The sequence below is a fragment of the Zophobas morio genome, unplaced genomic scaffold (assembly GCF_036711695.1).
Source record: "Zophobas morio isolate AGI-343-1 ecotype UQ-CSIRO unplaced genomic scaffold, CSIRO_AGI_Zmor_V1 ptg000004l, whole genome shotgun sequence".
Classification (NCBI taxonomy): Eukaryota; Metazoa; Arthropoda; class Insecta; order Coleoptera; family Tenebrionidae; genus Zophobas; species Zophobas morio.
This window is the reverse complement of record NW_026972109.1, coordinates 17,013,832-17,125,341: the sequence shown is the minus strand read 5'-3', so window position 1 is coordinate 17,125,341 and position 111,510 is coordinate 17,013,832. Positions and strand designations below refer to the sequence as shown.

At 34.6% G+C, this 111,510-nt stretch overlaps 8 protein-coding genes across 10 annotated transcripts; 2 read left to right on the top strand and 6 right to left on the bottom strand.

The window, feature by feature from the left end:
- Nucleotides 1-11,571: 11,571 nt before the first annotated feature.
- LOC135135373 (sialin-like) lies at nucleotides 11,572-13,375 on the bottom strand. Its single transcript, XM_064064400.1, has 3 exons — nucleotides 13,098-13,375; nucleotides 12,192-13,052; nucleotides 11,572-12,144 (listed from the first exon to the last, which is right to left on the bottom strand). Exons 1-3 carry the CDS (start codon nucleotides 13,105-13,107, stop codon nucleotides 11,633-11,635), a joined length of 1,383 nt encoding a protein of 460 aa, XP_063920470.1. The 5' UTR covers nucleotides 13,108-13,375; the 3' UTR covers nucleotides 11,572-11,632.
- A 6,634-nt stretch (nucleotides 13,376-20,009) lies between these two features.
- LOC135143603 (uncharacterized) lies at nucleotides 20,010-20,924 on the top strand. The gene is made up of 2 exons (XM_064075498.1): nucleotides 20,010-20,751; nucleotides 20,835-20,924. The coding sequence occupies exons 1-2, from the start codon at nucleotides 20,035-20,037 to the stop codon at nucleotides 20,913-20,915; spliced, it is 798 nt and encodes a 265-aa protein (XP_063931568.1). The 5' UTR covers nucleotides 20,010-20,034; the 3' UTR covers nucleotides 20,916-20,924.
- LOC135143593 (sphingomyelin phosphodiesterase 4) lies at nucleotides 20,900-27,276 on the bottom strand. Its single transcript, XM_064075485.1, has 11 exons — nucleotides 27,120-27,276; nucleotides 26,781-27,074; nucleotides 26,630-26,732; nucleotides 26,327-26,579; nucleotides 26,066-26,279; nucleotides 25,734-26,017; nucleotides 25,497-25,683; nucleotides 25,081-25,446; nucleotides 21,616-21,846; nucleotides 21,349-21,567; nucleotides 20,900-21,298 (listed from the first exon to the last, which is right to left on the bottom strand). The coding sequence occupies exons 1-11, from the start codon at nucleotides 27,153-27,155 to the stop codon at nucleotides 20,933-20,935; spliced, it is 2,553 nt and encodes an 850-aa protein (XP_063931555.1). The 5' UTR covers nucleotides 27,156-27,276; the 3' UTR covers nucleotides 20,900-20,932.
- A 7,379-nt stretch (nucleotides 27,277-34,655) lies between these two features.
- Nucleotides 34,656-42,828, bottom strand: LOC135143571 (uncharacterized). 2 transcript variants are annotated; one of them, XM_064075457.1, is made up of 4 exons: nucleotides 42,738-42,828; nucleotides 35,175-35,343; nucleotides 34,865-35,125; nucleotides 34,656-34,812 (listed from the first exon to the last, which is right to left on the bottom strand). In XM_064075457.1, the coding sequence occupies exons 1-4, from the start codon at nucleotides 42,740-42,742 to the stop codon at nucleotides 34,729-34,731; spliced, it is 519 nt and encodes a 172-aa protein (XP_063931527.1). In that variant the 5' UTR covers nucleotides 42,743-42,828; the 3' UTR covers nucleotides 34,656-34,728. The 2 variants fall into 2 exon arrangements, with proteins under 2 accessions (XP_063931527.1, XP_063931536.1); XM_064075466.1 differs by lacking the exon at nucleotides 42,738-42,828 and adding an exon at nucleotides 36,398-36,684.
- LOC135143392 (RRP12-like protein) lies at nucleotides 37,062-56,563 on the top strand. The gene is made up of 14 exons (XM_064075250.1): nucleotides 37,062-37,182; nucleotides 37,396-37,864; nucleotides 37,914-38,231; nucleotides 38,294-38,536; nucleotides 38,589-38,818; nucleotides 38,867-39,143; nucleotides 39,195-39,359; nucleotides 39,409-39,663; nucleotides 47,132-48,014; nucleotides 48,068-48,225; nucleotides 48,320-48,576; nucleotides 48,624-48,781; nucleotides 48,843-49,302; nucleotides 56,421-56,563. The coding sequence occupies exons 2-14, from the start codon at nucleotides 37,412-37,414 to the stop codon at nucleotides 56,515-56,517; spliced, it is 3,954 nt and encodes a 1,317-aa protein (XP_063931320.1). The 5' UTR covers nucleotides 37,062-37,182; nucleotides 37,396-37,411; the 3' UTR covers nucleotides 56,518-56,563.
- Nucleotides 56,564-56,622: 59 nt separating this feature from the next.
- Nucleotides 56,623-58,193, bottom strand: LOC135143562 (ADP-ribosylation factor-like protein 8). The gene is made up of 4 exons (XM_064075443.1): nucleotides 57,942-58,193; nucleotides 57,731-57,885; nucleotides 57,520-57,681; nucleotides 56,623-57,470 (listed from the first exon to the last, which is right to left on the bottom strand). The coding sequence occupies exons 1-4, from the start codon at nucleotides 58,062-58,064 to the stop codon at nucleotides 57,350-57,352; spliced, it is 561 nt and encodes a 186-aa protein (XP_063931513.1). The 5' UTR covers nucleotides 58,065-58,193; the 3' UTR covers nucleotides 56,623-57,349.
- Nucleotides 58,194-58,736: 543 nt separating this feature from the next.
- Nucleotides 58,737-97,826, bottom strand: LOC135143379 (dual specificity protein phosphatase Mpk3). Of its 2 annotated transcripts, none has more exons than XM_064075233.1 (5): nucleotides 97,317-97,826; nucleotides 72,750-72,998; nucleotides 71,845-71,960; nucleotides 71,626-71,761; nucleotides 58,737-60,634 (listed from the first exon to the last, which is right to left on the bottom strand). In XM_064075233.1, exons 1-5 carry the CDS (start codon nucleotides 97,690-97,692, stop codon nucleotides 60,186-60,188), a joined length of 1,326 nt encoding a protein of 441 aa, XP_063931303.1. In that variant the 5' UTR covers nucleotides 97,693-97,826; the 3' UTR covers nucleotides 58,737-60,185. The 2 variants fall into 2 exon arrangements, with proteins under 2 accessions (XP_063931303.1, XP_063931308.1); XM_064075238.1 differs by having other exon boundaries at nucleotides 71,845-71,951.
- Nucleotides 97,827-103,591: 5,765 nt separating this feature from the next.
- LOC135135362 (uncharacterized) lies at nucleotides 103,592-104,243 on the bottom strand. Its single transcript, XM_064064391.1, has 3 exons — nucleotides 104,152-104,243; nucleotides 103,914-104,101; nucleotides 103,592-103,829 (listed from the first exon to the last, which is right to left on the bottom strand). The coding sequence occupies exons 1-3, from the start codon at nucleotides 104,153-104,155 to the stop codon at nucleotides 103,719-103,721; spliced, it is 303 nt and encodes a 100-aa protein (XP_063920461.1). The 5' UTR covers nucleotides 104,156-104,243; the 3' UTR covers nucleotides 103,592-103,718.
- Between the last annotated feature and the right edge of the window lie 7,267 nt (nucleotides 104,244-111,510).

The window sequence follows — 111,510 nt, the reverse complement described above, 5'->3', positions numbered from 1 at the left end:
TGAAAAAATAGAAAAATTGAAAAACCAAAAAACCTGAAAAATCAATTAATTAAAAAAATCGACAAATAAAGAGTTTATAAAAGTCAAAAACTGAAAAATCTAAATATTAAAAAATCGTAAAATTGAAGAGAAAAACTGAAAACCGAGAAATTGAAAAATTGAGAAATTGTAAAATCCAAAAATTGAAAAATAAATAGGAGTAAACTGAAAAGTCCCCAAACTAAAATTTCGAAAAACTGAGAATTCGAAAGTTGAAACAGCAGAAATTATAGTCGAAACCGGTTAGGATGTGTATCAGATCACGGATCATGGCTTATAAATTAAGTCGTTTCCGAACGCTTTGAGTCGACATTGGCCTGAGTGCGCTCTGGTCTGTAGATCAAACAAGTTCTCAGACGACGAACTGTAATTTGTGTGACCTGAATTAAAGTGAAGGAAACAGTAAGCAACTTGTAATATTCTGGTAAATCTAGTGTCAGTTTGCCGAAAGTAAAACGCGTCGTTAAAAATATTACGACATTTTTTCTAGTTAATTTTATTCCTAGTTAAAGAAAACAAACACTGTTGCCAACATAAGTCGAGGAGTCCTGAACCGTCATTTAATTTAAAGTATGACGCTTCTCTATGTTCTCTGGGATTACTCTAACAAGCAAGAAAAAGTAAACCATTATTATTTACTGCTTTCTTGTTTTTGTTTTCGAATAAGTCTTTGATAGCGTATCGCAACTAATGTTCGCATTTATCCAAGTTTTTTAACAATATTTTTTCCATATTCCCCTTCGCAATTCAATTTTAAAAATGTGCAAAACTTACCTCATGATTTGCTATAAATACAAATTGAATAATTCAGCAAATAATTCACTAATTTCTTACTCACGAACCTTTGTTATTTGACGCATGCGTTTGTTTTGGAATTCTTATTCAACAGCGATAATTAAAAGTTTACATAATTCAAATTCTGTATTAGATAACATTATCGTCGTAATTTAAATTTCAATGACGTACTGAACACATAAACTTTAGTTTAGTAGTAGATGGACACGCAAAAGTCAAAACAAAAGAAACAGTAATAGAAAATCATCAAAAATCAGCTTACCGACTGTTTTGTAATTTGTAAGAAAATATGGTAGGTTCTAAGAAAAATTAACTGCAAGATTAAACATGAATAATTTCAATACAAATTTGAAACAGTTGGCAATAAAGATTAAATCGTAAACGTAAAAGAAGATAATTATTATGGTAAGTACCATACGATAGAAAAAAAGTCCTCTAGTTGGCCATGAAATTTATTTTTAAAATAATAATGTTGGCAACACCAACAGATTCCTTGTTCAGCCTAACAGTTACAAATAAAGTGTCAACATCATTTTAAAAAAATATATTTCAGGACCTGCTAGAGGAATTTTTTTCGATTGTTTTCTGATACATGAAGTAAAAACGAATTGAACATACATACGCAAAAGTCGTATAAAACAGACGCAATGGACGAAAAAATATCTAAAACAACTCAAAGTACAAAAATAAATTGAGAAATTAAGCAATTCCGTATGAGACTAACATCAATTCGAACTACAGAAATGTGACAGAAAAAGGTAAAAAAAATAGGTTATAAAGAAACGTTTTAATTTAAAACAAAATTGAATTTTTGAGGATATTGTGGTGACCGAATTTAAATCAAAATTTTCGCGCTGAAATTAATTATCAGCGGCGCGAAATCACATTTTAATTTGAACTTGAAAGAGAAAAAAAATTCAAACACAAAAAAGAAATCATTAAACATAGGCAACCAGGTGCACGGTAACGCTTGCTGGATAGTTGGACAATTAGTAGCGCTAGGGATTTTAGTTAGAGGGTTGGTGGTTAGACAGAAGGCGGCATGGCGGAGCGTCAGTCTGAATGTGTTTTTGTGAATGTAAACACGTGGTAAGAGCTAGTTTAAATTAGTTGGTTTGGTAGTTAATAAAAGCGACGAAGCCTTTGTTTAACGATAATCAATCGTAACTTCTATGAAGACACAGTTTTTCCCAAACCGCGCGGCTAATTCTTGCGGCCTTTTAATCGGAGAAAAGTACAGACTTTCGTTCAACGCAGAACACGTGCTGTAAATGTGTCTTATTGTTTGTAAATTCACCAATCAAGTTAGTTTTTCTTAATCGTCAACTAGTGCTAACACAATTTAACAATCAGGATCATTTAAATAAACCACTTGCTAGAAGATTACATGAAATTCACTTAGTCAGAAAAACACTTTTGTTGTTTAATTACGAATAGGTTTCTGGATGCATATAGGGTAAATGTGTACAAGAGTACGCACTTAGTGTAAAACTGTCAATAACTTTTTAATTTTTTTGGATAGACAAATTTTATGATATGGGTTCGTCATATACATGTTTAGAGATCAGATATATTTAATTGTACGTCCCAAGACCACTATATTTTAAGAGTAATTTCAATTTTTGTCAAGATGTGTAAATTCGCACTCTTAGACAGTCCACTGCACAAGAGTGCGCATTTGAACGCTTATGAGTGCGCATTACATTTTATGAAAAAAATCTTTATTTCTAAGGTGAAAATAAATAGGGACAAGTAAATACAGACTACACATACAACGGGATACATATTTCTTCGTACTCTAGGGGTCTTGAAATTCGAGAAAACGTAAAAGTAGAGAGTCGGTCGACGGACTCGATTACAATACTTCATTCGCTTACGCTCAGGAAGTAAAAATTAAAAAACAAACATCACCATAACCACCACCACCACACAACTTGAGAAGCAGTACAAAGTAGTAGACTTAAATAATTCATTATAGTATCATATGTATCTATAAGACTACGTATCGCAAGTATTGCGCACTCTTGTACATTTGTACACAACCTAATGTTTTCAAAGTTAAAAGCTTTTGATGTATAGAAAGTATAAAACTGCTAGTGTATAACGACACCTTAGAAGTTGCAGCTAATGAACATTATTACTGTAAAATAAAAGAACTGGTACGTACCTTACAAAAAACTAAAACTGTGAGCGGTAAAAATTACATCTACACAACGCGTAAACATAAAATCGTCAGTACGATCAAACTATAAACTATATACAGGTCACTGTTACACCTTTATCTCAAGTTTAGCATTCGATTGTGAATGGTATAACTTCATCTTACCCAGATGGCACTAATAAGCAGAAATCATCAGTGCGTACTCTTATACATATGCGCACTCTTGTACACATTTACCCTACGTAAGTGTTACATTATGACACTTCTTAATTCTTCACACAAGATTGCTAATAGTTCATTTCCGGCAGTTAACTTAACAAAATTTATTATACTGCGAACTAGTGGGGGGTTAAAATGATTTCTTCCCTTAGGCGGTTATAATGGTTATTATCATCGTTATTATGACTACATCACCGGGGGCATGCCCTCACAACGCTAAAGATTGATTACTTCATCGAGGCATGTCCTCGCAACGATATAGGTTGATTACTTCATCGGGACATGTCCTCACAACGCTAAAGATTGATTACTTCATCGAGGCATGTCCTCGCAACGATATAGGTTGATTACTTCATCGGGACATGTCCTCACAACGCTAAAGATTGATTACTTCATCGAGGCATGTCCTCGCAACGTTAGAGATTGATAACATCAACGAGACTTATCCCCCGCAACGCTAAAATACACATCATCGAGGTATTCCCTCGCAACGATAAAATTACATCACCGAGACGCTTTTTCCTCGCAACGATTATTGGGTATTTTTGTGTTTATTTATTACTAGCTGACCCCGTGAACTTCGTTTCACCTACAACTTAATTTTGAATCTGCAAACCGAATGCTTTGAAATCTTGCAGATGTTTTAAACATCTGATAAGCATAATACATTTTTATTCAAAATAATACTTACTTCCTCCAAAAAATTGATGACGTCAGCCCAAAATTTAGCCAAATGAATCCTTTTTAAAATATCCAAAATAGGATGAGACTATACTTGTGATTTATCATTCCATTCATATTTTTTAGTTTTGCTTATAGGGGGTGTCTCAAAAAAAATTAATCACCGAGTCAGTTTATTTTATTGATTGAATCAAGAATTGCAAAACTAAATTTTTAGATTTATTGCAGACGTTTTGAAGTTACTATTTGACATGGTACGTTTTTAATTAAAATATATCTGTTTATCAAGTCCAAAAACTTGATGACGTCATCTCAAGATTTTGCCGAATAAATCCTATCTAAAATGTGCAAAATATTATCAGTATATTTTCGTAAATTTATCATTGCATTCATATTTTTTAGATTTGCTTTTACAGTGACAAAAAAATGTATGGATCAGTGAATTTATTTTAGAAAATAACTCAAGAGTTGCAGAAATGACATAATTAATATAATTCATAATGTTTAAATATGATAACTATTAATATGTGATAATTAAACCGAAAACCATTTTCCTAAGAACACGAGGTTAGCTAGCAAAAACAAATTAGTTTGTTTAAACATTGTTAAATTAACCCCGAACATGTACAATTTCTGAGCGAAAATATGAAAAATAATTTTTGCAATCTCATCGTGACGTACGATGACGCCACTGTCACGTGAGCCACCTGATAAAAGGTCACATTTTTCGGTCCTCTGCGTTTAGTTTTGATTTCGGTTTGGTGGCAGCAACATCAGAGTCCGTTTTGGCTTAAAAGTAGGGCTCTTTTCACGAATTTCTAATTTATATATTTAAATATTGGTGAAAATGTGTTGTATTAGTACTGTGAACACGAACGAAAATGGATATTTTTTCGAAAAGGACCGAAAACAGGGTAAGTTCGAGTTCAGTTTTAATTTATCGGATTCCGTGACTCGTTCACTCGACAATATTTAAATTTTGGGAAAATTTTCGAAACGATTGAAATCGATTGATCAAAGCTATACATTTTCACGACATAAATAAATAAATTTTAAACATAATTAATATCATTTATAACGTTTAAATATGATAAGCATCAATGTATGATAATTAAACCAAAACCCGTTGTCCTACAAGCCCGAAATTATTAAAAACAAATCAATTTGTTTAAACAATGTTAAATTATCCCCGAAAATGTGCATTTTCCCGGCCAAAATTATGAAAAATAAATTTTGCAATCTCATCGTGACGTACGATGACGTCAATGTCACCTGAGCTACTTGTATAAAGGTCACGTGTTTCGGTCCTTTGTGTTCAGTTTTAATTTCTGTTTGATGGCGGCAAGATCGTCGCTTCATTTCGGCGTAAAAGTGGAGCGTTTTCGCGAATTTCTAGTTTATTATTAATACATATTACGGAAAATATGTTGTGTTAGTGCTGTGAACACGAACGAAAATGGATATTTTTCCGAAAAGAACCGAAAACAGGGTAAGTACGACTTCAGTTTTAATTTATCGGATTCCGTGATTCGTTTGGTCGACAATGTTTACATTTTGGATAAATTTTCGAAACGATTGAAGTTGGTGGGTCAAAGCTATACATTTTCGCGATATAATTAAATAAAATTTAAACATAATTAATACAATTCATAATGTTCAAATATGATAACTATCAATATATGATAATTAAACCGAAATCCGTTTTCCTAAGAACACGAGGTTAGTAAAAACAAATTAGTTTGTTTAAACGTTGTTAAATTAACCCCGAAAATGTACAATTTCTGATCTAAAATATGAAAAATAATTTTTGCAATCTCATCGTGACGTACGATGACGTCTCTGTCACGTGAGCTACCAGATAAAAGGTCACATTTTCGATCCTTTTTGTTCAGTTTTGATTCCGGTCTGGTAGCAGCAACATTGGAGCTTCGTTTTGGGTTAAAAGTAGCACGTGTTCGCGAATTTCTAATTTATTGTTAATAAATATTAGCAAAAATGTTTTGTGTTAAGTGCTGTGAACACGAAGGAAAGTGGATATTTTTCCAAAAATGCCCGTTTTTTTTTTAATATGTTGTTAATAACATGCATTCAGGACTGATAAAGTACGCCTTTAGAATATACAAAGTACTGCGTTCATAATTCACAAAATACCGTATTCATCATTTTTAAAGTACGGCGTCCAAATTTACAAAATACGGTGTCCTTCACCCATGCTATCAAACCTTAGTCCTCTCTTTTAATGGCAAGACGTACTCCAGACCTCCTCGTATTGTTTGGTTCTTGCTGGGCAACAGCAACGAGCGAGCAAAGTCATCGCTCTTTGGTGGCAAACGTGGAGAAATTTGTATATTGTAACTTTTGTAATTGAAGCATTTTGTACTGTATATTGTATGTGTTACTAACTTAACTTGGGTCTTGCCAATTTAGCTCCAGTGGTGCAAATGCTTTGTTTTCATGGTGCATTTGCTTGGGTTTTAATTTTGCAACAGTGCATTCTTTGGTTCCGGGACTGAATTCTCGATGTCGTCAGACGCTCTGGCCTGAGGGGGTTCTGTTGGCCCTTAGACACTGGGTCATCATCCTAAACGGATGAGGTTCATCATCCTAAAAGGATGAGGTCAGTCGGCCCTGTATCTATGCGGCTGCATTCTCCCTTGGGCGTGTGAGCGCTGCGACCTATAGATTTCGTTCCGAGTTCCATCGGTGTGCTTGCTTGGGTTTTCATTTTGCAACAGTGCATTCTTTGGTTCGGAGTCTGAATTCTCCATGTCGTCAGACGCTTTGGCCTGGGGGGGTATTGTTGGCCCTTAGACGCTGGGTCGCATCTCCTATAAGGATGAGGTCAGTCGGCCTTGGATTTATGCGGCTGCGTTCTCCCTTGGGCGTGTGAGCGCTGCGACCAATAGATTTCGTTCCGAGTTCCATGGGTGTGCTTGTTTGGGTTTTCATTTTGCAACATTCTCAATTTTTGGTGCAATTTCTTCCGGTGGTGTATTGGCTACTAACTTTGCATTTGTATTGTATCTGTAGTGTATTCTGTATTGTAGTTAGATTGTAGGTACCTGTATTGTATTTCCATTGTATTGTACTGTATAACGTTCTATCCCTCATTAACAAATCCTAGCCCTCTCCTTTCCTAGCGAGATCTGCTCCAGACCTTCCCGTGGTTCTTGCTGAGCATCAACTATCGAGGACAGAAAATTCAAATTCAAAACCAGCAAAGTTTCACAAAAATCTTGAAAATCGCTCGTTGGTGGCCAACGTGGAGCAAAAGAGACTTTTGTTACTCAACTAACTTTGTTAACTTTGTATTCTTAAGGAAACAAAAATATATTACATTTAATTTATTATTTATAAGGACAAATAGTCATTTGCCACACCGATGCTCATTTTTAGATTAAATGTTCACACAACGCGTAGATGTTCAATTTGTGTCCGGGGAGATACAATGTTTGCAAGTAGGTACTTCGTACTTCGAATATGAGTATCCACTCAGTTTTATTCATACCACCCAATGTCTCGCTTCAATGTTTGACTATTATGTTGATTATGAGCACAACGCTGATCAACTTCCATATCCGAATTACCCATGAAATAAATCATTGCGATTTGCACCTGAGGTAGTTCGTCGCACATTTGATTGACTTCGTAGACGTATGTCAGCTTGTCGTCTTCTCGGCATAAAACGACACAGAATTATTTTCACCGTCAATCAAATCTGTAAATTTTGTCTTGAGAATTTTAAATATATTGAAAATTTCAAATTAAATCCTCGAATAACGGTAAAGTTTGAGGTTTTGTCGAAACCAACAAAGTGAATATACGTAAATAGAATGGCAGATCAAAATTAATAAGAAACTTTCGCAATGCGTAACTAAATTCACTTTAACGAACACTTTTCTTAAAATAAACGACGTTTCTTGTTACGAAAAAACAAACAACGACTTGAAATGCAATAATACTTTTCACAATCGCACGGAAGAAATAGTTTTGTATGACACGTCAGTTAGGCGACAGGTCCGTCAGAAACGCCAACTATTCAAATTCATTCGAAGTGGCGATTCCCATGCAAAATTTTTATTTATTTTTTAATCTTTTAGCCGTCTTATTTTTTATAAATTTTCTTACATATAAACCTTGTCCTGACAATAATGAACACGTAAAAAAAAAGAATCGTCCAATTCGGTGCAGCCGTTCTGAAGTTATGGGCGTACATACATTTCGGCGATTCATTTTTATTAATATAGATAGATAGATAGATGTGTTTTGTTGGAGTAACCAGTTCGCGGTATTCTAAACTCTCAAAGTAAATTGTTTTTTGAAGTAACCAATCACTTAGTTCATGATATAATTTGGCATAATGTAAACTCTTTGTTTGAATCGTTAATAAAGCGTGGCAAGTATTAATCTTATGTAAATTTTCTTAACTTTCCAATTTTTCACGTCTTACAGTATTTCTTTGTCTCACAATTTTAACCTCAGTAATTTTCTTTGTTGAATAATTTTGATTGAACGTAAATTTCATGCTCTACAGTTTTAACCTCACATAATGCTTATATTTGGACAAGTCTATTTCACACCAGATCTTTTGTTTTTCATAAATCTTTGCTAATTCTTGTTTTGTGAATATTTTGTTGATGCATGTTTCCATCGTATAAATTATTTGATATTCAATTTTTATCTCACATAAGAATTATTTGTTGTTTAAAATTTCACAAGATTGTATGGCGAATTTAAATGTTATTTATTGCTCTTTGAAACTTGTTCAGTTGTTGTTAATATCAGAGTTATAAAGAATTGAACATTAAAAATGGAATTGAGGTTAAATAACACAGAAAACGTGGCAGAGGCGGAGTGCGGTTTCTAGTCGAGCTGACGAGATCTTATCGCGTGGTCTGCACAAAGGGTGTACAGGTTTGGATAGATTCAGAGGCGGTTGCGATGTTGCAGTGCTCGTGACTTGGCCCAATAGTCGAGACCTAACTGCGGATCTGCGATCGTAATGGCCTAGTTTCGGACGGCATGTTCGTCCTAGAGATGTGTAATGTGTCGTACGGGTAGGCTTGCGATAGATAGAATCACCGTCGTAGGGGGAGAACAGCCCCGACCGGTCGCCCCAAACTCCGCTTGTGCTTGAACGCCCCAGAGGTACTTTTGTTGTGCTATTGTTAACTGTCATAACTTTAAAATTTCACGCCACACGCCCGTAATGACTTGTGTATTTGCATCCAGTTACTTTAATTCAGATTTTGCTTTGTTTTTATTAAATTTGTGATATTCAAATATTTCCATTGATTCCAAACAGATGTATAGGATTTTGTGTTTGTTCGTTTTTCATATGTGTAGTTGTCTTTTCTTTCAAATTTTTAAAGTGTTTCATTTGAAATGTAATATGTCGTGAATATACGATAGGGGATTTTTGGAACTGAGGAATGAATACTCGCAGCTTCTTTCCTTCTGCGAGAGGTGCCATTTTAGCCCCTCCAAAAAAATTTTCTCTTTTCCCGTCACTTTTCAAAAAAAAAAATACAAGGTAGGTTTCCATTTTGTTAGACGATTAGAGGCCAAATTTTTTATTTTTTAATTTTTCGCGGGTCTTTCAAACTTTTTCAAAGGTCAATTTAAAGCCGGGAAGTTTGGGTTATCACAATATTATCAATAAAAAACACAAAATTTGCATAAGAAAGGGAGAGAGAGAGAGAACTTCCCTCGCACCTTCAGTACTTCAGTACAATTCACCAAATCCCGCTTCTTCGAAAAATGATAAAATTTGATTTTGGGAAATTTCAGTTCTTTTTTTTCATTATAAACCCTAGAAATTAAAAACTACAGAAAATACCAGTAACAGCGCCGTATAAAAAAAAATGGCGAAAAGATAATCGAACCCATGACCTTCGCGCAACAATGTATTGGAAGTATGTAACCAATACGTAAAAAATTGTGGTGACCGGATTTGAATTAAAATCGCATTTGAATAATTTGAATAAAAAAATGCAATCAAGAAAATTGTTAAACATAGGCAACCATGTGCATGTGTAGTTTTTTTGGGTAGTTAGTAGCTCTCCTAGGGAATTTCTGTTGAGAGGGTTGGTAGAAGTTGATTTGGCGGCTAGAGGGGTGAGATCCGTCACTGTTGTTTTGTGGTGTGTGTGTGAAACCACGTGTTGAGTTAGCTAGGTTAAGTTTAGTTGGTTTGGTAGTTAATAAAAAAGAGAGAGCCTTTGTTTAACGAAAATTTATCGTAGCGATTGCGATGCCACTGTTTTCCCCAACAAGCGTAGCTAATTCTTGCGGTTTTTCCAAGCGGAAATATGCCAATTTTCAACCGACGCTAACACGTAGTGTAAATTTGTTTTGTTGTTGTAAATTCACAGTTCATGTCAGGATTTTAATCGTTAACTGGTGCTAACACAATTTAACAGTCAGATAAAGTACTTGTTAGGAGATTCATTAGATTCACGAGACTCATCCTTTGTTTATCAGATTATGAATAAGGTTTCTCTTATACTTACGTGTTACATTCTAACACTTCTTAATTCTTCGCACAAGATTGCTAATAGTTCATGAAAATTCCTTGTTTGAATCTTTGATAAAGTGTGGCGTAATTTAACATCAGCTAAATTCTTTGTTCTGGCAGAGGCCATGTTGAAAGAGTATTTTCAAACCGAGCATGTGCTCAGTAACTCTAAAATCTCATTGAACAAATTAACAAAATTGTGAGTCATGTGGGACGTGCATTTTATTCCTTTGATTTAGACCATTATTTGCACATCGCCATAGGATTTATCACATTTCTAGGAGACATATTTTCGACGCATTTTTTTTTTGCACAACTCCACTTGCATCTGAACGCATTCCGCCACAAAAAAAAAACAAACATAACGTAGGTTACATTTTGTTAGACGATCACAGCCAAGACCAAATTTTTGAATTTTTGAATTTTTCTCGGATTTTCATTTTTTTTTTCACATGTCAATTTAAGACGGGATACGGCCGTGGGCGCGATATCTGGCCGAAATTTGAAAAATTTCAGTTTTAAAAAAGTCGTCTAAAAATTCTGAAAAAAATCAAGGACGTAGATCTCGACACGCTGATTACAAAAATATAGGGTGTCGATGGTTACGAAGCAACATTTTCGAAAGAATCGATACGAAATTCGAATTTTTGAGAATTTCTAAAAATTTCGATAGATTCCGGAAAAACGATTGCAGTTATCAAAGAATCGAGGCCGGAAGTGAGTTCTAGAGCTCTAAATCTACCAGAAAATGTGCTTAGTTAAGTTTCGAAAATGTCAAAAATTGACCGAAATTGAAGAAGAGGGGAAAAACTTCAGTTTTAAAAAAGACGTCAAAAAATTCTGAAAAAAATCAGGGACGCAGATCTCGACACGCTGATTACAAAAATATAGGGTGTCGAAGGTCACGGAGCAAAATTTTCGAAAGAATCGATACGAAATGCGAATTTTTGAGAATTTCTAAAAATTTCGATATTTTAACGGTCGATTCCAGAAAAATGGTTGAAGTTATCAACGAAACGAGGCCGGAAGTGAGTTCCACAGCTCGAAATCTACCAGAAAATGTATTTAGTTAAGTTTCAAACATGTCAAAAATTGGCCGAAATTTGAAAAAATCTTGAAATATATAAAAACAGGAATCATCGTCAGCGCACTTTATAATCATCAATCAAATAAAATCAACATTGACAAGTAGAAATAAAACTCAAAACATGTCGAAACTTTTACTTTTTTGCAGCGTCACTATTTTCCAACTTTTCCATTTCCTCTACGTCAGCACTGACGCTCCAGCTCTGCTCCTCTCCAGAAGTAAAAATGAAGGAAAAGACGGCCGCGTACGCATTCACACCTACTAGAATCCAGAAAATGGAAGCCCACTCCTCGAAACCTTGCTTCTCCTTAGTGAAGAAAGCCACAACTTCTGTGGTAGCATAACCTATCAAAGCTCCAGGCACTTGACTAATACCAAGGATCGTCCCCGAAAAAGCGGGCGATATGTCTACCGGATTCGTGTACACGCCTGCTGTAATGAAACCCATTAAACCAAAAGATCCTGTGAAAACTAACACAGACACTATTCTATTGTAACCCCAAAATGCTTGCAGCGTAAAGAGACATCCAGCACCTGCGAAGGACGAAACATTGAAAAATTTTCGAATAGTCGTGGTCGAAAATTTTCCGCTTTTTTTGAGTTTGTCGGCGATTATGCAAGACGACAGTGACACGAAGTATCTGACTAGAAATAGAAAATTAGTTGCGTTTAACACAAACCGCACTTTTTACCTAAATAAGGTAAACCGGAAAACCATCCGTTCGCTTTGATGTTGAAATGGAGCACCTGACTCATGTAGGTTGGTAATTGATTGAAAACCACGAAGAAAGTGCACCCAATACAAATGTTGCCCATTATCACCGACCATACTGGTCCTGAAGTCAACATTTTCATCCAAGGAATTGGAGGTTTCTTCAGTGACGTGTTGACAGGTTTTATGTCCCGTCGAAGTTTTTCCTTCTCGGTGGTACTTATCCTTGGATGTTCTTCAGGTGAGTCGTAGATCAAGTAAAACCAACACAGGGACCAAGTTAGAGCGATGCTCCCCATAACGTAGAAAACGCTAGCCCAGCCCCAGTAAGCTATCAGGTAGCCATAAACGGGCAACGCGACGGCGACTCCCAAAGAACTAGCTACCATATGTGACATAAAAGTAGCAGTGTCAGCTGGTGCTATCCATTTCGTGTCAATGGGAGGCGTCGAAGGCCAGTGTATGCCTAAGGACACGCCCAGACAAAATCTAGCCACGACGAGCCAAATGTAACCCATATGGGCTGCTACGGGTGTGAGCAGGGTCAAAATGCTGGCACTCAAAAGACCAGTTCCTACGACAATCTTAGCTCCTAATTTCTCCGAAAGTCTTCCTCCAGGAATTTGGGTTATAGCGTAACCCCAGGAAAAGTAGCCTAAAATATCGTTCTTTTCCTCCTCGTTCCAGTTGTAGCGTGGACCGTGGTCTTCTTGAGTAACGTTGGAATTGTTTCTGAAGACCATTTCGACTATTGCGATTGAAATGTTCACTCGGAGCATGTGGTGGATCATGAAGCCCAAAATGACAGTGATTGTGAGGATGCGTTGGCATGTTAAAATTTCTAAAATTGGAGTTTAACTGTAGGTATAGGGTTTTGGACACGTACTTGTGGGCATTTTCTTTACGTAGTGCTATCAAAGACTGATTCGCCTGTCAAGACGGGTGAATAGGATTGTGAAAATAAATATTTAAAAGGAATCCTAGCCGGCGGTAAGTGCTCTAAAAGTGTTAATAAATTAAAAATATTTGATTTATTTGATTATTTGTGGCACCAACGACTGATTTACATTAACTTATCATTAAAACGTTTTTTAAATTCCCGTTTAATTTGGGTCGTTATTTGTCTGCAGCAGACAGATATGTATTAGGACCACTCACATTTGTTGATCTTTCTCTATTGTTAAAATTTTGTTGGTGACGTATGTTTGCAAGGTTTTATATTAAAAGTGCTACACTTTTGTGCGTGCAGCAGTTGGTATCTCGAAGTACCCGTTCGGTGAAACTGAAAGCCACCAACTGAATTTAATTTGCTTAGATTTTAAAGACTTACTTAAAGACACTCAAAATTTTTTTTCCTTGATTATAACTATTCTAGTTACTAGTGTTTCATTGATACATTTTTATTGTCAATTGCCAATTTAATTTATAAAACGTAAAATTAACCAAAATTTGTCTGCATCCCCACCATCAATGGAATAACGTCATCTCCAAATTTTGCGTTGCTAAATGTTATTTACATTTTATAAAATGACATACTCCTCCACGTGCAGTTTATGAATCCGTGTTGGGTGTTAACCCTAGGAATCAAGAAATATAAAAAAATCGAAAAATTTTGCAGACCAAAAAAAACATGGAAAGCTCGATAAATCCGGAAGTCGAAAAATCGAATCACCAAAAATTAATACTATAATTAATAGTGTTTATATTCGACACATCAAATATTGTTTACATTTTTGTAAAATATTTTACGACAATAATTCAAATTGACATTTAGTTTTTCATAAAATAATATTGGTTGCATACTTCCAATGCATTGACACAGTGTGACACAGTATAGAGATCATCAACACAAGAGACGATTAGTAAGAAGAGAAGAAGGTTGGCACACAACAACCACCCAAAGGGGCGAGATGGGCAGAAGTGGGGGTGAAAGTGGACAGCCGCCATTTTTTGGTTACCCTCCAACCATGTTTTTTTTACTGGGTGCTGTTTCGTGGCGTCTTTTCAAACCAGGCGTTTGCGCCGTGCTTGGAGTCCTAAAACGCTGTGGGGCCCACTCTTTGCGATTTTTCTCTATCTCACAATGTTAGACTCAGTAATTTTCTTTGTTGTATGATTTAAATTGAACGTAAATTTTCATGCTCTGCAATTTCTAACCTCACGTAATTTTTTATCTAAATACACAAGTTTCACTTTACACCGAATCTTTTGTTTTTATAAATCTTTGCTAGTTTTTTTCATATAAATTATCTGATGTCCAATCTTAATCTGAAATAAGATTTATTTGCTGTTTAAATTTTCGCGAGAGTGTATGGCGATTTTAAATGTTGTTAATTGCTCTTTTTTGAAATTGAACATGTAAATGGAATTGAGGTACATATTTAATACAAAAACACGTGGCGGAAGCGGAGTGCGCGGTTCCTTGTTGAGTTGACGATCGCGCCATCTGCAAACAAGATGCAGATTTAGAATAACAGTCAGGTCGGGATGACGTGACGCTCGCAGCTTGGCCCAATAGCCGGGATTTCCTACCACGAGTTTGCGACCGTAACGGCTTGTCTCCGTGCGGCACGTTTCTTGGTAATAGAGGCGTGCTGGGTTGCATGTGCTTGCGATAGAATAGCATGACTTTCGTGGGTAGGAGAACAGCCACGACCAGAAGCTCCAAACTCCGCTCGTGCTACAACGCCATCTATGGGTAATTTTGCTGTGCTCGAAAATGAAATTGATATAGTTCGATCGCCTTTTATAGCGACTCGGGTGCTGCCATCCATTTTACATTATGTGTAGGGTTTCTGCGGTTGTTCAGTTTTCCATATGTATATGTCTGTCAACTCGCGTTTGTCTCTCTCTTTCATGTGTTATGTGTTTCATTTGTGATGTATTAGATGTGGGTAAATAAACCCTAGGGGTTTTTGTAGCTGAGAACCGGCCCTCATTGGGCAGCCTGATAGCACGTCACGGGTCACCCTCGCACATGTTTTCCTCCTAGAGAGGGTGTGCGATTTATAGCCCTCTCTCAAAAATGTTGTCTTTTATTTTTTGTGCTCTCGACTCGCCCGCAGTGTATACTCACTTGTATGAAAGAACCTCTTCTTGCTACTTTTCAAAAAAAAAACACAACGTAGGTTCCATTTTGTCAGACGATCACATCCAAGGCCAAATTTTTGAATTTTTCGCGAGCTTTTCAAACTTTTTCAAGTGTCAGTTTAAGGCAGGAAGTTTGGGTTATCACCAACGCGCGGAATTGTATCTCTATGCTAGATCCAGTGCTGTCGCGGCGATGGTTTGATTACAAATATATTTTTCTTTTGGACTACATCAACATAATATAACATTTCAAGATCACAGATCTGTGGTCCTGTAGTTGAAAAATTAAAAAGGGCACTAAGTATTATTATTTGAAGTGATATAGTAATATAGAAGTAGTTTTTTTACTAGCTGTAAACACTCCTAGCGACGCACTGGCGACGATCTTGTGGACCAGATCAAAGCGTCCCCGCTACTCGCGGTACAACACACCTTACTTCAAGTGGGGGATTGCAGCGGTGAGACAAAATCCCGCGTACTGGTTATCACACATTTGGTGCCGCGTGCCCAGCATACAATCTCTGCATACTGCGGTAGAGGGATGCATTTAATGTTGCATAAATACGCACGTGTTCTGTTTGGAAAGGGCTAAAGTTGACCTACGGCAAGAACCATAGCCAAAAAGAGGGACGGCAGCAGCGACGACCGTAACCTCCAGGTCATGGACGTGTGGCCATACCACACACAAGCCACGACCTCCGAGAGACGCCGAAGAAGCCCCAACGAGGAACGAGAGCGATCCTCAGAAGGACGCTCGAGAAACCCCAACCGGGAACGCGGAAGACCGCGAGAGAGACGCGAGGGGCACCGACCGGACGACGCTACAGGTCCCAAGAGCGGCACCGATGCAGGTCCCATGACCGGGACTGGAGGCAAATCGCGTTGGACCTCCAGCAGCAAATGGCGGTGCTACCGATGCTCACTGCGGCGACATCGTTTCACGAGGTCGCCGCAGTTCAGGGATTTCAACACCATTTTGCGTGAAGTTTCACTTGGTGATCGCCATTCTCAAACGCACAAACATTGTGGGAGACGATTTAGAACATAGCTTCTCCACGCTTCAGCAACGCTTTTCAGATCCCCCACCAGATTTCGGGAAGCTGCTCTCTTTTGCCCCATATTTCTATCTCAATCTTAGGTAGGGAACTCCTGGCTCTGCTCGATTCGGGAAGCGAGGTGACCTGCATGAACGAGGAGGAATTTTCTGCACTTTAGAGTGGTCGCAAAATCGCGACGCTCCCAGTTTCTTCCACCTTCATCGAGCCGCGCCGGGTCATCAAAGCCACCGGATTAAAACGCAGGCAATGCTTCCCTAATTTACCTTGAGATGCAAAAATAAAGTAAATTTATACGTGAACGTCATGCTTAAAAGGGTTTGTTTTATTGCGTCCTGTCAGAATTTTTTCAACTTGATTTTTTCAGCACAGCTGTCTAAAGAATAGAATAAATGACCCAAGTTAGTGTCCCTAGATATACTAAGTGTAACTTTTTCCTAGAGTTTTTTATAGACAAACAATAGCCCCGCCCACCCATCCCCTTTTCATTCCAGTTACTACTCTTAATATTGTTCAGTTTTATCGTTGCAAGTACTAGCCCCGCCCACCCGCCCTCTATTTTTTTCCAGAGTATATTACGTGCCAAAATCAATCTTATCTTAACAAGTACTATCCCCGCCCACCCACCCTCTTCTCGTTCTAGCGACTAATTTTATTTCTGCATAAGATCTACCTTTTATTCAGACCAGATAAAATTAATCACCAAAATGGAGGCGGGTGGGTGGGCGGGGTTCAGGTATATGTTCTTTTGTAGAGTAGGAGTGAAAACTAATCGAAATTAGGCTAAGTAATTTTTTTATTGTTGTATTATTTGTCATAAGATTTATTTCTCATTTTAGAAAAAAAAAAGGAAGAACGGGTGGGTGGGTGGGGCTAAGGTTAACTTCTTCCTAGAGTCTTTTAAAGGCAAGCAATAGCCCCGCCCAAAGTATATCTAGGGTCTCTAACCCAAGTGGTTGTGGTGACCGAATTTAAATCAAAATTTTCGCGCTGAAATTAATTAACAGCGGCGCGAAATCACATTTGAATAATTTGAATTTGAAAGAGAAAAAAAAAATTAAATCACAAAAAAAAGAAATCGTTAAATATAGGCAACCTAATATGCAGGTTGCGCTAGGGGATTTTAGTTAGAGGATTGGTAGAGACAGAAGGCAGCATGTTGAAAGGTGATTCATTATCTTTTTGATCGGTGTAGTGAGTGGATGCATGGTGAAAAAACGCTGTAAGTGGCTAGGTTTAAATTAGCTGGTTTGGTAGTTAATAAAAGGGAAGAAGCCTTTGTTTAACGACAATCAATTGCAACCGACGTCGCTCAGTTCTCCCCAACCTGCGCGGCTAATTCTTGCGGCCTTTTAATCGAAAAAGTGCGGACTTCTGTTCAATGCGAAACACGTGCTGTAAATTTATTTTATTGTTTGTAAATTCGACAATCAAGTTAGTTTTTCTTAATCGTCAGCTAGTGCAAACACAATTTAACAATCAGGATTATTTAAATAAAGCACTTGCTAGAAGATTGCATGAAATTCACTTAGTCAGGAAAACACCTTTGTTGTTTAATTACGAATAGGTTTCTGGATGCATATACGTAAGTGTTACATTATAACAGTTGTTAATTCTTCACACAAGATTGCGAATAGTTCATTTCCGGCAGTTAAACAAAATTCATTATACTGCGAACTGGCGGGGGGTTAAAATAATTCTTCCTTTAGGCGGTTATCATAGTTATTATCGTCGTTATCATGATTACATTATCGAGACTTGTCCTCGCAACGCTCAAGATTGATTACATCATTGATGCTTGCCCTCACAACGTTACAGATTGGTTACATCATCGAGGCTTATCCTCACAACGCTACAGATTGATTACATCATCGAGGCTTGTCCTCACAACGCTACAGATTTATTACATCATCGAGCCTTGTCCTCACAACGCTAGGCGAGGCTTATTCCTCGCAACGCCAAAATAATACATCATCGAGGTATTCTCTGGCAACGATAAAATTACATCACCGAGACGTTTTTTCCTGGCAACGATTGGATATTTTTGTGTTTATTTAATGTGTTCGCGGTATTTTAAATTCTCAAAGTAAATTGTTTTTAAGTAACCAGTCACTTAGACCATGATATAATTTGACATAATGTAAACTCTTTGTTTGAATCGTTGGTAAAGTGTGGCAAATATTAATCTCATGTAAATTTTGTTAACTTTGCAATTTTTCACCTCATACAATATTTCTCTAATCTCAGTTTTAACCTCAATAATTTTCCTTTGTTGTATAATTTTCATTGGACGTAAATTTCATGCTCTACAGTTTTAACCTCACATAATATTTTTATTTGTACAAGTTTATTTCACACCAGATCTTTTGTTTTATAAATCTTTACAAGTTTTGTTTTGTAAATGTTTTGTTGATGAATGTTTCCATCGTATAAATTATTTGATATCCAATTTTATCTCCCATAAAAATTATTAATTTGTTGTTTAAAAGCTCACAAGATTGTATGGTGAATTTAAATATTGTTTATTGCTCGTTTGAAACTTTAACACTTGTTCAGTTGTTGGTAATATCAGAGTCATAAGAAATTGAACATTTAAAAATGGAACTGAGGTTAAATAACACCGAAACACGTAGCAGAAGCGCAGGGCGCGGCTCCCAGTGGGGGCTCGCGGAATTTATCGCGCCATCTGCACAAGGGTTGCAGGCTTTGAATAGATTCAGTGGGAACGGTCTGGACGATGAGATGTTGTCAGCTTGGTTTCATCCCTAGTTTTCGGCCGAAACGGCCTGGTTAGGACAGCATGTTCGTCATGGAGATGTGCTGTGCGGGGGAGACCAGCCCGAATCGGTAGCTCCAAACTCCGCTTGTGCTAGAACGCCCCAGGGGTACTTTTGTTGTGCTCCTGTTAACTGCCGTAACTTTAAAATCTGCCGCCACACGCCCGTAATAACTTGTGTATTTGCATACAGTTACTTTAATTCAGATTTTGCTTTGTTTTTGCTAAATTTGTGATATTCAAATATTTGCATTGATTCCAAACAGCTGTATAGGATTTTGTATTTGTTCGTTTTTCATATGTGTATGTCCATCAATTCGCGAGTGTCTTTTCTTTCATATTTTTAAGGTGTTTAAAATGTAATATGTCCGTGAATATACGATAAGGGGTTTTTGGGGCCGAGGAGTGAATCCTCGCAGCTTCTTTCCTCCTGAGAGGGGTGCCATGTTAGCCCCTCCAAAACAATTTTGTCTATTATTTCTTGCGCTCTTGAATCACACGTAGTGTATGCTGACTTGTATGAAAGAACGTCTTCCCGCCATTTTTCAAAAAAAAAAAACACAACGTAGGTTTCCATTTTGTTAGACGATCACAGCGAAGGCCAAATTTTCAATTTTTGAATTTTTCGCGGGCATTTCAAACTTTTTCAAGGTCAATTTAAAGGCGGGAAGTTTGGGTTATCACATGATTATAAAATTTTTCTAGTTATTTTTACCGAATCCAGTGAAAACACTGAAATAAACAAACTAAAAGTGGTAAATTCTTCAGCTGGATGAATTAAAAATCAACAACACATGGATACAGTTTTAGGTATTTTTTCTATAAAAGAAAACCCTTCAAGATCAAGTACTTAGTAATTAACAACAAAAATCAAAATTTGACACTGACAGTGACAACCGGCCATGGACGAATCTACGTCCATTCTCCGTGCTGAAACATCCTCTCAGCTCTCCAGCACCGAAGACCTCCTCCAAAATGTAGTCCTCATGGCTGAAATCGGCATCGACCTAAAAGAACGTTGCAACATCGCCGAAAAATATGTAGCGCATCTAAAACTCCTCTTTTCTCAAGCCGCGCGAACCATCGAAGGACTCCAGACCACCTCGAAATGCGCACTACAACAAGCCAAAAAACTCCTAAACGGAACCACACCGCTCGCCGGAAGCTCCGGCGTCAGAACCGACTACGAAAAATTACTTGCAGTGATCGATAAACAACTGAACGACTTCGACGACTTGAAACACATAGAACTGGAAAACGACAGCATCCGTTTGTCCGATCTCACCGAGAAAATCAAGTTATTAGAAAACCGACAGAAACTGTCCGACAACAATCTGCCACCATCTGGAAGCAACAAAAGCCTTAAGTGCGACGTCGACGAGAAATATCCAGAAAACTGGTCAAGAGATTCAACTATCGATTTAAACAACGTCATGAATTTGCCGCCGGTTCCTGAAGATGTTTTCAGTAGTTTTAGTTCGGGGCAGAAGCCGAAAAGGTCGTCGAGTTTGAGCTCGTTGAAAAGCATGAGGAAGGTGAAGTTGTTCTTACAGAGGGCCGAAACGTCGGATGAGGAGGACATCAGCTCGGATAATGAGGATCACGAACTAGGACAAAAGGTATTCCCCGATCATGGCGCCACTACGGCCACATAAAATCCACGTCATTTTTGATAACTGTGTATGCAAGTGAACATTTTTAGGGCGACAGCGACGACGGGAGCTCCTCCAAGAAATACCTGGGCAACATAAAAGAAGAAACTCAAGATCAACACATCTCATAATTTATTGAGTACAAAAGTTAAAAAGAATCATCAAAGCTTATATTCCCAAACCCTTGAGTAGGATAACTGTGCCTAACCGGATTACTAGCGATAGCTCTAATACACTTATAAAACAATATAACAACAACTAAAAATAATAAATACTGCGGTAAACTGTAATCGAAAATGATCGCAACAATCCACCCTAGTATCAAATAAATCCAGAAACTGTAACTCGCAAAAACTCTCAAACTAACTCTGGGTGGTAGCTCCGAACTGACTCTTGGTGATCCAGGTTTAGTTTTATCGTACTTGTAGATCGTGATTGGCGGACATAAAATTTGGCGCGAAAATCTCCCCCAATAGCTTTGGTCGTAGTACAACTGACAGAACTTGTACTGGAACTGAAACACCCATTATTTCTAATTCTAACACTACATAACACCATACATACCCTTTCGTTTATATGTTGAGACAACTGATAAAACATTCGCACTAAAAACGTAATTTCAGTCGATCTGATTGGATGCAGGTCCGGATCCCCTTCATATTTTATCCTTTTTATTCTTTCGCGCACTCTCTCTGGTGTGAGAAATTTGAAATCGTTCGATATTTCTAAGCCACTCGAAGGAGAAGATTTTTCTTGCGAATTGTCAGAATCGGTTTCTGGAAGCTAATTTGAAGAGTGAATAACAATCCAAGTTAAAGTTTTAATTTATACTTCTGAGATTTGGAAAAGTTGTTGTAAGTGCTCCAGAGATTTATCTAGGTATTCTGGGACTTTCAGACGTTCGTTTAGACTAAACTCGTCGGAGGTTCTTGGTGGTTCCCAAAGGAGCTTAAACAGGCCAAAAAAGCTTCCGTGCAGTTCTTGTTCTTCTTGTCTTTTGATTTGCACCAGTTCTTGTGCAACTCTTATGGATTTCTTTATTTGCATAATTAATTCAAAGACCTAGATTGAAAGGTAAAGACGAAAATAAAATCTCCATGTAGTTTTCAGTAGAAATATAAATGGGACAAAAATGACAAGGAACGTTTTTCAGTGTCACAACTATTTGATGCACAAAAAAAAAAACTAAAATATCACGACCTCACACCAGTGTTGCCAAAAATGTTATTTTGAACGGGGAGTGTAAACTTCGAAACTTTTAACGATCAACCCATCAACTGTTCCCTGATCAATCACCTGTTTGTTTCTTAATATTCGTACGTAGAATTCTTTGAACAACACGATACTCAAAAACATTTTTTTATTTCTTGTAGAGAAGTAAGGATTTTGCAATTAAGCTCCGCCCCCTTGGATCATGACGAATAAAAGAATCATCACAATTGAGATAGGGCTGGTGGGCGAGGCATACATTTTGCCTTTTTTTCTTAATATGTGTATGTAGTCATCTTTTCACAACAAGAAACTTATAACATGTTTAAAATGGTAAATTTGTATAAGGAAATATCGATTTTGCAATTAGGCTCCGCCCCTCGCTCTGACAACGAATGAAAAATTCGCCACGATTGAGATCGAGACGGATGGGTGGGGCTTCTCTTTTGGTTTTCTTTTTTAACTAATACATTTAGTTTTCTTTATATAACACGATTACTTAAGAATATACACTGACCGGCAAAAAAAACCGGCCACCCCGAAAAATTTCGCAAAACCACTTTAAAAATTATTAATTTAACTAGTGATCGTTATTTTATTAAACCACCATTCACTAGTGACACATGTTGCACAAATTAGCAAAAAAAGAAGACATATAAACACAGAATTAAATTAAATTTAACAAAATAAAAACAGACCAAGTACGATATTTTCTATAAAACCATAAAGGAGGATGTTGTTGTAAACAGTGTCTTTCATCATTTGATTATAAGTTTGGCAGTTAATAAATATTTTCACGTGAAAATAAAGCCCTTAACTCTTAGAGACGTCTCAAATTGTCGCTCTGTTTCTGTTATTTTGTTCAATTTAATTTAATTCTGCGTTTATTTGTCTTCTTTTTTTTGCTAATTTATACATCATTTGTCAATAGTAAATGGTTCTTTAATAAAATAACGATCACTAGTTAAATTAATAATTTTTAAAGTTTGGTTTTGCGAAATTTTTCAGGGTGACCGGTTTTTTTTTGCCGGTCAGTATATTTCACATGGTAATTTCTCATAGAAAAATAAGAATTTTTTAATTAAGCTCCACCTCTCGGCTTACGACGAATAAAAAAAAACATCAGAATTGAGACAGGATGGGTGGGCGGGGCGTATATTTTGCCTTTTGTTTTCTTAATATACATAGCCATCTTTTTATAACAAGAAACTTAAAACATGGTTAAAATGGTTTTTGCGAGCAAATATGAATTTTGTAATTATGGAGCGAAACCTAATTGCAAAATCGATATGTCCTTATACAAATTCTCCATATTAAACATGTTTTAAGTTTCATACTGTGAAAAGAAGTCTACACATATTAAAACAAAAAGGCAAAATGTCGATTTTTCACGTTCTCAGTTTTTAATTTTTATCATTTTCAATTTTTCGTTTCCCCGATTTTTCGAGTTCTCGATTTTTATTTTTCATTTTCCCGATTTTTTTTATTTTCATTTTCTGGATTTTGTCACAAATTTTCATTTTTTCAATTCCTTTATTTTTTGTTGTTTCTTTCGATTTTTAAATTTTTCGTTTCTTCAATTTTTCGAATTTTCAGTTTTCCAATTTTTCGTTTCCACAATTTTTCATGTTGCCGATTTTTATTTTTCAGTTTCGAATTTTCAGCTTATCAGTTCCTCAATTTTTCGATTTTTTAAGCTCCAGATTTTTCAATTTTTCGATTCTTTAGGTTTGCGATTTTTCGGCTTTTCAATTTCCCAATTTTTCAATTTTTTAATTTTCCAATTTTTGGATATTTCGTTCAATTTTGTGAGTTTTCTCAGTTTTTCGATTCTTCAATTTTTCAATTTTGGGATTTTTTCAGTATTTCGACTTTCAGATTTTTCACGTTCTGGATTTTTCGATTTCTCGACTTTTTACTTTTTGGATTTTCAATTTTTCGTTTTTTGAACTTTCACATGGTAATTCCTCATAGGAAAGTAAGGATTTTACAATTAAGCTCCACCCCTCGGCTTACGACGAATAAAAAAAATCATCAGAATTCAGACAGGGTGGGTGGGCGGGGCTTATATTTTAAATTTTGCTGTTTTCTTAATGTACATAGCCATCTTTTCACAACAAGAAACTTAAAACATGTTTAACATTGTACATTTTTGCAAGGAAATATAGATTTTGCAATTATGGGGCGCAATTGATATTTCCTTATACAAATTTTCGATTTCAAATATGTTTTAAGTTTCATTTGTGAAAAGAAGTCTACACATATTAAAACAAAAAGGCATAATGTAGGCCCACCCACCCTCCCGATCTCAATTGTAATGATTTTTTTATTCGCCGTGAACCAAAGGGGCGGAGCTCAACTGCAAAATTCGTATTTCTTTACAAGAAATAAAAAACATGTTTTTGAGTATCGTGTTGTTCAAAGAATACTATGTACATTAAGAAAAAAAAACAAGCCAAAATACATAACCCCCCGCCCCTACACACCCCATCTCAATTCTGATGATTTTTTAATTCTTGTAAACTTAAAACACGTTTAAAATGGTAAATTTTTGTAGGGAAATATAGTTTTTGCAATTAGGCTCCGTCCATTGGTCTGCCAACGAATAAAAACTTTATTACTATTTAAATTGGGGCGGCATGGGTGGGGCTTATTCTTTGGCTTTAATAAAAACATGTTTTTAATTTCTCGTATAGAAATAAGGACTTTGCAGTTGAGCTCCCTCTTGGCTCACGACGAATAAAAAAAATTATCACAATTAAGACAGGGCGGGTGGGCGGGACTACATTTTGCCTTTTTTTTCTTAATATGTGTAGACTTATTTCGACAACAAGAAACTTAACTTTTGTAGTAATCAAGTTAAATCCGCCATTTTTCTTCTACCTCTTTAAATACGGCAAAAGTTGAACATCAAAATTACTATCGACGGCAACTTGGTAACGGAGTTTATAAATGACAATTTTCAGCTCTAAAAGCAGCCTGTAGCGGAATTTTCGACGACATGTAGCGGAATTTCACCATATGAACTGACCTGACCTGACCTGACCTGGCAACACTGCCTCACACTAACACTAATCTAGTACATACCTCTGGAGCTGGTGGTGTTGAAAACAAAGGCTTATAACAAAAACTGGGCCCTTCCAGTTCATAAATCCTTTGTTTAACAATCGCTGACCACTTTTTATCCCCCAATAAACTATTCATAAACGTCGAATTTGAGTCCGGAACGAAGCCAGGACTTCTCGGTGAATTAAAATTTTTGTTATTTAAAGACGTATTTGGCCACAAACTAGAAGAATTTAAACTGGTGTTTGTGCACCAATTACTGGTGGGATTTAACGGCGGCAAACTCGACAACCAATGATTACTGTACGAATGTGACGGAGAATGATTATTTTCAATAGACTGTTCTATTTCTTTAAGAAAAGAAGATAAATTTGGTTGGTTGAAAACCTAAACATAAACAATCAGTTTGGTCAATATCAAAATCGTGAAAACGTTACTTTGCTGATTCTATAAAGCATCACCGACATCTTCGGGCTCACTAAATCCACCCTAGTAAATCTAGGAAGGAGCTGTTGAAAAATAACAACATAAATTAGCAAGTTTTGGGCGATGAATGGCAAGTGTTCTCGATCCACGGTAGGGGGCGCCACTACATTTTCATCCGAGTCTAGGTTCTGTTTTTTCCTGAAAGGTATCATTAAACTAACGAACCCACCACTAATAAAAAAACATACAAATCTATTTGAGCCAAATCCGGTGGATACCGCCACGGTTGTATGTACGTGAGCCACAATTCCAGTAAAAGTCGAAAAGAGCCATCTAGTGGCCACCTATGTATCAAGTTTCGTAGAAAAATATAAAATTTACTTTCTACCATTGGAATTGCGACTTTTTTTAACTCGCTCATGTGGGTATCGTCAATGCTGGCACTGGCTGAAAAAGCATGTAATTGTTTGATAAGTACACGAACTATTCTCATGTACTCAGATGAAGGCAATTCACTGTATTGTAGAAGACGCTGAAAATACACATTTTAAAAGTAGTTACAAAAAATTGAAGAGAGTACCGGTACTGTTGAAGAATTAAACGAACTGTTTATCTGATTCGTGGACTGGTTAATTTGGTCGTTATTTAGCCACATATCTATAAAAACAGTGAGAACGGTCTCGCTACGCCAAATTTGATTTCTTGGGTGGCGCCCAAAGTTTTGGTGAAATGTATATTCTTCTACTGATTTGTTTAGAATGTTGGCACTTATTAATTTAGACCCCACTGGAGTCCTTCAAAAATTGTTAACATTTCCACCACAAATGACACAACTACTTACTTATTTACTTGTTGCAGAGGATGAATGGGATTTTTTCCACTATAATATATAATTGGTAGGACCGAGATCCCAGGATTTGTTGGTAAAAAGTGTAACATATAATCACAACACAGTACATAATAAACAGTGTTCCATGGTTGTTGTTGCGTTGTAGTCGTCGTCATCGTCGTGGTTGGCAGCACAATCCCCGTCCTTTGATGCCACGGATTAATCAAATGATACGCAAAATGAAACATGTAATAATCAAACGGATCTAAAACCACCACTCAAAAAAAAAAAAATCACAAACCACACGCAACTTACTCAACAACAACGAAATAACACGTTTTGTTTGTGGATTAACATGTACTAAATCGGCATAAAACGGGTGCGACTGAGCATTTTCTAACACCTGTTGCACCTTCAGCTACAAACTCCAATAAAAACCACCATACACCAAAATTATCACACTTACTGGTAAATACATGATTGGAAAGTCATATTTCGCCGACGGGTCTTTGAGTAAGGTGTAAATCAACTTAAACACAGGTCCACATGGCGACAAAAAATGTTCCAATTGCCGAAAGTCTTCATTTACATCTCTGGCTATACGTAGTCCCCAACTGACCGTGCCCTGAGGTCCGAATATATTATCAATGAGTAGAGGAAAAAAGTTCTGGAGATCTAGGGTGCTCCCGCGGTCAAACAATACGGTTAATTCGGCACACCGGGCTCTTATTGGAAGGGTTAGTGCCCGACGCACACGATTCTAAAAGCGAAATGTTATTGGAATTCGGTAAAAGGCGATACGCACCATAAAATTGTCCGCTTCTTTGTTTAATAAGTTCATGTTTGGTTTTTCAAATAAATACAACGGATTATTTGTAACTGATTAAAACATAACCTCAATTATTGTTTACTTCGCGTTAAATTTTGAAGATTGGGTTGGCACCATGGGGCGGGAACTTCAAAGGATTGAAATGGGCATGCGTTTTAGTACGGGGAACAGTCCACGAGAGGCGCTGGCGGCATGTTTTTAAATTTAAAACAATATCTATGAAAATAATAAATAAAAGCGCTTCGGTTACTTTGACAACTTGAAACGTCAAAAATTAATTATCGTCTCGATTCCCGTGCTTTCCCAACCGTTCTGTTCTGCTATCTTGGTCTTTGAGCCACAGTTTTTCAATTAATTTGCTCTGTTAGTTTTGTTTTCGTTACTTTTATATATATTTTTGGTGTTCGCGTTCTCTTTATTGTTGTTTTTGTGTTGCTGTTTGGTGTTTCTTGTTTTACTGTTTGTTCCCCGTTCAATTAAGGACTTTATAAGGTAAAAATATTTGTTTAATTTGAAGATATGGAATTTTATTATTAACTATTGCAGTTAGAGGATGGTGAAGTACCGCAAGTGTGCCGTTGTAGCCTGCGATAATCGCCAATCCCCGCGACATCGCTTTCCAAATCCCCGTAAATTCAAAAGCCGTTTTGAACGATGGATTGAGCTTTGCGGAGATAAAGATCTTCATGTTAAGAATGCAGACCTGGTGTATCGCTCCCACCGTATTTGTGACAGGCATTTTCTTGTGGAAGATCGGTCGTCTAATATGTTGCTGAAAAAGGATGTGTTGCCAAGTCTTTTTTTGCCTCTCCATTTTCCTGTATCAGATTCAAATTTAGATCCTGTTTCTTCTCAAGAAGACACGGTTGCAGGTAAAATTTACATGTTTACGTATTTCTCTCTTTTTCATGGTGAAATAAAAACTACATTTTGGCGAATCTACAATTATTTATTATTGCAGACCCCATAAATGATCCCGCTTCCGAGCAAATCAGTCCCGATTCCATCCCAGTTCCATCCTTGAGTGAAAGACGCATTTTAAAAAGATCATCAAGCTCTGCATTGGTTAACGAAGTTCCTTCAAAAATCTTAAAAATCGCAGGAGTTACGTACAGCAAAGAGCTTCCTGAAGAAGCAAAAAAACTTTACAATTTAACAAAAAAACTTAGGAGAAAGGTATGTCGCCTTACAAAAACCAAAAATTTTTATAAAAAAAAGCAAGTGACAAAAATTTCGAAAGAAGAACTAGTTGAAAAGGTGACAGCGCCTTTGAATCGGACGGTTGCAAATTTCGTAAAGACCCAGATTAGATTAGCCGATGTGCATCCTAATGGTAGAAGATATACGTTGGATGACAAAATTATGGGTCTCATCTTGAACAAACAAAGTAACAGAGCATATAAACTCTTTTCTAAAATATTTCCTATGCCTTCGAAAAAAACTATAATGGCCTTACTCAATAGAATACCGATTAAAGCGGGTTACAATGAGGCACTATTTGACAACTTAAAAGCAAAAGTTAAAGGCTTAAAACAGCAAGAAAAACTATGTGTCCTAATGTTTGACGAAATTTCCATAGAACCACATATATCGTTGAACACGCATTCAAAAGAGTTTGAAGGGTTTGAGGATTTTGGAGAGAAAAAGAGCGAAAAAATTGCTGATAGGTTTCATGATTAAGGGTATAAAAAGGGAATGGAAACAGCCCCTTCTGTACACCTTCTCCAGCGGTCCGGTGAAAACAATAGATTTGGCGAGAATAATTAAACAAGTTGTAAAACAATGTCAAGACGCAGGATTAAAAATTATAGCCTCAGTAAGTGACCAAGGGACGAATAATCAGGCAGTGATTAATTATTTAATGAAATCTTCTATTGGAACTAATGTTCAAATTGGAGACAAAATCAAATTTTTTAAAATTAACGAGCAGAAAATAATCCACATATATGATCCTCCGCATCTTCTTAAAGGAATTCGCAATAATCTCTTAAAATATAAACTAATTTGGAAAATACAAGACAAAGAACCATTAAGTGCGCAATGGTCAGACATCCAGAAAGCATACCAACTAGACAAGTGTTCGACCGATCTACGTGCTATGCCAAAACTTACCGAGGGTCATGTTAATCCCAAAAAAATTAGGAAAATGAAGGTCTCATGTGCTGCACAAGTTTTTAGCCATACAGTTGCATCGGTTCTGGGACTAATGACAAAAATTGGAGACAGTGGCTTAGACGAGGAAGCGATTGGCACTTCTAAGGTCCTTAGTTTTTTTAACAAATTGTTTGATAGTGTAAATGGAAGGGTGTTAAAGCCCATGAAAAGGAATTTTTTGAGATGTGCAGTAACAGAACGATCCAAACATTTAAAGTTCTGGCAATGCGCGAGAAATAATCTACGAAATATGCATTTTGAGAAAGGAGGCAAAAAGTTTATCCCACCAAGTTTAAAAAATTGGGAAATCACCTTAAATGGATTGGAAGAAATTTTCAAAATTTTGAAAAGTCATGGTTTAACGTTTTTTAAGCCTCGGGTTTTCAATCAAGACCCGTTGGAAAATTTTTTCGGCCAAATTCGTCAACAAGGAGCTCGAAATACAAATCCTACGGTTACCCAATTTAAAATTCATTTTAAAACTCTTTTGTTTAATAATTTAACCACCACTCATTCTATTTCTGCAAATTGTGAAATTGATAATTCCGAAGAAATTCTAACGTCCGTCAGACAATTTATAACGCAAGGCCTATCTGAAGATGACGAAACCGAAGAAATAGAAACAACTGACGAAAATTTATTGATTAGCCCGGGACCGGAATTTTCTTATATAGATAAAATTAGCATGGGCTACGTAAGTGGTTTTGTTGTTAAACAATTGAAAGCAATAGAAACATGCATAAAATGCGAAAAAAATTTAACAACAGTAAACAAAAATGAGTGGCATGATCTGGTTGTTGCGAAAGAATTTAAAGATTCGGTTCCCAATAAATTGAAATATTGTACTCCGAAGCTTATTATAGGTTTAAGTTCTTGTTATCACGTGCTACAAAAACTAACACCAAAATATTGCTTCAAAAAATCTGGCTATGAAATATTGAAAAATTCTGTGAAAATGAATGTGAACTTCGAATTTAACGATAACTGTGAACATATGGGGGACATCAAAGAATTTCTAATATCAAAATTCACTGAGTTAGTTTGTTATAATTGGGCCGGTGGTATTAATAAAGTTCTCAGTGGCAAAGATGAACGAAACCGCCATCGAAACGACGACGCCATATATATAGCAGCCAAGAAATATTACGAAAAAAGAAAAAAAAAGTGAGTAAACATTGAACATTGTTGAACATTATACATATAAATTCTGTAATTAAAAAAATTAAAGCTAATTTTCTGAAATATGCATGTTGTTTTATTAAAAAAATTGTGTGGAACAAAAATTAAAATAAAAACCCAGCAGGCTGTAACCCTGGTTTTGTTGGGGAACAGCCCACCAGAGGCCGCTGCTTTCTCTGTCCTTTTGTCAGTATAAGGAGTTGCCTATCTATTACAAATATTATTATTATATTATCTATGGTTGGCACCACTGCTCAAATGGGAGGGATGTGTGTTTGGCGGCAACAGTTGACATTCAAAAAAAATCATTTTGTCCAGGATTGGATTAAGGGGGAACGCTAGACGAGAGACAAGTTTGAATTGGGCGCCATTTGTTGCCTTAAACGCAACCAGCAATTCTTCTTTAAATTTACCTGTCGCGTTGGGATAGACGACTACCGGACGTGGGTCATAAAAGTATCGTAAGCCGATAATGCAGAATAATGATAATTTATGACAGGCGGCCCACAACATACCTTCAGCACAGAATAATCATTTCTCGTATTCTTTTGACATATTAATTTTAATATTCGAGATAATTATTATATTATTCAAACACAATTTAGACAGTGTAGAGCAAACAAGGCTTATCAAGCCCGTCTATTAGTTTATTCGCCTAATGTATTATTAATACCGTTTTCAAATTACACCAAAATTGAAAAACCGAAAACTTAATAACTGAAAAACTGAAACATTTTAAATGAAAAAAATCGGTAAACCGAAAAATTGAAAAATCTATAAATCGAGAAATTGAACAATCTAAAAATTAAACAATTTAAAAATCGAAGAATTGGAAAACCAAAAAATGTAAACCGAGAACTTGAAAAATCGAATAATCGACAAATCAAAACATAAAGGAAAACAAAAAAATTAGCGGAAAATCTAGAACTTAAAAATTGAAAAATTAAAATACCTATCGAAAAATTGAAAAACCGAGAAATCGAAACATCAAAAAATAGAAAAATTGAAGAACCGAAACATTGCAAAATCTCAGAACTGAAATACTGAAAAACTGAAAAATGGAAAGAAAATTGAAAAATCGAAAAAGTGAAAAAATTCAAAACTGAAATCTTGAAAAACTGAAAAATGGAAAGAAAATTGAAGAATCGGAAAAGTGAAAAAATCCAAAACTGAAACATTGAAAAATCCAGAAATCGAAAAATTGAAAAATCACAATTGAAGAAAGAATTGAAAAATCAAGAAATAGAGAAATGGGAAAATCAAAAAATCAATTAATCGAAAAATTGAAAAATCAAAAAATTTAGAAACGTCAAAAATTGAAAACTGAAAAATAAAAAAATTTAAAAATCGTAAAACTAAAATATCGTAAAGTTAATAAATTGAAAAACTGAAAATTTTTGAAAAAAAAAATCGTATCAAAAACTAAAAATTCAAAAAATTGAGAAATTGAACAATTAAAAAAATCAAAACATTGAAATCCCAGTAAGTTGATAAATACGAAAATTTAAAAAACAATAATTTTAAAAATCCAAGAATTGAACAACAAAAAAAATCTAAGCCTGAAAACTCAGAAATTGAATGATCGAGAACAAAAAATCTAAAATTTAAAAATTCGACAAATTAAAAAATCATGGAACTGAAAAATCGAAAAGTTTAGATAGTGAGAAATCTAAAACTTTAAAAACTGAAAAATTAAAATATCGAAAAATTTAAAAACCGAGAAAACACAATATCAAAAATTTGAAAAATTGAAGAAACGAAATATTGCAAAATTCCAAAGCTGAAATATTGAAAAACCTAAAAACGGAAGGAAAATTAAAGAATCGAGACAGTGAAAAAATCCCAAACTGAAGCATTGAAAAATTGAGAAATGGAAAAATGGGAAAATCAAAAAAATTGGTCTAAAGAGTTTAGACAGTACTTCCCTCGCTATCGGAAACGTGACGACTGCATGCCTATTATGTTTTTTTTCACATTAGATTTCAAAGCATTCGGTTTTGTAGTTCCTGATTAATTCAATAAAATAAATTTACGCATTCATTAAATTTTTTGAGTCACCCTGTATACCCAAATCCAAAAAATATGAATGGAATGATAAATTACAAGAAGAGACTCATCATATTTTGTAAATTTTAAATATGATTATACGGCAAACTTTTGAGGTGACGTCATCAATTTTTTGGAGGGGATAAGCAAATATACTTTGACTAAAAATTTATTATGCTCTTAAAAACCTTAAAACATTTGCAAGATTTCAAAGCATTGGGTTCTAAAGTTCCTGATTAAATCAGTAAAATAAATTTACGCATTCATTAATTTTTGGGGTCATCCTGTATATGCAAATCCAAAAAACATGAATGGAATGATAAATCACAAGAAGAGACTCATCATATTTTATACAATTTAGATAGGATTTATTCAGCAAAATTTTGAGGTGACGTCATCAATTTTTTAGAGGGGATAAGTAAATAAAAAAAAATATGTCGTAAAAAAATTTACGTATGCTGGTCCCGACTGCGATTATGGTTTAAATATTTTTTAGAAAATCCTGTCATGGATGTAGAAACATTTGTGACAGCCAAAGAGGTTTTTTTGAGAAAATTATCTTTGAATTTAGACCAAATTGAAATAGGCACTAGGCAACAGGCACATTTGGGCAAAAGAAAGAGAAATTAGGGTTACGGCTTCAAATTTTGGACGTATTTACAAACTTAGACCGACTACAGCAATAACTAAAACTGTGGAGTCTCTGTTGTACAGTACATTTAGAGGTAATAGTTATACATACTATGGACAGCAAAGTGAGGAAAAAGCTGTCAAGTGTTTTGAAATAAAAATAAAAATATAAAAACTGAACGGTGTGGCTTGTTTATTTCAAAACAATTTCCTTACTTGGCTGCTAGTCCAGACAGGGTTCTAGAGGATAGGAGTGCATTAGTCGAAATTAAATACCCTTCAAAATCGCAAGATTTGTCTCCCGAAGAAGCGGTTAGAAAAAAAATAATCAAATTGATTTTTTTAAAATAAATAAAATTTGTTTCTATTTTTTTATGTACTTTAATAATTTATTAGGACTACATTTTTCATCACCAAGACTTGCATATTTTTATTATAAATATATTTTGAAAATGATACTGGGCATAGGGCTTTTTTAAAACACCTCCTTTCTGGGATAAGTAGTAGATACACTTAGCTACTTATACGTCTTAAACAAAAGCTGTATTTTATATATTTTTTATTATTATTATAAATATGTTTATTAGTTTTATTAATTAAGAAAGCAAAATATATATTAACAATAATATTACAATGAATTTTTAGTAATCTTGTGTACTGAATTCAGGATCCTGAGTGGAGTAAAAATATTATAGTTCCCCAGTTTTAATTCGGCTTTATAATAGTACCTCATTGCGTAAAAGTTAATTTCCTTAACAATAGATTATTACGGCCGGTCCTGGCGGCTTGTTATAAAACTGAGTTCCTTGCCATAAATTAGAAAAATCAGCCGAGAACTCTAACAATCAGTTTATGGTAGAGCAGGCGATAAGGGTTTTACCTGGAAAGTCGCTTCCGTAAATTTTAGTGGCGCTCCTATCGGCAAAGTACTGAACTAACTGCTCAAATTCTGGCGAATTGATACCCATTTTTTCAGTAATTGTTAGTTTTTGTTAAAAACTCTGCTAACCAATAGATCATTAATTTTCCTCTGATATTTCTGTTAAAATTATTCGACGTATTTTGCATTAATTTGTGGTATATTTTGATTTTAATAAACACATTATTATTTAAACAAATTGTACCAGTAACAAACATTTAATGACTCTGCGCCCTGTAAAAAGTGATGTTTTATCCATGTGCGAATTTTCAAGCGAACTTGAAAAGAAAACATACAGTGGTGCTTTTTTTACGATATTTCTCAGCCATATTTTTTCAGTTGATTGAACTGGTCTCTGCGCTCTAGAATATGAAAAAAGCTGCAGTTTGATGTATGATACATCTATATTAATATCATTTTTTCATACAAAAAGCCAAAGAAATGTTATACCTCGTCTAGCGAGTCCCCTTAAATTCAAACGGTGCCCCGGTACAAACCAACAATCATTAAATAAAAAATGTTTCTTTTGGTAAATACAGGAAAATTACTAAATGTGGCGGCTGCGTTGGTAATAAAACAAAACATTCTTACACGTTAATTTTTTATAAACAAAATACAAAAATTGAGCAATTTTATTCACAATAGTAATATTCTATTCTACAGCCCCACTAGTTTCGCCCCAACAGCGGCACTAGTCTCTGAAAGCTTCCTGCCAAACTGATTTACAACTTCAAAGGGGACCTGCAACAGCGAAAATCATTTAACCGCCTAGCACTAGTTTTTGGATATTTACATCAACTATAGTGTTCAAAATATTCGACACTCCCTCCAAACCGCCTATTAAATAAGTGGCAGCCACTCTCGTTTTCCCGCCATCATTTCCGTACTTTTCGTGCTCTTGTATGGTATCCACTATTGGTTTTGGGTGATAAAACCCTGCTACGAACTCTTGTAAACGTCCATAGGCTGTATCTGCTTTGCCGACCAGAGATTCGTGTTCTAAAGCTGCATATGTTCGGCCTGAATCAGGAAAAGGCGCAACTAAAGGAAAAGCCTAAAATAATTCGCGTTAAGCAGAGTTAGTCTATTTTGAGTAAGCTTACTTTTTTTGGGTTGATCACTTGAGCGATTTTTTTACGTGAGGCATCTCCTAGTGTGTTGAAAGGGGTGATGATGAGACTTGAAGGTGAAAGCGAATTGTGGTCCACTGGCATACAATGTACGGATGCAGATAGCGTTGACATTAATAGGAACAAGAGGTGATTCATTGTGCTAAATAAATAGTTGAGATATAATTGTAGGTAATTATGCTTAAGGACGCTTTCTCTATAGTTATTTGCTATTGAAGACGTTGCAGAAGTCACTGTCAGCAATTATCGACAAGGTGACTTAAAGGCGAAAAAATTATTTTAAAACCAAATTTTGGGTTTATACTGTAGTTTCAATAAATGGACACGTTACTTATTAATTATTACAGTAGTAGCAAGATTTGAGTAATGATTTTTGTATTACGTTCATATTTGCATTTTTTCAAGGGATGAGAAAGTTTAAAGCGATTATAAATGTTTGTCACGACAACCCATCAATAGAAATTTGAATTTATCCAAATATGTTGCTCACTTTTATTACTCGCCATTAAGTAACGTGTGACTTTAGTTCGACAATATCATTATAATTCATGTTTCAACGAGGCGGCAAAAATCAATCAATCATTATTTACATGTAGTGCATTTTAAGTTAAGAACGCCTTACTAATTGTTCGCGTTTTTTTTTTTTTTCGTAAAAAAATAAGTACAACAATAATTTTATTAAAACTAAAATAAAATTCGGAAAATTAATTTTAGTTCATATAATTCATGTAAGATAGGTATTAGACAAAAAATATAAAGTCAAAATGGGGTTAATGTTGTGTTATTATAAATAATAAATTCATAACTAACCTCTGTTTCACGTAAAAATATACACATTTCATTCTTAATTTAAGGCATTTAAAATTACCTTGTAGCTTATTTGATGTAAACACGCAAACTTTCCAGTTTTGTAATAACTAACTGTAGAAAAAAATTAACGTACAACTTTTTAAACTATTTACTACCCAATATATTAATTATACACAAAAATAACTAGTTAGTTATTAAAAATGAAATTTTGAATATTAAAATTCATACTAACGTACAGAGAATAGTCTAAGTTCCTTTACCAAAAAGAAATTTTTGCGTAATTTTGTGTTTGAAAGTCAAGGTAGATATGTAACCGATTGAGTTTATGTAACGTTTAATTAGTACAAATGAGTGATGAAATGTAGAAACACGTTTTATATACTTACACTATTGTTTAATTAAAAGCAGATGTGCCAATGTTGCTATTGTGTGAAAAACACTTTGGACACCATAAAAATTATTTACATTTATTTTTTACGATCACTTTTGCCGCTTCAAATTACCACTGAAGATTAGTAGTAAAATATTTACTCTGCCTTTAACAAACACGCAACAGAGACGTCTGATATCCACTAATAAAATGTCTCAGGTGTGGGGAGTTTTACTTTCACTTCTTGTTTGTATTCAGATGATGGTGTTCTGGTCTGCAGATCAACGCATTAGGAGTCACACTTTTTGAATTTTAATAACCCAACCAGACCAAAATTATTTTTAGGAAAGTTCGAAAGAAATGCAGCATGTTATAAATAAGATGTAAACTATCTCCAGTTTGTTTATTTTTAATGAAAATCGAATTTTTTGTAGCAGGAGTGACCAAGATATCTAGTGAAGTGCAAAACGTAATACTTTTCGTTTTTATTGTATTAATAAATAGTATAATTATGAGTGTTGTGGTAGATTTCACGTTTTTTCTTGTATTTGTATTCAAAATACCAAACAAGTTGAAAATGGAGCACATATTTTTGAATTATGGTGATTTTCGTGTTGCAATTGACACAAGTCGACAAGTGAACGTATTGGCAATACTGCATCATTAACAAAACACACGTGGTGAACGAACTGTGTGGTGAACTGTCATCGATCGGTTTTAATGTGCTTTATATAATTTTTGAATACATCTTTTTAATCAAATGTACATTTTCATATTTTAGAAGTATTAGTGTTGTGACAGGTAAGCCTCTGATTAGTTAGTTATTGCCCTTGTTAGCGTACATACAACATAATATAAATTATATAAATTGAGGTTATGTTTTTTCTTCATTTTTTTCTCTATAGTTTCGTATTAAATTGTAGCTATTTTAGTTTTCCATATTTTAATAATTAATGAAACACAAATCCGATTACAACGCACAACTTTCATTATTATGTGTTTCATTTTCTCTAGTTTTTCAACGACCAAAATGGGCAAATTCCGCACCAAACTCAAAGGTAGCACTAAAGGCAAGCGCTGGCCCAAAGGCCAGAGCTCCAGCTCGAACCCCGAAACCCAGAAACACCGAGATTTGGCAAAATCACGGTTCTTTCAAGAAAACTTGGGGCCGAGCAACCTAACGTCAGAAGCTTTGCGCAAACATGACGCCATTGAAACCTTTAAACCCCGACCTGACCCAGAACCCATGGGTGTAGAGGACGACGTGGAATCATCCCTTGGAACATACTCCTCGTACAAAACAATGGAATCATTTGCGTCAAATTGGTCCACTTACAGCAACATGTCGTTTAACAGGTTTTTGAAGGTGTTTAGGGCAGATTCGGCGCTGCATAAGGAGATGTTGGCGATGTTGGCGGCTATTAGTGAAGTGATTAAGGAGAATGGGGGGTCTGAGACGCCTACGGAGTACTTCGCGGCTTTGGTATATCTCATTTACTAAAACAAGATATTTATGTAATGTAAAAATTTAGGTCACGACGCTTGAAAGGGTGTACGATTCGGAGGAAAGAAGCGAGGATGAATTAACGGCTGTGTTGTCGTTGTTAAATATGGGAATTAAGTCAGTACCAGAGGGGGTTTTAAGGCGCACTTTTAACGATCTGGCGGCGAAAATGATGCACATTTTGAATGAGTATGTGGAGTCGGACAACAACACCATTATTAAAACAGTCTTCGGGATTTTGGGCACCCTGTTGAGGAAACAAGAGTTGATGATCTGGACGCACGACTCCACTAGTAAAATATTTACGTCTATTTTGAATCCGTTTTGCATTCACACTAAACCAAAGGTACTTTAGTGATTTCCACATTATTTTAAATATTGTATAGATATTACACGATCTTATTTTAGTGGCGCAAAGGCGCACAACAAGCTGTTACCCTTATCGTTAAATCTGATTGCTTTGAGGGTGCCAATAATAACGTAGCAGCTGATAAAGTTGCCGAATTTTGCGAACAAACCCTAGAAACTTGCATGGGAGGAAATTCAGGGGTTGTTCTAGTTTCGTCTATACAAGCTGGTCAAACTACTATTTTACACACCCTTGGACTGATGAAAGAAACAATGTGTAGTTTTTCAAAGTCGCACATTAAGGTATTTTTTCGCTCCCTTAATTGATAAATGCAAATGTAACGTTTATTTTTAGAAATCCTGCGAAATTATTTTAAGATTGATGACGTTAAACTACCCCATAGTAACATCGTGTGGACTTCAAGTCCTTCACGCACTCTTCTCTGCGCAGAAAGCAGTTGTACCAACCAAATTAAACGCGCAACTGCTTTCAGCTTTGTATGATTACCAACCGGGCTCTGGTGATGTGCAGCCAACTCTAGCATGGCTAGCTGTAATGCATCAAGCTCATGTTCATTTAGCTGAGTACGTTTTGAAATTTATATGTAAATTGTGTTGATTTTGTGCTTTTAGTACTGACATTTCTGTGTCATGTGCTGCTTTACCCAAAGTTTTTTCAACTATAACGCAACTGTGGCTGTCTGAAAAAACAGAAATAATGACTGCGGCCACTCATGCTGTGGAGATTTTATTGAGGGATGCTGTAGGTCCGGCTTGCTCAACTAAAGAACAAGTGGAGCAGTATAGTTCAAAATTGGCAAAGTGTTTTAGTTGTATTGAAGCAGGGCTTGGATACCAGTATCACAGTGTTTGGCATCAGGTGTTACATTTGATTGGAGTCATGTTTGAGGTGTGTAGAATATCATAATTTGTTAGTGTGTGTTTAATATTGTTTTTACAGGTTGCTGGTCAAAACTGCAGTCATATGTTACAAGGTTCTTTAAAAAGTTTGACTGAATTAAGAGACTCGTATAAATTTAGTTATAATAGCGAATTGGAACATGCTGTAGGTGCGGCAATTCGATCCATGGGGCCTGAAGTTGTTCTAAATGTGATTAGTTTAAAAGTACATATTTACGTTTTCGTTATTGCTTTTTTTAAACTTTTACTTTTAGAAAGATAATGGTGATTTGAATTTGGATAGATCTTGGATGTTGCCCGTTTTGAAAGAAAATATTAAGTCTTGCACTATTGAGTATTTTATGAAGGGGATTATGCCTTTAGCTCTGTATTGTCAGAAACGGTCTACTGAGTTGGCTGAAGCCAATGATGGAATAGGTGCGCATAGTTGTGAACTGTTGTATATGCAGTTATGGAATTTATTGCCGTGTTTTTGTAATCACCCTACGGATATTAAAAACAGTTTCAAGGTGAGTGTCATATTTTTTTTCTGTGTTGTAAGAGTGATTTATTTATTTTATATACGTTGAAAAACAGGTATATTTAGTTCGCGGTTCACTGAAAACACTTATTTTATAATGCCTTAAAATATTTACGTCTCAGAATTATTTTCGTTTGTTTTATCGCTAAATCACTTAATGCGATTGAAAGCACTCGTTTATATGTGTACAAATACAAGATTATTATTAAATTTGGACTTTTTGTGAAAATCTGGACGCCTAGGGGACGAACGAACTCAAGGCGGGATCATAAACAAAAAGTACAGGAGTATGTTATTTTATAAAGTTTCAATAACAGTTACTGTACACAATTTTGAAGTGACATCATCAAAATGTTTGTGGGGGTTACTAGACAAAATTTGAGAACAATGGGTCCAGTTGTTTCGGAGATTTATTTGTCTAATAAAATTCGACAGATAGACGGAAACGAAAACCTATTTCTTCGTATTCTTGGGGGTCATGAAACGTAGAGAAAACATCCAGTGAATGACTACTTTCATGTCTCCCGCCATTTCATCATTCCTAGGGAATAAAAAAATAGATCTCCCGTTTCCGTCTGTTTGCATCTGTGCCCATTTCTGTTTTTCCTGCATGTGTTTTTCAAATAACACATGAAAAGGTGAGCTAAATTATTTGTTCCAAGTCACTTTTAATCAACAATTCTGCATGATAAATTAAACGAATGGAAAAATAAAACATCAAATGAAACTAATAACGTGATTGCAAAGTAAATCCTATTTCAGTCGCATAGGTACTTTTTACTTTAAAACATTTAGATTTTGGGAAAAAAAATCAAGATTGTATAAGAAAATTGAAAATTGTCGAGCGTGTAACCTAAGGAAATGTTGTAATCAAGTCTATCGGCCGACGAGGTACTTTCATATTTTCTCGACGTTTCATGATCCCTAGAGTACGAAAAAGTATGTTCCCGTTTCCGTCTGTCTGTCATCTATCCGGATTTTTCTTAGGAATATAATCGCCGAAACTACTGGATCGATTGTTGTCAAGTTTTGTATATACATTAGGAATATCATGTAGATGGTAAAACGCTAACAAAAATTTGTCTAATCATCCCCAATAATAATGGGATGACGTCATCTCGAAAATTTACAGTAACAAACGTTATTTAAATTACATAGAATAAGATACTCCTGCATCTGTGGTTTTTGAAGGCGTGTTCATTTTTACCCTAGACATCTAGATTTTTATAAAAAAAAAATCAAATTTGTATAACAACATTTTACATTTTAGCTTTGTACTATGAAACCTTGCAAACGTTGTAAAGTCACCGTGAGAATTGTAAATGGTTGATCAAAATTTAATCGTCTTATCCCCTCCCAAAAAATTAATTACAGCATCTCAGAATTTTGCCGAATAAACCCTGTCTAAAATATTGTAAAATATTATTAATCTATACTTGTTATTTATGAATGCATTCATATTTTTACTTCCCGAGCGTATAGGGTGACATTTCCTGTCGGGCTACATTGGATTGGACATGATTTTGTAGTGTTAAATACAATTTACAACTTACAGAGCGGTATTTTTTATACATTTCCAAATTGCAATTTTTCATTTTTCATTAAATAGGAATGAAACTCTGCACATTCCATGTCTTTAAAATTAATCGGTGCGCCGACGCGGAATCTCAATGTATAGTCTTTGATGTAAAATAAAAATACGAAATAATAATAATTGGCCGGGATTTAAAATTCCGGACATTTCGCAAAAATTCAAAATTCCGCTCTTAAATTCCGGAGATGTTCGGAAAAATCCGGACGGATGGTTACCCTACGAGCGTAAGCTAAGGAAGTATAGTAATCGAGTCCATCGGCCGAATTGCCACTTTCATATTTTCTCGACTTGTCCATGACCTCTAGAGTACGAAAAAGGTGGTCTCCGGCTGTCTGTATATATTTATAGCAATTTTTTTAATTTCATAAAATAAGAGACTCCTGCACTTGTGGTGTGTGAACCTGTTTCGAATTTTCACCCTAAACATCCAGAGTTTATGGAAAAAAATCAACACTGAATAACAATATTTTGCAATTTAACTTTGATTTTTAAATTAATTTTAAATTCTAGGAGAACTCGTATAACTGAGGAAAACCTAGAAAAAGTAGTAATTATTGTTATTAAATATTCTCGAAGTTGTAGGCCACGACTGCAGTAGCGCTGGCGATCGGACGGCAATGTGCATCACTTCCGCGCTGCCGAAGGGTTTGTAAGGGTTCTCATAAAAAAAATTAAATTCGCAAAATCAAATTTTATAATTTTTCGGAAAAGCTGGATTTGTTTTATTGTATTACAAGGGCGCGGGAAGTTCTGTCGAAATAACTTTCGACCAATTTTTTCGAAATGCTTCTACAGGTGATTCCAAAAAATTAATTAATGAGGCAATCTTTTTATTGATTAAATCAAGAACAACTCACTCAAGGTTCCCGAAAATTTGGCAATATTATGGCTGTTATTATTAGTATTACATTGCATCTGTCCAAATTGTCATAAGCGTCCTTGAAAAAATGTCGATGGCGTCATCAAAAAATTTCTAAAGGAAAACCCACTAGAAACATATGCGTATCACGTTTCAGTACTTTTACTTTAACATTACATACATAGCTTTATTTTAACTTCTATGGATTATCAGAAAAAAATTAAATCTTATAATTTTTCAAAAAAGCTGGATATGTTATACTATACTTCAAGGTGAGGAAATAACCTTCGACCAATTTTTTTATTACAAAGGTAAGATGGTCAAAGCTTCCCTCGCCCTTGAAATACAATAAAACATATTCAGCTTCTTCTAAAATATACCGTGAAGGTTTTTTTTTCGCTGAACATAGGATAATTATCCTATGTCTTCTTTGTACTCGTCTTTGTTGTATTTTTGATTATTAAACTAACAGTATAAAATCCAATTATAACTATTTGCAGCACTAGTAAAAATAACCTACGTTCGTAAAGCCAGTTTTTACAATAAATTTTGTACCGCGAAAAAACAATAAATAAATAGAATTTTAGTTAAAGAATATTTAACTACTTACATCATTCATCACATTGGATGCTAAAGACTCAACTGAATACATTTTTAATTTCTATAAATAAATGTCTGCTAAGAGTTTGAGGAAATCAGACTCTATTTCATTATTGAATGTTTTATCAATGTTGATAACAAATTTATGGAAAAACCAAGCGAGAGGGAAATGGTTTTATAAGATAAAAAGATAAAAAAGATACATTTCGCGCTTTAGTTTTAGCAGTTGTGCCGAAAGGGGGCAGCACCTACAAAATCGTTTTATAAAATATTTAATTTTTAGTAATAAATATGTAAACAAATTTGTTAATTCTATTTAAGATATTAACTGTAACTAGTTTTTGTGGCGCCATCTAACTGAATAAGGTTAAAGTACACCTCGATATGTCACTTACTAAGTAGAGAGCTAAAAATTGTATTTAATTTAAATATACATATTGTGATAACCCAAACATCCCGCCATAGCTTGACATGTGAACAGAATTTTAAAACCCGCGAAAAATTCAAAAATTTGGCCTTGACTTGTGGTAAAGACCCTTAAGGATTTATAAACTTGCTGTTGACGTTGAAAAATTTACCATTTTAGTTTTAAGTTTCTTGTTGTCGAAATAAGTCTACACATATTAAGACAAAAAGGAAAAATGTAAAACCCGCCCACCCACCCTGTCTTAATTGTGATGAATTTTTTTTATTCGTCGTGAGTCAAGAGGGCGGAGCTTAACTGCAAAATAATTATTTCTCGAGGAGAAATTAAAAACATGTTTTTGAGTATCGTGCTCAAAGAACATATAAAGTATATTAAGAAAAAATTAAAGCCAAAGATTAAGCCCCAGCCATACTTGCCCTGATCTAAATAGTAATGAAGTTTTCATTGGTTGCCAGACCGAGGGGTGGAGCGTACTTACAAAATCGATAGTTCCCTATACAAAGTTACAATTTTCAATTTATATTAAGTTTCTTGTTGTGAAAAGATGACAACACGTATTAAGAAAAAACAAGCAAAATATAAGCCCCGCCCACCCACCCTATCTCAATTGTGATGATTTTTTTATTCGTCGTGAGCCAAGAGGGCGGAGCTTAACTGCAAAATAATTATTTCTCAAGGAGAAATTGAAAACATGTTTTTCAGTATCGTGTTCAAAGAATACTTTGTATCTTAAGAAAAAATTAAAGCCAAAGCCCCAGCCATACCTGGTCTGATCTAAATAGTAATGAAGTTTTCATTCGTTGCCAGACCTAGGGGTGGAGCATAATTGCAAAATCCATATTCGCTAAAAAAATTATCATTTTAAACATATTTTAAGTTTCTATGAAAAAAAAATCATCACAATTGAGATGGGGTGGGTGGGTGGGGTTCATATTTTGCCTTTTTTTTCTTAATATACTTAGTAATTTCTTGTAAAGAAAAAAGTATTTTGCAATTAAGCTCCGCCCCCTTAGTACACGGCGAATAAAAAAAATCATCACAATTGAGATAGGGCGGGTGGGCGGGCTTACATTTTGTCTTTTTGTTTGAATACGTGTAGACTTTTTTTCACAACATGAAACTTAAAACATATTTAAAATGGAAAATTTGTATAAGAAAATTTCAATTTTGCAATTAGGCGTCGCCCCATAATAGCAAAATCCATATTTCCTTGCAAAAATGTACCATTTTAACCATGTTCTAAGTTTCTTGTTGTGAAAAGATGGCTATGTATATTAAGAAAAAGGCAAAATCTAAGCCCCGCCCACCCGCCCTCTCTCGATTCTGATGTTGTTTTTTTTTTTTGGTCGTAAGCCGAGGGGCGGAGCTTAATTGTAAAATCCCTATTTTTGTATAAGAAATTAGCATCCGAAATGTGTTTTTAAGTAATCGTGTTATGCACAGAAAACTAAATAAATGTATTAATTAAAAAAGAAAACCAAAGAGAAGCCCCACCAATCCGTCTCGATCTCAATCGTGATGAATTTTTCATTCGTTGTCAGATCGAGGGGCGGAGCGTAATTGCAAAATCGATATTTCCCTATACAAATTTACAATTTTAAACATATTTTAAGTTTCTTGTTGTAAAAAAATCACAACACATGTTAAGAAAAAAAGGCAAAATGTATGTTGACTTGCATATTCATCCTCCAATGGATTGATTTGGACTTTTAAAAACTGAACATAAGTTTTGTTAAATTTTTGACGAAATTATTTTAAAAAGGTCAATAACGTAAATTTTCTGTTCTTTAAACTTGTACTTATTACAATACCTTAACATGAAGACAGTGCCAAATGTGAATAATGTCAATGTCTTTGGCATTTAAATCGATCAGATTTTATGTTCAGTTTTTAAAAGTCCAAGTCAATCCATTACAAGCAGGTATGCATCCAAATTAACATTAATTATCCTATGTTCAGAGAAAAAACAACCTACGGTATGTACAAATTTTGATTTTTCGAATTTTATGTATTTTTTTTATAAGGACCCTTATAAGTTAAAATAAATACATGTATCTAATGTTAAATGTCTACAAGATTTCAAAGCATTCAGTTTTGCAGTTTCTGACTTGATCAGTAAAAAAAACTGACTCATTCATTAATTTTGCTGCTATTTATATTAAGAAAAAAAATGAAAAATATTATTCCGTAGTTGTACGACCACAGTGACTGAGTAAATTCACAACCCTCGGCTTCGCCTCGGGTAAAAGTAGGATTACGTACTTTACATAAGAAAATAAAAATTCATTTTCTCTTTAAGTCAATGTTTCCCACAATTAAACTATTTTGGATCAAAATTAGACGTCTACAATCAAGAAATTTCCTCTCGAGGCGAAGCCGAGAGTTGAAAAATACCGGACAAATAATGCGAGGCGAAGGCGAGAGTTGAGGAATATGCAATATTTTTCAACTGATTTTATTCAATACATATGAGACTAAAAGGCAAAGTCATATCAATTTTTCAATAATTTTCTTATCATTCAGTAAATACTTTGAAGTTATCTAACAAAGTTACTGCGTAAATTCATTCCTCGATTTCACCTAACTTGCTAACTATAAATATGAAAATTATTTTTCTTTGAGTGAATGTTCCCACATCGAAACAATTTTAAATCGAAATTAGAGTTCTATAGCCAAAGAATTTTCACTCGAGGCGAAGCCGAGAGCCAAAAATATGTAATATACACGTTTTTAACAGAAATCGTTTTTTATAAAAAAAATGAATTAAAATAGGTAGAAGATGAAACTAATTTTTCAATAATTCTCTAATCATACAATCAAAATTTTGAGCTGACGTCATTAGTTTTTAAGGGGGTCGTAAACGAAGAAATTTTGATTAATGATTAACCATTAAAACGTTTGCATGTTTTCAGCATATTCGGTTATGCAATTTCAAAGTTAAATTGTAAAATGTTGTGATATAGTTTTGATTTTTGTTAAAAAATCTGGATGCCTGGGGTCAAAACTTAACACCGATTCATAAACTACAAGTGGAGGAGCATGTTATTTTATAAAATTTAAATAACATTTACTGTCGTAAAAGTTGGAGATGACATCATATCGTCATAGGTGGGGATGATCAGTGAAATTTTGGTTAGCGTTTTACCATTCTGCACGATATGTAATATATATTCAACAATCGGTTAGGACGTTCCGGTAATTTAAAAGACTATCTGGCTAATAAAAGTCGACCTATGTTTTCGTATCCTGGGAGATCATGAAACGTCGATAAAACATAAAAGTGGTGAATCGTCCGATAGACTCGATTACAATACTATCTTAGCTTACGCTCGGGAAATAAAAATAAAAATAAATCTTTTTTTAAAATCACAATTTTTTTTTTTTACTTTTTTAGTGTTTCAATTATTTGGAAATAGATATACATAATCTCTATATAGTGTAATGTTAAACTTTTTTCTTAAACAACCTGTATACATAAGCAAAAGAGCTTTACTGCAATTTTAGATCTCAAAACACTTAAAATTTCAGAGTATCATACATACAATTGTTTCGGTAATTCGTTAGACAGGAAATCCGTATTTTCCTTTTTCTAAAATTCACGAAGTGCCAAAAAACATGAAATCAGATTTTTATCGCAATGACCTTTAAAAGACCCCTCAGGCGATACTCGTAAATTAAAGACGTTCCAGTTTAGCAACTGCGCACAAAGGAAGATCATATAGCCGCATAAATCGATTATCTTTCAACATTATTTAAAAAAATATATACTTTATTTAATTTTGCAAGTTAAATTTTATTGATACATCTGAGACTAAAACATTTCGATTTATGTACTTCGATTATGATTCACCCACAAATGCGTGTTGGTTTTAAATCCTGCAACCACTTTCTCGCTATTTAATTTGCTACCTAACTAATAAAGATGTAGATGCCTTCAATTGGAACCACTACAAGTCACGTTTAATTTCCATATTCAGAGCATAGCAAAAGTCCTCGGAACCGCCATCTCCGACCGCAAAGAACTCCGCTTATCCGTCATGGCGTCCCTCCGAAAACTAATCGCCAGTGCCAAAGAATCCGAGAACCAAGACGACATCGCCGAAATCGCACGTTTCGACAAAAACTACCTCCCGATATTATTCAACGTATACACGACCAAACCTCTCGGAAGCGACGAAGAAGGCCAAAGATTAGCAGCCCTAGACACAATCAAAGTTTTCTTGACTCTCGCAAGTCCACAACTAACCGAACAGCTGTTCAAACATGCCGTAGAACGACTTAACAGTTCGTCAGAGGACCCTGAAGATTCCTTCATTAAAGAGAGCATCCTAGACCTGATACGAGCTCTAGTGCCGTACCAGAACACCGAGAATGTAGGAGTTTTGTACGAGCAGTGCGTTAAACCACTACCTGATATAAAAAGCAACAAGGAACAGAAGAAAGCGTACCGGTTGTTGGAGGAGATCTGTGGAAGTCAGTCAGAAAGTTGTAAGGAGTTTGTCAAAAGTAACAGGAAAGAGGTGCAGAGGTTGCTGTGGAAGTCTTTGGAGACGGCGGCTGTGTCTAGTAAAGGGGCGAGGTTGAGGTGTTTGAATTATTTATTGAAAGCGCAACCCCAGCTTGACGCAGATAGTAAACTTATCAAGAGGGTGGTACCAGAAGCGGTTTTATCATGTAAAGATATCAACGAGAAGACCAGATATATTTCGTATGAGGTTTTGAACACGGTTGGGGGAATTCTTCAGCAACACAATGAGATGGATAAGTTTATTCATTTGGTGAGTGGGGGGCTTTTCGGGGATGTGAATCTCATGAGTTGTACGATTTTGGCGCTGGCGTCGATTCTTCACAACTTTTCAGGTAAATAAATTTATTTTAGTTAGTAGTGTATGTATGATGTGGTAATTTTGTAGGTGGGCTGGGTCAGGCCACGATTCAGTGGATTTTAGAGAAGGTAGCGGCGTTGCTGGCGTCTTCTACAAGGGAAGTGGTTGCTTCTGCTTTCAGTTTTATTAAAGTGTATTGTAAAACAATGCCGAGTCCGATGGTGGCGGCATCACTCCCTCTTATCGTAAGTATTGTAGAAACTTGTATGAAGATTGTTTTTCTGACTCATAGGGACGGTAAATTCATTGTTCACTGCATCAAAAATTTGTACATTTCAGATTAAATCCTTATGTGCAATGACCGACGATTGTAGTAGACACTTTCGACTAAAAATCCGCGACATATTAAACAAACTAGTGCGAAAATACGGCAGCGAAACCATAACACCTCACATCCCTGCCTCGAACACCGTCATGTACAAAAGACTGAGAAACATCCGCAAACTCAACGCACGCAAGAAGCGACAAAAAGAAGGCGAAAAAGACGATGAAGACAGCGATGACGAACAATTCTTAGTTAAAGCAAAACCAAAAAGGTAACAAAAGTAGCTACTTTACACACTCGATACTAACACTCTTACAGTGTCGAAGAAATCCTCGCCGACTCTGATTCCGACTTCGACGACATGGAAACCGACCAACCCAAACCTCCAAAGCGAAAACAACCGAAAACTTGGATCGAAGAGGACGCCGAGAGCATCGTGGACTTCACCGATCCGAACGTCGTCAGTAAAATCACCGGTAATGCACAATCTGCTTTTTTTTAACTAATATGATTCAACACGTCATTCAATTGTTGCAGCTACTAAGCCAGGCACGAGTGCCCCCTTCCAGCAGGCGTCGAAAAAAGCAGAGAAAGACCGAGGTTTCAAGACCGCCTCAGACGGGAGGCTTATTATCACGGACGATTCGTCTGATAGTGACTCTGAGAAAAAAAATAAAATTAGTTTCGATTCGGATGATTCGGGGTCGGAGCTGGATGATAAGAGCGTTGCGGAAACTTTGGTTTTGAGCGATCGGAAGAGGAAGAGGGCTGCTAGTGTAAAGAGTGGCGTTAGCTCGGTTAGTCAGCCCCCTACGAAGTATAAGCCTGGAGGTATTGGGATTCATAGGTCGCTTAGTGCGGCGTCGGTCCGCAGTGGCGCTAGTAGTGTTGTAGGGAGTGAGTATAGGGGCAAGAAGGCGAAGGGTGATGTGAAGAAGAAGGGCAAGCCGGATCCGTATGCGTATTTGCCGCTGAGGAGGTCGGCGATTAATAAAAGGTGAGTTGGTGTCAAGTCCAGGAAAAGTGAGACAAGAGTGGGAGGTATCTGCTGCAAAATATTATTGTTTTGAAGATTTTTACTAAATCTCCAAAATTTACATCAGTAAATAGTATTTCAATTTTATAAAATGAGATAATCCTTCACATGTGGTTTTCAAGTTTTACTCTAGACGTCCAAAAAAAAAATCAAAATTTTGCAATTTAACTTTGAAACTGCTAAACCGACGCTCGGAAATTTTGCAAACTTTTTAAAGTTATAGTATCATGGTAAATCGTGAATCAAAATTTATTCGTTTTGTCTTCTTCCAAAAAATTGATAACGTCATTTCAGAATTTTACCGAATCCCTAAAATATGAAAAATATTATGATGGTTTATTAAAGCACTTATAGAATTAATTACAAATGTTATAATTTTTAGAAAAATCTGGAATTGTGTAGCTTCCACCAATTTTTTGATATCACAATTTTTCGTTTTTTCGACTTTAATTTTTTGTTTTTTCGGTTCTTCAGTTTCTCAATTTTTAATTTTTCGACCTTTCTATTTTTCAAGTTCTTGACTTTTATTTTTCATTTTCACGTTTTTTTTTTATTTTCGTTTTTTGATTTCAAATCACTATTTTTCGCTTATTCAATTTTTGAAATTTTCAATCTTTGATTTTTCAAATTTGTAATTACATCTTTATTTCCAATTTTTAGATTTTGCGAAGTTTTCATTTTATAATTTTTCGTGATCTCATTTGCAATTTTTCCATTTTTTTGATTCGAAAAGTTGAAAAATCGGAAAACAAAAAACGAGAAATTGCAAAATGGAAAAAGTGGAAAATCGAAAAATTGTAAATCGAAGAACTGAAGAACTAAAAACTGGAACATTGAAAAACTAAAAATTGAGGGACTTAAAAAAATAATGAATCGAAAAATTATAGAATCCCCAAAATCATAAAGTTGAAAAACTATATTATCGTAATCATGGTAAATCGTTAATTAAAGATGTAAATATTGAAAAATCGGTTAAAAGAAAAAGTTTTAAAATCCAAAGATGGAAAAATTCTAAAATCGTATAATTTAAAATGCGAAAAATTTTTTAAATTAAAAATATCACATTTAAAACGAAAACTAGAAAATTTGCAGCTCAAAAATTGAAAAAACGAAAAATTAAAAAATCTAAAAGGTGAAAAACTGAAAATTTGAAAAATTCAAAAATCAAAATTTTGCAATTTAAATTTGGAACTGCTAAACCGAATGCTCGGAAATATCGCAAACGTTTTAAGATTTTCGTAATCATGGTAAATCGTTAATCAAAATTTATTCTTTGATCTCATTCCAAAAAATTGATGACGTCATTTCAAAATTTACCCGAATAAATCCTTACTTTTGAGGGTTTATCAATGCATTCATAGATTTTAGAATTAATTACAGGATGACTAAAGAAACAATATATCACATCCATATCTTTATTTTAACTTATAAGGGTTATCATAGAAAATTAAATTCGCATAATCAAATGCTATAATTTTTCGAAAATTCTGGACATTCCACCAATTTTTTCTTATCACAATTTTTCGTTTTTTCGACTTCAATTATTTCAATTTGCAATTTTTCAATTTTGGAATTTTTCGACCTTTCAATTTTTCGTTTCCTCAATTTTCAAGTTCTTGACTGTTATTTTTCATTTTCACATTTTTTTTTATTTTCGTTTTCTCGATTTCATATCATTATTTTTCGCTTATTCAATTTTTGAAATTTTCAATCTTTGATTTTTTGATTTTGTAATTATTAGATTTCTCAATTATTCGATTTTCCTATTTCCTTGATTTTCGGATTTTCGACTTTGAAGTTTCTTAATTTTTAATCACTTTTGATTTTTCAATTTTCCGTTTCTTAAATTTTTCAACTTCTTTATTTCCAATGTTTAGATTTTTCAAAGTTTTCATTTTATAATTTTTCGTAATTTCTTTTGCAATTTTTCCATTTTTTTTTTTTTATTCGAAAAGTTGAAAAATCGGGAAACTCAAAAAACGAGAAATTGCAAAATGGAAAAAGTGGAAAATCGTAAAACTGGAAATCGAAGAACTGAAGAAACAAAAAATTGAAACATTGAAAAACTAAAACTGAAAAAAAAATGAGTCGAAAAATTACACTACCCAAAAATTGTAAAATCGAAAAATTATGGAATCGTCAAAATCATAAAGTTGAAAAACTGTAACACTCAAAGATATAAAAATTAAAAAATCGATTAAAGGAAAAAGTTTTAAAATCCAAAAATGGAAAAATTCTAAAATCGTAAAATTGAAAATGTGAAGAATTTTAAAAATTAAAATTATTATCACATATTTAAAACGAAAACTAGAAAATTTGCAACTAAAAAATTGAAAAAACGAAAAATTAAAAAATCTAAAAGTTGAAAAACCGAAAATTTCAAAAATTCAAAAATCAAAATTTTGCAATTTAAATTTGAAACTGCTAAACCGAAATGCTCGGAAATCTTGCAAACGTTTTAAGGTTATCGTAATCGTGGTAAATCGTTAATCAAAATTTATTCGTTTATCTCTTTCCAAAAAATTGATGACATCATTTCAAAATTTTACCGAATAAATCTTCCCTGAAATATGCAAAATATTATAACTCTACTTATGATGTTTTATTAATGCATTCATAGATTTTAGAATTAATTACAAGGTGACAAAAAAATATATCACATCCATATCTTTATTTTAACTTACAAGGGCTATCATCAAAAATTAAATTCGGAAAATACTATAATTTTTCGTTTTTTCCATTTGCAATTTTTCAATTTTGGAATTTTTCGATATTACAATTTTTTTTTTCGGGTTCTTCAGTTTCTCAATTTTTATTTTTTTGACCTTTCAATTTTTCGTTTCCTCAATTTTTCAAGTTCTTGACTTTTATTTTTCATTTTCACGTTTTTTTTTTAATTTTCGTTTTCTCGATTTCATATTGTTACATTTCGCGGGCGAATAAAATTGGCGTGGATTAAAACTCAACAATATATTTCTTAATAACTGGTATTTACACGACTAACTATTGCAACGATTATGTACAGAAATTATTCCGGCGAATTTCACTGACGGCTCTTGACTCCACTAGCTGAATAATCCGTTCCCGACGGTCGCCTCTATTTAAACCCATACTTCTCCGATCGAGATCTTTCTCGAATATCCATCGCGACTCCGCTTCGAGACTTCCGGTAACCGGCTCCAGACTTGTCTTTATGCGCCCGCCGCTCGGCCGTCGATGAGTCATCCTTCATCGACACACATACTAGAAAAAACCCATAGGCGTCGCACTATGGGTTTATTTCGTAACAATAGCACTATTTTTCGCATATTCAATTTCTGAAATTTTCAATCTGGGATTTTTCAATTTTGTAATTATTAGATCTCTCAATTATTCGATTTTCTTATTTCTTTAATTTTCGTTTTTTCGATTTTGAAATTCCTTAATTTTTAATCACTTCCGTTTCTTAAATTTTTCAACTTCGTTTTTTCCAATTTTTAGATTTTTCAAAGTTTTCATTTTATAATTTTTCGTAATTTCATTTGAAATTTTTCTATTTTTGTGATTCGAAAAGTTGAAAAATCGAAAAATTCAAAAAACGAGAAATTACAAAATGGACAAGGTGAAAAATCGAAGAACTGAAGAAACAAAAAATTGAAACATTGAAAAACTAAAAATCGAGGAACTTAAAAAAAAATTAATCCAAAAATTGGAAAGAAGAAAAAACAAACACAATCGAAAAATTATAGATTCGTCAAAATCGTAAAGTTGAAGACCTATAACACTGAAGGATATAAAGATTGAAAAATCCAATAAAAGAAGTTTTAAAATCGAAAAATGAAAAAATTCTAAAATCGTAAAATTGAAAATGTGAAAAAATGTTTAAATTAAAATTATTATTATATATTTAAATCAAAAACTAGAAAATTTGCAAATCAAAAATTGAAGAAACTAGAAATTGATAAAACGAGAAACTCATAAATCTAAATTGAAAAAACGAAAAGTTGAAATACCGAAGATTTGAAAAATTCAAAAATTGAAAATCTTTGAAAAAAGATAAAATCAGAACTTTGAAAAAGCGAAAATTGAAAACCGAAAAATTGAATAATTAAAAATGTAAAACTCGTGAAAATGCAAATCGAGAATTGCAAACTAAAAATTGAAACATCTAAAAGTTGGAAAATGGAAAAACTGAAAATTTTTATAATGAAAACTCTAGAGTTACAGACGTTTCCAAAAAATTTCCAGCAAGATGCTCAAATCAGGTTCTCATAGATTAGTGAAAAATAATCATGTCAATGTAATTTACCCGAAATTTTTTGGAAACAATGGTACCTAAAATTGAAGAAACAAAAAAAAATGCAAATCGAAAAAAATTTAATTGATAAAAAATTCAAAATTTATAAAATTGGAGCATTGTAAAATCGAAACGAAAAATTGAAAACTCGAAAAATTGCAAAATTTAAAAATTGAAAAATTCAAGTCAAAAAAGCTGGGGGAGTGTAATTTACGTCACTGGTTTTAACTTTGTAGAGGTTATCAGAAAATAAAAGTCCCAAAAAAATTATACTTTTTCAAAGAAGCCGAATTTGTTGGGCTGTACTTCAGGGGCAACGGAAGTTCTGTCGAAATAACCTTCGACCATTTTTACTTCCCGAGCGTAAGCAAAGGAAGTATTGTAATCGAGTCCGTCGGCCGACTCTCTACTTTTACGTTTTCTCGATCTTTCATGACCCCTAGAAGACGAAGAAATAGGTCTCCCATTTCCGTCTGTCTGTCCGTCTGTCCGTCTGTTGTCCCGGATTTTTATTAGACAGATAATCTCCGAAAGTACTCGACCGATTGTTGTGAAATTTTGTACTTATATTAAGAATATCATGTAGATGGTAAAACGCTAACCAAAATTTGTCTAATCATCCCCACCACTAATGCGATGACGTCACTTCAAAATTGTACATAGTAAATGGGTTTTCAATTGTATAAAATAACATAGTCCTACACATGTAGTTTACAACTCTGAATCGACTTTTCACCCGAAACGTCCAGATTTTTGGAAAAAAAATCAAAATTATAAAACAACATTTTGAAATTTAATTTTTAATCTGCTAACCAGAATGCTTTGAAATGTTGCAGATGTTTTAAGGTTATAAAGAGCATCATAAATCTTTAGTCAAAAAATATTTGCTTATCCCCTCCAAAAACTTGATGACGTCAGCTCAAAAGTTTGTGGAATAAATCATATCTAAAATGTACAAAATATGATGAGCCTGTACTTGTGATCTATCACTCCATTCATATTTTTTGGATTTGCATATACAGGGTGACTCAAAAAAATTAATGAATGCGTAAATATATTTTATTGATTTAATCAGGAACTACAAAACCGAATGCTCTGAAATCTTGCAGATGTTTTAAGGTCATAAAGAGCATAATAAATGTTTAGTCAAAATATATTTGCTTATCCCCTCCAAAAACTTGATGACGTCAGCTCGAAAGTTTGCCGAATAAATCATATCTAAAATGTACAAAATATGATGAGCCTGTACTTGTCATTTATCACTCCATTCATATTTTTTGGATTTGCATATACAGAGTGACTCAAAAAAATTAATGAAAGCGTAAATTTATTTTACTGATTTACTCAGGAACTACAAAACCGAATGCTTCGAAATCTTGAAGATATTTTAAAATTATCATAAGCATGGTAAATTTTTGATCAAAACGTATTTGGTCGTCCCCCCTAAAAAATTTATGATGTCACCACAAAATTTTGCTGAAAAAATCCTATCTAAAATGTACAAAATATGGTGAGTCTCTTCTTGTGATTTATCATTCCATTCAAATTTTTTCGATTTGCATATACAGGTTTAATCAGGAATTAGAAAACCGAATGCTTTGAAATCTTGGGAATATTTTAAAGTTATTATAAGCATGGTAAACTTTTGTTCAAAATGTATTTGTTCATCCCTCCTAAAAAAATTGATGACGTCACCCTCAAATTTTGCTGAATAAATCCTATCTAAAATGCAAAAAATATGATGAGTTTGTACTTGTGATTTATCATTCCATTCATATTTTTTAGATTTTCTTAAGAGGTGGTTCAAAAAAATTAATGAAGTCAATTTATTTTATTGATTAAATTAAAGGCAACACTTATTATTAGTATTACACCCCAACCAACCCAATTTGGTAGACACAAAATTTGTTAAAGGAAAAACTCGGTTGAAACATAAGGGTAGCACGCTTATTTACATCGACTTTAACATTACAGACCTGCATTTGTTTTATGCTCTCACTTGGTTCCGCGAATGTGAAATAGACATGTTTATAATCAACCAATTGTGAATTTCATCGTCAAGAATTAAAATAAAACCCAATGTTTTATATAATAAGCGGAAGTCGAAGCAATAAAACCGATGGTCGTTTTGTTTACAGTTTCTCTGTTTGACTCTCACGTATGCTGTTACGCCTGTCATCTTAAATTAAGAATGTTTATACATACACGATTTTCAGTTGCCTCTGATACGTATACGTGAGTAAATTGTTTCGTTATTTTATTGATTATTACAAATCAATATTCAAAACGACCCAATTCATTTTCCCGAAAATTTGAGAATATAATAATTTTATTCTTAGTATTACACTACATCTATCCCAACTGATATACATGTCCTTGCAAAAATGTTGATGACGTCATCGCAATTTTTTTTAAATTCCCACTACAAAAATGTAATGAGAAAAAAAACACAATAGGCATGCAGTCGTCAAGTTTCCGACAGCGAGGGAAGTACTGTCTAAACTCTTTAGACCATTTTTTTTTATTTATTTAGGTGGATAAAGTATATCCTCATTTGGCAACACTGTACACAGTGACAGTCATAGACACAAAGGGTGAATAAGTAAATACTGATATGCATCAGTCTGTATGTCGTTTAGGTATATTTTGTATACTAAAGGACTGAAAATTGGTCCATCTGCATTTGTGTGGCAAATAATGTGGTGATGCCAGAGACAACCTTAAAGCAGTACCTTTTTATTCAGTGTCTTTACTTTTCCTGGATTGTTCTAGGCGCATTTTTTTATAAAGCATGTTGTTGCAGAAAAAAGTCGAAAGCTGCAGGTCAGTTTAAGAATATAATAAAAGGGGCGAAGTCTGGGGCTCTGAAGGGGGCCAAAGCTAAAAGAAATAAGAAGTAAAATGAATGTTCTAAGCTTGCTTTAGTAATAAATGTTTGGTAATTCATGTGTTTTTTATTGATTGGATTTGCCGTGTGGGTAGCACCCGGCAATAAAAGTAGCGTGTGGTTTGTACATTTTTTATTCAGACCTAAAATTTCTACATTAAAATGAGAAAAATAATAGACCCTTTATCATTGTGTATGTATTTAAATGAAAACGATTGTAAAATACTCACAGGAAATATTTTAAAAAATATTAAAACTATGTAAAAAAAAAATCTCACTTTGTACATACAAATTATAATACATAAATAAAATATGGAAACCAATTGATAATTTGTTATTTCACTGGTTCATAGCTAGAAAGCAAAAGTCATGAGAAGACTAGTAATCTGTTGTGGATGCCAACATTCTAACAATGATCGATTTAATATAGAAAAACCAGCGTGTTAACTGTATTTGTAAAGTTATGGTAACTTACATCTACATTTCATTTTATAGCAAGTGATTAACCTATCGATATAAATTTCTATTTTAAATTTCAAAAAAGGATAGTTAAATCCATCACACAATTTAGTCTTAAAACTTACTTGTAAAAGGAAAAGTACAAAATCAGCAGCGAATACAGAGGTGTAAATGGTCCACGACTTTTTGAAATACAAAATAGAAATTTCGCTGACCAAAGTAAGCACATTTTTCAAGATCTTCAAGAGAAATGAGTCTGGTGTTCATGCACAGCCAACAATAAGGACTAAATAAATTGCACAGTATAAATAAAAATTGGCCTACACAAACCATAATTTGGTGAAAACGTGGTTACTTTGACGCGCAGACAACAAAACAGCGACGACTTAGCGCATGCCTGACTTAGAATGTGCAATCAACCATTGCAGCGTGATGTCAATATTATCTTTTTCTTTACAAGAAATGGAATAACAACAGATTTCACGGTCTTGGATAGCTGATAAGTTCCTGAGAAAGATATTCATTACGAGATGGATTAAAAACAGTGGAAACTTACATTCGCTCGATAAGGCCATTTTCATCTAAAGCTTGTGGCATGTCCCTCTTATTCCCCAGCACTAAGACTGGAATTCCCGCTAATTGTGGCTTGTCCAATAAATTGTGGAGCTCATTTCTCGAAGCCTCGATTTTGTCAGGATCTGCCGCATCCACCATATACCTAGACAACAAAATGAGTCATCACAAATATTTTGACGCGCTACGCTTACACTATAGCGTTGACACCTCGACAATAACGCTCCCACATCGACCTAAACCTAGGCTGACCGCCGATGTCCCACACTTTTATTGTTACATTTCCCTTTGTTATTTTCCTCATATTGAAACCCACTGTTGGAATCATGTCTTCACTAAACTGACCTGACTGGAAGAGACACTCGTCAATTATGCTCAACTTTGTACAACGAAAGCGAAACATACTGCGATTACATTGACGAAAGTTGTTTTTCCTGAGTACTGGAGCCCCACTAGTGTTAGTTCCATTTCTTCCTTCCAAAATAAGCTCCTAAACCAGTCCAATATTCTGTTCATTAAAGCTAACATTTTGCCGGTTTTTGTTTACGATTTCGAATGAATTTCAAGACACTAGGACTATGGTTTATTAATAAATTAAATGTCATTTACTACCCAACCCGATCTGTCACAATTGTCAAAGATGCTGAAAAGCTAAAAAGTGAATCACAATAAAGGTGGCGCTGGTGTCGACGAAAATGCACGAACGAAGCCGATGTTTGAATTGATTGGCAAGTTTGATTTGAATTTTAATTTTCTACGACGCAGTATAAAAATAAAATAGGACTCAAATATTTTACTTTTTGTAAGCCATGATCAAAGTGCTTAAAAAGAATAAGTGTTCTAATGTACTGCCATTTTTTAGTATGATTTCACGCAAATGACGTTTTGAGGTTCTACTACTCTCTTGTGTGATACATGGCGTTGACAAAAATTAACAAATATTCTCAGTATACAGCAAAAAATATTCAATTTCAACGTTATTCTTGCAATGTAAACAATTTGTTTAAAGAATTTTCTGAAAACTTTTTAACTCTGCACAATAAGAAAACTTACATTTTCATTAAAATTTACAAAACTGCATCGTTGAAATAGGAAATTTGCTAGGTTCTTCTTTGTATTTCCCACCACTTAATTTATTTTCTTCGTTTTGGTTTGGACGAGGAATGGATGAAAGTCGCTTCAGTAATGATAAAAAAATAATCACATTGAAAATTTATTATCCAAAAGTTATGAAGAAACATGGATTAATAATATACAATAATAAATATTCACATATAAAATAACATCAATAAGTAAACGTGGAACATTATTACTAATAATTCCGCAAGATTTGTCACTGAAAAATGGAAGAATTTTTATTGTAAGAATAATTGTAAAGTTAAATTCAATAGGAATGTTAGAAAATTGTAAACAGAGCGATACACTGACTATGGACAACACAAAGTTTTTTCAGCACGTCCATACAATTTCTTATTTTTAAAATGAAATATTATCAACATTTATATATGTTTTCGTATTACTGTCTAACAGTAAATAAACATTTTATACTCCTATTTAAACATTTCCAATGACTAAGCCTAAATGGCAAAGTTTGTCGAGAAAATGTCTAATCCTACATCTAATGACTGGATTCCTTTGCATTTAATTAACCACTACGGAGTTAATCTATTATTATAATCTATGTCATGAAAATATATACCTCATTTAACATTTATACGTACAATAATTTCTCTATCGGATAACAATATACAGTTTAACAATGTTGTTACAAATCCAACAAGGACTTTGAATGTGTATAATTATGGCAAGATTATCCCTACATGCATGGAAAAATAAATAAATATGGCACTGAAATTTTACAAGTTCCATATACAGGGCGAGCTACAACAGGACACGTCATCACGTCTGAAATTATTAAAGTAAGTGTCAAGGGCCACCGGAACTTTAGGCCTAAACCCCTAACGTTATTGTTAGACACCCCTCTGTATATTTATGATTTAAACATTTCAACATTATAGAGTTATTTTATATTTAAAATACATACAATTTCGATATGCATACATTTTGTAGACTTTCACAGTAACAAAGTAGAAAATTATAAGAAATTGTGCCCTTTAATAGCAATTAATTAAGTAGGTATAAAATACAAAAAGTTTATAAATATAAATACAATCTATTTTGCGGCTGCCCAACAGTCTTTTCTAAGAAAATAAATTTCCGTCGTACTATTTACAGAACACAACGATATAGACGATTTCAGTATTAAAAAATAACCAACGTTATAGTCTAAGTTTATTATTACAACATTTCCCGTTATACTACCGAGTGAGCAATCAAATTTGAGTTCGCGGGGCAACATAACCTCACGCCTGCAGAGTCGAAAAACCAAAAATTTTCCAAAATCGGGTCAAACAGACGCGGCCCTCGAGCTCAACTTCAATCGATCGTCTCAATCAGAACCAAACTCGTGCTGATAATACTGACGATACATAAAACAAATGGAGTGTCAAAAAACCAATTAAAGCCAAAGATTTTGTCGAAAACCACTAAGACACGAATGAATGTTAAAAGGGAGGATGACAGTAACACTACAGGTCCCAGACCCGCTCGGATAACTTAAAAGTGCCACTGAGACCCTCCCTGATCGTCTCATTCGTTGGGCGTGCTGGAGGCCCACCTGTCGAACTCGATGCCCGAATCTGGGCTCACTCCGATCTGCGCCAAAGGACTGAGAAAGTCCATGTGCTGTCGGCATTTGCAGTTTTCGGTTAGACCGCAGTTCGGGCATGCCCCCCTGGGCCTGGTCTGCTCGGGTTTGCCGCTGCTTCGGCTCTTCTGCTCCTGCTCGATCTTCTCCATGAGGGCGACCGGGCTCTGGGAAGACACGTTTAACTTGAGTTCGCGTTCGAAGTTGTACAGCTGCTCCATGAAGTGGAAATTAGGAGCTATGTTGGATTTGCGCGCACGAACAACGTTGAAGGCATCGTTCAGGTTCAGGGAGCATTTGTACATTAGGTACGCCACTGTTATGGTGACGGAGCGGGAGATGCCGGCGAGGCAGTGCACGAGGATGCCCTTCTGGTTGGACCGGGCCTCATCTAAAAAAAAAAATACTTATTTAGTGGAAATATTTTTAAAGATAAAAAGTATATTTTTTTATTGCCAAATAAGGGTGAATTTCCTTTTTGGGATAGATGGCGCAAAAAAAAACCGGTCGGTGTCAGTTATGAAAAATGGGATAGTGTAAACACGACTTATAAGAATACAAAAATAAAACACCATTCAAATAATGATGGAACTAAAGACATAACAAAAAGATAGATCGTGGCTAAAATGCAACAGGAAAAGAGCTTAATGGAGACGTTAAAAGTCTAAAACAAGATAAATCAAATGTGCTTGACTGAGTCAACTTTTTCAAACTTTACTTTATTACTATCAACTTATACATCATTTTACAAAAACTAGAACTCCGTTTGAAACACCTAACATTCTTCGTCTTGCCCTCCTTGTGGGGGCGGTTGATTCCATCCTAAATCCCTGAAGATGATATCAACAAACAACTTTACGCTTAGTCCGAGTCCAAGAAATACCAAAAGCCAACTCCCCTGATACATTAGTCTATCTGAAAGCCCCTTTTTTAAATAAACCGGTACCCCATCATCCACACCGAACTTCTTTTGGTTTCGTTTAAGTTTCTCGAAGCTCTTGCGAACAACTTCCTGCGTCTCCGGCTTGTCTTTACAATAATTTCTCGATAGTAAGTGGAAAATTGGAAGCACTCTCCTCGATAAATTCATCGTGAACTTTTAGGAGCAAATTTAGATGGTGACTGACAGTTCGTCACGTTTATCTGACATTTTTGTTTTGTTTTCTCCACCTACTATATATATTATTGGAATTTGAAATAATAACAGTCGATTGTCTACCGTTTTCCTCAAACCCTTGGAACTTAAAATCTACACAAAGCGTCTAATGATTCGCTCCGAGCTACAGAATTGTCTTTTATGTTCAATACTCATTATTTAGAAGTAACTGAGTTTCACTCCATTGTCTCCGTTACGTGTATACCTGTAATTGTAGAGCAAGACACGAACCGTTGACTTAATAAAAGCCTTGACAGTTCTGAAAATTAAATGAGAATGAGGAAATAACAGTAGGGTATGCAACTGTTTACTCGATGTATTGAAATTAGTTATGTAAGATCGGTACGTAGAATTCCAGTTAAAACTTCGTATTTTGCAGAGACGCCATTGTTTTTACGTTAAAGGTGGCAGCTTAACTTGACTCACAATACGCGCTTCCAACCGTAATTTGATAAAATGCATCAAAATTAATAAAAATATACACTCGAAAGTTATCACGGCAATAATAATTAGGGGAAGCCTGCCTAAGATAGCATCCCCACAAATTTTTTGGACCATTTGAATTTCGTGGTTAAATCACCTGTTCAAGAAATTGTGGTTACTGGTAGATAAATGCCTACAAACCAGTGTGCGCATCGGCTGTTTCTGAAGTCAGAAAAAAATGTGAAAAACCGGTCACTATTAAAGTAAGTTTTCCACATTAATAAAATTGAAACCGTGTTTTTTTAATATGCCAAACCCACGGACACCCACTTAATTCATGTTTTCTATACATGTGCTGCTTTAATACAGGTGCTAGTTTAGGGTTATACTGTAATTGAAAAAGTACAGAGACTGGTTTCATTAAAACTTCGAATTTTCCTATGATGGCATACATAAGTTGCGTCATCATAGGCATAAGAACTTGATTTTATTACAAACTAAGAAGTCTTATTTTTACGATAGAGAAATGTCATTTACATCCTCAGTACAATGTCAACTAAGGCTAAGAGGCAAGAATAGCAGAAGAAAAACAATTGTACTATGAGGGACATGGAATCCTGGACAGTCTGTTCTTGTCATTTCAAAAAATGTCAATGTAAATGCACCTTTAGCGTCAACATGATTGATATTTTCGAAAAAACTGTCAAATTAACTTTGAAATATATCAATTTGTTCAACAAACCAGCTGTATCAATTGTTAACAAATCAGTGTTATGAGAATCATTGAAAGCACACAGTGCTGCATGTTAATATAATTGAAACAAATTTAATAAAACTTTGACTTTGTCAGTGTCAAAATGACAAATACGCTAAACATTAAAAGCGTGGTTATGAGTAGAAGATTTGGTTTAGAAATTTTGACAATTGTATGACACCTCTGTTCAGTTTTCCGTGTCCCCGATTACCATCGGGGACTTTCAAACGTAACACTTATTTTGACAAATGATATAAACTCTGAGAAAAGCACTTGCTAAGATAAGACTGATTTTGCCCCTATTAAACTTGTAAAAACTTGTTAAATTTAAATTGCAAATGTTTAAAGTAACGAGTTAAATCTGATTAGATATTTATTTTTTAACAACTCAGTCATTAATTTTTCTGAGACACCCGGTATAAGCAAATTTAAAAAATATTAATGCAGTGATAAATCACAAGTATAGATTCATTGTATTTTATTTAAGATAGGATATATTCGGCAATATTTTGAGGTGACGTCATCATTTTTTTTAGGGGGGATGAGCAAATATTTTGATCAAAAATTTACCTTGCTTATAACTTTAAAACATCTCTATTTGCAATTTTTGGAGTTTTAAAGTTTAAATTTTTCAGTTTTTAATTTTCCGATTTGAGTTTCTCGAATTTTCAATTTTTAATTGTTCAATTTGTCGTTTCGGTTTTTTGTTTGTTTATTATTTCAATTATTCGATTTTTCAATATTTCGTTTTTACAATTTTAATTTTTTTAAATTATCGTTTCTAAAGTTCTTTGATTTTCAGTTTTTTAGTTCAAAATTTCTTGAGTTTTCGATTTTTGATTTTTCAATTTTTAGGTATTTTTAATGTTTCATTTCTTTAAATTTTCGATTTGCAATTTTTCGTTTCTGTTTTCCATTTTCCATTTTTTTTGTTTGTTTTAAGTTAAAAATTTTCAGTTTTTAAATTTTACAAATTTTGAATTTTTCAACTTATAGATTTTGCGATTTTTCGATTTTAGTTTCTCCAATTTCCAATTTTTCGTTTTGTTTTTATAATTTTTTATTTTTTCAATTTTAATTTTTTCAGTTTTTCATTTCCTAATTCTTCGATTTGTGACTTTTCAATTTCTCAGTTTAAAATTTTTCGAGTTTTTAATTTTTAATTTTTCAATTTTTAGATTTTTTAATTTCTCATTTCTTCAAATTCTAGATTTGCAATTTTTCGAGTTTTTATGTTTAAATTTTTCAGTTTTTTAATTTTCCAAATTTTGAATTTTTCAATTTTTAGATTTTTTAATTTTTTACTTCTTTAAATTTTCAATTTGTAATTCTTCGTTTCTGTTTTTTATTTTCTTTATTTTTACATCTCCAAGATTTCGAAGGATTCGGTTATTCAGTTCCTGATTAAATCAATAAAATAGATTCACGCATTCATTATGCGACCAATATGAGATCTGGGGAGTAAAAGACCAGTATTTAGTTGGCAGATGGAAGATGAATTTGCTCAACATACATATTTTGAACAAATTGTATTTGCTAAGGTAAGTCTTATTTTGGCAAATGATATATCCTCTAAGAAAATAGGGGGCGGGTGGGCGGGGCTTGTACTTGCTAAGATAAGACTGATTTTGGCAAATGTCATACCCTTTAAAAAATAGCGGAGGGTGGGCGGGGTTAGTACTTACTAAAATAAAACTTATTTTAGCAAATGACATATCCTCTGAGAAAATAGGGAGTGGGCGAGGTTAGTACTTGCTAAGATTGGACTAATTTTGTATAAAGGATATGGAAACCAGGTTTTTCGGTTTACCATTAAAAAATTAAAGTTAATTTTTGAATTTGTAACTACAAATAATATAAAAAACCCTTTTAACAAAGAAAACGAAACACCTCCACTGTTTTCACAAGCAATCAATAAAGACAATAGCGCTTTATATTTTAAATCTGGCAATGACGTGTCTAGTGTTGAAGAGAAGAGTATGGAGCACCAAATCAACGCGGACGAATTTCTTGGGGACGTTAATGGCAATATTATGTTGTGTTCCAACGTCCTGAAGACGACAGTTTTCAAACTGGTAAACCGCTAATACCTGCTAAGATAATACCATCTAAGAAAATAAAGTAGTGGGCGTGGCTAGTATGTACTTGCTAAGACTAAACGTATTTTGGCAAATGATATAATCTCTTAAGAAAATAGAGGGCGGGCGGGTGGGCGGAGTTAGTTTTTGCTAAGACTAATTTTGGCAAATGATATACCGTCTAAGATAATAAAGTAGTGGGCGTGTCTAGTACCTGCTAAGATAAGACTGATTTTGGCAAATGACATGATCATTAAAAAAATAATTACTAATACTTGCTAAGGTAAGAGTTATTTTGGCAAATGACATATCTTCTAAGAAAATAAGAGGGCGGGTGGGCGGGCTTAGTATTTGCTAAGATAAGACTAATTTTGGCAAATGATATACCATCTAAGAAAATATAGTGGCCAGTACTTGTTGAGATAAGATTGATTTCTTAGCAGGTATTAGCTGCGCTCACCCGCCCCCTATTTTTTTAGAGGGTATATGATTTACCAAAATCAGTCTTATCTAATAATGTAATAGCCCCGCCCACCCACCCTCTATTTTTTTAAAGAGTATGTCATTTGCCAAAATCAGTCTTATCTTAGGACGTTCTAGCTTGGCTACGTTGGCTGACTGATGATTGGTCGTCTACGAACGGTTGGAGTTACCAAAGAATTGAGGCCGGTAGTGAGTTCTATGGCTCGAAATCTCCAAGAAAATGTATTTAGTTAAGTTTCGAAAATGGTCAAAAACCGGTCGAAATTTAAACAAGGGGGGACAACTGGAAAATGTTTACTTTTAAAAAATGTATCCAAAAATTCTCAAAAAATTCAGAGTTATAGATCTTGACGTGCTAATCCCAAAAATCCAAAATCAGTCTTATGTTACCAGGTACTAATAATTTTGTTGTGTAATTCTAAATTAAATGAAACGTTTCAGGTTATTATAAAATGTGTTTAGACAGTGTCGAAATGCATCACCGATGCTCAATACTATTTCCTACAAAAGCATCTCAAATATAATTTGGCTTATATGAAAGCTCATTTTACCAACTTAAAAACAAGTATGTATAACTATATGTATAGATTAGAGATTGGACTGACCCTAAGTCAGTCTCTGGATGTAATAGAGCAATTGTATAAACGATTGGAAGATACCCTGGAGAGTAGGTTACATGACATTTAAAAAGCTGCAAGATATTTCACACAAATACCGGATACAAGAGCTTAAACTTGTCAGCAAAAATTAAAAAAAGAAACCTACTGAAAATTCTAACTTAAAAATATTCTCCTTTAACATCGTGTGATGTTGAGCTATTCTTCTCTAGATATAAAAATGTCCCAACAGACAAAAGGAAAATTTTTTCTGCCGAAAATTTAGAAAAACATCTAATTTGTTATGCAAATTTTGACGAAGATTAGGATCGCTGATTATATAAAATAATAAAATAAATGTAGATCTCAAATAAAACCAAATGTTGCGTATAATTTATTTTTGCTAAAACTTGCATAAAGAGCCTATTTGGCGAATGTCGGTCCTAAATTCCCCGCTTTTATTGCCTATTATAGGGCCTCTTTTCACTTTTTTTTAGCCTAAAATCCGTTCTTTATTTATCCTAAACATATTATATACTTAATAAAAATAAAAATTACTTCAAAAAAACTTAAAAATTTAGGGTGCCATCATAAGAAGAGTAGTGTCTATGATGGCACACTTCATGGTTTTTGATCCCAGGTTTTTTTCAAAAAATCAGTATCAATATAACTGCTTATTTAAATTGACCAAAAAAAAAAAAAAAAAACAATTTGGAAGACTTTAAATTGAGAATAACAAAAGGAGTTACGACACAAACAGACAATAATGAAGAATGCTGAGGTATGTGATCGATGGAGTTGACTCGAAGAACTCATTTATGCTTACACCAAAAAGGCAACATTTTTAGCCTTTACTGTAATTTAATTTTAATTATTTAATAAAAGTACTTATTAATCTTGTACTAGTTTTCTTTGAAACTTCGCGCTTATAGTATTAAAAATCTTATTAAAAAATATCCATTGTTGGTTTACATTTAACATTTTTTGACACTTATCAATCACCGATCTACTAAATTCTTTGATATTTTAACACAACTGTAGTGGTTAAAGCTTCCAATTTTGACAAATTAAGTACATGCCATATTATGAATACATTTTGTCACTTAGTTTTATCTGCGATTTTTACATGTAATTTTTGTATAGTCTCTTGACATTTAAAAAACATCAAAAAGGTCACATCGCCAATTAATAATTATTGCTTTTTGTAATTTAATTTATAATAACAAAAATTTAATGAGAGAAACTTTCGAGCTGTAAATTTAAAGAATTCACGTTTTGAGGTGATCTGTTTAAAAAAAATTGCTAACAAACGATGTTTCTCAAAATAATTCTACTACAGTTTTACGAATGACATGTTCACTGTTGATATTTTTTTTTTCGGTGGAGAGTTCCATATGAAAAAACCATTCATAACCGGCTGCCACAATTCACGAGCGTCCCCTTTGCCAAAATCCCATCAATGCCCTCTTCCCATTAAAAAGTGCGAGTCTAGAGCCACTCCGTCTGCCAGCATTTGCATAGATCCCTGCCGCCGCCGTCCGTGAATGGAACCGGTGGCGGCTCCCTCGCTGACCTAGATCGGAGCGCCATTCATGTCTGTGTTGAATGAAAGGTAGAGGGTGGAAAACGGAGACAGAAACTCGCTTAGTCAGCCGGTCTATCGTCGGCACAACATAATAATATCTTTGCGTATTGTGTCTATCTCACTTCCTCTTTGCTCCGGCCCTATTGATTTTCGAGTGTATGTGCGTGGGCGGCATTGCTGCCGCCGCCGCCGGTGAATTTTCAACACGACACCGACGCCTACACGCACCCGAAATAAATACCCACGTATATGTGGAATAAACGACCGTAAGATTTGACAGCGATAGGGGCGGCGGCGGCCGTTGGTTTGACCTCGGCCGGGGACGGCACGAGCGCGTGGCGGATTAACGAGACGGGGGAGGATTTGCGAGCGGGTTCAAGGATGGAGGGCGGGGAATTGGTAATGTTTTTAGAGCGAAAAGTGGGCTTGCAAGGAGGGGAGTGCTTATTTTAGTTTCGCAAAAAGCTATTGTTTTTAGCAACTTTGGCATTCGACGTTTAATTAATTTCCAGCTTTTGAAGCTGGGGTATTTTTACTTTCACCCTTTGAGATTTTCCATTTTTCACGGTTTCGTATCTGGTTTGATGTATGGTAGTTTTGACATTTCATTTCGCGTTTTAAGTATGACGCAACTTGACTTTTACAGTTCAAAATTATATTAACATTTTGACATTTCATGATGCTTATATTTGCAGCTAAAAATATATTTCTTGAAGTCTTATTTGTTCATACTAAAACAGGGAGTGATTTTGACGTAATTTTGATATATCAGAAATGAGATGAAACACGCTGTATATGTCAATTTGCAAATATTATGTCCAAACTAGAAGCTGATTATAGTTCTTGTTCTCGAATAGTGAAACACCAAACAATTTTTCGTAATTTCTGATGGCTTTACTGGGAGATCGTAACGAACTTGTTCACAGAAACTAAATTACTTTTGGAAAATTACCCAAACTGCAAAAATTTGCAAGTTTTCATTACCCTAGATACACCCATCGAAATTTTTTTGACAATATTCACTCTTTCAAAACCGGAACAGTACAGTGAATTTTCAAAGCACGCTTGGCTGCATAGAAGAAACTGTTATTACAATTATTTCCGGAGCAATTAACTGTCATTTCATTTTATTCTAGTTCAGTTCGTAAAATTTGCGTAATTTAAATGAAGTAAATTGGAGTAGGGCGGATTTAAGCGTAAACAGTTCTCGGAATATTACTAATGATAATTTACGTTTTAACATTATCAAGGATTGTAATAAAAATTATGACCTCGAACATTTAAATGAATCACATCGCACTACTTTTTTTTGGTAGATTCCGATCACTTTTAATAACTTTTTTTACGTAAAATTCCAGGTTAGAAAAAAAAAATTCACAGCATTCGAAATATTTGCAAAATTACAAAAACTGGGTGCTACTAGACGATCAGTTTTTTTAGTTTATCGATTATATTTTTAGTTAGTGGTATATAGTTAAACATTTATGATTAGATAAACAAATTAGTTAAATGTATACATTTATAAAATTTAGCTATTTAATAATCTACGAAGCTAGTTAGTTAATTACAAATAGGACCAGCAAATGAGATTCCAGGCCATTTTGCTACCACAAATATACAGGGTGATTCAATAAGCGTTAGATATTTTGTTATTATTAGATATGGAAAAAATTGTCTAAAGTTATATAAACAGAACTTCGCTCCCCCTGAAATACAGATAAAGAAATACAAATTCTTATAAAAATTATAAAATTACATTTTGCGAATTTAATTTTTCTATGATAAATAAAGAGTAAGAGTAATTTTGTAATGACGTCATCAACATTTTAGCCTGGATACATATATCAATTCGAATAGATACAGTGCAATACTAATAACAGTACTGTATACACATTCAAATTTGGCGAAAATGGGGTGAGCCGTCTTTGATTTGATCAATAAAATAATTTTTCATTTATTAATTTTTTGAGTCACCCTGTAAAAGTAACTCCAAAAAATATGAATGCTATGGTAAACCACAAGTATAAATTCATAACATTTTGGATAATTTAGATAGGCATATTCGACAAAATTTTGAGATGACGTCATCAATTTTTTGGGAGGAGATAAACGAACACATTTTGATTAACTATTTACCATGCGTATGATAACCTTAAAACATTTGCAAATGTTCTACAATTTTGATTTTTTTCCAAAAATTGGATGTCTAGGGTAACACTCAACTCGGATTCATAAACAACAAGTACGGTTCTTCTAGCAAATAAAGTTATTTTCAAATATACAGAGTGTTCTGTTTATGAAGCATAACAGAAAACTTCCTTCTTTACCTGAAAAACCCTATACATTTTTTCGTGTCCCGACTGTGCCCTTCTTAGGCTTTGCAAAAATACTTTATTTTTGAAGTTCCAATACGACGTTGCCAAGTCATTCAAGTTTTACTAGAATTCATAAAAAAATGACGACCTCCATTTTATTAGTACTTGAACAAAGTTAACAATAACCTCATTGCTTTTTTTGTGAATTTCTGCATTATTAAAAAAAAAATCAATAACTTGGCAACGTCGCGTCGGACTTTTCAAAAATAAAATATGCTGGTAAAGTCTAAGAAAATGTCAGGGGACGAAAAATGTCCACTTCAATATTGCGCCAGTATAATATTTACTACCACAGAATAAATTGTCAAAAATAACATTTTAATTACCCTCACTTTTACTTCAATTGTTTCATTTAGTGGAGAAAATGTGATCATTGCCTAAGATTCACTTAATCTAGAAAACCATAGGCCACAACGGTTACTAAACACCCAGATTGGTCAAAAATAAAAAAATATATACATATATACATACCGAGTGATGAAAAAATGACTTATTTGTTCGATGGTACGTCATTAAGAAGGTTCTGAAAAATCCCAAAAAATTCCAAAAAATGGTTAAAAAACCTTTGAAACAAATTTTTGAAAATATTAAACCAAAATAACGTAATTCTGATGCTTTAATGTGAATTTAATTGAAAATCTAAAATTTCGATAAAAATGGTCAAAAATAACATCTGTCAACACTAAAAAATGACGTGATGAATTGTCAATTATTAAATTATTAATAACAAATTGTTTAACTGTCTATTAGACAATGCACTTTAACAAATCAGAATTTTCAAGTTAATTGTTCAACTTTGACGTTCAATATTTTCAAAAAACAGGAATATTTTAATCATTTTTTTTCGGTTCCTGTACTTCATTTAACTTCTGTAAATAACAGAGCAGTAATTTTAACACTTCTTTGTACTTTTGTGGCCAAATTTTACAAAATTTTGATTATTCGTAGACAGTTTACTTAAAGTTTTTGACTTGATAGATTTTCTTGACAGATTAGCACACTGGAGCCAATCTAGTCCAATAATGTTTTCATTTAAAGTTAGCTGCAAGCTGAAAACAACAGTATTACCTAGGACTGTCAACCATGCACAGTCAACGTCAACGGTAAAATTTTCTAAACAGCTATCGTTTTCCGGCAAAAAATTGGCTAAAAATGCAGGTGAAAATTTTTACACTTTTAGATTCCTAGATCCGGAAGTTCCTTTTCGGATCGAGGTGCTGTCACATCAATTATTACAGTCCCGTATCCGCTTATTTGACCCGCGTTCCGCCTACGCCTTGCATTAAATCATCGTGTGAACCGAACTTTACTCATTCACCAGTACGCGGAATGGGTGGGCTGAGGCAACCAGTTTCGAAATGAAGGGGAAGCAAACAACGGAGACCAACGCTGAAATGTTCATTCAAGATGAAATTGGGGTGTTATGAATGTTGCAAAGGTCGTAAAGTTATATTATGTTGGTTCCTCCGTTGTAGTTTCATGTATGCCGACAATTTACTGCGGACGAACAACATGAAAGTTGTAAAAAGATGCGACCTGTTGGTTAAGACACCGAAAACGAGAAAAATCGGTAAAGTGGCGACTTTGAGTACGGAGGTCGCTAGATGGCGGTGGTAGCTTAGGCGTAAATGTCAAGACATGGATTTACCGATTTGAGTGATCACGTGTAGATCACACTTCTATAAATTGTTAATTGTATACAGAATGAGATATTCCGGGGAGATAAAGGCCCCCCATTGAAGATTTTATCGCGACGAAACAATGACATCGCGGCTCTCTTAATCTTAAGATATGAAAGTTACAATGGAAAAGTGTTTCATTTATTATTGTAGCTATTTTTGTGCGAAGTGAATTCGCTGTTATCTTTCATTCAGCGGTTTCGTTTGTTTTTGAACGTGGCGCTTTCCTTGGAATTTCCACACAGACACTCACCTATAAATTCTATAGCCTTCGGAAAATGACTTGCTAAGTTCTGGGACCAATGATCCGTAATAGGAATTTGCATATACTTGTAGTTTCCGCAATCTTCGAAGACGTTAGGCAAATCAGGAGTGACGTTTAGTATGTACTGCAAGAACGAAAAAGATTTTTAGAAATTAATTACAACTGATCATTATGAAGATTTATGCTCATTACTGGAGAACAACTCACCTGAATACCGTGTCTTTCGAGTGACTGGCTGTCTTCGCTATTAGCCGCATTACCGAGAAACAGGTGAGGAAGAATTTCGACAGGAAACTCTCTATCTTCCTCCAAACCTGAAAGAACTTGAACGCTTTACTCACTGGACTTTGGCGTTCGTATGTACAAAAAAGGTAATCTCTCAGTCTTATAATTAGGCGCATTCAGTTTTATTTGTGATGACTGAGAGATACGAGTTTAATAACAATAATTACTAATTTGATAATCATCATGCTATATTTATCAATGACTGTGCAACTCTTTGGATGCTACACAATGGCAATGAATGAAGCAGGATTGGAAAAAACCTGTCTAGCATTTAGATAAGTTCATTGATAATTTACAAACTGTTTGCAAAACAGTTGAAACAAATCGCGGCCTAATGACTCAGCTAATGAGAGAGAGAATCTTTTGGACGTCACACACGAGCAAACGAACTTGACACATAACACACGGCTAAAAAATAAGTTACAGGTGTGTTAAAAAAATTCAATCTTTGCGTCATTTATAGATTAGTTACTTATAACATTCAAACATCTGTTTTACGCTGTTGACCCTTTTTCACGACACAAAAAAACCCACGATAAGTATATTGTTATCAGTGACTTTTAATTAAAAACGTTTTTTAATCTTATAAAATTGATACTTCAAGTTTACGTCAAAATCGTTCAATTGCCACAGAAACTTTTTGAACTTTGACAAAATCAGTTCGATCTCCGTTTTCGATAAGAATCAATAGGAAGTACTAATTTCAAAAAATATAACCTCGTGCTATATTTAATTGTAAGCTTCATATATATACACAAAAACACCAAAATTTTTGAATCTGCTAAAAACCTCTACGTAGATAAACAAGGAAAGTAAAGATCCCCTACCTAAAGAACTATCACATCGATCATCAGTATCCGAACTGTCAGTGGAACTATTGGCAGTAGACGACAAACTGTCGCAGCTTCGATGGGGTCTATGCAATGGCGGTGCTGAAATTCGAAGGGACCGCAGCCCCATCAAAGGTAGGGGGTCTGGTCCGGCAGCAGATGGTAAAGTTCCACCCGAATTATCCAACAGCTCGGAGCAACTGTCGCACCATTCCGGGTAGGAATTTCGGAATGTTGGAAACCCATCTGAAAATAAAGAAACAAAACGGTAAAAGTCTATATAGCATTTTATAAGCGAAGGTCGTGCCGCGTACGCCTACATATTTCAGCGAGCTACCGGAAGCGAGCGAAGCGAGCGACTCGTTACGCATTACGTGCATGAAACGTATTCACTGTTTTATAACGCAGCACGGAGTATTGCAAGCATACGCTACATAATAAATAATGCGGTATTAAATGCGCGGGTTTGCTTTCAATGAATGAGTTTTATTAAATGAAGATAAATTAAATTTAGAATGGCTATCACGTAACGTAAGCGTAGACAAGGTTGAAAACTCAAAATTAGATCGGCTTTACTTTCAGTTCGCGAGTTTTTAATAAAGCGGTGAAGTAAGGATTCTTTATAATCCGACGTTACGTAGAGGGATTAGTAATCTTAAAGCGACTTCCTTTCTTCGTTGCGCAGGAAAAGCTGCAGTTTTATTTATGTTTAAGTTTACACTACGACTACTGATGGTTTCTAGGAATTTGTACTACCCGGAAATCGAGACAATGAACTTTTGATTACTTACTTATTCGGTGAGTACGTTCGGAAACGACCTCGAAATTAACAATGGAATGAAATCGGCCATTGATAGTAGTTCATTGTTAAAAAGGAGTGATTAGTGTGTCTACAATAGGGTTACGGTTTGTTTTAAAAATACGTGACATAAAATCAACAAAAAATAGTTATTTATGTACCAAGGGCGTAAAGAGGCGTTTATGGCCCGAACCGAGGAACTTATAGCCCGAGCTTGACAATCACAAAAAATCACAAAAAATTCTCGCTACAAAGGGACGAAAGCAAGTTGGAGCTGTGTCTAGTGCTGAACTAATTTCTATTTTGTTTATTCGCTTATTGATTTGTTTTGCTACAAGTTGTAGTCCTTTAACTTAAATATATACCTTTCATTACCTTCATACTTAATAAAAATTAAAATGACTCCAACTCAAGATTGAGGATGTGCCATCGTAAGAAGAATATTGTCTTCATGGTTTTTGGTTTAAATTTTTTGCAAAAAGAGTACTGAACCAATCTATTAAAAATTTGTGGAATTACTATCAGTATCAATATAATCGCTTACTTAAAAAATCCTTAATTACGGGTAGTTTTGGAACAACTTTGACCTATCAGTTAAGAAAAATAATCTACCTCATTCAAATAAAAGTTAAAAATATTTGAAATTTAAGTTTGAAAAAACAATGTAGGCAACACTTCGCGTTCGTTGCTCAGTTAATTAAAAATAAATTTCATGGGCTACTGGATGTTTTTTTTTTCGATCAAACACCCTAGTATTAAATTATTTTTGATCATTGCAATTAAGTAAAAATAATGTGTTCTTTTGCTTTTTAAAAACGTTATCATTTCCATTTTAATAAACATAAATTCCGGCTGAAATGCCAAATCTTGAAATATTAATTTCACCCATCAATCATGATAATAACTAGATAACACTGTTTTATATTTTACCATTGAACATTTTTTTATTAACATTTCATATTAATAAATTTCCACGAACATTAATTACCGACCACGTTTTATAATTTTAAATCTAAAATTCGCAGAAACATTTATGAATAACAGTCGTAAAACACCCTCAAACGAAATTTTGCGTTATTCAACATTCGCCCCAAAGCGCATGGTAACTTTAGCCCCTCACAAGGCCCCTTCCAAGCCTTGCCCAATTCACAATGAAGCAAAATCGTTCATTGAGTAAAACCGCTGTATCGATTCATGTGTTGAGGGGTCACTGGGGCAAGCCGCATCCGAAACAGCCACCGCCACCGCCAAGCCCCCTGTTTACCTTCTACCTGGTTAGTTTGTGATCAAACCCGTCCATGTGGGCGGTTGTTTTGATAATCTGTAATAACATAAATCCGGGGGCGGCGTTCCCCACCCCTGGCCTCTGTCGGCAGCCGCCGCCGCCGAGGCCTGGCAGACTCGCCGCCTGCAGCCGGACCTACTTTCTCTCTAATGCACCGTTGCTAGGAAACGGAATGAACCACATTTCGAGGGAAGTACCTGTTGGAGTGTGGCGTCTCACCCTTGATACAAATCAAAGACGGGTCGGACAGGTTTTGGATGGTATGTACCAGGCAGGAAGAGATTAATAAAATCGAGGCATTTAATGGGACGGTTTTGGTTTTTTTGTGGGCCCGGCTACCGCGGGTTGTGACTTAATTATGGTAATAAAATTAAATGAAATGTGAAGACGGTCGTAATTTTGTGAGCGGTATACTCGACCTGACGACTTTTCTTGGAGGGTTTAGGGAAATCGTTGTATACATGTATTGATTTTATTTTATTTATTAATCAGAGTAAAAGAGAGCCGCTTGCATATATACAGCCCGACTGGCTAAAAATAGCTCCGTGACCTGTTAAAATCTCGAATTAGAAATTTTCTGCTTACTTAATTTAGAAATTCGAAACAATCAAACTATCCGACTTCGTGCATTCGCTTAAAAATAGGGAGTTCAGCGTCTACGTGTCCATAAATTACCGAAATCTTTATCAGGTTGCACTATTATTAGGCGCATCAATGATAATGAGAATTAATAATTACCGGAATTCTCGTGTAACAATAGGTAATTTTAGCTCCTTAAAATAAGCTGGGTACCACGCCTTTATTTGTGTGGGTACGTCACATTGCATTAGACTAATTGTACAAAATGAGGATGAGATTCCGTTGTAATATAGTAAAATACGCAAATGCAAATTATGTCACTTTTGCGTCATACCGACGACGTGGCTACCTACCTCAACTCAGATTTTACATGAAATAAACTGTTTTTGATTTAAACAGGGGTTTGATTGAAAATGCCACCTACTGGGATTTGGGTTTTACGTCAGGCAATTTTTTTCGAATTACGCTATTATCAGCAGTGTCGTAAATCTGAACGGCACGTGGAATAATATTGTGAACAATGTGAGCGGTTTAGAGTTATTTTTTTGTTTAATTAAAAATTTATAGCTGTAGGATTAACGAAAAAATCTTACTTTATTACACATTAGGGTCTTCATTTTTTCCCATTTAGTGAACTCGGTTTTACACAATTTGAAAAGTGTGGCAGATCAAGTTAATACACCTCGCACTTGTGACGTGTGTCGTGGGAAACAACAAGGTTACGTTTTAATGATACATTTATTTAAGCTTTTTACAATGACGTAGGTAATCTGAAAATTTCATTGCATTAGAAAAAAAAAAGTTTAATAAAATTGTCCCATTTATGAAAGAGCTAGGTCTACAAGATGTGTTGCAACAAGGTCTTCCAACGTTTTTTTGGTGCTTCACATCTCGTAGAATACAAAAACGCACGTTTTCCGCTTTAATTTGTTGACGATTTTATTATGGAGACAATTTGCGAACCACCAACTACTATGAAATTTTGGGTGAACTTTAAAATGATCGTGGAGGTGGTAAAACGGTAAACATCTCGTTTATTAATTGAACTTCACTTTAATAGAATTAATTAATTTAAAAATGCTTCGTTTGATCTCGCCTAAGATCGGCAAAAATCGCGAATACGCCGACAATGCGCATGCGCATGCCTAAAAATGACGACATTAGTTTTTACGTAGTAATTGTGAGGTAGTCGCTTTTTTGATAAAAAAGAAACAAAGTGTTTTATTTTCTTACAAAACGGACAGTGGGATGATGAAAATCCGGACTGTCCATATACTGGGTGTTTGAAATGTGTTACTAGTGAAAATTACGGCCATCTGAGATGAAGCACAGACCATGTAACATTGAATCTCTGTATCGACAAAATCAAGCCAAATTATCGGGAAATATGACGACGACCATACCAATAATGTTAATTTTTGATGCCCTTCCTTGAGTACGAAAGGGCAAAGAAAGAATTATTGAAATATGGAAAGCGTCCCTACGACTGTGACCTTCAACAAAAACAATGGCGACTACGGTTAAATGATCAAATGGACCCCAATACAACGAAGTTTGTTTGCACTGGTATTTTTGGAACAATCTCACCATTGTAAGTCTTCTTATTTCAATAATAATTTACAACGTGACATTGGTGAGTATCACGTTGAAGTGTAAGTACGTTTAATTGTTTAAAATTTGAATGAAATTTACGATTTATAATTAACCGACGACGTTACGTGATTGGAAGAATCATTAATGTTACGTTGGTGAAAATAAATTCTTATAAAAGTATTATGTAAATAATGCGCGTAATTAAACCTGAATCGACCATTATCGAAGGTAATTACATAATTTCTGTTTACCATGAATGACAACGACCAAAATTGTGAATGTTCAAGTCGTGATTTTTTAACTGTCAACTTTTTGATCACTAAAAATTTTAATTCATGTCTTAATGTATCTTGGAGTAATGTTTTAGTCCGGAGGATACAGATTTTTGGAAAATATGTTTTCTCTTTTAGAAATTACCACGTTATTTTGATTGCGCTGAATTAAAGCTAGTAAAAAATAAGGTAACATGTCTCTAAGTTGGCTGCGGAAGATTAATGTCAATGTCAACTTTGGGGGATTATAAATGTTTCAAACAAATTTTTGGGTTGGCAATTATGAACTATTGGCAGCAATGTTCGCACGTCAATTTTAGTATGATCAATGAGATGGAAGCTACCCAAAATTTCGATTTGACATCAGGTATGCCATCATAAAATTTTAAATATGTTGCCAACCTGACAAAAAAATTACAAACATTAATAATCACTCACTATTATCTTGTTTTTACCTTTTTCAGCCGTAACTGCACTGGTTAAAAGTGCTAATTCATTTCAACTTTATTTCATTTTTTTCTTGCAATTCGACAATTCCCAAATATCCACTTTACCAAATTCATGTTATGTCAATTATGAAACCCATCTAGGTCTATTTCAAAAATTAAAACGAAATGGTTCTATTACAGAAAATTCTATTGTAAGTTCTTGTGGTCTTTATTAAACCTATTTTTATGTTTCAGTGTATCTTAGAAATAAAATAATATCTCCTTCGATGTCATCTAATATCGGCAAAGAGCGTTTTTTTTTGCAGGAACACCTACACAAGATATCTTAAGACAAATTAATGTATAACCCGATTTTTTTTTCAGTTGTATCACAAACGCATCATCTGATTTTCTAGAAATTTTCGGAAGTCAGTAGAATTATGATCAGTATTACATTATACACATCACAATTAATATACTTGTCCCTACCAAAGTACGGATCTGTCTGTTGTCTTATCATACAGATAATCTCCTAAACTCCTGGATCCATTCTTATGACGTTATTTTATTTGCATTTTACAATATTGCTTAAGATGTGCAAAATAATATATTTCTATACCTGTGTTTTATTAATCCACCCGTATTTTTATGCGTCTAACAATTTTACTTAGTACTAATTATTGCTCCAAAATTTTGTATGATGCGCTTTTATTTAGTGAAACGCCCTTCTGCTCATCGCTTCTAAAAGTTAATTCTGATATGTAAATTCTCTTAAAATTTATTCTGGTACATGATTTTTTAATTGTGATTTAATAACATATCCATAATTTACAAAATGGACCTTTTTTAAGTTTTGGCAAGATACTATCACTGATTTATTGATTACAGAGCAATGATTAAAATTTATTAATTCATTCTTGTTACAAAATTAATGACGTCATCGCAAAATTCATTTGCTTCCTGAGTGTACGTTAAGTATTGTAATAAGTAGAGCTGTGCGATCGAAATTTAAACGCTGCGAATTGACCCCCACTCCGGCAGGCCAGAGGCTTGCATCCGACGTTATGTATCGCGAAGAAAATTACGCCAAAAATAATGTTAACGGCATGTCAGTTGATGATTTTAAAATCCATATTGACGAAATAAGAGTAATAATAATTTTAATAATGTCCAGGTGTCCGTCTCTCTGACAATCAAACTATTTGTGTGAATTATCAAAAATAATCCACAACTGAAAAGCGAGAAGCGAGAAAGGCAAGGCTGTAGCGATCGGCACTGTGGGCCGATAGTGGGGGTAAATAAATTTCAACCGCACAGCTCTAGTAATAAGGTTCATCCAGCGACTACTTTCATGTTGTCTCGACGCTTCATGACCCCTAGAGTACGAAAAAATGTGTCTCCCATTTCCGTCTGTCTGTCCGATTTTTATTAGACCGATAATCTCCGAAACTACTGGACCAATTGTTGTCACATTTTAGATGTATGTTATATTATGAACATCGTTGTTCCTCTAATTTTTTTTTAGTAAATGCCACTTAAATTTTACAAAATAATATAGTCCCACACTTGTGGTTTATGAATCCGCCGTGGCGTAGCGATCGCGTATTCGATCCCAACATTTCGCAAAAAATATATTTTTGCAAAGAATCGGGATTTGTTGTATGTACTTTACTTCAGGGGCGAAGTTCTGTCGAAGGAACATTCAACCAATTTTTTAGGACTGTTTACATTTTTCAAATTTTTGGGAGCACAGTTATCTTCCTATTTTAATACAGATTGTTGTCATAAAAAAATAAAATTTAATTATCTTTTATAATTTATTTAAGAAACAACTTGTTTTTGTTTTTCAGAAGCGAGGAAGTTCCCTCTCAACATCTATTTTTCTTGTGTATATTTATATTTGCTTTTCTGTTTCCCATCAACTGAGATGTTCTTGACGTTTAGATTCAGGCTTCTGCATATAGCTCATCTCAGGAGGAAAAATTACAGACGTTAAAGTAATAAGATACATAAACAGGGACTGTCAGAAATTTTAATTGTTTATTGGATGTAAAAAAAAATATTTTTTAACAAGGATTTTTGTCTTCCAGTCTTCCCTGAGTTTATATTCCAGAAAAAAATATATATATTTGGAAAGTTAAATTTATTTTACACTCAATTGTCCTTACTCTTGAGCACTTGACAAGTATGCCGTCACTGTAAAATTATATTCGTCGACTCGGTCAACTCTTACAAATTTTCAGCAGATGGCGCTATCGTTTTTTTTTAATTTATAAATCAATGTATTCATTGTTTTATGGTTATTTAATGCAGACTACAAACTTTTACACAACTGTTGGATGCTATTGACATTATATTGACGTTGTTGACGTTATTTAGTTGTCAAGTCGCGCGACATCTTCCAGAATATTTACGAATGGCGCACACGCTTGTCAAAAACACGCGTACAACAGATGTCATTCGTAAATACGCAGTGTGTCACCACTTGTTTTCTTATCTCCAAGACTACCTACCTAGCACTAAAATTTCGCTGCTAACTTTAACGGTCTGCATTTTGTAATTGTGATTCGCCTTACTAACTAATAATAGCCGCTATCATTATTTGCCTATTCCGATCAACGTCCACATTTCAAAGAACTAGAGTATTTTGAGATTGAAGAACATAACTTAAACAAACAAAACATAATAGAGTCATTCTCGGAAAATTACACTCCATTAACTCGGACGAGTTTCCAACAAAAACAAATAAGAAACTTATTTAAACATTGATAAGCGACTCGGCGCATACAACTTTCTACGTCTCCAGTATGAATGAACGAATTCGTATCTGCCGACTCAATGTACCATTTTGCCACCCACTCATACTATAACTCAGCCACCTATCAATATTACGATATCTCTGAAAGCTATTCATTACGAGATGAATGAGAAAATTGCATTATGGTTTACTAAACCGGAAACTGTTGGAAATAATTAGATAACCCGAACCGTGCGAAACTCGTTACCTAAAATATTGCAGATGAAATGTAGTAAACCGTTATCGTAGGCAGTATTCATTGAAAATCGATTATAATTTTTATGATAACTTGTTTAATTTGGTCGATACCATCATCACTGAGTAAACAATTTGCACAATTTTAATGGTTTACGATAAAGATATTTTCGATTTGATTCGAGCACCGGATTTCCTGTTGTTGGATAAATATACACTCTTGAAATACATTTTCGATCATGGGTGAAATTCGGGTGAATGGTTCCCTCACACAAACGGCGACGGCGAGAGTGCAATTTTGTTAGTACAGCGATAATTCAACTCGATTAATCTCTAAAACCCAGATGTCAATTATTATAACTATATCATTTAATTAAAACAATGTGTAATTGTTCGCTACCTTTCAAACAAAACAACGATTTTATTATAATATTCGAGTTACTGTTTTTGCCGAATATCGGTAATTTTCATTACATCCACGAGCTTCAACGAGGCGCTTCAATTGCAAAATTAGACCAATTAAAATGGTGACCACAGTAATTAAGTCATTAGGGTGATATGGGGAGTGAATCATCCATTGAACACCAACTGCGTTCACCGAACGCACATCCACAAGGAGTTTTTGTTCTTGTGACATTTCACCTTTTAATCCGATGAGGAATGCATCCGCAGCATACCAAAAACCTTAATAATAAATGACTCCATCAGCGAGGGGGAAAAGCCTGGATGCTACGTTCATAATGCAAGAGGGAGAGATGCCAGGAAATCAATTACTACTAGACAAAAACTGGATTTATGCCAAAAATACTCCAGGGAGGCAGCAGACAAACCAGAAAGTATTGAGGAGATAATGGGGAATATGATATATGTATTTCCGTTAGGTCGTCTCACAGGACTTGAACACGGAGGTGAAATCGATGTAAGGTCAAAATCGAAATTTCACAAATTATCACATCCACCGATGAACGGTTTTTTTTTATACATTTGCAATATTAAAGAAATCAGTGCAGCGAAAAATATCCATTGTGTTAATTTGTCGTTTTCAATAATGTGTAAAAGCGAATTTTTCTAAGGAGTATTGTAATCGAGTCCATTGGCTACATGTTTTCCCGACGTTTCATGACCCCGACAGTAGGTCCCCGTTTCCGCCTTTCCGAATTTTTATTAGACAGATAATCTCACAAATTGCTGAATCGATTGTTGTAAAATTTTATGTGTATTTAGGACGACGTTATCTCCAAAATTTATATTAATAAGAGAATCCTTCACATGTGGTTTATGAATCTATGTTCAGTTTTTACCCTACCCATTCAGATTTTTGGAAAAAAAAATCAAAATTGTATTAACATTTTGCAATTTAACTTTGAAACTGCAAAACCGAATGCTCTGAAAACATGCAAACGTTTCAAGTTTATCGTAATCATGGTTTTAAATCGTTAATCAAAATTGATTCGTTTATTCCCTTCCAAAAAATTGGTATAAAGAGTTTAGACAGTACTTCCCTCGCTGTCGGGAACGTGACGACTGCAAACCTATTATGTCTCTTTTGTATTACATTTTTGTAATTCTTGATTTAATCAATAAAATTAATTGACTCAGTCATTTTTTTCAGACACCCTGTATAAGCAAATCTAAAAAATATTAATACAGTGATAAATCACAAGTATAGACTCATCATTCTTTACACATTTGAGCATTTTTTCAGCAAAATTTTGCGGTGGCGTCATCAAATTTTTAGGGGGGGATGAGCAAATACATTTCAATCAAAATTTTACCTTGCTTATGATAAATTTAAAACATCTCCAAGATTTCAAAGCATTCGGTTTTGTAGTTCGTGATTAAATCAATAAAATAAATTCTCACTTTCATTAATTTTTTTGAGTGACCCTGTACATATATGCAAATCCAAAAATATTAATGGGATGATAAATCACAAGTACAGACGCATCATATTTTGTACATTTTAGATAGGATTTATTCGGCAAACTTTTGAGTTGACGTCATCAATTTTTTGGAGGGGATAAGTAAATATATTTTGATTAAAAATTTATCGTGCTTGTCATAACTGTAAACCATCTGCAAGATTTCAAAGCATTCGGTTTTGCAGATTTAAAATTAAATTGCAAAATATCATTTCATAGTTTTGATTTTTTTTCCAAAAATCTGGACGTTTCGGGTAAAAACTCAATTCGGGGTTATAAACTACATGTGTAGGACTATGTTATTTTATACAATTTAAAACCCATTTACTATGTACAATTTTGAACTGACGTCATCGCATTAGTGGTGGGGATGATTAGACAAATTTTGGTTAGCATTTTAAGGAGATTATCTGTCTAATAAAAATCCGGGACGGCAGACAGACGGAAATGGGAGACCTATTTTTTCGTCCTCTACGGGTCATGAAAGGCCGAGAAAACCTAAAAGTAGAGAGTCGGCCTACGGACTCGATTACAATACTTCCTTTGCTTACGCTCGGTAAGTAAAAATTGATGACATCATCTCAAAATTTTACCAAATAAATCCTCTCTGAAAAATGCAAAATATTATAGCTCCATAATTGTGTTTTTTAATGCACTCAAGGTTTTTAAATTACTTGTACAGGGTGATTATAAAATTTAATAAATGAGGCAATATACTGTATTGATTGGAATCAAGAACGATTCACTCCATTTTCCCAAAAATTTGAGAATACAGTAGTGTTTTTAATAGTATTACACTGTATTATTACATAAAATCTTTATTTTAAATTATAAGTGTTATCATAAAAAATAAAATTCGGAAAATCAAAAATACATTTTTTCGGAAAATCTGGATTTACTGATATTTACTGGAATTTTTTGATATCACAATTTTTCAGTTTCTCAATTTTTTATTTTTCGATTGCTCAATTTTTTGACTTCTTAATTTTTATTTTTCATTTTTCTGATTTTTTAATTTTCATTTTCTCGATTTTATATCACAATTTTTCGATTATTCAATTTTTCAAATTTTCGATATTCGATTGTTCAATTTCTCAGCTTTCTAATTTTTAAGATTTTCAATTTTGCAATTTCTGGATTTCTCATTTATCGGATTTCTTGAATTTTCAGTATTTCGATTTTACAATACCTATTCCGTTTTTTAGATTTCGAACTTTTTCAATTTTTAATTTTTCGATTTTCCAATTTTTCGTTCTTCAATTTTTCAGATTCTCGTTTTATCCAATTTTTCGATTTTTCATGTTGTCGAATAAAAAAACAAATGAAAACATTTCAAAATTGTAAAACTGAAATCGTACTTTTTCGTTTTTCCAATTTTGATTATGTAGTTTTACAATTTTGAAATTTTTTAATTTGTTTTATTCAAAAAGTTGAAAAACAAAAAATTGCAAAATCGAAAAACTAGAAAATCAGTAATAATTGAAAAATCAAAAAATAGACTAAACGAGAAACTGCAAAGCCGAAAAGGCGAAAGATAAAAAAAAAAGAACGCAAGAAACGAAAAATTGAAACACTGAAAATCTAAAAATCGAGAAGGTTAAAAATCGAAAAATTATAGAATCGTCAAAATTGTAAAGTTGAAAAGTTGTAACACTGCAAGATCGAACAATTGAAAAATCAAATAAACGAAAAGTTTTAAAATGCAATAATCGAAAAATGGAAAAATTTTGAAATCGTAAAATTGAATAATTTAAAAAATTATGATTACACAATATGACATATCCTCTGAGAAAATAAAGGGCGGGTAGGCGGGGCTAGTACATACTACGATAAGACTAATTTTGGCAAATGGCATACCCTCTAAGACAATAAAGGGCGGGTGGGCGGGGTTAGTTTTTGCCAAGATAAAACTGATTTTGGCAAATGACATACCTTCTAAGAAAATAAAGGGTGGGTGGGCGGGGCTAGTACATGCCAAGATACGAAGAATTTTGGCAAATGATGTACACTGTAAGAAAATAAAGGGCGGGTGGGCGGGGCTAGTGCATGCTAAGATAAGACTAATTTTGGCAAATGACGTACCCTCTAAAAAAATAAAGTGAAAACTAGGAAAATTGCAAATCAAATATTGAAGAAACGAAAAATTGAAAAATCAAGAAACGGAAATATCTAAAACTAAAAAACGAACAATTTTACAGTAAAAGAAAAGAAAAATTATAAAACCAAAACATCGAAAAATGCAAATTTTACTCAAAAATAAAAATACGACACTGCAAGCAATTACGAAAATTTCGTACCAGGAAAGACAATAATTACTCACACGTCAAAATTTTACCGCAACTTTGTTTTCCAGCAGTCACCACAACCCACAATAGAATTCCAAATTTCCGAACACGTAGGTAAAACAAAATGCGTAGACATTCACCAGACTCAACAATTATTAATTTAACCGTATAAAATAACCAGACCCCAGGAATTTAAAGTCCCAGACTGATCAGATTTACGTCTCGTGTCCACGTGCAGGTGGGTCGTCATGCAAGTTCTTTTGGAATCGTGTGCATTCTTTTCGATAACGCAGGAAAGACCTTTTCATGCCTCCACAGTCAGACACACATTATTATCACTGCGACGAATTAATCACTCGGAACACCGGCATGACAGAACGTGACTCGGGCGGTTGATTGAAAAACAAGAAAAAATAGCATAACCGTACCAAAGCAGATAGCATCTGTATGGGCACGCCAAGGGGTAGCGGAGTCTGCTAGACATCTGTTTCGTAAACATACAGTAGAATTGGGAAATAAAAGCCAATAGTGGAAGATATTTTTTAACATGTTTACCATACTTTTTAAAAGTTGCACTAACCTCCCAAAATTAGTCTGCAAAGCAACCTACTTCACATGATGAGAGTTTAATAAATCTCAGCCATTATTTCTTCTACAATACATAGAATGGAACTGTGTAAACTGAAACTTCTCGTAAAGAATGAAAGCAAAAAAGCGCCATAACTCTTGCAGAACCGACAAAACCCTACATTTGTTTTTAGAATAGACCCATATTTTGTCAAAGCATGACCAACACCCCGTGCATGTCACATCAAGGAATGGGTTTGTTCAAAAATATTTCTGTAAGTTGTGTAAAACCACGCAAATACAAGACAGTCAAACTTCTGTTTATTTACAAGCCAAACAATGCCTCTGAATGGGCAGTTTTAAGGCGAGTAGCGAAAATCGCCAATATCCGCCCGCCGAGGAATGCCACGGGCACGATAACCATCAGAGAAGAATCCCAGCGTCCAGACCGGCATGATTAGGTAATTATTTTTATAGTTTTCGAATCGGAAAGTATGCGGTCGTTAAAAACGATAGGTTCTGGTAGATTCCCACGCGTTCTATACAGCGATCAGCGTACCGTGCCTTCTCCGTCTCCCGTGAATGTCGCCCATCCGGCCGGAAGTCGTATCCATCCATCACGATTTCCGCTGCACCTTACTTTACCTTGCCTTGGCCCCTATCCTGTGCTATCAATTTATAAGTACGTTTTCTCGATGGAATCACACGGGGAATTTGCTTTATCTACGAGTGGTTTCCTTGATTGGATCGTATTTGCGGTAGGCGTATGTTTTGGGTGAAATCGTGAAATGTTAATGACCTCTCTTTCTTAATTAAGGGAACGATACTTTTTCAGGATTTTGTAGGGTCGATTTCTGAAATTCGCAGATTCAGCTATTGGGGTATAGGGGGCGTGACGCGCTAGTATAAACCGTTGTTTTGCATTTTTATTTTTGTCTGTGCCAACTGTGAACAAGTATCATATTGTAAATAAAGTAAAAATTGAAAACAACAAAGTATGTTACAAACAAAATTTAAAATAATTTTGAATACATACTTAGTTTGGCACCCGCATCAACACAAGTTTTGGCAACTGGGGTCAACCACAAACTGTTTATTCAAATTTAATCAAAGCAGGTACAAATAATGTAACAAATTCTTGCTTATTGGCTACTATTGTTTACCAAGAGAAGCTATTCAGTTTCTACGAATATGACTCAAATAAAGTTGAAATGTGTTCGTCTAGCTACTCTTTAAAACATTAAATTCAAAACGAGACTATTTTTTGACTTGGACAACTTTAATAAGTCGTAGGTCGTGCATTAATTTTTTATTTTGTGGTACTTTGAAAGCATCATGACGCAGAATTTTATACATGAACTTGGTTTTTCAACACCGGGACAAAATTTATCTTTAGCAGTCGTAAAGCAACCTTGTTGTGCCTCCTCCGTGCGAGTACTCGGTAAATCAAAGCTAATTTCGCTTTTCCTCCGGAATAATCAGCGTCTGGTACATAAATAATTCAAGCGACCGACCGCGAACTACCATGTAAAAGCATAACAAATAGGTATCGGTGGTTCACGTAATTTCGAATGAACCAAACTTGGTGTACTGCAAAGACCTGCACAAGAAATGTAATATAATGATAAGAATCGTTCTTAATATACCGAATGTTGGATTTTTCACTCTAACAATAGTTTTCTTATTTGTTGTAAAAGCTAATTTTAATGACCAGTTGGATCGTATTCAAAAACAGAATCAACGTTGTCGCCCTTAACAATGTTTTACTTTTTATTTTCTACTCCCCATCTAAAATCTATGCGTAAAAAATTTAATAAAGATTCATTATTAAATGCAAAATTTTCTATAATCAAACCAAGAAATTTAGGTGCTTAATTCTATGTAAGTGTTTAGGGCTTATGGAAACCCGCAGTGAGGAGGCAGAGCAATCTAATACCCCTCGCTCGACAATACGTGCGATAGTAACTTTCGACAATAACTTCAGAGATCTTTCTTCAGCAAATAGTTTATTAATGAATGTTCTAATAAGTTACGTAGATACCTACAAAGAAGAAAAATAAAAAAATTCTACAAAAAAAACACAAACATTCCAGTATTAAGAAAACTTTTGCTTGGAAATTAAAATTCAGATGACTCGGTGTACAAAACGTTCAATAAAAGCCAAAGCTTATTAATTTTTTGCTTTTGACAAACTTATAAATTTGAATTGATTTTATTCAAAGCTAGGAACCTTTAGCTGAAGCACCACCTATTTCGGAACAAAGCCGTTCCGCCGCAACATTTTTATTTATCTCCAGCCTATTATCCGCTCCACAAAAAAGGTGAGGTGAAGGTAAAAGCCCACTCCTGATATAGCACAAAATCATAACAACGTTAACACATCAAAAATATCCTCCATAAACAAATCCCCAGCCCCCGCATTGTCGACGCCCCTGGCCTTCTCTCCAAACATGTATTTATTTATCAACAAGCCCCGCAAAGATCCGCTATTCCAGCCAACCGCCGCCAAACATCCCGCTCGACATGATGAGCAAAAAGCGTGGGTTTCGAGCAGTCAGGAGCTAAAATTGCGACGGATGGCGGTGCGGTGGTGGCCCTTTCAAGGACGCCCTTGAGGCTGTGTGTTTTAAAGGAGGGTGAGAATGAGCGTGGGCGGCCGACATCGACATCGCGCTCGACCCACGCGCTCGCCGCCCACGCGAAGCCGAACAGAACCGGGAAAGCGTGGGCCGGGGCCGGTGCAGGAATCAAGCTGAAGAGGGACGGCACAGGGGCCACAATGCCGTACGAACCCATGAAAATAAATGCGCTTCGGATTTTGTGCGGGGGACGAGTGCACCAGTGTGGACCACTTGGTTTCGGGGTAAATGGGTTTCTGGGGGCTTTGACAAAGAAATGCGGAGTTTCGGACAGAATTTTACAAGTTGGAGAAACGGATGACATTGCGACGGTATTTTTAAGTGTGTTTGTATGAATGTCAGTTTTGATCATAAAAATTTTAATAAATGTGTTGTTGGGTAGTGTAAATGTAAAACAACAAATAAATTTTATTGACGAAATTTGAAGTTATTCTACTGCTTATTTACTGGAAACGGACCATAATTTATTATAATTATAATCAGTCTCAACAACAAAACCTCATTCGTATGCTTTCAGAGCCGGATTTACCTTTCATGGGGCCCAACGATACAACATTGTTACAAAACAGTAACATTTTGATTATACCTGGTGTTTCAAGAAATAGTTTTTTGATCGAATAAAATACAATTTAATGAGTTAGAAGTATTATAATTGGGATGATTCCTAGAATAGGAAAAAGTAGGTCCCATTTCTGTTAGTTTAGACGTATTTTAAGAATATCTAAAACTTGAAGCAAAATTTGTCTCACCATTCACACCAAAAATTTGATATTATTTCAAAGCAAATCTTTTTTAAAATGTACACAATATGTTTCTTTACCTGCGATTTATAAATCCACCCCTATTCTTACATTTAGCACTGATTTTTGAAAATTGTAGAAGAAAATTTCAGAATTTTAATTTGGAAACTACAAAACTGATTGTTTTGCAACTTTGCACGCTCTTTAAGGTCATCGTCAACATGGTAATTCAATGATCAGAATTCATATTATCATCCTGTGCAAAAAATTGATGACGTCATCTCAAAATTCTGTTGAGTAATCCTTGCCTGTATTTTTCATTTGTGGTTTAATAATGTATCATATTTTTAATGAAACCTTCACGGGTTAATGAAAACAACAAAATTAAAGCAATTTTAGAGTCTAAGAAACGATTTTTTTTTTAAATTAATGCAAGATTTAAAAATTACACAACAACTAAAGTCTATTCATCTTCCTCTAGAAAAACTGATGATGTCATTGCAAAAATTTTATGTACTTCCTGAATATAAGCGAAGGAAATTAGTAACAGAGTCTATTGGGCCAGTTTCATGTTTTCTCAACATTTCATGACTCCTAGAGAATGAAAAAAATTAATCCTCGGTTTTGAGAAGACAAACTCATTCAAATCAAACCAATCTCAAGAGACATTCTTGTATAAACATAAACACTTGAAGTTAAGTTTGTTATTCGTGCTGAGAGGGTGAAAAGAATGCGGAAAAAAGGGATCAAAACATTTTACTATCAACTTTTGAAATGATTAAAAAACTTATTGATTAAAGAAAACCTGAGCTACTTATATTGAACCAACAATCCGTCAAGATAACTTGTGACAAAATTTGTCCATTCAAGCCTACATGTTATTTTTTTCACAGATGATCATTTGTTATCTTTAAATCCTCCTTATCTCGTAGTAGCTTCTACTACCAAATTCTTATCGATATTTCCTGTGATAAACACATCATTACGTGATTTGTTTCACGTAAAATAAAAACAAAATACACAAACCCTGGTCACTCCTGTGGTCTCGACCGTACCACCCTGCATTATTTCATTTTCCCCGGAACAAAAGTAAATTAAGCCTTAGATAATCACACTCGAATATTCAGGACCCTAAGGTAAACTTTCAAACGATTGCGCCCCACTTCAACGCAACCGCCCATCATAATTGTTTGACAAGGGTCAAGTGTCCCAAGTTGATTTCTACATTTACATAATTGACCAATTGTAGGTGGTATTTATACAGCTATAAATAACTCGACGGCATGAATGGCTCGTTTTGCCATACCTACATTGTATCCAGGATATGCCGCCTTTATTCTTGCTTTAATGGAGGATAGTTAAAAAGCAAAATAAATCTCGACGTAACAGAAACACGGCTTCATTTTTCGCCGAGCGATGCGTCACGATTTACTATTAATAACAATGAATGAACGTTGCATTCTCAAAAGAAAAACACCAAGTCGGCACATCCTTGAGGCACTTATTGGAATTGTACCAGTAGGAAGCTAACCGCGTATTTATTTACAGTGATGAAAGACTATTTACAAGACTTAATCAGTAAACATTCCATAAAATGTGTCAACAACCTGCTCTGACTCATTTGATTCTTGTAAAGCCGATCGCGGAATTTAGGAAGTTGCTCAAGTGGACGGGAAGGATGACGATGGGGAAGGCTCGACCGGACAACTTCCCCGACACTCACAAAATCCCTATTACTGTATTGCGAAGAATGACAAAATTCAAATCAAGTGTTTTTCTCATTCTAATAACTTTCCGGTCGCGCAGGCTAAAAAAGTCTATCACGTGGCGCTGATTTCCTCCCAAACCTCACGTTTCCTTCCATTTACTCTTCGGCGTCACAAAAAAGGCATTAAGAAGTAATTAAACAACCAAATTAAAATTCAACATCGCATTTGAAGCGTCGAACGAGCGTATGCGGAGGAAACGCGAGCCATTGTGTTGATTCTCCATAATAAAAGTAATAATTGTCGCGTAAAGAGGATATCCTTTGCAGGATAACATCAGAAAGACGCTGTTTATTACGGCGGATACTACGAATTACCCGCACCGGAAACGGGAATATCCCCTTTTCAGGTGTCGAACCGAAATAGCAAGGAAGGAACTCTGTCTGAAGGAACTTCATAATCAATTCATTAAGGAAGAAAACTTCACGCTCGTAAAATGCCGATTTCACTGGTCGTGGTTTAGTGCCGAGGGAGGAAATGATTGGATTGATGACATGTGCGTTTCCGACAGGAAGCAACGTTTTTTTCGTGGCCGACGTTTTGACGTATGATCGATTACAGAAGGGTCAATTTAAGGGTGTTTATGCTGTTTGTATACGAGAGGAAAAATCCAACTTTTGTTGCATGTGTGCTGTGACGATATAAACAAAACTGTGAGACAAGCAGTCTGGTGGTACTAATAAACTACTAAGAAACTCGTAGTTGTACGATTATATGGATAGGTAGGTAATAAGGTGCAGAAAAGGGATTTCAGTTGTAGTGAGTCATTTTATGACGCTCTGCTGAGGTAGATTTTAATTTATCAAAAGTTCAAGTAGCTGACCAAGATCAAGATTACGGCACTGAATCATTTCATTTCGTTACTTCGTAATCACTGAAATCAATTTTCCTAGTGGTTCTTATCTGAAGGTCTTTTCTTCTACAATAATATTGACTATTTAGTTCTTGTATCTGCTACAAATATTGGGAATCTTATGAAAATAGAGCACACCTCAAACCTCAAAAGTTGAACTTCATAGATCATTGGGTCGTAACATAACCTTAAGTTACACTTGTTATATTCCCACTTGAACTTTCTCCTTCAACTCTTGGGGACGTGAGTCACTGTGAACGACTGAAGACATTACCATTATCGAGAAACATCACCAAAAGAAGTGCAATAGTGCGTGAAGTGCTCACTGATAACTGCTACATATTGATATCAAGCGCCACAATCCCATACCAAATGAAGGCGAACCCAAAACATTCGATTGATAATGCAGTACTTCATTTTTTAAGTAATTTTGTTTTTAACATAACTAGAACTAGAGGGAGAGTGCAAAAAAAAATAAAAAACAAAGTTATGTATAATTAACGCTAAATGCTCTTTATTTAATTTGAGAGCAATCCCCGCTGAGCAGATATTTTCAGTAACACTTGACTAATTAATTTGGAACTACACCCCGTGGAAAAATATGAACTTAGTAATTACTCAAAAATAGATATTAAAAAAGGCGCGCCCCATTCCATCTGCTCATTTTTAAACATTTCTCTTCCTCCACCTGTTCCTATATGGCTAGAGAAAACACCAAGCAACAACCTTGCGAAAGCAGGAGAAGGTTGAACACTCGATCGCCCTCAGATGTTTAATCTTTGATTACATGAACGCTCGACATATACGGTAACGGTAGATTCTATATTATAAGTCACGTGGGAGGTGCTCCCAATCACTTGAACCAACTGCGTCTCTCAATAGACAAAATTTATTAGAAATCCAAGATATCCTTTTCCATTGTATTATACAATAAAGTCTTTTCTTGTACCCATCCATGAATATTCAATAGGTTCAGGTCCAAGGACTCTGGCGGCTGAGTCAAAATACTTGTAGGCACATTCATGAATATTTTGTTTCCATTCTACGATTCCCAAGACAGGTTGAGTCACGAATCGAATGTTATTGACGTCTTAACCACGTTTACATTACGTCATGAAAGGGCCCCGAATAGTTGGATTTGCGTGTCGAAGTTCGTGCGGGGTATGAATCAGACGCCCCTTTTGTTCCCGGTTTATAGTCGAGCAATTCTTTGACTAATCTTAGCATGCAGTCTGATGATTATTTTTCTTCTTTTTTTTTCTTTCACTGGAAGTCGTATGTTTGTTTGAACATAGTTAAATTTGAAGATACACTGTAATAACTCGCTATTTTAAACTATTGTTTACAGAATGGTGAAAATTATTATTGCAGGAAATGGTGGTGTGCATATAAATCCACGAGCTGGGTATGAGTTACGTGTTTGTACACGTTTCGAACATGTCCCGGCGTGCATACACCCGATCGTAATGGCTTTGTAAAATCGCAGATGGAAGGTTGTTTGCTGTTCGATAATAAACAAGCGATAATGTATTGAACTTGTAGTATATAGTTTAAGTCGACTTTATTGAAATTTGTGTTTGAGCAAAAAATTCAGACGAGCGGAAATTTTTCGGATGTGTACAAGGTTGGTTTTTTTGTTATTTTATGAAATAGATTACCACAATAGTTAACATTGTGGGTAATTTCTACGTTATGTTTACTTTTTAAATTAACAACATAAAACGACTACAACAAAAACATTACTGCAATTAACAATTATTATAACATAGCATGTATGTATATGTATAAACTGTAAATTACCTACGTAATTTACAAAAATTGCGAGTGTAGTGAGATACTTGGAGAGAACGAAACTCGCGACGGTTATCTCTCGTAATAAGTAGTAAACAACAGTGCGGCAGAGTTAGGATGTATTTGATAACGGCAGACACTTGATAAATATACAAAAAGTGCAATTTTTCAAATATGTACACGATTAATTATCAACGTCTGCTCACACTATGTATTGACACACCGTCTCGGTCTATTTCTGGTTGCCTAAACGTCTATTGTCCGTCTTTGTAAATACATCAATACACAGATTTTGTCAGTGTTCACCTTGCTTATTCAACAGCTTGTACCCATGTGTGACGATTTTTGCTTTTTTACTTATGAGTTGTCAAGTTGCATCTACCATACAAAGTAAAATGGCACTGGAAAATTTTATGGTGCAATAAAATTTATTCCACGTTGCATCCGTACAACGTTCGAGTCGTGATAACTCTCTTCTTTATCATGCTTGTGGTCAATAGTCTTCCTATCTCGCTTCAACAATCGCCAACTTTTTCTCCGTAATCTCGCTGTCTTGCAATTACTTGATAAGACTATCAACATCCGCAGATTTATTGACTGAATCGTTCGACGTTATTGTGGTATATATATATATTTTTTGGAACCGAGGCAAATTTATCAGTTTGATGCCCGTCAACACGATGCAGCAGACTTGGTGGCGTGATTTTTACAGACGGACCAGAATGATGTTGCAATTTTTTTAATGCTACTTCTGGGAGTATCGAGTAAATTTTAGTGGTCATATTTGGCGATGAAATGCGGAAAGCGACAAATTTAATGAGGATACTTTTTATTCCAGTAAAACCATACATGTTTTGCGACTTATTTCTTGTCACTAAAACCGTAGGTTTTGCTGGTTTAAAATAGTACAAACAAGGCAAAAGCAAATATGTGTACGTATTATCCAAAAAAAGAAAAATGTGATATACAGTACACATTGGAGGTAAATTTCATAAGATATGACATCTCTAGAAGCTATTTTCAAATTCCACATTTTGATATATGTATAGAGTGTGCTCATAAAAAACTGCACGTCACGTGATAAATTATTGTGATCTAGTGTGCTACAACTAAATTTCAATTACTTAAATACCAAGTGCCTTTTTTTGTTCTAATATTCTGATGCTATGGCGTCATCTCAAACTTTCACAACAGTAAATGTTACTTAAATTTTAAATATATTCCTCCACTTGTAGTTTATGAATCCGTGTTGAATGCTTACACTAGATATTTTTGTAAAAAAAATGTCAATAATATTTTACAATTTAACTTGCAATTGTAAAATTCATTGCTGTGAAACCTTTCAGACGTTTTAAGGTTATGGGAAACATTGTAAATCCTTGGTCAAAATTTATTCGTTTACAACCCTCCCTAACAACTGATGACGTCATCTCAAAACTTTCCAAATAAATCTTCTCTAAAATGTGCAAAATATGATGAGTCTATATCTATGATTTATCATTCCATCGATAGTTTTTAAGAATTGGTTGTACAGGTGACTCAAAAAATTAATGAATGAGTCAATTTATTTTATTAATTACATCAGGAACAGCTCAGTCAATTTTCCCGAAAAACTGTTATTATTAATATTACACTCCACCGATCCAAATTGATATACGGGTCTTTACAAAAATGTTGTTGAAGTTAACACAAAATTTTGTAAGGAGAAAACTCACTTGAAACATACGTGTAGCACGCTTCTTTACATTTTTATTTTAACTTATAGGGCTTTAAAAAAAAAAAAATAAAATTCGAAAAATCAAAGTTTACATTTTTTCAAAAAAATTGGATATGTTTTATTGCTACAGGTGTACAATTGAAAAATCACTCAAAGCAAGCGTTGAAATTTGACACAAACGGCATATCTATTTAATATAATCCATTTAGCAGATAACCTTACATTTTGAAATACCATGAAATCCAACGCCTACACCTGTTACTTCAGGGGCGAGGGAAGTTCTATCGAAATAACCCTTGGACCAATTTTTTCGTGTTTGTTATTAAAACTAATTCTTCTTAATTCCAAAGAAATGTTAACGCCCACATTTACGATCCCCTATAATATCAACCAAAACCGCAGCCAATACCGCCGCTACCACGAGCAGCTGGAGTTAATTATGACATATCTACGTATCGAGTATTTAGCAACAAAATATTCGGTTCTGAATCTCACTTTTAAGATAGTTAGGTTTACAGTAAACCGAAGTTTTTTATAACGAAACTATTTGAATTATTGTTATCTTGGTATAAATAAATGACAAATTATAAAACTGATTACAAGAAGCTAAAATTAGTAAAATTAAATATATCAATCGATTACTTTTGTAATGTCTGGTACCAACACAAATATGACCTGTGGCAGATCAAAGAAACGCGTACTTTACTGCAAAGAATATATAATTTAAATTATTAAGTTTTTTCGGAGATTACCTATCAACTTTTATTCTTCAAATAGAACTGTTTACATATTTTGTATATCTGGTATTTTGTTTTTAGACTCGGTTAACTTTCATATGAAAGTAAAAACAACAAGAAATAATTGCGACAGAATTGAATATTTGTATCGCATTAGAAATTAAATTAAAACATGAGATTCTGCAATATTAAGCCCTTTTTTGGTACTCTAGACTCAAAATTTTTGAAAAAACAACACTGAACAGTAACATTTTATAATTTAACTTATTTGAGACTGCAAACCAGACTGATGACCATCGTAAATCGGTAATCAAATTTTATCCAAAAACTTGGTGACGTCATCGCAAAATTTTGCCCAATAAGTCTTATTTAAAATGTGGAAAATCTTATAAGTCGGGTTGTGGTATTTTCATTACATCTAAAATGAAATTAAAATATGAGATTCCTCAGTATGTATTTAAATAATATCTAGTCTTTCTGAAAAGATACCGAAATCTTGCAGGTCAGAATCGGTATTCTGTAAACATGAAAAATTGAATAAAAAAGAAATGTAAACATTTAAATCAAGCTATACTTCAAAAATGAAGCATTTAAGAAATTTCATACGCAAATTATATTTTTAATTCTGCAGTTATATACGAAAACGTTACCTCAAGTACATTAAAAAATCAAGAAAACGATTTAAAATATATACCTCCCATTAAAAAATGTTTTTGGTCAAAATACGCGCAGATTTTAAAGTCATTTAATTTGTTGTCCTATTCCCATTAGTAATATTTGTCTTGCTAGTTTAACAGATAAATAAAAAACAATGGGCGGGTGCAAATACCAAACTGAATCACCAGGTATTGATTTTTTGCATATATACTACCCAACTTGTCATCAAATGTGGCTTTTATTATTATACAATATACGATATCTCAAGCTAATCTGTAACATCCGGGCACAGAATTGCATAGATTTTTTTTTAAATAAAATGCTTAACTTGAAATTGCACTCATTTATATTAATCTGACTTTTTGTCAACTCCACGAGCAAATTAATTACACCCATTATGCATAACTGCCGAAAAAGGCCAGGCGAAATCCCAGCCTTCGTTAGTCGCGCCATTTCTCTAAAAACCCCTTTTGTAGCACGTTTTTTGGCTTTCGTGCTACACAACTCCATTTCGACATCCAAATTCCCGTGCTTCCAATTGTCCTTCCCGCAACCGGAAGTCCGTCTGCCGCTTCCGGCACATCATTTGTTTCAATTCCCGCATAAACAATCATAATTATCGTCGTAAACATTCCCTTTCAGTCTCTCGATCCCATTGTATCCCATCCCGCAACAATAAAAATTCGCAGCTCGGAACCAATCGCGCTCCTTCGAATAATGAATGAATCAAACATAATTCATTCCGCACCTAATTACAAAAATATTCAATGAAGAGTTAAATGCAGGTGTTCGGGCGCACGCGCAACATGGCGACGACTCACTTGAGCGACTGTACCTGTGGATCAAAACAATGGAGGCGAGCGTGCACCGACGCCCACCGCGGTGCCCGAAAAGACAACTCGGCTACGGCCCGGCCTACCCTACGCCTATTGCGATACTAACCTTTCAGACACACCACGCGGCAACCATCTTGCGTGAGCCTCCGCAGCAGCACGTTGAGCACGGAGTCGGCCTGGTGTTGCTGCACCCCCGACAGGTCGTTGTACAGCACGAAGAGGTTCTCCTTGTACGTGCTGCAGATCTTCTGCTTCAGCTCCCTGCACTTGATCGTGGAAGCCAGGTCGATCTTGCCCGCCGCCAGCCGCCGCAGCATGATCGAGGGGATCGAGAAGTTGACGGCTTCGCGGATGTGGCACTCGCCGTACTCGATGGAGCTGCGGCAGTCCAAGATGACGATCTTCTTGGACTCGTTCCGCAGCAGCGAGAGCAGGCCCTCGTTGGACACGATGTCGTAGTCGCACTCGGGAGTCGTGGGCATGGCGGTGGCTACGCGAGCGGAACCATTAATGAAGATGAACACAGAACGCGCCTTCTCAACTAGAACTACACTAGGTCCACGCGGTGCGACCTCTGCGCTGGTGGAACTCGGAGTGGTCGGCGCGCTGTTGCCGCTTCGGAGGCCGATTGTGCGAGGGCGTGCGGGTGAAAATCGACACGGACAGAGCGCGACAATTGGACGGGGATCACGTGGGGTCGGCGCGGACGGCCAATGGGGAGGGGGTTACGTCATTTCATTGATGAAGCCGGAGGACGAAGTTTGTTTTCAGGTTAGTTAAGCGGCACGTTTACTTTCCATCTCGTTTGGACGAGATGTGCCGTTCTAAGGTGACGTATGTCGGCGACAGTGGCGCGGACGCTGGGACGGGAGGGGGTTGGGGGCTTGATCCCCCCACCAAACTGGATTGTTAAATGTTTACAAATAAATACACCTTTTTTAAAATAGCCGCACTCTATTTTAACTGTGTTCAATGATTTTATAACGAAATAATAATAATAATAACAACAATAATAATTGGAGATGACTGTAATTGATTCTCTGAGAATATTTTTGTCTTATTATAAGTGCGGCAAACAACAACAAAATTTCACTGTTTGTTTACACTGACATTTGCGTAGCTTCTGTGGAATTGTTTTGTGTTGAGAGGGGCTGCTTTTATTTTATATTGTTTATTACAAACAGTACACAAATAAGAAAATTTGAGATAAGTATAACTACATAAAAAAATGCATTAGCCATGTGTGTATTATCAACTTTTTTTTGTATTTTCATGTCCATACCAATTTTTATTATTTATTTGTTAATTAATATAATTATCCCTGATTAAAAAAAAACTTAGTGTCAATTTTTTACAATCCCCTATAAAATCAACCAAAAACGCAGCTAATACCGCTACTGCTATACTTAAACAGCACTATTTATTCATGTATATATCTTTTCATAATCAAAATTAATAAATGTAAAAAAAATCAGGACTCGTTGCATACTTTTTTTTTTTATTTATTTGAATAGTTATTTCATAGAAATTTAAAACAGAATGTTGGATTAAGTTCTACTGTACACAAAATTAACCACGCAGTCAAACATCTAATACCACATTAGCATTTCTAAGGTGGAATATACGATATACTATTTATAACCCACAATCTATGGCACTTAGATACATAATATCCTTTTTTAAACTTATCCTTAATGTATGTTTGCAGTGGAAAAATTAATATTTTAGACTAAGATTAGTGAGATATAAGATGTCGCTAGTGACTCGACGGATTACATTTTTTTGCGCACTAATTAATTGAATCAAACTAGTGGGTGGAAACAGGTACTTCCCGGACAAGAACCCCGCCGGACGGAAGATTCTATGGAAGATCTCAGTTAAACAGTTACTAACTTGAAAAGTGAATACTCTTCAATGCTACAAATCACACTAAAATATACTGTACTGATGAGACCAAAGCAGGTCGAATTGTAATCTACCGCTTTTCATTGTGTTATCTAGTTATCTTACTTATCTAGTTAGTAAATCTTCAATGGTAAATTTTTAGAGGTAGTTATATTTCAGTGCATTTGTTTATAGGATAGGGTCACAGTACTTTTTAGACCATTTTAGTCTAAAGTCTCGATGGATCGCAATCACTCAATCGTCCTACGTTGATCTTATAGCCGTGTCAATACATTTTCATAATGGACTTCATACCTCCGTTATTAGATTTATTGTTATCAACTTTTAAATCTAACCTTTCCACAACTTGTATTATATAATGAGAGGGCAGTTTTTTTAAAAACAGTTTATAGTGAACCAACAGTTATAAGGTTATATGGCCATCATAAAATCATCCCATTGTGTCGAAGTTAAGTTGTTTACAATAGAAAAGGTTTTAGGGTCGTAAATAACGTGTCCACTGCAGCTCGACCGGCTCTTGTGGTTTCATTCAGGGGCGGCTTTCACTAAATATGAAAATCCACTACTCCACTATCTCTTTACTACCTGCAGCCGCTGAGGGTTCCGAAATAACCACTCGCTTTGAAAGCCGGCCCTGTTAAATATGAGCAAGAAATGTTTAGAAGATGATTTATTGCCAACCGGTAAGCTTAGTGCGAACCACACAAAGGGGGTATTTATTTGCGGTCAACTACTTTTATGATAGCCATATAACCTTATAGGTCTTGGCTCACTATATATCTTTTTTTAATTTTGTAAAAATCAATATTTCAATTATTTATGGAAATTTCTGAACGCGGTTTCCACTACTAATTTCAGCTACCAAAATTCTAGAAATCCTACTAGATACATTATCGACTTTTTTCTTGGAAATGAGATACAGTAAAAAGAAGCCTCTAGCGACACAAGCTTCTTTTTGCTGTATGTCATTTCTAACAAAAAAGTCGACAACGTATCTGTTATGATTTCGAGAGATTTGTAAGCCGACTGTTGAAAATCGTGTTCCGAAATTTTCATAAACAATTAAGATAGTGTTTTTTAAAAATACGTGATGCAAATATTTCGATAAAACTAAAAAAGATGCTAAACTGTTAAAAAAAGAAAGTTGTAAAGTCGCTGTTCGTAATGGAGGGATTACATTCTGAAAATGTATTGAAAATCCCATGCAGAAAATGTAGCGACGGGCCTTAATGCAAAATGTGTATTCTGAAAATATATCTTATCCATACAGGTTCTCATGTTTTTTTGTACAATTGATTTTCGCACCCAATCTTAGTTCTTTGGTCCACACAAAGATGTGTTAAATGTTTTCTGTGTAAACTTTTGGTAATACATAATTGGTATTAACATTAAAAAAAAGATTACTACCTATATAGGTTATTAAGAGATGAAATTCGATTATCTTTATAATGCAAATCTTTGGGCTCAGTTAAAAACAAAACACTGCCCAGTGACCTTAATCCCTCTCATCCTCATTCACCCATTACAGAAGTTTTATTTTTAAACGGGATCACTTTCCATATCGGAGCTTTACCAAGCAACGTGCTTTAAAAATGTATAGTGAAATTATTTCGTAATTATCAACTGTCTTAGGTTACTAATCGTGAAAAGTAGCAAATAATTTTTGTGTGTTGATCTCGTCATTTTTTTTATATTTTTAATAGAGTTGTTGATATTTTGTTTAAACTATTCAAAAAGTTTTGTCAGCTCAGTCAAAAATTCGTGTAAAAAACATATCTTGTTGTGAAGACTATTGTCCTGTGGCTTCAGAAATTTGCAGCAACCGTCGGGAGTAATTTTGTATTTTTTTTTTCTGTAATTCATGTGAACTTGGCCTACCTGTATGATTAAGTCTCCCACATCTTGTAACTAAATGTTCCAGACTCCATTGTTTTTTCTACAACAAAGACACTTTCCTATGTTCCATAATCAATCATTTTTTCCAAATTAATATCACACAAGGTATAGGTATGCACATTTAATTAAAATACCAAAAAATTGACCATATAAGCTGATGTTTAGTGCTCCCACTCTAATAATAATTACAATTTTACAAATATATTATTTACATATAATAAATTTTAAAACTGCTGCATTAAAAATAATTTCCTTTTTTTGGATACACCAACTTAGAATTAGTTTGTTAATCCTGGGACTTACATTTATTTAACTCTGAAGTCTGAACCATAGTTAATTTATTCTCCTATGCTTCTGTACCAAAAAGAAATTTTCTAATGCATTATGTTGCAGTTTAAAAAAAAACACACACATACACTGTAATAATCTACTGTTTCAGCTGTGTCTCACGTACTAAAAATATATAACCTGAATCAATGAAGTGATTCAGGCAACCTTTTTAGCCTTTTGCTTAATTTAGTAACAAACAGAATCAGCAAACAAGATTCTATGTATATTAACATACTTATAACACAGTCTGTTCTTATTTTTTCGTGAGATGGTTTTTTAAAAAATTCAGTTAAGTAGAGATATGCAACCCACTTAACAGCTGTATATCCAATATAATATAGAGTTTCCTCAGCTTCACGACTCTTATAAAGTGCACATTTTTGATGGTCAAAATTCATAATTTAAAAAACGATCAGAATTTTTAATTTTATTTAATATACGATAAATGTACAGATCTATAGGTAAGACAGGTTGCCTATTTAAGACAAGAAAATCTAAATACGTTTTGGCACAAACAACAGAATAAATCTTTGCCACACAGAAAAAACAAATCTGTAATTATAATGCTATATTTTGAGAATTTCAGGAAGATTAGTGGCACAAAATTTCAAAGTAATCGGTATAGCGGCTTCGGAAATTCTGTCTAATAAAATGGTAAACAGACAGATAGACGGACGGAAACGGACAACTGGTTTATTGTATTTTATAAGCTGTGAAATGACAAGAAAACACGACACTGGACATTCTCTAGAATAATCCTATTACAATACTTCCTTCAGCTAACATTCAGGAAGTAAAAGAAACGAACGACACAATAAAACTCCTTGTTGTCGAATCCGCGTTCCTCTGTAATAAAAATATATGGTTTAGGAATCTGAACTGCAACTATTTATCAGTTTGATATAATTTGTCATACATTTCGCTGTAACTGCTTGGGTAAACTGGGAATAACAGATTCCAAAATCAACCTATGTTTGGCATAAATCGTGAATATTTAACATAAACTTGTTTTTCATGAATAGAAACCATTATTTTATGCTGAATAAGTATGCAAATTCTTCGACAATTTATTTGATCGGTTATTATTTCCGCGATCGGCACCACTAAAATCCCACAAATTAACAACCTACATTTGCCGCGTCCACTAATTAAAAATTATCCTTTATTACACATCGGTTGTTTGAACCCATCCCAAGTTACTCCCGAGAACGTCATTTCTGCCGACGCATCCATTACCATTACTCGGTCCAATCACCTAAAGCAACCCCCGCTAATTTAACAAAACTTCGTCTTTCTTTACGCTTCAACACCTACCCTCCGCCGCTACTGCACCCCACTTTCGTTATTGTCTTCGCGACTTTGAAATCATCGTGTGGGCGTCTGACGACTCAACAAAAACGAGATATTTTGCGATTAGGAATGACGTCATTGCGGGCCCGTCATTGCAAATTGATTGTTCGCATGATAATGTTCGGCCTTTTGTTTCCGACACCTTTGCGATCGATATCGTGACGACCTTAACACCACCCCACACAAATATTGGTTTTGCCTGATTTTTATTTTATACTTTGACCGAGTCGAAGCTCATTAAGGGACGATCGTTATTCTGTTTCGACGCTCAACTTTGCATTTCCGAGTTTCGGAAAGGTCAAAGTTACATCCTTCATCACGGGCTAATTTTATGTTAATTTGGTGTATTAGTTGATTAATCTATCGTTTGCTGTCTGCTGGGGCTTATGGCGTCGAGGATGTGATTATAATGGAATTAATAAGATGGCTGTGTCAGTTGTTGTAATAAGAATTATTTTATATGGTACGAAAAATATCATTTTAACTTGTAATACCATGATAGGTAAAAATAAATGTACATACTTCAGAAAGAGAATAAATTGTAATAAATTAACTGAGCAGGTGCCTCTCATGGCGTAACAATGGGATAAATACTTTCTTTGACTTACGTAAATGATTGAAATTTCTATTAATAACGTAATTTAATGTTAATTATCAAAATTGTGGCAAACCAAAAAAAATAAATAATAATACGTTGGTGATAAATCAGAATGCAATATGTGGGAATTACTTCAGAGCGATTGAGTATTCACATAAATGAAAATCTAAATTATTCACACAATAAACTGCCACTATTATTTTTGTTAGTATGTTTCAGAAATCAAATATGCGTGGTTATAATAATTATACATTTTGATGCTAGTTTGTGATATGCAACCAGTAATACACACATACACAATATAACATTTTACAAGTAGTTTAATATAAATATTAGTACAAAACGTCGCTTCTCCATGTGGAAAAATCACTAATAGCACTTTTCGATAAACAGCTAGTGACATTTATGAAACATGAATCCAAAATTACCTTAAATATTATCAATAATTCTAGATATCGGACAATTTGCCTTCTGAGTAAGAATCTGCAGTAATTTTATGTGTTTCTTTAATTTCTTCTTTAACTCCTCAACTTCTGATTGCTAAAAAAACAATTACAATAATACAATCTTTAACTAAACTAAAAGTGGTGTTGTTGAGTTAATGTTAACATTGTATGTACTCACAGAAAAGTCCTTTATATCATCCACTGAAAAATCTGGTAGTGTCAAGTCGTCGAATTGATATTCTAAACTATCCAGTCTTTCCAGTTTTTCTTTATACTGTCGCTTACTCTTGCGGTTTGTATATTCACGAAAATGTTGTCGAAGAGTTAATAAGTCAGTTTGTAATGCACGAATGTCGGCCTCATCATCTAAAATAATCAGTTTTAGAATTACTTACAGTATGAACTAAACGGCTTACCCATTGTTCCAGATTTTATAAAGTTGCTTCACGTATAACTAAAGCACAACGAATGTTTAAAAAAATAGGTTAGTTTTTTAAATAAATGACAACCTCAGATGACAACTGACAGATGTTTATTTTTTAGTTGAGTGGCGGGAAATTTGAAACTCTCAAAACTTATATGTTTAGAATATTTTATATGATTTTAAAGATATTTTTGAACTGATCTGAAAACAAAAATTTACTTCCCGAGCGTAAGCCAATTTTTTTTCTAGCTTGAAACATAACCTATGGAATTTATCGTACAAAAAATAAAATCCCCATCCTTAAATTTTATAATTTACTAAGAATATGTATTTGTTCAATTGGGCTTCAGAAGCGAAGAAGGTTCAGTCTATATAACTTTAGGTCATAAGTATTGTAATCGAACCTACCGGATGACTGGCTATTTTTATTCTTTCCGACATTTTATGACTCCGAGACTACGAAAAAGTAAGTCTCCCCTTTCCGTCTGTTTGTCTGTCTGTCTGTCTGTCTGTCTGTCTGCCTGTCTGTCTGTCTGCCGTCTGTCTGGATATTAGACAGATAATCGCCGAAATTATTGGACCGATTGTTCTCAAACTCTCACCAATATTAGGATGATATCATATCCAAAATTAACATTAGCAAATATTACTTAGATTTTAAAAATGAGATATTCCTGCGCATGTGGTTTATGAATCCGTGTTGAGTTTTTACCCTAGACATCCAGAGTTTTGAAAAAAAAAAAAACAAATTGTATAACATTTTGAAACTTACAACTTTGAAACTAACTGTAAAAGCGAGAAGGTGAAAAATTCTGAGACGATCAAAGAGTATCGAAAAAATCTGAAAGAATCTGAGAGAATTTAAATTTTTTTAATATTCTTCCATTTCCTTTACGACTCTTCTTTTAGAATTCTTTGGTTCTTTCTGATTTTCTCTTTCGAATTTTTCGGATTCTTTCGAATTGTTTCAGATTCCTTTGAATTTTTCAAATTCTTTCAAAAACACCATCAGAATTAATTTTTTAGTTATTTTTTGTAGGAGTAAGCATCGAAAAGCATCTGGAAAGAAAAAAAAATCGAAAAATCTGAAAGAGAGAAGCAGAAAGAAAATTAAAGAATCTGAGGGAACCTGAGTGATGGGGTGCACCCACAAAATTACTACCGTTATCTGAGTAAATCTTGTCTAGCAGTCCTCGACGCCCCATAAACCTTTTTAACGCGTTCAAAAAGCTCTCCGTGGTCAAATTACCGACCAGCTCTAAATGAATTGCCTTCGTGGAAAAGCATACAAAAAGTGCACTATATATGTACCTTTACTGTACATGTATTTCGCGTTTTTCCGTCCCTTATGAATAGCGGACCGGCATAATCTAGTCCAGTATTTTTGATCGGTCGCTTCCATACCATTCGTGACGCTGGTAGGTCGCCCATGATTGGATTTACGCTCACTGGTTTTATACCAAAGCAATTATAACATACGACGAAAGATATTTACAAATGACTCCAATTATGGGAATTGCAGTTGTAAAATTTCGGACCACTTCGGAAAATGCACCCAGCATAAAATTGTCAATCAAGATTACTCGCCACCCTTACCTTTCCAGGACCGTATTTGTTTCAATACGTGAACAGGTAGATTGTTAAACGGACCGCTTTCAAGGAATTTAATCTTAAACTTTAAGGACACATGAAAGTGTGTTTCTTAAAACTTTTTAAATCTTTGCAAATACATATTTCCTAGAAAAATCCCAATAAAAATTAACTCTACCATGATTTATAAATGAACGCTCCAAAATTTGACGTCCGGCTTTGGCTGAAGTTGTACGTACCTCCGTTGCGAAGGGTTCGTAATGGTTTTATTGCAGGTTGCGGTCCGAAGTACTAAAGACCCTCGTAAAGTAATTGACGGCGTTCGCAATTATCTTTGGTCGTACTATTATACTATCCTCAAACATATTTGGCGTTTATGACTTCACACCAATTTGACTCCCATTATAATTCAATAGGCCGTCACAACCGGATGTCTTAAACCCGCTCACCGATACCTACCTGAAAAGACCTTTTCGACGTGCCAGGGACGGTCGAGACGCGAAGGACCGGACTCAGAGTAATTTTGTTTGTTAAAATTTTCAAATTTCAAAATTTCCTTACAGAACATGATTTATACTTTGAAGAAAATTACACAAAGACACAATTATTAGAAGTGTTACACACTCGAAAATTTGAGACACAATATAAAATAGATGCTATGGCGCGAGATCGTGGATTTAGGGTGATTAGACTTCCGCCGTACCATTGTATATTTAACCCCATCGAACTAATCTGGTCGCAAATGAAAAATAATATAAGAAGGAATAATACGGCACCAAAATTTAGTAGTGCAACAATTGACATAATTAGGGAAGAAGATTCCAAAGTAACTGCCGAAATGTGGGCCAATTGTGTACGACATTCCACAAAAGAAGAAGACCAGTACAGGGCACGGTTGATAACACCGTTAATTATTAATTTTGAAGAGTCGAGTGATGATGACAGTGACTATTTCGATAAATAAATAAGCAGTAGTAGTTAATAAGTAAATAGTTGTGCTGTAATAAAAAATGATTGAGTACAAAGTTACTTTGTTTTTACTTAAAATAAAAAACTCGAAAGACGCAGTTGTCGGTAAATGCAAAACTCAGTCCTGCCCTGTGCTTTTACCAGAAAAGGTCTTTTCAGGTAGGTATCGGTGAGCGGGTTTAAGACATCCGGTTGTGACGGCCTATTGAATTATAATGGGAGTCAAATTGGTGTGAAGTCATAAACGCCAAATATGTTTGAGGATAGTATACTTCCAATATTTCTGCCGGTTGGACGATTTTACCTGGACAAATTTCGTCTCTTTTACTGAGCCAGACGGGCCCGTTAAACCATTTTTGATTATTGATTAATTCACTGGGAAGCGCTCCTCGTGAGATTATGTCTGCGGGATTTTCGTCGTCTATTAGCTACGAAGGTGTTTAATACGGATGGTGAAGTTGTCATAAACTGAATTCTGAGTGATTTATTGCGTTTCAACTTATTTTCAAGGGTTGTATAAACCGTTTTCTAGCTATTTCGTCGGACCTACCCATTGTAACCGGATTAGACTTAAGGGTGAGCTAAAGCAAATTTTTCCCTGACAGGCAATAAAATTCAGTCATGACCAGTGGTTGGACGGGCCACTGTATTTAAATTATCGGTCGGTTTAACACCCATCTGGGTCGACCAGCACTCACGGGTACAAGTGAACTCGGCACCAAGCCTAATCCGTCATAAAATAAACACGCCAATTCGGCACCAGCAATTTCAGGTAATTTTAAAAACTACCCTTTGACGATAAGCCAACTGGACACCAACCACCCGCTTCAGGTAGTTCATGAATGAACCGGTAGTAGCAGCTTATGTACCTATATATATATAGACCAGTATATATATTAAAATTCAATCTATACACATCCCAGCAGTGATAAAAACACGTTGGGTTCGACAAGCCGAATTGTTTTTAGAAGATGAATTGCATCAACTTAAAAAACGGCATCTTAACAGACTACGAATTAGTCAAACTGGTATCGCATAGATACAAAATTTGTAATTATTAATAATAAGATTAATCTTCTATATATATAAAAATGGATGTTGGTATATATATATATGTCTGTGATCGATAGACTCCGAAATCGTTTGACCGATCACCATGAAATTTGGCACATGTAAGTGGTTTTTCATGGAGAAGGTTTTTGTGGTATCCGCTTTGCTGTAACTAGCCACTAGATGGCGCTACAGCACATCAACTTCTACACCGTTCAACCGATTCTCATAAAAATTGGTACACGTTGGCATTTGACTATGGAGAATATCTTCGCCCTATTCATTTTGCTGTAACTCGTCACTAGATGGCGCTGCAACACACCAACTTCTGTACCAATCAACCGATCCTCATGAAAATTGATATACGTTGGTATTTGAGAATATTTTCGCGCTATCGATTTTGCTGTAACTTGCCACTAGATGGCACTGCAGCACATCAACCTCTCTGTTAAAGTATTATAAACTTAGAGAATCGGCGGCACCCATATATCTAATACTACTACATTGCTATCAGGCCTCAAAAGAGTCCGAAAACACAACGGCAGAGCAATATATCGGACCTCTTTGTCTCTCTATAGTACCAAACAGTACTGTTCATATACTCGTACTTGCTTGATTTTTAGTCGATAACGTGATTAGATGTGTTTTGATATTTCATACGTTCGCTTCTATTTTGTGTACGTGCGCACAGACCTTCGGTACTTTTCTAGACAAAAAACAATATCTTCCGTCTCCCTTTGTCCGTGAACACCGTTTCTATGTTACTTCTGAAGAGTTAGCAAGTATTAGATATATGGCGGCACCAATGACAACATTGTTTTCGTTGGTATTACAACAAAAATCGTATTGACCGCAAAAGAAAATAATTAGTGATGTTCACTGTCTACAATCCTCAGTAATAATAAAGAGTGAATTACTAGAGATTATTGAAAATGCCATCCAAAAAATCAAACTGATTCCGCGCATTCCAATGGTTCGTACTGATTTGCCCTTTACATTCAAACGACTACAGTTTCCTGTGCGTCTTGCTTTCTCGATGGCAATCAACAAAGCCCAAGGGCAGTCTCTGCGCGTTGCCGGATTAAATTTAGGAAATCCATGTTTTTCGCATGGTCAACTGTATGTTGCTTGCTCCAGAGTAGGAATTCCAAAAACTTTGTACGTCTATACACCAAATCGAAAAACCAAAAATATTGTTTACCCACTAGCGTTACGATAGATGTTAGTATTGATTAAAATGTGTTCAAGTTGTTTCAGTTATAGTGGACCAAAAGCTATAAGGTTATATGGCCATCATAAAATCATCCCATTGTGTCGAAGTTAAGTTGTTTACAATAGAAAAGGTTTTAGGGTCGTAAATAACGTGTCCAATGGAGCTCGACCGGCTGTTGTGGTTTCGTTCAGGGGCGGCTTTCACTAAATATGTAAATCCACCACTCCACTATTTCTTTACTACCTGCAGCCGCTGAGGGTTCCGAAATCACCACTCGCTTTGAAAGCCGGCCCTGTTAAATATGAGCAAGAAATGTTGAGAAGACGATTTATTGCTAACCGGTAAGCTTAGTGCGAACCACACAAAGGGGGTACTTATTTGCGGTCAACTACTTTTATAATGGTCATATAACCTTATACCTGTTGGACTAGCATATATAGCGAATACAATAGTCAAAAATTTTGTTCATTCACGTGAATTACTAATACAAAAATGTGTACATTGTGTATACTAATGAAAATAAATGGAATAGCATCAATATGAGTTATCTTATTATTCAGTTTTCTACAACACATTCTGCGCTCCAGACCATACATTTATATCCACATATATACAAAGTAAATATATACACAAGCAGGACAACGTCTGCCGGGTTCCGCTAGTTGTATATAAAATAAATCATTGTATCTAAGTATTTTGCATTTAATAAAAAGTATTTCATCTAGTTTTCAATTATTACACAGGCCTGCAACAAAAAACGTGTCTTAACTTTGACAGGCTGTTGGTCTATTAGATTTATGGACACTGATAACGAAAAAAAAAAGCAAAAAATTCCAGCACGTTTAGATCCCTCTCCTTCCCTCCACAAAAAAAGAATAAGTTCAATAGAATTAAAACAGAAACCTTACCTTGCCTTGGCGTGTAGAGAAATGACTTATTCCATAGAGTTTAGTACGTTAATTAGAGGAAAAATACTAACAAAATTCTATCACGTCTAAAAATAAAGAGATAGTGTTTAAATAACATAAAAATATGTTTTTTAACAGGAAATATTTGTACAATTCATTATATTAAAACAATTTTTCCAAAATATCTTTTATTACTTAAAATCATATATAAGTAAATGATTTTACCTACATATACATATAGCAGTGTTTTTTTTTCAAAAAACTTTACAGAAACGAAACTAAACAATTGTATTACATTATAGGATTTCAACAAAACAATGTTTATTAATAAGAATCCTCGAGTCATCGCCTAGATTTTTAAACGCTAATCACGAGAAAAAGCTATTTAAAACATTCTATCACCTACAAATTTTAAAAAACCAAAAAATGAAAGTAAAAAATAAAATCGGTCCTGTTAACAGAAAAATCACCTCATGCAATAAATTTTTGTATGTAGATTATGAAAAAAATCTATTACAGTATTTCTATAATATTCTTATACTACTTAAAAATTTCAGTTTTAATCTTGTTTTACAAATAAACCTTACGTGAAAGCGACAACCAGATATCATAGACGTAATCAACGCTAAAAAAAACTACCCAAGACAGCCATCAGAACAAAAACAAATTTTCAAAAGTTAAATTTGCAGACTTGTTTTATTTATTTGCATATAACAATTTGACTAGAGGGAAGGTATCTCGGGGAGAGGGCGGATTAATCCTTGTTACCAAACCTGGTGCTGTAGTGCCGAGTTCACCGATCTTTATTTGGGGTTCGGTGCCGAGTTGGCCTATCGTAACTACCCGCAAAATTTACCTGCGATTAGTTGGTGCCCAGTTGGCGTCCGCCCGCACTCACTGCACAATAATAATACCGACCAGAATTGTTCAGAGGTCTATTTGCAAAAGTGAATTAGAATAATTAAAATATTTGTTTGCAAGTGCCTAATTATGCTATTGGAGACAAAGTAACAGCAATTCCTGATAATTTAAATAATCTCTTGTGATCTTTACTCCACATAATAGCTGGAGTACTTATTTGCCGATACTATAATATATAACATCGAACTAACAGTTTTTTCACAATTACTATAGGGGGCAACATGTTATATATTTTACCAAAAATTGAAGTGCCGATTCTTTTGCGCCTAATTTCATTCTACCCTAGCGAAATACTTTGGTCACCGGTTTTTTCCTGTATAATATTTCTCTTACTTTCGGTAATATCTAGATCGGTGAGAAATTCATTCATACTCTAGTTTAATAAATCCAGCTCCATATCGGGTTTTACTGAGTTGAGTCTATATTCCAAAGAACCGTCATCAGTTTTGTAACTTTTTTTTTCTAAAATTTAATGCGTTTATTCTTTTCTCGCCGGCTAATTGAAGTTTCCGTTCTTGTCTGTTTTCTGAAAGTGTGGTAAAAATTGAGGAACAATTTTTGATTTCTTGCGTTCCAGATTTACCATTTGTGTTGTAACTAATGGCTGCTAATTCATACCTGGTGGTAACCTCCACGATGGAAATAATTTGTTCTTTTTCGACTGATTTTTTTGGCTACTATGGCTAAATTATTTGTCACA

Coding starts and splice junctions, on each gene's coding strand:
- LOC135135373 (XM_064064400.1), bottom strand. Junction 12,145..12,191: donor TTCCGGTTTACCTTATTTAG/GTAAAAAGTGCG, acceptor TTCTATTTCTAG/TCAGATACTTCGTGTCACTG.
- LOC135143603 (XM_064075498.1), top strand. CDS start 20,035: ATGGACGAATCTACGTCCATTCTCCGTGCTGAAACATCCTCTCAGCTC. Junction 20,752..20,834: donor ATCACGAACTAGGACAAAAG/GTATTCCCCGAT, acceptor GAACATTTTTAG/GGCGACAGCGACGACGGGAG.
- LOC135143593 (XM_064075485.1), bottom strand. CDS start 27,155: ATGAACTTATTAAACAAAGAAGCGGACAATTTTATG. Junction 26,580..26,629: donor TGTTATTTCGTTGTTGTTGA/GTAAGTTGCGTG, acceptor TGGTGGTTTTAG/ATCCGTTTGATTATTACATG. Junction 21,847..25,080: donor CAACACCACCAGCTCCAGAG/GTATGTACTAGA, acceptor CTTTCAATCTAG/GTCTTTGAATTAATTATGCA.
- LOC135143392 (XM_064075250.1), top strand. CDS start 37,412: ATGGGCAAATTCCGCACCAAACTCAAAGGTAGCACTAAAGGCAAGCGC. Junction 48,015..48,067: donor GATTCTTCACAACTTTTCAG/GTAAATAAATTT, acceptor GTAATTTTGTAG/GTGGGCTGGGTCAGGCCACG. Junction 48,226..48,319: donor CGGCATCACTCCCTCTTATC/GTAAGTATTGTA, acceptor TGTACATTTCAG/ATTAAATCCTTATGTGCAAT.
- LOC135143571 (XM_064075457.1), bottom strand. Junction 35,126..35,174: donor AAGTGATCAACCCAAAAAAA/GTAAGCTTACTC, acceptor GAATTATTTTAG/GCTTTTCCTTTAGTTGCGCC. Junction 34,813..34,864: donor TTTTGAACACTATAGTTGAT/GTAAATATCCAA, acceptor TCGCTGTTGCAG/GTCCCCTTTGAAGTTGTAAA.
- LOC135143562 (XM_064075443.1), bottom strand. CDS start 58,064: ATGTTAGCTTTAATGAACAGAATATTGGACTGGTTTAGGAGCTTATTT. Junction 57,682..57,730: donor CGAGGTGTCAACGCTATAGT/GTAAGCGTAGCG, acceptor TTTGTTGTCTAG/GTATATGGTGGATGCGGCAG. Junction 57,471..57,519: donor AATGGCCTTATCGAGCGAAT/GTAAGTTTCCAC, acceptor TATCTTTCTCAG/GAACTTATCAGCTATCCAAG.
- LOC135143379 (XM_064075233.1), bottom strand. CDS start 97,692: ATGCCCACGACTCCCGAGTGCGACTACGACATCGTGTCCAACGAGGGC. Junction 72,999..97,316: donor CCGCGTGGTGTGTCTGAAAG/GTTAGTATCGCA, acceptor CTTTATTTTCAG/ATGGGTTTCCAACATTCCGA. Junction 71,762..71,844: donor TCGAAAGACACGGTATTCAG/GTGAGTTGTTCT, acceptor TCGTTCTTGCAG/TACATACTAAACGTCACTCC.
- LOC135135362 (XM_064064391.1), bottom strand. Junction 103,830..103,913: donor ATGATATAAAGGACTTTTCT/GTGAGTACATAC, acceptor TTGTTTTTTTAG/CAATCAGAAGTTGAGGAGTT.